Source organism: Rattus norvegicus, chromosome 7 (assembly GCF_021556685.1).
Source record: "Rattus norvegicus strain SHRSP/BbbUtx chromosome 7, alternate assembly SHRSP_T2T, whole genome shotgun sequence".
Lineage (NCBI taxonomy): Eukaryota > Metazoa > Chordata > Mammalia > Rodentia > Muridae > Rattus > Rattus norvegicus.
This window is the reverse complement of record NC_141540.1, coordinates 138,493,739-138,603,707: the sequence shown is the minus strand read 5'-3', so window position 1 is coordinate 138,603,707 and position 109,969 is coordinate 138,493,739. Positions and strand designations below refer to the sequence as shown.

The 109,969-nt window shown below is 52.7% G+C and overlaps 3 protein-coding genes and 4 long non-coding RNA genes across 35 annotated transcripts; 3 read left to right on the top strand and 4 right to left on the bottom strand.

Annotated features, from left to right (window-relative positions):
- Positions 1-5,207: 5,207 nt before the first annotated feature.
- LOC108351548 (uncharacterized) lies at positions 5,208-24,520 on the bottom strand. Of its 4 annotated transcripts, none has more exons than XR_015625991.1 (4): positions 24,445-24,520; positions 14,998-15,243; positions 6,493-6,588; positions 5,208-6,050 (listed from the first exon to the last, which is right to left on the bottom strand). It is a non-coding gene; the product is annotated as an uncharacterized LOC108351548 (long non-coding RNA). The 4 variants fall into 4 exon arrangements; XR_015625993.1 differs by lacking the exon at positions 24,445-24,520 and adding an exon at positions 15,409-15,507; XR_015625990.1 differs by lacking the exon at positions 6,493-6,588.
- LOC103692974 (uncharacterized) lies at positions 9,669-12,570 on the top strand. The gene is made up of 3 exons (XR_015625996.1): positions 9,669-10,029; positions 10,986-11,174; positions 11,311-12,570. It is a non-coding gene; the product is annotated as an uncharacterized LOC103692974 (long non-coding RNA).
- Positions 23,446-61,547, top strand: Hdac7 (histone deacetylase 7). 16 transcript variants are annotated; one of them, XM_087559297.1, is made up of 26 exons: positions 23,446-23,583; positions 41,524-41,652; positions 43,644-43,834; positions 43,930-44,020; positions 44,317-44,428; positions 45,067-45,182; positions 45,635-45,760; positions 46,119-46,210; positions 46,427-46,537; positions 46,665-46,845; positions 47,035-47,231; positions 47,444-47,617; positions 48,557-48,758; positions 51,603-51,736; positions 51,869-51,989; positions 52,301-52,350; positions 53,642-53,749; positions 54,345-54,400; positions 54,517-54,604; positions 55,764-55,883; positions 56,074-56,171; positions 57,371-57,489; positions 58,113-58,246; positions 58,508-58,592; positions 60,189-60,324; positions 60,509-61,547. In XM_087559297.1, the coding sequence occupies exons 1-26, from the start codon at positions 23,565-23,567 to the stop codon at positions 60,552-60,554; spliced, it is 3,036 nt and encodes a 1,011-aa protein (XP_087415423.1). In that variant the 5' UTR covers positions 23,446-23,564; the 3' UTR covers positions 60,555-61,547.
- LOC148004972 (uncharacterized) lies at positions 27,617-29,332 on the bottom strand. Of its 2 annotated transcripts, none has more exons than XR_015625995.1 (2): positions 29,234-29,332; positions 27,617-27,752 (listed from the first exon to the last, which is right to left on the bottom strand). It is a non-coding gene; the product is annotated as an uncharacterized LOC148004972 (long non-coding RNA). The 2 variants fall into 2 exon arrangements; XR_015625994.1 differs by having other exon boundaries at positions 27,617-27,749.
- An 892-nt stretch (positions 61,548-62,439) lies between the features above and the next one.
- Slc48a1 (solute carrier family 48 member 1) lies at positions 62,440-70,281 on the bottom strand. 2 transcript variants are annotated; one of them, NM_001127456.1, is made up of 3 exons: positions 70,044-70,227; positions 64,160-64,327; positions 62,440-63,637 (listed from the first exon to the last, which is right to left on the bottom strand). In NM_001127456.1, exons 1-3 carry the CDS (start codon positions 70,177-70,179, stop codon positions 63,501-63,503), a joined length of 441 nt encoding a protein of 146 aa, NP_001120928.1. In that variant the 5' UTR covers positions 70,180-70,227; the 3' UTR covers positions 62,440-63,500. The 2 variants fall into 2 exon arrangements, with proteins under 2 accessions (NP_001120928.1, XP_087412878.1); XM_087556752.1 differs by lacking the exon at positions 64,160-64,327 and having other exon boundaries at positions 70,044-70,281.
- Positions 70,282-82,771: 12,490 nt separating this feature from the next.
- Positions 82,772-87,374, bottom strand: LOC102548155 (uncharacterized). 4 transcript variants are annotated; one of them, XR_015625988.1, is made up of 5 exons: positions 86,958-87,374; positions 86,236-86,375; positions 85,860-86,043; positions 83,965-84,027; positions 82,772-83,463 (listed from the first exon to the last, which is right to left on the bottom strand). It is a non-coding gene; the product is annotated as an uncharacterized LOC102548155 (long non-coding RNA). The 4 variants fall into 4 exon arrangements; XR_015625986.1 differs by having other exon boundaries at positions 85,860-86,053; positions 86,958-87,255; XR_015625987.1 differs by lacking the exon at positions 86,958-87,374 and adding an exon at positions 86,481-86,670 and having other exon boundaries at positions 85,860-86,053.
- Positions 86,815-109,663, top strand: Rapgef3 (Rap guanine nucleotide exchange factor 3). Of its 6 annotated transcripts, none has more exons than XM_087558863.1 (29): positions 86,815-86,903; positions 87,286-87,380; positions 87,806-88,018; positions 93,412-93,465; positions 93,554-93,660; positions 93,834-93,955; positions 94,330-94,498; positions 95,055-95,139; positions 95,811-95,871; positions 95,958-96,034; positions 96,208-96,354; positions 96,695-96,807; positions 97,101-97,189; positions 97,445-97,523; positions 97,715-97,874; positions 97,963-98,045; positions 98,556-98,595; positions 100,772-100,853; positions 101,155-101,301; positions 103,999-104,096; positions 104,489-104,614; positions 104,690-104,871; positions 105,138-105,228; positions 105,333-105,383; positions 106,172-106,259; positions 106,602-106,666; positions 107,380-107,434; positions 107,529-107,600; positions 108,976-109,663. In XM_087558863.1, exons 2-29 carry the CDS (start codon positions 87,375-87,377, stop codon positions 109,092-109,094), a joined length of 2,781 nt encoding a protein of 926 aa, XP_087414989.1. In that variant the 5' UTR covers positions 86,815-86,903; positions 87,286-87,374; the 3' UTR covers positions 109,095-109,663.
- Positions 109,664-109,969: the final 306 nt, after the last annotated feature.

The window sequence follows — 109,969 nt, the reverse complement described above, 5'->3', positions numbered from 1 at the left end:
AAATATTTGGCCTAATGTGTAGACCCAGTCAGGTGTGGCACTTGCCAAAGATCATCAAGAATAAAAGCTAGGTGACCTCTGGTAACAGTAGCTCTTGCATTAGAAACATCCGCTCAGCCAAGACACAGAGTGTTATAGTAGCCCCTGTGCGTAAATATGTCTCCATGAGGACCCCAGGAATGAGATACATATAGCAAGGAAGAATTCCCAACCAAGAGCTCAGAATGGAGAACTGCAAATATCACTGTTGCGCCCCACCCATGGTTTCTTTTTAAGTTGGTTCAGAAACCTGGGGGTGTGCCTTACATTAATTTGCAGAAACATCTGAAAAGTTTTCAAGCCACAAGCTAAGACAGTCCCAGCAGAAAGAGCCCAGGCTAGAGGGCCTTTGTCATGAAAAATAAGTTGACTTAGACACAGAAACCGGTATCTGTCTGAAGGAGGCAGGCTTGTCTCTGTGGGAAGGTGAAACTGAGAAACAGCTCAACAAATCCTGTAGCATTCTCAGACAATGCAAGGGAACACACAATCTGAAAAACGTATTAAAACTGGATCAAAATGATTTTGAGTTTTCGCACTCCAAGCTTTTCCTTTGTTCTATTCCTACACTGTTGAACCAGATAATTTCTGCTATGTGTTTGTTTTTCAAGACGAGGTTGAAACAATGTAACCCTAGCTGTGCTGAACTCTGCAGACCAAGTTGGCCTTGAACTTGGAGATCGGCCTGCCAGGTGCTGAAATTAAAGTTATACATGGCTATGCCCTGCCTAATCAGTTAAACTTAAAATTAATGATTTTCTAATGAAGCAAAGCAAAGCAAAGGAAGAAGACACCCAAGCACCTGTCCTGGCCCCATGGTGGGCGCCATTACAATGAGCAAAACATGATGGAGAGATGGGACACTTGATGGACAGAAGGGAGAGAAAGCTGAGATGAGCGGTTTGGGCACTGTGGAGAGAGGTGGAACTGGAGGTGTGATGGTTGTGAGGAATGGGCAGGGATGAGAAGACATGGTATGCTCCTGGCACCTGCTGCCATCAAGGGCAATGTCTGGGTCCATGGCCCTACTGCAGCAGCTAGGGTCTGTACTGATGTCTACGGCCCATGCTAGCGCTGAAGGCTATGGATGTCAGTGGTCTGGGCTGCTGCCTGAGACCATGCTGGTGGCTGGATGGTGTACTCACATCCGGAGGCAGAGTGATCTGAGTGGTCCATGTTACCATATGAGGCTATGCAGAGGTCCTGGCCTGGGCTGCTGCTGAGGATCATGTCTGGGTCCATGGTCCTGCTGCAGGTGGGGTCTATGTCAATGTCAGAGGTCGAGTTACCACCAAAGGACACGCAAATGTCTGTGATCTGAGCCGCCATTGGAGAACGTGTGGACATCTGAGGGCCATGCTGCCACAAGGGGCATACTGATCTGCGTGTCCTACAGTGTCACCTGAAGCCACAGTGACATCTGGGCCAATGCTGCCCCAAGGGGGTCACATCTGAGTCTATGGTCTTATTGAAGTCAGACCCTTGTTACCACCAAATGTCACTAGTCTGGGCTGCTGCCTGAATCCATGATGATGTTCAAGCACTGTGCTGAACTGACCCCGCCCTCACCAACCACCACACTTGGGAGAGAGAGTTGGCCCGTCCCTCACTGGCTGTGAATGACACCTGGGAAAATTGGCCCCACCCCTCACTGGCTGTGAGTGACACCTGGGAGAATTGGCCCTACCCTTCACTGGCTGTGAGTGACACCTGGGAGAGCTGACTCCACCCCTCACCTGGGCCCTGGTGGTGTGGGTGCAAGACAGCTGGTGGGTTGACCAATTTAGCTCCCACCCAGGCCCAGAACCAGGGCTCTGAGTTGGCCCAGCCCAACATACACTCCATCTGTGAACGGCTGGAGTGTGTGAAGGGGCCGGTCCTGCAAACCCAAAGCTGCGGGATCTCCATGACACAAGGCTACAAAAGGATATCCGAGAGGAGTTACAGTGAGGATCCAATATTGACAGTGTAGCAGAAGCCAGAGGCCTAGAACCATACCTGACTCATTGCAATGAACATTTGAATTAAACCTGTTTGGGGCAAAAGGGTGTCCTGTGTGATATACTGGAACACAGTACAACTTCCACAATGAGATTTTGTTGTTGCTATCTGTTCATTTGTTTGTTCTGTTTTTGTTTCCTTTCTGTGTATGTGTGGTGGGGGGTAGATTGCAAGAGTAGAGGGGGGATATGAAGGGACGGGGGGATTGAATGGGATCAGGTGTATGATATGCAATTCACAAAGAATTGAAGTTAAAAAGTTAAAATTTAAGAAGTCAAGAAACTCGCAAAAAGGAAAGAAAGGAAGGATTGATTGTTGGGGGGAGAGCGGTACTGTGGGGAGGATGGGGAGGGGAACACCCATGTAGAAGGGGAGGGGGAGAGGTTAGGGGGATGTTGGCCCGGAAACCAGGAAAGGGAATAACAATTGAAATGTAAATAAGAAATATCCAAGTTAATAAAGATGGAGGGAACAAAAAAGGAAAGAAAGGAAGAAAGAAAAAAGAAAGAAAGAAAGAGAGAGAGAGAAAGAAATCAAACCAAAGGCCAGATGTGGCAGCATACACCTTTAACTTCAGTACTTGGGAAGCAGAGGCAGGCAGACATCTGTGGGTTCAAGGCCAACCTGATCAATGAAGTAAGTTCAAGGAGAACAATGGCTGTGTAGAGAGACTCTGTCTCAAAAGAGCAAAAAACAGACAAACAAAAAGGCATTTTTTTTCCACTAGACATTTCAGGGGGGAAAAGAGTCTCATAACTGGGAAGAAATTAAACTAAAATGAGCATTCAACTCTATAACTGGATGAGCCACGGCTCAGAGGCCTTAGAACGGCCATTAGGGATAATGTCCCATTGGACAGAGGTGGTCTACACCAAGCAGGCTTCCTTAGTGCTGTATTTTTGAAGACAGAGTCTTATCATATGGCACAGGCTGGCCCAGAACTTACTACATACCATGGACTAATTCCCAACTCAATCCTCCTGGTAGTGTGTGAGAGGAGATGTTGTGGGCTGGGCTGGCTGTTCCAGACAATGGCTCTAAGTCTCTGTTTACACACTTGTCCTTGTCATATACTGGGTAGTGTTGTGAGTGGGGACCAAGGGAAATATATCCTAAAATGTAGTTTGGAGGCCAGAGAGGTCTTCTACATACTGGAAAGAGGTCTCGAGAAGCAGCTTGAGGTGGAGAGAGAAGCTGGGATTAGAAATATCCCATTGGAGGTCTGAGTGCCTTTCAAGGGGAGCCTGGAGCTGGACTGGCCTTTGGATGACATCGGGTTGAGAAAGATGGGTTTCCCCTTCACACACACTTTTACATCAAAAAGAACCATTAGGTTCCCAGAATTAGGGGTGACCTTGACATGACCTTGAGATAAGCCAAGGGCTGGTAGGTGTGGAGGATATTTCTTTGCATTCTATCTAACCCGGCAAGAGCTTTTTCAGAGGACTGTTCAGACTTGAGAGGGTAAAAGTATTCCAGTGGCTTCCTTGCAGATCTGAGGAAGGAGATATCTCCTTCCACAGGGTGTTTTGAGCCTCTCCCAGCAGGGAAATCTGAGCTGGAGATTTATCTTGAGTTCCCCCACTAGGGGGAGTTACTACCCCACAGCAAGGCCCCAAAGTCCTTCTGCTGAAGACACCTGACGGTGTTCCCCTCCTCAGTACATTGGACACCTCAAACAGGGACCTCCCGAGGTCAAGATCTTGTACTTGTGGTCTCTGAGACCTATTTGTGGCAAGAGTGAGCAGGCTCCCCATAAGGCTGAATGTGTGTTCTTTCCAAAGTTTCTAAGCACAGACCTATTAAAGACAGTAGCAATAGAAGCCACAGTAACAGTTAAAGGCAAAAACTACACCCAGTCCTGAGGTTTTTACATGATGGTTTTGAGCCTTGGTTTCTTCCTCTATAAAGTGGCAGCAGTAGCCACCTTGAAGGGTTACTGTTGCCATGCTGCAGCCTGTGTAAAGAATTCATCACAAGGGCTGGGGAGATGGCTCAGTGGTTAAGAGCACCACTTGCTCTTCCAGAGGTCCTGAGTTCAATTCTCAGCAGCCACATGGTGGCTCACAACCATCTGGGATGGGATCCGATGACCTCTTCTGGTGTGTCTGAAGACAGCTACAGTGTAGTCACATACATAAGATAAATAAATTTAAAAAAAAATCATCACAGTAACTGGCACATAGCCATCGACCAAAAAAGGCCTGCCAGCATCATTCATACTCTAAAGAGATGGCATTGCTCCCATGCTCTGACCACTGATTCCTTCTTGGTGGCTTGATTGTCCCCAAGGTGATGTCTTTGACCTCTTCTTCAGATCTCTCTTGCTTCTGTACCCTAATTATCGGTGTCTAAAGAAAGTGTCATTGGACTCTCTGGCCACCAGAGGGCAGATGAGCCACTTAATAAGCCAAATAGGACTCAACTAAAGCAGACTGGTGGCGGCCAGGGGTGGAATCTAAGTTGAGATAGAGAGGATTGTGGTTACTGTCGCCACCAACTTTTTCCAGCTCCGTCCTTTCTTTTCCCACTTTATCACCACAAAATAATAAACAAAGGTAAAGAACAGACAGCACTCCCCGTCTCCTGACATCATGGCGTGTGTATGTACTCAGAGAGAGAAGACACTGAACAAGTTTCAAGAGTCAGATCTGACCCGTTGGCTTTGCTGTGCAATGTTTTTCACGCTCACGTATCCCAGCATGCAGTGCAAATCCCACCTCGTCTCTCCAGGGTCCTTGAGTCCCTGCACCAGATGTTGAAACTGATCAGGCCGCTGCTGTGTCCAGCAAGTGCCAGTTCTCTACTTGTGCGTGTTAGAGCCTGCGGTCCAGCAGTCCTCAGGCGCTCAGCCATAGGACGCTTTTGCCTCATGAAGAGAAGGAGCCCTGAGAACTTTTGCTTATGTAAATTATATTGAGCTGCTAGGCGTGATGGCGTAACAGCTGTAATCCCAGCACGGAGGAGATGGGAGCAGGAGGGTCAAGAGTTCAAAGCCGGCCTAAACTACATTGAGAGTCTGAGACCAGCCTGAGTTACGTGAAACACTGTCTCAAAAAAGAAAATAAAATGGCAATGTTTATGATATTAGAAATCAAAACCAAGGAATTTAGAGTATATATCATTACCCTTTCTGAATATAATAAAATGAATCTACTTGACAGTAATTTAAGCGATTGTTATTAAAATGACCATTCTTTGGAGCAGCACTAGTTTAATGACAAGGAATACTGTTTTCCAAAGCTCTTCAATGTTGTGCTTAACAAAAGCCAGTTGGACTCTCTATCAGCTTTTGTGTTCAACCTGGCATGAAATCCCAAGTCGTCCTAGAAGCATCTTTGGGGGAGGGGAGGCACTGTAAATTTAGGGATAGGAATAAAAAGGTAAAGAGTGTCTTGATAGTGTTACTATGAAAGGAACTGAAAACAGTTGCTGTTGCAGAGTCTCCGAGACCCACAGGGACCCCGAGACTACCCCTTGGGGCCTATGCTGTATGCTTTCTGCATACCGCCCCCTGAAGAAACCCCTCCCCCCTTGTTCTTTACCTTATAGTTTCCTAATAAGACAACTTTTTGCTCCTTAAATCTCCGGCTCAGACTTCATGGTTTTCCCAGATTCTCTCTTGACCTTTGTTATCCTGTACTCCTGCCCCACCCCACCTGCCCCACCCCGATTGCTGGCTTTGGGTAAAACTCACACTTTCACCGCGCCGTAGAAGAAAGGGCAGCATGTGTTTTGAGCTTGTTTACCAGACTGGAACAAAGTAGGGCTTCCATAGATCCAGCCGAACGTGTGGATGGGTTAACATGGCATGGCTGCCCACTTCTGTGAGCATCGGAAATAGCAACTTTTCCACAATAAGCATCGAGTGTTAAAAGTGTCGCAGGTCTGTAATTCCAATGCTCCAGAGGCAGGGCAGGAAGATTCCAGGGGTCAGGATAGCCGGAACTTTGTGCAAAGAGGCTTTCTCAAAACCGACCAACCAATCAACAAACGATTTGCTGAGGTCCCTTCGAGAAAATGAAATAGAAATGTTTATGCAAATGTGAATCCTTCCCTTGAACTTGGGAAAGTGGAGAGTTAAGTCCATGAGGCTTAAAATCCAACAGTCCCACGACCTCTTCATAAAACCTCTCCCAAATCTCCTTTCTTCTCTCTTTGACCAGATCAAATCTGATGATTTATCTTAGGCTGCTCAAATCCTTTGGCTCCTCCTTTTCTCCTCTGGTATTCTCTATTTCCTTTTCAGATTTGTTTTATGGGCATGCATGTTTTTGTCTGCACGTGCCTATGTGCACCATGCATGTGCCTGGTGCCCAGGGAAGTCAAAAGAGGACATCGCATCTCTTGAGACTAGCTGTGGGTCCTGGGAATCAAACACGGTTCTCTGTGAGAACAAGTGTTCTTAACCTCTGAGCTAGTTCTCCAGCCCCATCTACTATTTGTGATTACCTCGCCAGGTATCCTCCAAAACGTAGGTAGGTGTTGAGGGGATGGAGCGAAGGCTAACTCTCCTGCAGTTCAGCCTTTGTGCATTCGTCGGGAACTCTTTGGTTCAGTGTTGAAGACAGCATGAGTGAGGGAGGGGCAGGTAAAGAGAATGTTTGGAAAGATTAGATCCTCTGCAGGAATGTGGGGAGCTTGTCAATGCTAGCAGGGCCCATCTATTAGGCCCTAAGTCTATACAAATACCTGTAGAATTAGACCAGATCCATGCCCAGGGTGAGAATCCAGGCTTATTGGATCCAGGACACTCAAGAAGGGAAAGTCAAATATTCGATCTCAAGCTGCATATCACCTCTGTGCTAGACTCCAGGGAGAAAGGTCAAGCCTCCTAGGTCCTAACCTGCTGAGAAAGGAAGATGGAGGGAAATCCCAGGCAGCCCCGGGCAGAGTTCTTATCCAGACCCCAGAGGAGAACGGCCAACTTGACGGTCCTTATTTCCACTTTGGAGGAGGAGAGTTCTCCTTTCTTCCCCTTGCACTGATATCCAGTCCCAGGACTCAAAGGCCCATGCTACCCTCACCCAAACCCATTTAACTGAAATCCTAGCAACCATCTGTGGAAACCCGGCAGCCTATAGAACAGGTGCTCCACCCTGGCCAGCATCCGGCTACCCTTTCTCCCTCTGCCTTCTAGCACGGCCAGGCACATCAAGCGATCTTGATAGGAGACCCCAAAGCCTGTCCTGGCAAGGTCTAAGAGCTGAAGGCAACCGAACCAGACATGAAAGGCGGGGCTCCTTTGTGTTTGCCCCTACTCCAGTGCCCTCTCCAACCCAGGAGCCCCAGAGGCTCAAGGGAGTGGATTCTGAATCACCCCTGGGTGATAAAAGGGGGATGGGAGAAATGATTAAAAAAAAAGAGAGATGGGGAGAAGCCAGCTCCATTTCCTCCCTGATAAGAACCCCACCCTGAGGCACTGGCTCCCTGTTTTCTGCTGTGTTTATAGAGAAGGGCTTGAGGGGCTGTAGCAGAGACCAAAGAGGGTGGCAGATGGAGTTTAGTGGCTCCTGTTGTGTTGCAAAACTTTTCCTGGGGAGATGCCCCACATACATCTACTCACCCTAGATAAGGAACCCACAACAGACCAACTCCAGACACCACCCAAATCCAACTTGGTGAACCAATGAGTTTTATTCAAGTTACAGGAATATGGGTAAAGGGTTACTTACAGGGGTAGAAATGACTCAAAGATAGCTGCATCATCAAAGTCCACCCTAGCAACAGTTCACAAAGTTGGGAACCTAGAGCACTTGCCCAACCGGCAGACAACCTAAAAAGTTGGAGAATGTCCTTTCTTGGTGCCTCAGGTGGTCTGAACTTTTCCTTTTTTTTTTTTTTTTTTTTTTTTGGTTCTTTTTTTCGGAGCTGGGGACTGAACCCAGGGCCTTGCGCTTCCTAGGTAAGCGCTCTACCACTGAGCTAAATCCCCAGCCCCGGTCTGAACTTTTCCTAAGCAGCTCTACTAGTTATTGCCTCTTCCTGGTAACCTTTCTTGCTTGAGAGTCCTCTTTGAACCCTGGCAGGGAAGGGCATAGTGAATCTAGTCAGTTTCAGGGACTTCCTGAAGCTGTTTTGTTGTTGTTTACCTCCCTTCTTAAGCAGCTCCCTGGAGGATAGAATGTTTTAGTCTTGGAGAGACTGATATACAACACCTGCACAATCCTTTGCCCTGCAAGATCTCCAGTCGTTGTTTGGTTGTTTGCTGGTTTAGTTGGTAAATGCCCACTATAGGTCTTCCTACAGTAAACTGAACATGGTACTGGACCATGAGGACCACTTAGGCAGATAAGCTCTGTGGTCTTATCAGCCCTTTCTCTACCTGTCTCCTTAGTCTTGGTCAGAAAAGTCAATTAGTGGATGAGGGCATGGGCTTCCAGAGTTGGTCTTCCTGAGCCAACGAGATGGCCATCAAGCCTGATGACCTGAGGCCAGTCCTTGGGACTTACATGGTAGAAGAAGAGAATAGAATCTCATAAGTGTTTGCTGCCACACTTGTGCTGTAAGCATGCATGCCTGCTGCCCCCACCCCTGACTCTCTTCCACTCCCATACACATAAATCCCAGCAAAGGCAGGTGAATTATTCCAGATTCAGAGCAGGGGCAGGTGTGTTCAAGACCAACCTGACAACATATCAAGTTCCAGGCCAGCCAATGCTACAGGGAGACTCTGTCTCAAAAAAAAAAAAAAAAATGGTGGCCATCTTGGTAGCATCTAAGTGACCTTGGGGGAAGTGGCCATCTTGGTAGCATCTAAATGACCTTGGGGAAATGGCTTGGGCTCAGTTTTCTCACCTGTAAATGTCAACACAGAGTCTTTACAAAGACAGTATAAGAAGAATTGTGGCATGACTCTCTGGTAGCTTTGTCTAAGCAGCAACACACAGGGGCAGTATGAAACCAAGCCCCACCTATACTCAGGGAATGTTCTCAGTCTCTTCTGTAAAAACCGTCACTGTTCTCTGAAGAAAGGTACCTCCATAACTAAAAGCGGAGCGCCACGTATCGCGCCTAGTCTGTCCGTAAGTGCTTGAGGGATGCCAGCCTTGACTGTGATGTTTTCCTCATTCCCAGGGATGCGCTCCTCTAACCAGTCATGCCTTCCTTCCAACCAGTTGCCACTAGCTCCTCCCCCATACTAGGTTCAGAGGAATCAGGAGCTGAAACTGACAAGTTCCACCCTCTAAGACGCTCTTGTCACCCATCCTGGAAGCAGGGCATACCCGGTGCCATACCATGTGCACTTCAGAATCAGAGCAGGGGCAGCCTCTGCAGAGGCTGGAAGATCTTGGTGGTGGAGAACTTGCCGAGGGGGTATCTGGCCCTGACCACTGTTATCTGTGTGTCATTATCTCCTCCCACAAAGCCTTCTCCACCCATAACCCCCAACCGAGATGACAGACCAGCAACTGTCTCCAACCGCTCTGATTCGGGACAAGGCTCGACCCTGTCCCCACTGCCACAGACTCCATGGCCACCCCGCCCTCTGCCACATTTATTGAGAACAGGTTGGCTGTCTCTCTGGGAATGAAGAAGCTATCAAGGAAGGAGACACCCCAATATCTAGGAGACCAGGGGCCGGGATGGCCGGGCTCTCTGACAGAAGTTGTCTGTTCTCTTTTCAGCCTTCCTGCTGCTGCTTCTACAGTGTCTCCTTTCTCAGGCTGCTCTCCCCCAACCTGGAGCCCTGAAGCTGCACACCTGGCTCCCACATCAGATAACCCAACCACAGTAGTTCCCCTCACCCGACCTGCTCCCACCCTCTCCTCACCCCTCACCCTCTTCCTCCCCTGCTCTTCTACCCTCTAGCTTCTGTTGAGCCTAGATAGCCCTAGAGAGGGTCAAGGAGACTCAAAGCCCTCTGGTGGAAAAGGTGGTGTGAGAGTCAACCCCGATCAGTGTGTGCACGTGGTACAGGCGGATGGAAACGTACACTGTGTCACTTGGAAACAGTGATGGGGAAGGGACCCCAGCCCAGGCCTTAAGGTACGAAGAACAAACCAGATACATTGAGGGGGTGGGGACTCTCAGAAAAGCACAGCCCTTGGAGCTGGGACAGGGCGGGGGTGAGGTGGGAGGGGAGCTGGGGTTTCTACATCTTCTGCTTCTTAGTAAAGAAACTTACTGTCCCTTTCCCATGGATTCCTGGATTCCTGGGGTCATCTCAAGCTCGAAGGCTAGAGGTCTTCCCGTCAGAGATACCTGAGACCAGGGTTGAAGCCCAGACAGAGTCTTGGGCAGAGAAATAGGGAATGTATTGTGGAGTCTCCTCAGCCCTCTCTCCCAACCCTGAGTGGAGGCCACATCTCTATGTAGGGAGAGGGGCTTCCACGGAGCGTGTTGGTGGCTGCAAGACATTGTAAGGAGAGCATTGGGATTTGAGAATAGGAGACCAAGCTAGCGGGGGACCGGGACTAGCGGTGGGGACTGGGACTAGCGGGGGACGGGGACTTGTGGGCGCCTGGGAGCTGGAGGTTGGAGGTTTTAATGTCTCTTGACAACAAATGAATCACAGGCAAATGATGTGGAAAGGGCGGTGAAAATAAAGACGTGTTATTCAAGGCCCCAATGTGTCTGCCGAAAGGTGCTGAGCGGGGAGGAACCCAAGGCTTCTTAGGCCGGATGGTGTCTGTAGGTGGGGGCCCAGGTAGAGTTCCTGTGGGGAACAGCGAGGTGATGGCTCACACACATCTCCCGTCACCTTCAGGGTGATGTGAAACAGCAGGTGGTCAACCACAACCAGCCAGCCCTTCCCCCAGAGCTGTGGAGCCCTCCAATCCCCTCAGCTCCTTGGTGAATCCCCCAACCCTTCCCTAAGCTTGCTGTAGCCGCTACTCAGACACGTGACACACCCATCTTTCCTCAGTACCTGCTCTGCCCCGTCTCTGTCCTCAATAGTAGCAGCAGGGACAACGAAGTTTCATTTTCTGCCTACATCTTAGGACCTAGAGCAACCTAGGACCCAGCAGGGAGTCTGGGAGAGTACTGGGCCAATCCCCCTTGCTGTGGGCTTTCTGCAATCAAGAGAGTGAAGCTCGCATCCTTGGTGCTAGGATAGGAGGACTGAGCTGAAGAGGCAGACATTCTGAATGAAGGAACCCATAATCTCTTGTAGCCAAATGCAGGCTTTGGTGAGTCTTCACCCTGTTTCCATGGTGTTAAGAGGTTTTAATGAATGAGAAAAACGTGTACACTCATATTGCCCTGCAGCCCCATTAACTGCTTCCCCTTTGTATTTATTTATTTCGTTTCTCCTTTCCATTTCAGAAAGGGTCTCTCCATGTAGCCAAAGCCGGCCTTGAACTTGGAACTGTTCTGACTACGGCTCCTGAGGGCTGACGTCACAGATGTGCACCAACCATGTCCAGCTCTGAGTGTGTCCTCTTTTTTTTTTTTTTTTTTTTTTTTTTGTTCTTTTTTTCGGAGCTGGGGACCGAACCCAGGGCCTTGCGCTTCCTAGGCAAGCGCTTTACCACTGAGCTAAATCCCCAACCCCTGAGTGTGTCCTCTTAACCCCTTGCTGTGCTCCTATGTTTTTAAACAGTTTCCATCACAGGGCACATACGGCTCTGTATTCTCCCACGATGCCATATCACATTCATAAACATCTTTTTCACAGCTTCATAATTTTCTACTAAGTGGAAATACCGTACTCCACTTCATCATTTTCCAACTGCATGTTCATATTCAAATTATTTCTAATTTTCCGCATTACGAATAGCTCGACGGTGAGCGTGACGGTGTACATCCCTAACTTTTGACAACAGAGACTTGGCTTAGAGGTACACTTGGGTGGGGTAACTTGGCAACGGGGGCTGGGGAAACATCTCTCATAGTTCTCACCATATACTGCCAAGCTGACTTCAAAGGCGGTCTGCCACCGCTAACAGCAAGCACATGCCACCGACCTCCCTGGCGTTTGAAATGGCACCCGCCTTCTCTTTGTTTGATTGGCATTATTTCGAGTGCCTTGGGGCTGAGCATCCCCTGACTTTGTGTGTTTCCTCTTTCCCTGAAGAGTCTTTTTCTGTGCTTTGAACTTCATTCTACTAATGCTTTGGGGCTGCCTATCAATTTGTGTGCTCTCTCTGTGGGAAAGGTTTTTAAACGCTGTCAGCTGAACGACTGCAAATCTCTCCTGCACATTCTCTCCCCTCTCAGGATGCTGACCCGGCACTACTTGCTCTATTTCGGTTTCTGCCTGTTCCTCTCGGCCTCCCCCCCACCCCCAGCTTCCATTCTTCAGCCTATTGGTTTATTTGGTCCCCACTTCTGGGCTCCAGAGCGCGACTGTCTCCTCTAAATCTTTGAGTGTCTTCCAAGCACCTCAAACCTGCCCATAGCTCCATTCCACATTTCCCCACAAATTTGTCTCCCCGTGGAATTCCCTAATTCACCTGAGTACCTTTAGTTTGGGGCTATTTGGAGAAGGGAAAGAGGAAGTGGAGGCTACCATTGGTCTCTAAAGATTTGTTTATTTTCTTTGTATCAGTTTGCCTGCATACATTTAAGTGCAACTCCAATGTGCCTGGTGCCTGTGAGGTTAAGACATTGGATTCCTGGACCTGGGTGATAGGCAGGGGTTAGCAGTCATGCAGCTGCTGGGAACTGAACCAGGGTCCTCTGGAAGAGCGGCAAATGCAGCAAGAACTTTTAACTGATATGCCATCTCTCCAGACTCAGGCTAGTGTCCTTAGAGAAGCAGGGTCCTCCCAATCTTCAGCCCAGAGGAAGAGGCCTGGGAAAGGGATGAGAATGCCAGCTTCTACGTGACTCAGTTTCCCTGCTTGCATAGAACTGATCTCATCATTAGAACAGACCTCGGGTCTAGAGAGGTGAACAGATGTTGAAAGCAGATGACCAGCCACTCTACTAAAGCAAACGCCACCACGACACTGACCTCGCCAGCTGCCTCCTGGGTTCTTTCTAAGGGACCAAGGGCTTAGGGTCAACGTCATAAACCTGCGTTGTCCCTATAATAGCCACAGACATAGGGGCCAGCCAGAACTGAAATATGTTGTAAGTCAAATGTACACCCTGGATTTCAAGGACTTGGTAGGAAAAAAGGAAGACAATCGTTTTCTCTTTTGGTTATATGAGATGACACTTCCAATGCATAGTAAGTAAACATACAATTAACCATCTATTTCTGAACTTGTAGGTATGGCCACTAGAATATATAAAGTTGCACGTGCTGCCTTTACTCTGCTTCTACTAGATGGATCCGGTCTAGACCATCCAGCAGGGGAAACACGGGCTAAAAGCCAAGGGGCCAGTGATGACCCAATGGATTTGAGTACCAAGCTCCCTAAAGATATGGGCCAGGCAAAGCACCCACTAGATGCCTGCAGACTCTTAGTACCCAGCCTCCCCCACGAGAAGCAGAGCAATATGTTTGCTTGGAAATTCCTTCCAGCCTGACTTGCTTCTGAGCTGGAGCTTAGCTTCCTGGAGTCTGCCCTGTGCACAGCTCCAAGGGTTACCCTAGCTTTCTATCTCCTCGCAGCTCACAGGTCAGTTCTCCAACATTCCTCTTGGACCAGGTCCTGCCTCTCTTCAGCCTCCTTTCCAGAAGGCTGGAGGCGTCTTTCCTCCTGTCTGGAGTCCCCATTCCCAGCCACTTGAAATTAGTCTCAGCCTACCTACAAGCTGTTTGGGGTGGAGGTGAGCTCACCTTGACCCTGGGCCTCCAAATACACCACTTGAAGCTTAGGTACATTTTGTGCTTGTTCCATGTCTAACCTTTTTGTCCACTGGTCGGGAATAGAAAGGGAAGAGAAGTGGGTAGAGAGGAGACAGGCACACTCCATTAGGCACCCTTTCTCCTCATTCCTGCCTATGCCCAGCTGAGCCACCGGAGGGCAGGGACTAGGCCCATCTGCCTGCGCGGCCTGCCCCTCCCTCCAGCCTAGCTGACTCCACCTCTCCCAGGTCCTGGCGGGGATCCTAAGGCTCCAGGCAAGTGGGGGGAGGGGAGCCACTCCTACTTTCCCAGCAACTGCCACTGCCTCTTCCTGTTTTGCTAAAACTCTGGCTCTGGACCCAAGTGGGAGGGGGACATTGCCTGTAGCTCCTGCCCCCCAAAGGTCAACCTGGTTCCCTTGGCCCTCTTAGCTGGTTATTTATAACCCCCTAGGCCCTGCTGAGGAACTGGCCCTCTCCTCCCTCAAATGTCAGCAGCTGTGGCCATTGCCCTAGGGATGAAGCCAGATGCGCAAATCACTCCAGATGTGCAGTGCCACATTTTGGAGAAGAAGCCAGGCGCCTTCTACAGTTCATACGGTGTCCCTTGAGTCTGCCCCATGCTCCCTTTAAGGCCAAGAAAACCCCTGAGTATCTCAGGAGGGTCAGAAATGTATCAATGTTTCTATTTCGCTAACCCCCCTAGGCTACTTTGTATACCCCAGAACCGTGCTGGGGTAAAGACCCTCCAGACTGTTTGGTTCACTTGTAAATATTCGTTCAGGACTCATCTGATACCGACTTTGTGGGGAGACACAGACTGAGGGAGACAGAAGAGACAAGAAAGCGCGTTCTTCCGTTCCTGACGTTGGCATCCACACTCCAGCCTTAGCACAGCAGAGCATGCGTCAGGCACTGTGTTCAGCACTGCACGTCCTGATCGCCACAGCCCTAATATGGCAGCACTTCTGCGCCCCCCCCCCCCCCCGGTCTACAGAGAGGGAGCAAAGCCTCCTCCAGGTTAAACAATTTGCCTTAGATACTGGAAAGAGACCAACTCTAAGCCAGGCCTCCAAATCTTTACTCTTAGCTACAGTACAGCACCTCCGTGTCTTTCCACAGTCCTTTATGTATCCTCAAATGCTCAGGGAAACTCCGGAGCCCTAGTTTCAGGGCTCCTAAAGAGGTTGTCTATACTGAGCCTCCCTTACCGTTACCCCATGGGCCCAGCAGGAGAGAGAGACCTGGCAGGGTAGGGACTGCTAGACTCACCGTTAAGCCTCTCCTCTGATAACCAGGGCCCAAGGGACCAGTGATTCTGATCCAGCCTTCCTTGATCCAACACTCAATGGCCTGATGAACTGGTGGAGCCCGCTCTGTAAGCCACTACCTCCTCTGTTGCCCACGTTGCTGGCGTCCATTGCTGTTGTGGGCATCCTTCTGAACTGTGGGTTCTTTTTGGATGATGATGGCTTCTTCATGGTAGGTGGCTGCTTATCCTGCCTCTGTAAGGGTTTCCTGAAGTATAAGACAGTAGATCTTTCTGTGAGCAGATGGAGAAGAGCCTCTCTTTGCGGCCCGCATTACACTGACACACACAAATACAACTCAAATACACACACACACACACACACACACACACACACACACACACACGGGGAAGAACAAAAAGAATGTCCCCACTGGGCAAGAAGGCCTCTCCTCTCTCCTACATTCTGAGGGCATGGCCCACAAAGAGGAGATCTGTACAGAATGGTCTTTCTCTCCAGTCTATGCAACCACTAGGAACAGAGGGTCATGCTGGGAGATATGACAAGGCCAATGTCAAGTAGGCCAGTGGGTGGACCGCAGTGTCCCTGCAGGGGCCCACTGGAGCGAGTAATTGCAAACTGGATGCAGAAAGGTATTTTGCAACTCAGATGGATTCCTTCTCATGATTAGAGTATGGCCCAGTGGCTGCCTCCCTGACCGTAATCTCTCCTGGCACTGGTGGCTGGGGCCGGGCTGCTGGCTTGTAGAAGTACTGACCTAGAAGGCTGGAGCAGAAGTCCCCCCCGCCCCACCGCTTGTTGACCATGTCACCCCTGGCAAGCTATCTCCCCTCATGCCTCAGTTTCTTCATCTGCAAGGAATGGTGTGGATTAGATCAGGGAGCCTCAAACTGAACTGGATGTTCCAAGGGCCTGAGAGTTTCAGAGCATACTGGGAGGACTAGGAGGGTTTCATAGTTTTAAGGTCATGTCTGGTCAGGAGACTTTGCACATTAGGTGACCTTATAAATCTCCTGTAGCTCAAAGAAGCAGACTCTAGTGAAAACAACAGTCAACACTATGAAGTTTTGCTGCTGTGGGACCGACTTTATCAGAGGGCGGATGGAAGACAATTTATTTTGTCATAGTTCCTACCCGTGATTATTATTTTATTGCCCCACTATTGCCCTGAGGATGGGGTGGTGCCTCCATTTGCTTCATGGTGAAGGAGGTCCTGGCCTCAGGGGTCCTGGCTCACCTCGGGCGCTGGGGGTGGGGCCGAGCTAGCAGAGCAGGGAGGGGTGGGAAGGGCCTTCTCTGGTGGGTGAGTCCTCTTGGCAGGGGTGACTGGAGTTTGGCTAGATGCGCTTTGGCATCAATTTCTGGACTGAGAGAGTCTCTTCCCCCACCCACCTTCCTCCCCTACTTTCCCAGCTCAGCTACTCAGCCTGGGGACTGCCCCTTCCCGACTTCCTCCCCAGGCTCCCTCCAGCCCGTGCCAACCTCATTCTTGAGCCTCACTAATCTGTTTGCCACCCCTCAGCTCCCTAGCCTCGCCCTTGCACATGCCTTTCTCCCTACCTGGAATGTCACCCCCACCCCCACTGATTCACACTTCTAGGCTCCCTCAAAACCCAGCTCAACTCAGGACTTTTTCCTGGATCCAGGCCGCTTTCAGTTCTGATCTCCTCAGACCCGAAGCCTCTCCTACCTGCCACGTACTCATTAACACTTGGGATAACAGAATCGGAAAGTGACAAAGTGACTTTAGACTCAGAGAAAAGGAGCAATGACCCAGAGCAAGGCACTCATGCAGTAGAGGGGAAACTGAGACCCAAGAGGCTGTGACTGAGCCAAAATCAAGTAAACCAAGAGATATTTCGCATAGCTGGCTTTGTGAGAGGTTCTCAAGTGTGCTGTGTGTGTTTGGTTTCTTCAACACATGGTGGTTTTGTTTTTATATGTAATGTTCTTTATCTCCACATTCCTCTGCCTGTGTGTGTGGGGTGGGTGTGTGTGGGGTGTGTGTGTGTGTGGTATGTATGTGTATGTGTTGTGTGTGTGTGGTATGTATGTGTATGTGTTGTGTGGTGTGTGTGTGGTGTGTGTGTGTGTGTGTAGTGTGTGTGGGGTGTGTGTGTGGTGTGTGTGTGGTGTGTGTGGGGTGTGTGTATGGTGTGTGTGGTGTGTGTGTGTGGTGTGTGTATGTGTTGTGTGTGTGCATTGTATGTGAGGGGTATGAGTGTGTGTGTATGTGTGGTGTGTGTGTGGTATGAGTATGTGTGTGTATGGTGTATGTGTGTTGTGGTGTGTGTTGTGGTGTGTGTGTGGTATGTATGTGTATGTGTTGTGTATGTGTGTGTGTGCTGTGTGTGTGGTATGTGTGGTGTGTGTGGTGTGTGTGGTGTGTGTGTGTGGTATGTGTGGAGTGTGTGTTGTGTTGTGTGTGTGGTATGTATGTGTATGTGTTGTGTGTGTGTGTGTGTGTGTGTGTGTGTGTGTGTATGTGTGTTATCCAGGAACTATAATAAACTATCATACTAGCTCAAACACTGAGGTGACAAAGATTCTAAAGCTTACACCGGGGCTGGAGAGATGGCTCAATGGTTAAGAGCACCGACTGCTCTTCCAGAGGTCCTGAGTTCAATTCCCAGCAACCACATGGTGGCTCACAACCATCTGTAATGGGGTTGGGTGTGTCTGAAGACAGCTACAGTGTGCTTATATACATTAAGTAAATAAATAAATCTTAAAAAAAAAAAAAGCTTACACCGGGCACTGTTCAAGCCACCCGATGACACGAACTACAAGTCGGTGGTGTGAACGTTCGCATATATTATTCACTGATTTCTGACCAGCTGCATATGTGAAGTAGGTAGCCAAGATCTCGCTAGTTTGAAGAGCAGGAAACAGAGGCGTAGACAGCACCCAAGAAGTTCACGTCTGATCTGACCTAGAACTTAAGTTTCCCTCCTGCTCTCAGCTCAGGATCCTGATATCCACAATGCTTCCCTTTCCAACTCTTTCCTTATGCTTCTTGTGGGGGTCGTCGAGGGGTAGCCTCTGCTAACATTTGCACTAGTTTCCTGTTCACTTTGGGGTTGAAGCCACTGTCCCTGGCTTCCTGCCCCTCCCCATCCTGTTCCAGGGTCTTCTCCCTGTGTCCCCCCACCACTTTGCCAGCACACAGACACACACGTATGTTCAGAACTGCAGGTGTCTAGGGCAACAGACCGCAAGACAAACCACATCACCTTTGTTGATCTGGAGGGAGGTGAGGGGAAGAGGGAAGAGACTTGGGTAGTTCTCAGCCTGTTCCGTTCCCCCACAGTCATTAGCCCTCCCAGCCTGAGGTATCTGGAGGGATAGCCATGGCCGCACTGCCTTTGTAATTCAACCACTCCACTCTAGCCTAGAGACATATAACGCTTCTTGTCTCAGAAGGGGAACTCTAAAGTGGGGTCTCCCTGCATGCTTGCCGAACCCCTAAGCCACACCCCCACCTTTACCTGGAATATTCATACAGCCTGTTGATGCTGTCTGTGCCATGTGTACCAGAGGAAGATGGAGGACAAAGACGAGTCCATGAGTTCAGGGAGACTGGTTATGTGGAGTGGCAAACAGAGATGAACAGAAACTTCGAGTAACCAGGCTACACCGGAGCAGGAGCCCCTGGCACGGCTTCTCTACAGTTTGGCACAGTCACGAAGGCTCTGAATCAGACACACTAGGATCAGGCCAATTGCTGGCTCTGTGGCCTTGGGCAAATTGTTTGCTCTTTCTGTACTCGGCTTTGTTCACTGCAGCATCTGTGCCATAGCGAGGTGTAAGCATAGGTTCCTGAGCGGCACAGGACACACAGGAGGTTTATTTATGTGTGCATGCGCGCACGCACACAAGCATGCATGTGTATTTGGGTAGAGGTGTCAGAGCCCCTGGACCTGGAGTTACAGGCAGTTATGAGTCACCTGAGTGGATTCTGGGAACTGGACTCAAGTCTCTGCAAGGACAATGAGCACTCTTAACTACTGTGTGTGTGCATGAGTGTATGTGCCTGTGTGTGTTTATGTGTGCACATACATGCACACACATGCACTCCTGCATGCTTGGTGTTGGATGTGTGTAGGTGCATATGTGTACAGTGCCGGCAAACACATCTGCAGGTGCATGAGGTTAGCAGGATGTCCTCCTTAATGGCTCTGCTCTTTATTTATTTATCAAGGCAGGGTCTCTTGTTGAACCTGGAGCTAGCCAACCAGCTTGCCGACCACCCTCCTCCAAGAATCCCGCCTACTCTGCCTCCAGAATGCTAGGGTTACAGGCAACTGCTGTGCCTGCCAGCTTTTATATGGGCTGTGGCTATTCGAACTCCCCTCCTCACGCCTGCACATCAAGCTGTCCCATCTCCCAGGCCTGTTCCTTCTACTTTTATTTGTAGTCCCAGGAAACCCTTTATTTGGAGTTGAGGACTTAACCTACCCTGTTAATCCGTTGGAATTTGAACCTGGGCTCAACCTAATTCCACATGATGCTGTCCCCTGAGGACTCCTGGGGTGGCCTTGGGGAGTGAGGACACCCTGGTTGGTCTTGTGATACACGTGTGAAAAATAAATGCAGGTTGGGGAAGACTTGTAACTGCAGTCAGCCCCTGTAGAAGGCTCGCACAGGTGTGGTCTCCAGTGCCCTGACACTGAGGCCTTTCTCCCACTTTGAATCTCTGCCTTAAGTCAGCTCCCAACAGCATTTGCTGAACGAGCAAATGGCCTGTAAGTTGTTGAGCAACTTTAGTCAGGTTTCTTCATTTTTACGGGCCATACTCCATTTATGAGCATAACAAGCATAATTAAGAATACGAGGTGGGGGAGGGGAGCTGGAGAGATGGCTCAGTGGCTGAGAATACTTGCTGCTCTTGCAGAGGTCCTGGGTTCAGTCCCTAATACCCACAGAAGAGCTCACAACCATTGGTAGATTAACTACAGCTCCCATGGGCTGATGAGCCTTCCTGGTTCCAGGGCAGACAACCTCTACTGTCCTCTATGAACACCATATACATACATGCATGCAGACCATATGCATAATATAAAAAGAAACAAATCTTCAAAACATAAAAGAAGAATGAGTGGCCTGATATTTGTCCGAAGGCCAAACAATTTGGCAAAAACTTGGTAAGAGGTAGCCGACCAGGGCAAGAGGAAAAGAAAAGGGAGAAAGAAAAGAAAAGGATGTGGGGGCTTTAAGGCAACAGAAAACAGAAAGGGACATGCAGGCTTTTCGTTGTCCAGAGACCCCTGGTTGGGGGAGCTTTGAAGGACTCAGGGCAGATCTTATAGGGCCAATCCCTCCCCACCCCTTTTTCTTTCTTTCTTTGTTTCTTTGTTTCTTTGTTTTTCTTTTTTCTTTCTTTGTTTCTTTCTTTCTCTCTTTTTCTTTAATTCTTCTTCTCTTTTTTTGGTTGACTTTCTGGTTTTTTGGCTTTTTTGAAACAGAGTTTGAGATAAAGTGTAGCCCTGAATGTCTTAGAACTAGCTCTGTAGACCAGGCTGGTATTGAACTCATGGAGATCCACTTGCCTCTGCCTCTGCCTCTGCCTCTGCCTCTGCCTCCCTGCCTCCCTGCCTCCCTGCCTCCCTGCCTCCCTGCCTCCCTGCCTCCCTGCCTCCCTGCCTCCCTGCCTCTCTGCCTCTCTGCCTCTGCCTCTGCCTCTGCCTCTGCCTCTCCCTCTGCCTCTGCCTCTGCCTCCCTAGTGTTTGGATGAAAGCTGTGCTCCTTCACTGCCAGGCTCAGAGCCTGTCTCTTCTACCTGGTGTTCAGCTGAGCAGGCTATGAGAAGTCTGGATTCAAGGGCTCTTGAGAAAGCTCCCATAGTAACCACCATAGCAAGAAGAAGCATGCAGTTTTCTGTCCTATATCTCTAGAAGGCTAACATATGCCACTAAGGAACACGGGACTTAGCAATGGCTTGGGAATCCATTGTGAGGCAGGGGATGTTGGAGTCCTAGGTAATTCTGGCAGCAGGAAGGCCCCGGTTCAGCATCCCAGAACCATACGGCACGTGCTGGTTTTCCTCTTTGCCTATGTTTTGCAGGCAGTGATCCCTGGTGTGAGCCTCAAGCCTCAAGTGAGCATTGTGAGCATTGGGTGGTAAGCACTGGGTGGTGAGCAAAGATGGTGGTGAGCATTGAGTGGTAAGTATTGTGTGGTGGGCATAGATGGGTGGCCACGCATCCTTACTCCAACCACTCAGAAGTCAGGGGTTAGATTAAAGAGAAAAGGCAGCTTCATGAGCAAATATATGAATACCAGTAGAAATGAATGATCAAGAAATTCATCACAGAAACAGCTTTAGGAAAGGAAGGCAGGTATGTGGGGGGCAATGTACGATCATAGGAGGAGAGAGGTAAACAAGGGCGATTGGGGAACTCCTGTGAACAGGTTCGTTTGATTTTTTTTTTTCCTGAAGGCTGTAGGTCTTGAGGGAAGCTTTGGAAGCAGAGTGCTCTGGTTTGCTCAGTTAATGAGCAAGTGTCTGGCGGAGTCAGGATGGACAAATCACTGGACAGAGGGTTTATCAGAGACAGATAGCTGGAGGGAGATCTTGGAAGGTCTTGAATATTCATGACCCCACGAAGAACTCAAGAGTTTGAATTCTCTGTGAGAAACAAAGCACTGCTGGGGTAGTGCTTTCGAGCCTTTTCTTGAAGGCTTGCGAGAAAGAAGAGATTCAGACTGGTAGACCAGATGGCTAAGGGTCGGTGTGACTAGGAGAAACAGTGCTGCGGTGGAGTCCTGCAAGGAAAAGAGGAGCCTTCTGGCTGCAGAAACCCTGAAACATTTCAGAAGGGGTCAAGGGATTTCAACAACAGAAGGGAGAAAGGCAGGGCGGGCATTTACTCTGTAGGGAATGTCTTAGGCCAAGGCAAGGAGGTGGGTAAGGACAAGAACAGATGGGAACAGCTAGCAGACAAGAGTTGGCTACAGTAATAGTAATAGTAGCTACCTCTGAGGAAAGTACCAGGAAAGACCGGGCAGGGATGTGTGTGGTACACAGTGCAAGAGGCCATGGATGCTAGGGAAAGTTTGTAATACCCATTAACAGGTACAGAGGGGTTAAACTTAGCATGAACCTGTGAGCCAAGCTGTTCATCAGTGGCATGGCCAACATCTCTCTAGGCTACTCTTGACTCTGGCTTCCAAGATAACACATCTCCAGGTCAGCCTCAGTTTCCCTTTCTAAAGGTTCTTGGAGTTCCTAGGACTCGGAGAGTCCACTGGAACCAGAAGGAAGCTGCCTTTCAGTGGCCAGCGCCTCCCAGGCAAGGGAGCCTGGTGTTCCTGGTGGATGACCTTGCTCCCGTCCCAGTTTTCTGACCTGCCAGATTGCTGGAGGCGACGGGGCTGACAGGCCAGCCAGGAAGCACAGTGGGAAGGTCCTCAGCCCCTGACCCTTGAATCTGACCTCCTCCCATCTAAGAGGAGATTGGGGGAGAGGCAGGGAGGGCTACAGTGCAAAGCCAGTCCTCAGCTGAGTTTATTAGCTGAGGGAGGGCTGGAGGCGTCTGCATTCCGACTCACAAACTAGAACATTTCTGTGATCCGCTGTAATGCACTGGGGGACACTGGGCACATTGCTGAAGTTTGACTCATAGGGACCAGGAGGGGGGGCAAAGGAGGGTCATTGTGGAGGGAGAGGAATGGAAGAGGAAGAGGAGAGGGTGGAAGGAAATCCCTTGAGAAATTTCTTTTTTTAAAAGTTTCAAAAACTGCATCACCCCCACCCCCTTTTTTCTTTTAATAGGAACAGACTGGACCCTTCTGCTCCCCTCAGCAGACAGTGGGGAGGAGGGAAGGGGTGCCACGGGGGTTGGACTGGGCAGTGTTTCAAATCAGACCCTGAAGCGTTCCTGAGGCGAGTCCCGCTTGAGTGTGTGAGGGGGTAGGATGGGGCGGTGGTGTCCGTCTGGGATTTCTTGCTCGGGACTCCAAGCGTGCCCTGCTCTCCCTTGTGTGTAGCGCTCCCCTCGTTGACTTTTAAGTGTGTAGATGTGTGCACAGGAGTCCTTCCCCGAAGCACAAACCACCCTGGCTTGTGTAAACATGGATGCACGCTCGTGTACGCTGTGTATGCACGGGTGCGTGCACTCAGGTATCTGGGTTTCCGGGAATTGTGCGCGGGGCGCAGCGCCGCGCGGCGGCTGGGGCTTCGGCGGCCGCGCGCGGGTCCGGCTGCGTCCCGCGTTCCGGGTTCTGCGCTCCCTCCGGGGCTGTGAGCCGCGCCCCGCCGCGATCGGTGTCTGCCGCCAGCCTGTGTGCCGCTGAGCAAAGCCCGGGTGGTGTGTCCCAGGGCCGCCAGCGCCGGCCCCCTCCCTCCCCTCCCCCTTGGCCCGCTCTCAGACTCAGATAAAGCATTTCCTTCCATTGTCATCCTACCCGGCCGGCCAGGCTGCCAGGGCCCTCCCCCTCCCGGCCCCCTCCCTTCCTCTCGCCGTCTCACAGTCGCTCTGCAGCCTCCGGCGACCGGGGGGATGTGAGGCCGGCGCCCCGGCCCCCCGCCCGCCATGAGCCCCCGGCTCTGAGGGCCCCGGCCCCTGGATGCACAGCCCCGGCGCGGGTGAGTACCGGGCGGCCACCCCCTCCCCGCCCGCCCCGCCCTGCGCGCGGCACCCTGCGCAGCCCGCCCCGGCTCGGGCTCCGGTTGCGGCTGGGTCTCCGGCGGGTCCCGCTGGCCGGGTCCTACGCGCGCCCTGGACCGCGCCCGCTTGCTGGGGCTCTGGCTCGCTCGCGGCCCGGGCTGGTTCCGGGGCCGAAGGGCTCCGGCCTCCTGCCGGGCGCCCACATCCGCCCGCTCCCGGGCAGCGACAGGCCCCGGGGAGGCAGTGGGAGGCCCGGGGCCGCCTGTGCATGGGCCGGGCGTCCCGTCACCCTCCTCCCCGGGATCCGGGAGGCACGGCCGGCCGCCGAGGCCCAGGAGGGGGCGGTGCTCCGGGGCGGAAGGTTTGGAAGCGGGAGGGCAAAGGCTAGGACCCACTGAACTGGGGCAGGACTTGCGGGGCTGGACATCAGCGCCCCCATTTCGTGGAACCGAGAGGGCCCTACTCAGATCCCGTAGCCGGGGTAAACGTCCCCTGGAGGGGTAGTGGGCTGGGAGATTTCTCGGAGCATCACCCCTTATCCTTGATCACCCATCTCAGAGAAGAGACAGACACCGTGCCCAACTGAGCTGTAAGGGCAATGCCCTTAAAGGTGTGGGGAAGTGGGGGCCGCAGGCTGAATACTGAGAGGTGGGGAGCTGAATCCCCCCCCCCCCAGTCTTACAGCGCTGAGAAGTATGAGAACCCGGGCATATCTGGCAGCTGAGCTGTCTTTTAACCACTATGAATTCTCAGCCAGGAAGTTGGAAGAAAATCCTGGGTCCTGCAGGTCACCTAATGAGTCCCACTTCCTTCTCACAAGCTGCCCGTTTGGAACTCACCTGTGGCTGACCATCCGGGTCCTTTAACTGTCAATGCTAGCTGTCCAGCATTCCCCCAAAGCATCCTGCATCATCTGGCGCCGGTTGGCTTGCTGCTAACTATCCCTTCCCTCATCCCAACTCAGCATCTGCTTGAGGCCCAGTTTCTGCCTGCCAAATTTTTAGGGTGATAATAGGACATTGGCCCTTGGTGGCCCTGGAGAGAGCGCAACATCTGGAATCCGGAGCTAGTCCTCCAGACTTGTTACCTAGACTTATGAGATTTTGCTCAAATTTCTGGCCCAGCCATTGCCGACTGTGACTTTAATTGGTTTCCATCCTCTAACTTGTACTTAGGTGACCCATTTCTTCCCGAATGGACCCCAGTAGGCTGCCATATGTGCCTCCCCTCTGTGCCAACGCTCTTGCACCTTCCCAGCAACTGCAAATCATCCTCCACTCTTACCTCCTCACACTCTGCTTCCTGCCGTTTCCCCTCCGTAACTAAGAACTTTTCTTTACAGTCATTCCTGGGGGAAACTGAGGCACAGGGCAGTCCCACCGTGTGATACCCAGATAACTGAGATTGGGCCAGGTCCTGAAACCTGATGGGGCTGGGGCTCGTGTCTCTGTCTTTAGTTCTCCAAGCTAGATACTCGGAGCTGTGCTGTGGAAAGGTTGGGTACAGGGTGCATCTGAAACCCCCCCCCTCCCCGCTGCTCAGTTTAGTCCTTGGCTGGGGCATTTTTCTGTGTCTCAGGGGCATAAGCTGAGCTTTGAGGCAGAAGAGGTTTCTCTTCTAAGCAGGTCACCTTTGCTTACGTATACTTTTTTTCAAAATTAACATGACAGGGTGGCGGGCATGGGGTGAGGGGTGTCTCAGTTCACTTTTTCCAGAGCTCCGAACTGGAGGGACCAACCACAAATAATCAGTCAGTGTTGAGCAGGGAGTAAGGGAACAGGTAGAACATCCTTGTCTCGGGGATAACGGCTCTCAACTATGGTTCCTGGTGGCTCAGCCGTGCTAGGATGGGGAACTCGGACCCTTTTATACCTGTAGGCACACTTCCCGGGGTTGAGAATATGGAAACCTCTGAAAACCTTTTTGCCTTCTTTGCCCTTTGCCTTTCCTTAAGAACTGATAGTTTTAAAGTTGACAGAAGCCCCAGAGAAAGATGAGCTAATAATGCAAGGCCCAGAATCACCCAGCCAGGTGATGGCACCAACCAGACCGGCCTCTGCCAGCCTGAGTTCTTCCTTGGTCAGATGTGGTCTGGAGGCTGCAGGGGACTGTGGGGTATACTGCAGAGCTCCAAGGCATGTCCCCTTGGAGGCGCCAGCTCCGGGGCTTTGAATTTGTATATGTTGGATTTGTTCACTAGATGGGGCACTTCCTCTGGGGCAGGAAGCCTTGACTTCCTGTGTTGGGCGGTGGGTAGGGACCAGGAGTGAGGGGCCCGCTGGGCCATCCCTGATGTTGTTTGGAACCACAGAAGGGCAGAGCTTTCGCTTGTAGCCGCTTCCCTAATCCAGGAGAGACAGGAAGGAGAGCTCCGGCTGGGAGGCCCAGGTTGAGCCTAGTGAAGGCTCTAAGTGCCCCGAGATGGGGGGGTGGGGTGGGTAACACAGCAGGAAGCCTGGTGAGCAGGTGACTCTACCGGGTATTGTGTTCCTTATAATATTTTCCCTGTTTCCGTGGTAACATTCCATGGAGGCCTCAGGCCTTAGGGCTGCAGGAAGGCGCTCCAGACAGCCCTTTCCTTAGTGGCCCACGTACTGGGAGCCCCCACATCTCCCCTTAGCCTTTTCACTCTGTAGGCCCAGGGCCTGGGAATCCAGTCAACTGGCCTGACCGAGCACTGACTTGGGGCCCTATAGTGTCTCCTGGTGGGCAAGGGAAGAGAACTGGGCTGGATTTGGGGATGTCTCCAAGCAGATTGAAACACCAACCTTAGCCTCTGCCTCCTCATATCCCATCCTTCTCTCCACCGCCCTCTTCCCGTCTTTCAAGGGGTGGTGGACAGCACTGCCTGGGGCAAGGGGTGGGGAGGCAGGAGGGATGTTTTCATCAGCAGAGCATGGCTCCTTTAGTTCTGGACTTGTTCCCAGAGGCAAAATAAATTCAGGCTAGCATCTGTTTAGTGCGAGCCTCCGTGTGATATGCGTGTATGCACTGGGTGTGTAGTGGGTGTCTGTGTTTGCCCAGGGCTGTGTGTGTGTCGATGTGGTGGTTCTGTGGCAATCTGTGGTCCATGTGCTGGCTCTGTTGGGTGTTTGGGGGTATGAGCACATGTGGCGCAGATGTGTGTCTCCAGTGTCATGTGCACCTTCGTAAGTTATGGCTCTGTGTGGGGCATATAGAGCCTATGGAGAGGTTTTAGGGGAAGTGTACCTATGTAGGCGTTAGCTTTTTCTCACCTGTCCAGATCTTGACCTGTAAAAGCACTGTCCATGGTTTGTCTTCTCTCTCTCTCTCTCTTTCTTTCTTTCTTTCTTTCTTCCTTCCTTCCTTCCTTCCTTCCTTTCTTCATTTATTTGTTTGTTTGCTTGTGTATTAATACAGGGTTTCTCTGTAGCCCTGGCTGTCCTGGAACTCACTCTGTAGACCAGGCTGGTCTTGAACTCAGAGATCCACCTGCCTCTGCCTCCCAGGGCTGGGTGAAAGGCAGGTACCGCCACCATGTCTAGCATCTGTCCTTAGTCTTTAACGCCAGTTCCTGGACCAATTGCTTCAGGATCCTGTGAAGAATGTGTTTAAAAACACCCTCAGGCCCCGTCCCCACCATCTTTTAGAGTTTGTAGGAGTTGAGGGGGATACCTTGCATGGTGGGTGATTGTGGTGCTGAGCAGTGCACGCCTGAGTTAGCCTTTTTGTTTATTTCTGTGGAATAGACCTGCAGAAGGGTATGCGGTGCATCTGAGGTCATGGGGCTCTTTAGAGAAAGAACCCAAGACCCAGTGCAAGCTTCCTAAGACCGGTCCAGGACTTAGTATGGGCACCTGTGTGTGTATGTTCATGTCCGGCTTGGTGAAGGGGACCAGGTGGGGTTGGCTGGTGTAGATAGATGTCTGACCTCTGAGTGGCATTAATTTTTCCTTTGGGGTTCCAGCCTTTCTGGCCTTGTTCTTGTTCCCCTCTTTCTTCCTGTGTGGGAAAACCTTAGAACCCTCAAGAATCACACTGGCAGCCAGGGAAGGTCATTTGCCAAGCTGGTCACTCGGCAGTTCATCCATTTGTTGTAGACTTGCAGAGCTCCGTGTCACACACTGGGCACAGATGCGCGGCGAGAGCAAAGGCAGACCTCTGACCTCGGGGTGCTACAGTTCTGCTGGAGAAAGAAGAGATGATTAGCTTTACGAAGAAAACAGACTGGATCCAGAAGTAAACAACCAGATGGGATGGGGCGGCCATGGGAGGTCTCGGTGACATTGACAGCTTTTCTCCTCAGACTAGAAGTGAGTCCCCACAGCCTGCTAAGCCATTCTTGGAGGCTCCCTGGACGTAGGTGAGGGATCTGGACTAAGGTTCAGCTAGGGTTAGAACTGGACTGTCAGCCTGGTGGATAGCAGACTCCTCTTTCCTCAGGCAGCCCCTCCACAGGTTGTCAGAGGGACAGAGAAGCAGGAGAAGCCAAAGAAGGCTCAGACTAAGGTTAAGAACATGGCAGACTGTCAGAAACTCCCAAGCACCGCCCATTCCTGACCCTCTCGCTCCACCTTCCTTCCTTCCCAACTTGGGGGACCACTGTCCCCCGCTCCCATCCCTCTGGGTGCAGCTGGCTGCCTCTATGGCCACTGGGATTTATTTATCTAGCTCAGGGTCACCAAAGAGAGGGCGTGAGTCAAGGCTCAGAGAAGACTTGTGTCCTGGGAGATAACAGAACCAGAAATAAGGGTAGGGGCTCAGGCAGAGCTCAGGAGAAGTGCCCAGCGGGCCGTTCAGTGTAGGGGAAGTCAGAAGAGAGTAGGGAAGACCTGAGCATAGGAGGTTCTCTTTCTGCGTCCTTACATCTGCTCCCTAAGCTAGATGACTCTCAGACCAGAGGGGCAGAGGGGTCTGGTTCAAGCCACCTGCTCTACTTCCGCCAGAAGGAAGTGCCCCCTTCGGTCCACCTGCAGCAGGCCTGCCCCTAAACCCCTCTCTGGAGGTTAACTTTCACATCAGCTATTTGGGTATAACCTTCCTACTCTGGGGCCTGCAGCTCTCAGACCTCTTCTCCTCCCTCTCCTCAGCAGAGGGTTTTCCCTGGGAGACCCAGAGCTTCCCACTGGCAGCTGGCACAAGACAGTGCGGTCTCGAGGGATTGGAGGAGTCTTGCAGGAAGAGGTCTGCGAGGTCTGCTTCCCTCCCTTCGTCCTCTCTTCTGGCCCTTCAGGTGCCTTTATTCCTTGGCCTCTGCCTCCCAGCTTTGCCGGCCCCAGCTGCAGGCTCCTACTGGGGGTCGAGGAGAGGAGTTGGTTGATCGGACTCAGTGTCCCCACTCTATCTCCACGCTACCTCCCTTCTCATGTTGCCATGGCGGGATGGGAAACCCTGGCGGTCCGAAATCCTCAGCTTCATGAGCTGGGAGTAACCAGGAACTCCCATTCCCTCTTGCATTCCTCTTAGCTCCCCGAGGAGCTGGATCTGAGGAGCCCTCTCCTCTTTCCTACGGGAGCCCTCGACCCAGAAGTCCCCGTTTCCCTTCTGCAGCCTTCGGGATGGCAGGGAAGAGCAGGGCAGGCTGGGAGGTACAGGTTCGGAAAGAGTCGGGGTGGGGGAATTCGGAGACTTGGGCTGTAACCGACTTGTTTTGCTTGCCCCACAAACCTGCACGTCCGGGGCATCCGCTGCGCCCTCCGGGGCCTTCAGGTTGTAGAAGTGCTCTCAGAATGACAGAGTGGTGCCACCGGGTTGGGGCAAGAGGGTGGGGGTAAAGGGGGGAGCCCCAAGCAAGGGGGAGCTGGAGGGTTAAAAATAGCAGCAGTCGGGTTTCGGTTAGCAAATGTGGAGGCGGGGAGCTGGAGGCGCGGCAAACAGGGCCGTGCTTCCCCTGGGCCTCGGAGTGAGTCACCGCGGAGAGTTGGTGAGGCAGCACCCTCTGCAGGGCTGCACGCAGGGAGCCCAGGGCTCAGAGAGATCTGGCTGTGGGCCAGAAGGGTTGTGTAAAATGGGGAAGACTCAAGCCCGGGACCTGGGTTCGAATGCAAGTGTTGTAGCTGTGGGGGCTTGTGCAAGTTTGTTTCCTCCTGGCTTTTCCACATTTGTCTGCAGGCATCTGGGAATGTAAACTCTTGGTGCCGTCTAAAGAGCCCCACAGATGTTAGCTCCGATCGCCCTGTGCCACTGGCAAAACCCAGCAAGAGGCTCTTCCAGTAGGGACAAGAGGGAAGAACGGTTGTCTGGGCTGAGTCTCTCTTTCTCCAGCAACAAGCAAAGCTTGGGCACCTTCTTCTCCGTGACTGGGTTTCCTTATCACTAATGTGAAAATAATAATGTTTTCACTCTCACAGAGTTGCTGTGGAGACTAAAGGAGATGGTGTAAGTGACTTCTGCCACGTCTGGGAGGACCCCAGTGCACATTGACTGGTCCTCCTTGTTATTGATGTTATTGTTCATATTTTTAAGGTCAGGAATAGGGAATGTTGGAGCCATGACAGAACGAGTCCCAGCCCCAGTTCACAGGAAAAAAAAAAATCAAGCCAAATTCCCTGCTCTAGACTCCTCCGCCCTTGTGGGCCTGGACAGCAGGGGTGTATAGCCAGCAGTAACAGGGTGGACCCCTCCTTCTCCTTCACTCCCTTCTCAGAGAAGCAGGGTGAGGGGGGACCCTAGCTTTTCTAGCCAGCTGGCTTGTCAAAGGAACTGCCATGCCACCCTGGGCAGACAGCTCCTGATGGCTTCTTATGTGGAGGACCTTGCCAACATCTGCTGTCGGTGACCTTTCTTTTAGCTCCTCCCTGGCAGCCCTTAAGAGGAGGGTGAAGCAGAGGAGGGATGGCAGGTCAGTGAGAACAGTTGCATTCCCAGTGCATTGGCCCTGGAAGAGACATGAGGCATTGCTCTCAGGAAACATCCATTATTCAGCTGACAGGCATCCATTAAGTAAGGCCTGACGTTGCCTAGCCTGGGCTAGGCCCTCAGGATGATTCATATGGGGCAGCAGCCCCAGCATGTTGATAACATGGATTCCCTGAGGGTGTGGGGTCCGAGAATATGTGGTGTCCTCGAAAGCCCTGTTGCCTAGTTCTCGTGAGACCCATGGTCATGGGTCGGCTTGGTTCCCAGGGTGCGTGCATGTGTGGGACGCGCACAATGAGCTATTACCGTGAAGGTACTTCTGTGGAGACAGCACAGGGCAGTAGCCACAATAGAAAGTAGCACCTATGGCATGCGAGGGACCCTGGACCCTCAGCACACGCCTTCCCGCTTTCTCATGCCCCCCCTTAATGGGCTGTCCTTTTTTCCTAAAATGAGACTGCACCGTGCATGCTGTTTTCTGCGCCCACGATCTGCGCCTCTCTCTGCCATGTCGTGGTCTCACCCAGTCCCCGTTTGTTCTTGCTGTTGCTTTGTTCAAACCAGTTGTCTGGGACCGTGCATCTGGCTGTGGAATTCCCTGAAAACTCTGTAAGCACCCTAGCTGGATGTGGTCTAGAAAGGTCTGTGGTAAATGCCAAGGGCAGTCCTGGCTGCAGAAAGGAATGGGATCACCCGGAGAATCTGCCCGATAGACTTCTGCCATTTTTCCAAAAATAACGGGAAACAGGGGAGGGGGGTCCCATGGCATGACTGGATTTGGGGATGTCTGGGGTATTTGCTGTCATTAATATTAATGTGGCATCTCTGAGTGCCAGCATTCATAACTTGCTGCTATTCACAGACTCCAGATACCTCCCATTTGCTCCGTCTGTACTAAATGCCTAGCCCTAGGCCAGTGGGCGACAGGGTCTGTGGCCAGTGTCCTCCACCTTCCTCAAACCGAGGGCTGTTTTGGCTGTCCTGAATGAGGGTGCTCCTCTCTGTTTCCACCCTTCCACCTGCCCCAGGTCTGCCCAGGGGAGAGGCTACATCCTTCCAAGGGAATGGACTCTAAGTACCACCAGTCCTAGGGCGACTCGCTCTGGTTATGCAACTGGCACTCGCTACAGGACTTGACCGTTTCCAGAGTGCTCTCACACACAGCATGTGATTCCTCCAGGGCAGCCCTGGGAGGGCTGCTTGTTTAGTTATACCCTGCTGGAGGGAGCTTACAGGAAGCTAATAAAATGGTAAGATGCCCATCAGAGATGGGGGAAATAGAAGATGAATAAGGAAGTAAGGATGAGCCCTCCTGGAGACAAAGGCGTGAGGGACTGGGGCCCGAGAGTATGCTTTCATTGTCTAGTATGTTTTGGATGGACTATCTCATGCTTTGTGGAAACCAGTGCTAGGGGAGGTCACTCTACTGTTCTGTGTGTGGCTTGGTGGCCTCGCCACCTATTAGGAGGTGTACTGATCCTAAGCTCAGACTCTGGAAGGCCAAGCAAGTTTCTTTCTTCCTCTTCCCCCTCTTCCTCCTCCCCCTCCCCCTTTCATTTGCTCTCTCTCTCTCTCTCTCTCTCTCTCTCTCTCTCTCTCTCTCTCCTTCCTCTTGTCTGTCTTGTGTGGTGCAGGGGATAAGCCTGGGGCCTCTCTCCTGTTAGACAAACTTCTATGGCTAAGCCATACTACCCTCTGCCTGTCCCTTAACCTCTTTAGGCCCCGGGTTTCTTTTGTAGCAGCATGGATTTTATAAGGCTGTGGTAGGGGATACTTTGTCAGCATTAACGTAGCGCTCAACGGCCATTATTAACGCTGTCAACTAACGGTTAGACCAATATACTGAGTAACCCAGACCTTTTCCCTGCCATCTCGGCAACAGGCTGGGAGACCTTTGGGTGGCTCGGATGGAAGGGTGGTAAGGAAGGGCCTTCTCCAGGCATACAAGCCGCAGGGAGAGGCAGAACTTAGGAGCTAACAGGAGTGGGGTGCACAGGTGGGCCCAACCCAGCAGCAACCCTCAAGAGGGTGAAGACACCGGCCCCAGAAGCAGCACTGGGGTGCTGACTGTGCTTCCTGTTACAGGGGCAAGCAGTTGAGAAAGGCTGGCCGGGATTGGCTGCTGGGTGAAGTGGGCACCAGGGCATGGGGAGGAGAGAGACAAGGCAGAGGCTGACAAGCCCTAAACTCATAGCCTCCACATTACAGACGGAGCCTCGGACCTTGCCTGCTCAGGCTCTTCTCCTTGCAATAGAAAAAGATACTGACTAGACTTTAGAGTGAACTTCCATTAAGATTAGGGCTCCTGCAGCAAGGGAGTTGTGGGTGAATGGAGAATTTTTGTGCCCCAGGGCTTTCAGTGTTTAGAAATACCGTGGCAGTTTGGACTGCCTGGGAAGCCTGTGTGCTCAGGAATTCTTCAAGTAGCCAGGGCAGTGCAGAGCCAGGTTGCAAGGCAGGCCCTGGGAATAGGAAGTCATGGTGGACCCAGAGAGCTACGCTAAGGAGGCAACTGTGTCCATGCTCTACAAGAAAGCTCAGGAAGGCTGAGCTGCGGAGAGGCTCTAAGAGGTGACTCAGAATCTCTCTGTTCCTTAGCAGAGAGCAGCAAGGCCTCTGAGTGTCATACTCTTACACAAATGGCCTGGGATCCCTGCTTCGGGATTCATGAGAGAGGCTACCAGAGGTGGGGTGAAGAGCCTGGTAGGTGACAGAGTCAGAGGGGACACTTTGCCGCTCCTGGGAAGTTTGAACTGCCACTGTCATGATTACATCTACTTCCTGTTTGATTAATTTCAAACGGGGGTAGGGGTGGGGGTGGGGAGGGCGGCTGGCTCCTGGCTCAGGCTACCACTGTGTGGGGCTGTTTACAACAGCCGGCGTGTGGGATTCCCAGAAAGAGACTCCAAACCGGACATCCTGTGGCTGCAAAATACCCAGGTGTCAAGAGCTAAAAATAACCGCCCTAAAGCTCCAGCCACCCAGCGTTAGAGGGGAAAGGGCCCCGTTCGCTGAGTGAGTGGGCATGCGGGGGAGGGAAGATGAGGGTGCTGAAGCCTGCACTTCCAGCCCTCAGATCTGTGGATGTCAGGCTACCTACCATACCACCAGCCTCTCTCTCTCTCCTCTCTTTCTCTCTCTCTCTCTCTCTCTCTCTCTCTCTCTCTCTCTCTCACACACACACACACACACACACACACACACACACACACACACACACTGCTGACCCCATCTGTATAGGTGCATATCCCAAGCTGTCCACCTGCCAGCCGAGTCTGTGTCTACAAAGAACCTGTGTGGCTTGTTTTGCACCTTCTGTGAGAGTCTCTGGGAGGACTTGAGAGCAGTGTTTCTCAACCTGTGGGTCATGAGGGCTGATGGTCACAGGGGTCGCCTAAGGCCGTCCAGGAAACACAGATATTTACATTATGATTGGTAACAGTAGCTAAGTTACAGTTACAAAGCAGCAAGGAAAACTAATTTTATGGCTGGGGTGGGGGTGGGGGTTGTCACTCTCAAATGAGGATTTGTGTTACAGGGAAGGTTGAGAGCCATTGCTCTAGAGGAAAGATGAAGCAGGCTGCCACTGAGCAGAAAAATAGAGCAGTTGCCCCTCTAACCCCCTAGGCCTACACTTCTGTTATTGCTTGGTTTCTACTGACTCTGGTTCCTACAGGTGACTCTTTGGGGCTGTCTCCATGGGTACCCACAGGTCAATGAGACAGCTTCTGGCCCTGACTTGAGTAGGCCTGAGCTTGCATCTGGTACACTGATGCCTTACGTTTGCCCTGTGCCAGCCATCTTCGAGGCATGTGTTAGCTGAGAGCAGGATTCTAGAGTCAATATGCTTTGTGACGGTGGCGCTTTTAACTACCAATTGTATGCTACATGTCCCTGAAGGTATGCGGTGTGTGTGTACAGGAACACAAGGAGGTCAGAAAGGCCCAGGTTCCCCTAGGACCGATGTTATAGATAGTGGTAAGCTGTCATAGTGGGTGCTGGGTACTGAACATGGGTCCTCTGCTGAGTCATCTCTCCAGCCCCTAACCTCGGATTATTTAGAGCTTTAGGGTTTTAGTCTACCCATCGGTGTACTAGAGATAAAAACAGTAATCTTGTGGGGTTTGCTACAAGCATGGGGTGTAGTAGCAGATGAAAGGCATTTGGGGCAACTCGTACTAGCGCACAACAGTTTGGGTGGAGGGGAGTGGGGTGCCACTGTTGTTGGGAAGGGCAGGAAGTGATGGCGCTGGGAATACATGTACTGGAGACAAATGCCTATGGTTGAAGAGGGAGGGTGCACTAAGACCAGATACCCATTTGGAGTGTCAGATAGGGGCTCCTCCAGGTTCAGGGCAGACAGGAATAATGGACAGATGAGACGGCTCATGGCTGACCGCATTTGGAGTCACCCCTCACACTGGTCTCCCTAGACTCCTGCTGGTTATGAACTAGCACCCTACACCCCTCCCTCTGCCATGACAGCGCTGGCCTGAGCGAACTCCTGATGCTCCAGGATTGCAGATGGGGCAGCTGAAGCTCTACCAGATGTTGTCACACGTGTGGCTTTCCCCATCTGACCTAGCCACAGCCCTTAATACTATGGGCCTTCAGTCCCTTCCTAGGCTTCATTTGGGAGCCCACTGTCTGTCCTCTGGGCTCTGGATAGATCTCAGCAAGCAGCAGCTCGAAGCTAAGAACACGGTGCTTTGGAAGAGAGGGAGACCAGAAACTCTAAAAAAGGTCGGGTTCAAGGAAAATTTCAGGGAGTCCAGGGTCAGTGAGAAACTTAGATCCTGTCATATGTTTTTAGGTTCTTTCGAGTTTTCAAGAAGGATTTATTTTATTTTGTGTGTGGGTATTTTTCATGCATGCATATGCCTATCCCCTTGGAACTAGAGTTACAGGCGGTCATGAGCTGCCTTGTGGGTGCTGGGAACGGAACCCAGGCTCTCTAGAGGAGCAGCCAGTGCTCCCGACAGCTGAGCCATCTCTCCAGTCCCCACTGGATATTTTTAGTAATTATAAATAATGTGTATACTTAAAAATTATTATTTTTTAGGTTACAATATGAAGTAATGCATTTTTAAAAAACAGTACATGCAGGTGTATATGCTCATGTTCATGCGGTGTATATATTCATGCGTGTGACACATGCAGGCATGTGTGGTCATGTGCATATACTCATGCACGTCTACACATGCAGTTATATATGTTCATGTTTGTGAAGGTATATATGTTCAGGCGTGTATGCCCATGCAATTGTGTGTGTTCATGTCTATATATGTATATGGGTGTGTGAGTGTTCATGTGTGTGGGATCCACATGTATGTAGAGGACACAGGCCAGCCTGGGGTGTCGTTTCTCAAAAGATATCCATCTTGTTTTGACTGAGGGTCTCCTGCGATGACTGGGCCAAACTGTGTAGCCAGTGAGTCCCAAGGATCCCTGTCTCCCTAGTGCTGCTTTCTAAATCTGTGTCATTATACCCAGCTGGCTTTTATATTTTATTTTATGAATATAAGTATATTTTATTCATAAGTTAAAATGTATATTTTAAGTTTTTATTTGAAAAATAAAATGTATGAATGTTTGGCTTGCATCTATGCCTGTTACCGCCTGTGTACAGTGCCTCCGGAGGTCAGAGGTCAGAGGTCGGAGGGTGTCGAAACAGTTACAGACAGTTGTGAGCCACCATGTGAGTTCTGAGACTTGAACCCAGGTCCTCTGGGAAAGTGGTGCTCTTATCCGGGGAGCCGTCTCTGCGACCCCCTTTACCCAGCTTTCTAAGCGGGTGCTGGAGATTCAGCTCAGAGCATCCTGACACCACAGGCACTTTACCAACTGAGCTGTCACCCTAGCTCCTGAACAAATACTGTCAAGCCGGTCACTTTTTATTCCTAGGAGTAGATGCTAGCTTAGTTTGAGGATAGCCAGGGCTACCTACATAGTGAGTTCCAGGCCACCCAGGGTTATGTTGAACTAGAACTCTGTGTTAGGGGAAAAAATACTGTCCAAAACAAAGCAAAAACAAGCAAACAAAACCAAAACAAACAAAAAGAAGAATTAACTAAAGATGGAGGTGTGCCCGTGTTCTACATACCTGTAATCTCGTCATTTAGCCAGCCACAGCAAGAGGGTCGAGAACTGGAGGCCAGCCTGAGCTCTCCACTGAGAGCTTGTATAGGTCTGCCTTGGTCTTTAAGATTCTGGGCTATATTTCTTCTTCTTCTTCTTCTTCTTCTTCTTCTTCTTCTTCTTCTTCTTCTTCTTCTTCTTCTTCTTCTTCTTCTTCTTCTTCTTCTTCCTCTCTCTCTCTCTCTCTCTCAAGATTTATTTATTTCATGTATATAAGTACACTGTAGCTGTCTTCAGACACACCAGAAGAGGGCATCAGATCCCATTACACATGGTCGTGAGCCCCCGTGTGGTCGCTGGGAATTGAACTCAGGGCCTCTGGAAGAGCAGCCACTGCTCTTAACTGCTGAGCCATTCCTCTGGTCCATTCTGGGCTGCATTTCATGTTTCTTTTCTTGCTTGCTTGGTTTTGAAAGAGAGGGTCTTACCGTGTAGCCCAGTCAAACCTCAAAGGATTGATCCCCCTGCCTCAGCCTTGGATTACAGGAGACGGCTGTTTGAAACTTCTTGAAAGCAGAAGCAGGCTCATAATCGGTCTCCTCCTCAGGCCCCAGCTGGTGACCTCTGGAGGGGGTTAGCACCTGCATTCGGAGCCGCCCCTCACACTGCTCTGCTTAGGCTCTGCTGCTTATGATCTAGCGCCCTCCACAAACCTCCCTCCGCCATGACAGCACTGGCCTGAGTGTCCAATCTCTTGCTGCTCCAGAATCTCCTAGCATCCCTAGGTTCAGTCAGATGCTCTGAAGAAGAGCCCTCTCTCTATGGCTCTCACAGGCCTTCGAGGCCCGACAAACATGACGTTTCTTCTCCTTGTTTATTCTTGTACTCTCCAGGGGCCCTCTTGCCTCCTCCGTCAGTCTCCACAAAGAATCAGGCTTTCTTCTTCCTGTGGCATGGCTACAGGGAGACTCTGAGCTGCAAGCTGGGGTGTAGGGGGCTCCTCGGCCTGGAACCCAAGACTTTGGCTTCCTGCTCCCCATCTGCTTTCCTCTTTTTTTTTTTTCCGGAGCGGGGGACCGAACCCAGGGCCTTGCGCTCGCTAGGCAAGCACTCTACCGCTGAGCTAAATCCCCAACCCCGGCTGCTTTCCTCTTGCACCTGAGGCCTGGCCTTCCTATAGCTTCCTTTCTAAGTAATATCCAGGGACCAGGAAACTAACCTAGGCTCAGGCTTCTTGTCATCTATGGGACAGATTGAGACTGCGATGTAAGGCCCAGAATCCCAGCATGTCCAGGGGCCCCAGGCTGGATAGAACCCTGTGGTGTTCGCGTCTAGTCTGGAGATTACTGGACTGTGATGTCCCCACAGGGACAGCATATGTGAGGCTCGCGGTTCTGGGTGAGACTGATACTCAGGTTCAGGAAGGGAACTTGGTGCATCCAGGTTCTCCACACTGAGTGAGCTGCTTAAGCCTGATTGCAATTGCTTCCCAAAAAAATGGTGGAGATGAGCTACAGACAGGCTCCTGAGGAGAGCCCCAAACCCAACCAAGAGCTGTGTAAAGGATCAAGTCCTGCGCAGTGTTCTTGGTCCCTCAGGTCAATTCTCTCCTACTTTTACATGTGATTTGACCCCAAGTGAGTGACAGCTAGAAATGTATCGAGGTCATTGAGAAGGGGGATCCCCTAATCCAGGCTTGTACTGAGGTACGGAGTAGCCCCTTTTTCTCTTCAGCTCAGCCTCATCAAGGTCCCAGGAGATGCCATTCCTCTTTGAGCAGGGAAATATTCCCAGTGTTTTGAACTCCATGGCACTTGGCAGAGAGCTAGGGAGTAAAGGGGGTCCTTCTAGAAAGTGCTTTTGGGTTCAGCCTCTTTGTCAGTATGCATGCACACACGTCCATGTGTCCCTTCTGGACCAGAGTTTCTGTCATAGGTCGCCACCACAAACTATCCCTTCCAGTCATCGTAACAAACCACAAGGCCCAAGGTTATTCATTTCCCTCCCATCCACAGAGTGCACAGCGCCCAAGTCTGTGGTTAGCAGGGGTGCGAGGCACGGAAGGTCTTACTATGAGGGGGAAGTGCAAGTGAATTCCCAGGATGCAGAGAATTCTGGGCCTAACAGGCTATTCAAGTTTGTTCTCTGGTGCTGTGGTAAGCGCCATGACCAAACATAAAAGCAATTTTGGGGAGGAGAGGGTTTATTAGGCTGAGGGTTCCATGTCAGGGGGGGGTGTCCATCCTTGAGGAAAGCCAGGGAAGTGATACGAGCAGGAACTGAAGTCAGGAACTGAAACAGAGACCGTGGAGGAGTGCTGCTTACCGGCTTGCTCTCTCCGGGCTTTCCCAGCCTGCTTTTCTGCACAACCCAGCACCCAGGGGTGGTGCTTCTCCCCTCCATCAATTAGAAATTAAAAACAAAAACAAAAGCAAAAACACCAGTCTGACAGAGGTAACTGTTCAGGTGCCTTCTTCCTAGGTATGTCAAGAGCACAGCCAAGATTAAAGGTTGTTACACAGAAGCTGGGCAGTGGTGCATGCCTTTAAACCCAGTCCTTGGGAAGCAGAAGGAGATGGGTCTCTGGGTCTCTGTGAGTCTGAGGCTAGCCTGGTCTAGTTCCGGGACAGCCAGAGCTACACAGAGAAACCCTGTCTCAAAAAAAAAAAAAAAAAAAAAAAAAAAAAAGAAAAGAAAAAAGTCAACGTAGAGAACGCCACTGCTTTTGGAACAACTGTTCCTTGGGGATCACAGACCTTGAGAGATATTTGAATCTTAGGCAGGAAGTCATGGGAGGATCATTGTGCGTGATTCATTAGTTCCCAAAAGGGCTTTAGAAGGTGTGACTGCAGATGATAGTGACTGATACACGCTACCATTGATACTGTAGGTAATTAATGGCACGCCGAGGCGTGGGATGCTGTGAGTAGGTGAGGGGTAAAGAGAGCAGGTCAGGATGAGCCCCACACGGATACAGGCTCAGGCAGACTTCCAAAGGCGGCTTTATGAATGGACAAGGCAGCACGTCGGTCCACAACTGTGTACCAAGGCATGGGTGCCCACGTAGACTGGGCCGTTGGCTTAAGTCTCTTCTGCCTGGAGCTGCCCACTAAGTACAGGACCAGAAAGCAGCATCCACCAGAAAGGAGCCTTCCGCACTTGGTCTGGTCCGAGGAGCATACCCACTGAATGCTGCCCTCCAGAAAGCTCCCAGATTCCTTGATCTTCCTGAGAGGGCCTTCAGTCCTTTGGCCCTGAGCTAGGATGGTGGGAGGGCGTGTTCACTGTGGGCAAGTGATATGAGAATTCGGATCTTCTGCTCCTCCCAGCCCACCTTGGTCTTTCCGTTGCCAGGCAGCCTACGCACGGTTCTATTGTAGTTTTGTGGATTCTGAGTGGGCTTAGGAGCCTGGGAGAAGTGACCATTTCCAAAGAAAGCATTCCAAGGCCCAGGTAATCTCAGAAAGAGGCCTGGGAGCTTAGTGGGCCTCTTTTCTTGGACATTCAAGATGGCAGAGACACAGAATGGGCAGCAAGGGGAGAGAGGGCCCTGTACTGGGGTCCTTGGGGCTTGCATTTCCAGGCTTTCACAGCTCCTACCACATCTCCCCTGACCTGCAGCCACAGCCCAGTCCTTTCCCGCTGAATTTCCTGAATGCTCCTCCAGGCCTGCTCTCCCCAGCTCTCTCCTGACCTCCCCAGCCACATGCTCCCACTTCTGGCCCGAGCACCTCCCAGCCTGCCTTTTCCCCCTCAGGCTGCTGGGAGCATGCTTTGGCTGCCCAGGGAAGATGGTATCTTCCACATCAGGGAGGGCTGAGGGCACTGCTGGGTGAGCTCGGGCCTCCTGAAGTTATTGCTGTGCACTGTGCCCAAGCAGCTGAGTCACTCAGTAGCTGGCTACAAACGGAGGAGTCTGGAGTGTCAGGGAGCCTGCCTCCCTCCGCTCTCCTCCCTTGCCTCACAGACACACCTTCACCTCTCTTTCTACAGATGGGACCCGGGTAAGCCTGGGTGCCTGCTGCCCTTGGTTCCCTGGCACAGGTACAAGTCAGACCTGGGAGAGACTGGTTGGTGGGGGGGGGGGGTGAGGATGAGGCGTGGGAAGTCTGGAAAAGGTGGCCCTGAGGTTTTGAGGTAGCTGGGCCAGAGAATTGGAAGGTGGGCATTGGAGGAAAGGGACAAAGTTGGGCCTCCAGATGAGTAAGAACAGGAGAGGCATTTTTGGGTCCAGCCTAGGAAGTACAACGGGAAAGGGAAAGCTAGACGCCATGCCTGTCTTCGTTTGGGTATAGTAAAACGGAAAGTAGGAATCTAACGTTGTGCTCGGACACCTCCCACCCCCACCCCAGTCAGGCCCCGCCCCAGTCAGACCCCGCCCCAGTCAGACCCCGCCCAGTCAGACCCCGCCCAGTCAGACCCTGCCCCAGTCAGATCCCGCCCCAGTCAGACCCCGCCCCAGTCAGACCCCACCACAGTCAGGCAGGCAGCAGGTGAGTTCTGTTCCTGTTTTCAAGTCGTTCATCCCCCATATGGGCCCTGCAGGGAGGAAAGGTGTCTCTCATTGACGAGATGACTTTCTCCTGGGTCCTCCCTGCTGGTCTGGGCCTTCTCTGCCGTCACTCACTCGTTCTTCCCGGGAGACTGGACTGCAGTGGACTAACTTCCTACTGCCAACCAGATTTAGAATGTACCCCATGGAGCGAGGTCTAGAATGGAGGACCTTAACTCCCAATGGAAGATACCCATGGAGGACCTTCTAAGTACTCTCTCTCAGCAGAGAGAACCGGAAGACCAGAGGATCCTCGCCTTAATCCCGCTGTCCCAAAGTTTAGGAAGACAAGGGCACACCAAAGAAGGGGGTGGTGCTGGTAGCGGCATGTGACCTCTGCTAAGTGAGAGGAACCTGAGTTCATCCTACTGCTCTTAATCGTTAATGAACCTCATCCCTGTGAAGCTCCGACCTAGGCCACTAAGGAGAAAGCAAGACTTCCCCTGTGGTTCTGATTACTGTCCCCCAGGTTGTGTTCTAAGTCGGGGTGATGAGCAGCAGCAAACCAGAGCCCAGCCTTTGGAGCTTATACTGGGCCTGCTGCCGCCGCTGGACTCTTATGGTGCTGTGAGCAGCCAACGTGGAGTCCAGGAGGAAGGTGTGTTGCACACTGGCCTGCGTCCAGCCGGGCTCTGAGCAGCAGATGGCATTTGGGAAGTAGAATACAGGAGTGCAGACAGCACTAGCAGGAGACATTGTGAGCCAAAGGCCAGGGGGGTAAAGGGTGCTGGCTTTGTTGTGGGATAAAAGGCGCTGTCTGAGTTGGTGACTTCGTTAGGTGGAGCAGACCAAGTTGAGGGCGGTGTCCATGAGGAAATGCTTAAAGGATGTTTCTCCGGAGAACTTTACCACTCCTGTACCCTGCCGTGGGGCTACCCTCTGGAGCCCCCCCCCCAAATGTTAATTCTCCCAGAAAGCGCTCTGTTCCCAGTGTCCCTCTGTTGAATGAAGGATGGTGGTGGCTGTTAGGCGGCTGCTCCTAGTTTGGTGAGACTGAAACCACAGGCCTCAGGTGTAGGAAAACCACTTTGTGTTCTCCTAAGCCCTGTGTCATCAAGGGAGTGACCTCAGGAAGCCAGTACACCAGAACTGGGGAAGGCTAAGGCCTCTCAAGGGCCAGGAATACGTCGCCGGTGGAGGCCCATACTCGAACGGAATGATTTCTTGGGTAGCCACAAGAACAGGGCCAAGGGCAGCAAATCCAGGTATTGTTTACTGTGGGTGGCATCTGGAAGCATAGTCGCCCTCTCAGAGTGCTTAGTAGCTGGAGGGCCACAGACGGCCTCGCTGGACACTTCTCTCATGGGACACCCCTTTGTGGCAATGTCCCACGAGCTCTTTCCTTGCCCAGTGGGAGCCCCTTCCAAAGGAGGCGATTTCCTGAGTGTTGGTGGTGAAACGGAACCTTGCGCTGGACAGGTCTAGACACCGTCTTCTCTCTGCCCCTTGCTGGGTGGCTCCAGGCTCTCACCCTGGCCCTCACTTGCCTCGTCTGGGATATCGGATAGCGGTAATTAGCACCCAAGGCAGGTGGACTGGGAGCCGAGAGGGTTTGTTGCACACACGCACCACAACTGTTAAGGTTACAACTTCTATGGCTGTGTCCAGACTTTCTCATTGGTGGTTTGCTGGGGACCTTACCATTCCCTACCAGACCCCAAGGAGAACTAATGTTAGGCTCTGTGAGGTGAAGGCCTCTGTGGGGAGTTTCCCCCTCTCTTGCATTCTGGTCCTTTCCCTTTGGTAGGACCACCCCCTACCCTGAAGCAGCCCCACCTCCCAGCATCCCAGCATCCCTGGCCGCTTAGCTTGGCTGCTGGCTATGCTGGCACAGCCCCTGGCCTGCTGGTGAGCTATAAATAGCTCCTGCACCCACGGTCTTGGCAAGGTGCTCCTGGCGTGGGTGCAGAGGACAGTGGAGAAGAGGCAGCTGAGCCTGCTGTCCTTGCCAGGTCCACAGCTGGCTGGAGTAAGAAGCAGAAGCCTGTACCACAATCTCATGGGCCTAGTGAGCTGAGGAGAACCTTGAGAACAGGGTTCAGTAGGCCCTACATGGGCAGCCAGGGCTGATTGTGAGCTCTGGGCACTATGTCTGGAACCCAGGATCGGAACGGTACAGAGAATGGGAACACGAGTGGCCACTGAGGGTGTGTGAGGCCCATGAACTCGGGGGCCGAGGCGAGTAGGCCTGCCTGATCGCTCCTGCCCTAAGCCGGGCTGACCATATCCCTAGAAGGACAAAGGCAAGGAGGGTATAGAGCCTAGAACTACGCCACCATTTCATTAAATCTTGAAACTTTAGCCCCAAGCCTGTAGACAAGCATTCTGGAGGAAGACACCATGCTTCCAGTCAGACGGCTCCCTTCTAGCCATTAGCAGACAGAAGGGGACGTGTCTGTGGTCTATGGACCTCCTTTTTCACAGGTAGAGTGGAATCCAGTTCCCGCCTGTAGCTCGCCAACTGGCCTAAGGGAGGAAGAGACTCCCCGAGGGTATTTTGACTGAGGTTGAATCAGCCCCAGAGGATTCAGTAGTCTGTGACCAAGTTCCTACAGACTACTTCCACCTGACTCTGCTGTCTGTCCCCAGGCTGCCCTGCCCTCCAGCCAGACACACCAGGCTCTCAGCCCCAGCCCATGGACCTGCGAGTGGGCCAAAGGCCCACAGTGGAGCCGCCACCAGAGCCTGCACTGCTGACCCTGCAGCACCCCCAGCGCCTGCACCGCCATCTCTTCCTAGCAGGCTTGCAACAGCAACAGCGCTCAGCTGAGCCCATGAGGGTAAAGACAGAACTCCACTGACACACCCCAGCCTCCCTAGACCTTAGCTCTGTCCTTTACTCCTGCCCCTCCTAAGCTGCCAGCTCTGTCCACAGCTCTCCATGGACCCACCGCTGCCGGAGCTGCAGGGGGCACAGCAGGAGCAAGAACTTCGGCAACTTCTCAATAAAGACAAGAGCAAGCGAAGTAAGAAGAAGGGGCTCATCTCCCCTCTTCTCTGCCTGGGCATCTGGGAGGGATGAGTGGGAAGGGCACCATTTACTTGGATGCCCTCTGTTGACTCTGCCTCTGAACAGAGGTAGGTGTGGGAGTGTCTAGAGGCTTCACAGAAGGGATGGGGCCTCAGGGTTAGCTAGCTCTCTTGCCTGAGGAGTCCCTGAGACATAGTGTACTGAAAATGTGGCCCTGGCAATTTGCAGAGAATGTACCCAAGAGGCTTTCTATCCACCCGTTGCTAGCCTTCCCATTTCTCTGCTCCACAGGTGCCGTAGCCAGCAGTGTGGTCAAGCAGAAACTGGCTGAAGTGATCCTGAAGAAACAGCAGGCAGCCCTTGAGAGAACAGTCCATCCCAGCAGCCCCAGTATCCCCTACAGGTAGCTCACTGTCCCTCAGGTCCTTTTTGTACCCCCTCTTCCCTACATACTCACCTGTGGGTGTGTACTTGTGGGTATGCACCTGTGGGTATGCACCTGTGAGTGTGCACCTGCGGGTGTGCACCTGTGGGTATGCACCTGTGGGTGTGCCCCTGTGAGTGTGTACCTGTGAGTGTGTACTTGTGAATGTGCACCTGTGGGTATGCACCTGTGGGTGTGCACCTGTGAGTGTGCATATGGCCCCTCTCCTCCTCCATGCCCATCACCTTTTTCTTACTCTGTGCCTGAATATAATCTCTCCAATCCCCCTCAACCCATACCTGCCCTCCTCTCCCCTTCAGTTTTCTCCCTACATCTCACCTGAAGCCCTTCACATGCACAGAAACTCTGGTTCCTAAAAAGGTTCCTGGCACAGGTGGCACTGAGTCTCCCAGGAGCCCTAAGCTCCAAGGCTTGGGCTTAATACCTTTAGCATGGTGACCCACTACTGCCACCTGGAGATGAGTCCTGTCATGCTGGCTCCACACTGCCCAGCTCTGTTAGTGGCAGGCAGGCTTAGGAAAGCACCTGTGCGGAGAGAAATTGCAGGGCCTCGGGCATCCTAGGCTTCTGAAGTAGCCTTGACACTCACCCCACAGAACTCTTGAGCCCTTGGACACAGAGGGTGCTGCCCGCTCCGTGCTTAGCAGCTTCCTGCCTCCTGTTCCCAGCCTGCCCACTGAACCCCCGGAACATTTTCCCCTGCGTAAAACAGGTGAGCTGGGCAGATAGAGACCTCAGAGGGGCTTAAACAAAGGGCTTCAGATTTAGATCAGGAGTATGGGGTTGGGGGTTTGGGACAGTTGGCACACTGCTTGTTACACACACACACACACACACACACACACACACACACACACACACACACACACACTGGCTTTGCCTTTTCTCTCTCTAACCCATAGAGAAAGGGTGTTAAAGGGCACAGAAGAGGCCCGGCATGGTAGTGCAGCACTCAGTAGGCAGAGGCAGGTGGAGCTCTGTGAGTTTGAGGTCATCCTGGTCTACATCGTGAGACTGCCTCAAAAACGGAAAGAGAGAGTAGAGGGAGAGGTAGAGAAGGGTGGCTGGCCTATCGTCAGAGTGACACTAGTCCCTCCCCCCCCCCCCCGCATCCTCCTCCCCCCCCCCCCCCCGCGCTCCGCACTCTCTCCCCCTCCCCCGAAGTGTCTGAGCCGAACCTGAAGCTGCGCTACAAACCCAAGAAATCCCTGGAGAGGCGTAAGAATCCCCTGCTCAGGAAGGAGAGCGCCCCACCCAGTCTTCGGAGGAGGCCTGCTGAGACTCTTGGAGGTAAGAGCCCAGCGAGGGGCTCAGGAGTCCCCTCCACGCTGTGGTCCCTTCTTCTGGCCGGGTTCCTCCCACGTGGGATTGCTGACTTTGTACCTGGGGCGTCTCACACACCTGTTTGCGGGAGGGCGAGTTGAGGCGAAAACCTAACCCTGCGGAGTCTCCAGAGTTAACATTTGCTGGGGAAGTGAGAGCTGCATGAAATGACTTCGCAGAGGTGCTGTGCTGGTCCGCAGCTTTCTAGACCCCCAGAAAGAAGGCAGTAATACACACAGAAGGAAAGGAGCTGTAACTCGGAGTCCTGCCCAGGGCCGGCCATTCCTGACCCCTGACCGTGCCTTCCTTTTTCCTCTGCCCTCAGATTCCTCCCCCAGTAGTAGCAGCACACCTGCGTCAGGGTGCAGCTCCCCCAATGACAGCGAGCATGGCCCTAACCCTGCCCTGGGCTCAGAGGTAAGGCCTTGTTGGGCACTGGGCTCTCTTGGGGCAGTTCTGAGTCTCAGCCTCCCTCCCCCGCCCCCAACCCCCCCCCCCCCCGCAAGTGGCCTGGCTGGCCTGAGGCTTCAGGGGCTGGACAGTCTCTAGCAGGACCTCTTGGGTGTTCTGGGGACGGCATACCAGAGGTAGAGTTCCAGGACTGGTGACCCGTCACCCTGCTCCCCATGGCAGGCGCTCTTGGGCCAGCGGCTGCGGCTGCAGGAGACTTCTTTGGCCCCGTTCGCTTTGCCGACAGTGTCCTTGCTGCCCGCAATCACACTGGGGCTGCCTGCCCCTGCCAGGGTGAGTGGCTGGGGCACCCTGCCCCCGCTCCGTGCTTCTTGGCCTCTTTCCTGCCTGTGTCCTGTTACCTCACCTTCATCTTCCTCTCCCGGAATCCTCTCCAACTCTGACTTTACCTTTCTTTCAGGCTGATGGTGACCGCAGGACCCATTCAACTTTGGGCCCTCGGGGTCCTGTCCTAGGGAACCCCCATGCTCCCCTCTTCCTGCACCATGGTTTGGAGCCAGAGGCTGGGGGCACCTTACCCTCTCGCCTGCAGCCCATTCTCCTGCTGGATCCCTCAGTCTCTCATGCCCCACTGTGGACTGGTGAGTCTTGCTGCTTCTCTCAGAATGGGCAGGATTTATGCACCCCACAAAGGGCCGAGCTCTGGGAAAACCCCATCTTCCAATCCCTCACTGTCTATATCTCCTTGCCAAGTCTTGCCTCCACTTGATGCCCTGTCTCCTTCCGTGGCTCCCAGGGTTCCTTCCTTACATCTATTTCATTCTTTCCAGTGCCCGGGCTCGGGCCCTTGCCCTTCCACTTTGCCCAGCCCTTACTGACCACCGAGCGGCTCTCTGGGTCAGGCCTCCATCGGCCACTTAACCGGACCCGCTCAGAGCCCCTGCCCCCCAGCGCCACTGCCTCCCCTCTGCTGGGCCCCCTCCAGCCCCGCCAGGATCGGCTCAAACCTCATGTCCAGCTGATCAAGGTGAGGGGAACCGGATCTGGGTGGCGCTAAGGCATGCCTAACTGAGCCCCCTGTGGACTGAAAGAAGAGTACTTAGGCAGAAGAAGGGCCTGGAGGGCTAGAGAAATGGCTGCCAGAGACCTAGCGAGGTGAATGTAGCCTTTTCCAACCCTCTATCTGCCACCCACACTCCTCTCTATCCCCCTTCTCAGACAGCCATCTCCCCTCCCCAGAGGCCTGCCAAGCCCAGTGAGAAGCCCCGACTGCGGCAGATACCCTCGGCTGAGGACCTAGAGACAGATGGTGGGGGAGTGGGACCTATGGCGAATGATGGCCTGGAACATAGGGAGTCAGGCCGTGGGCCGCCTGAGGGCAGAGGGGCCGTTTCTCTGCAGCAACACCAACAGGTATGGCTGTGCCCAAAGACCCTGAAGAGTGTTCAGTCAGAAGGCTTGGGGCTTGGCATAGGATGGGGAAGGAAAGGGGATAGGAAATCAAGACCCACGCCAAGATGCTGATGCGCATGCGCGCGTGCACGTGCGAGCATGCATAGGCCTGTACTCCAGCAGCCCGCCTGTTTTCTCAAGTAGACCCTGTACCTGCTTCTTGGCCTTTCACAAACCACACATACTCCGTCTTCACACTTCTTTCTGCAGCTGGCTCTCTTGTATCCAAAGGTCGCTGGGGCAAGACGTGGGAGAGCAGCAGGTCCCTTGCCTTAGATTAATAGTATGGGGGTCGAGGCAGTGTTCATTTGCCCGACCACTGCAGCAGAGCTAGACACGAAAGATGCCTTGAAAGGCAGATAGTGGTCACCTTGAAGCTCTGAAGACTGAAAGGGTGAAAGCGAGGTGTGTGTTGGGCGGGGGAGGGGATATGTTCTGGGGGCTGTGAAGGAAGGAGCATCTGTAACAGGCCTCTTCTCAAAGGTCCCTTTTACAAGGATAGCATACCTTTTCAGTGAAGACTTACCTAATCATATTGTGTGACTTGATTCCCCCTTGCAAATTCATAGAGGCTTGGGACTCTATGAATTGGGAAATGCAATGGGATTCCACCAGCGGCAGCACTCGGTGGTGACCGTCTGCGCACGCATTTAGCGTCTCAGGCAGTCGCTTGTGGTTAGTGGCATAGTCCTATAAGAGGTGATCTCTGACAGTAGACTCTGGGCCCAAGAAGTTCTTGTGAGGTCGGAGCCTCAGTCTGAGTACGAGGCTTCAGGAAGGTCAAAGAACTCACTTCTGGAATTTCTCTAGAAAAGGAGTCTATCCGAGGGTCCCTACACCTTGGGTAAAAGCAGGTGGCCAAATCTGAGAAAATGGAGCCTGTGGTCATGTTTCCTTCAGGTGCCACTCTGGGAGCAGCAGCATCTTGCTGGGCGGCTCTCCCAGGGAGGCCCCGGGGACTCTGTGCTGCTACCTCTGGCCCAGATTGGACACCGGCCCCTGTCCAGAACCCAGTCTTCCCCAGCCGCACCTGTCTCCCTGCTGAGCCCAGAGCCCACCTGTCAGACCCAAGTCCTCAACAGCTCAGAGGCACCTGCCACAGGTAAGACCAGAGGGGGACTTCGAGGGAGGCAGAAAGAGAAGGAGGTGACCGGGGCTGGAGTCCATGTCTGTGAACTGCCTTTCGGGACAGTTCCAGGGGCCGCAGAGCATGAATTCCATCTTGTTTGAACTCTATGGGGCCCATGAAGCCTGCAGATCCATCAGGATTTAAGAAACCTAAGTTGACAGTGACTAGCTTTTCGTTAAAGGACAAAGCGGGCAGTCGGGGCCAGGATAGGAATTTGAGTCCCCCACCGCGACCAGCCCTTTTAAAACAAAAGCAAACACAAAAGCAAAAGCCAAGAAAAACCAAGAACGTTACTTACTACTGCTGTGCTTGTCAGAGGAGCTCAAGAGTATGTCAAACATTGGAGAAATACAAGAAAATAATAATAATTAATAATAATATAATAAATATTATATTATAAATAATAAAAGAATAAGGGAACCACCAAGTATCTCACTGCCCTAAACTCTGTACTTCTTTCTCGGTTTTAGCTAGCCATCGTGCCGGCCTAACGTCACAGACAGGAAGCTGTATTTTGCACCCGGCTGGACTGAATTTTTTTCGATTGATTTAATTTTTTTTTTAATAGTGCTAGGAATCAGACTTAGAGTATTGTTTACGCTGGGCAACTGTTTGGTCTCCAGGCTGCTATTACCAGCTGTGTCCTCTGTCTTATCAGACGGCATCTTACTACAAAAATTCTTGAACCCTTAAAACCGAGATTCTCGAATTTTATCTTTTCTTCTTCTTCTTTTTTTTTTTTAAGTTTAGCTTTTTAAGACAGGCCAGCCCTCCCAGGCCAGCTTTGAACTTGTAGCCGTTTTTCTCATAGATTCCCAAGTGCTAGGGTCACGGGGATAAAGTCACCACGCCCAACTCAGTATTAACTTTAATTCTTTTTTTTTTCTTCTTTCTTTTCTTTTCTTTTTTTTTTTTTTTTTTTTTTTGGAGCTGGGGACCGAACCCAGGGCCTTGCGCTCGCTAGGCAAGCGCTCTACCGCTGAGCTAAATCCCCAACCCCTAACTTTAATTCTTAAACACCCTAATAGTTGGGTGTTTAAACATTTTTGGTTTTAATTTTAATTTCTTTCTCTTGTTTTTGTTCTTTGTTGTTATTAGTTTTTCTTGGTTTTGTTTGTTTGGTTTTTTAGGTTTTTTTTTCTGTTGTTGTTGTTGTTGTTTTGGCTTAACAAGACAGGCTTTTTCTATGTAGCCCTGGCTGTCCTTAGAACTCCCTCTGTAGACCAGGGTGGCTTCAAACTCACAGAGTTTGCCTCTGCTTCTGGAGTGCTGTGATCCAAGGCATGACTCACTAGGCTTTAGTTTTAATTTTTTTCATTTGTTTTTGAGATAGACTCTCATTATGAGGTCCTGGCTGGCCTGCAACTTTCGAGCCTGTGATCCACCCACCTTTCCCTCCCAAGTGCTGGGATCAAAGGTGTGAACCACCACACTCGGTCTTTAAGTTTTTACTTTGGCCTGGGGTTATCTCTCCCGGGTCACTTAAGGAGTAGAATTTCTGGGTCAAACAGTGTGAGCATTCTGAAAGTCTCTGAGACGAAAACTCAATCCCACCTATGTCTCTTCTCTCCATAGACACAGACCCTTCCAGCAGCAATGTGTGTGTATAAGGTCGGGTTCTGGAGACTTCCCTTGGGGCAGACTGAAATACAGTTCCTAAGTACCCCAAAGGGTTAATTCTGGGACCTCAACACAATCTTGTAAACCTATGAAAACCACAGATGCTCAAATTCCCCATGTAAAGCACCACAGTGCTTGCGTTTAACCTATGCATATCTTCCCACATATTTAAATCATGTCTGTTTTGCTTTTAATACCTAATACGATGTGGATGCTATGCAAATCGTTTTCATGCTGTTTGCATATTGTTTTCAAGGTAAAATAGTTTTCTGAGTGTTTTCCAGTGCATTTGGGAGACTGACCACGTGGCCAGCGACTGTGGGATTCCTTCTCCCAGTCTTTAGGTTGCCCTGGAATTGTTTTTTCTCTCCGTGTTGGGAGCCCCTGGCTTTGTGACACCCAGAGGGAGATGTGTAGTAATAAATATTTAAAATTCCCAATGCGGGGGTTTCTCCCCGCCTTTGGCCATCTATGTTCCCGGATGAAAGACACAGACACAGCCTTTATATTTTAATATGTCTTAGTCAGCACAATAACTGAGTATCCATGTTGTTAGAATCCATTTTCCTACCGATAACTCCGAGTTACTACTCTTAACCCAGTTGGGTAGCCCTCTGGGCCACATTTCCTTGGCCCTCACCCTATGGTGACTCTCCTTACCCCTCCTGTGCGGTCTTCTTCCGAGGCTGCTCCTAGCAATCTCTCAAAGCCCACGAAAACTCTTTGTCTCTTCTCCCCAGCTATTGGCTGCTGACGTCTTTATTTACCAATCAGAATTAACTGGGGGGCGGGGTCCCTCAGTGTCTTATAAGTGAGCTCTCTTTGAGGTAAGCAGGCCAACCCACTACAGAGATGTCCTGTGTTAAGTCTCTCTGGGTTTAGGGCATGAACTCTCAAAGGCATAGGAGGTGCATTGGGCCTTGTGAGGAGTAAGAGTACCCAGAAGGCAATGTGCAGCGGCCGTGCGGCAGGCACTGGCCTGGTGTGGATATCAGGTTATCAGAAGCATTTAGGCCTGTGCATAGGGAAACATAGCTCTTCACAGAAGGGTTGGAAAGGAAACGCAGACGTTCACGCGCCTGGAAAAGGCAGCAAAGGAGGTACGCATGTCTGGCTCCCCGGCTGTGGGCTGGTCTCCATCTGTAGCCACCGGGGAGGTCTCCCTGGCGTTCCAGCCCTGGCGTCTGCTTCTTGCAGGGCTGGTCTATGACTCGGTGATGCTGAAACACCAATGTTCCTGTGGAGACAACAGCAAGCATCCCGAGCACGCAGGCCGCATCCAGAGCATCTGGTCCCGGCTGCAGGAACGGGGTCTCCGCAGCCAGTGTGAGGTGAGGAGGTGGGACTATGCAAAATAGGCTGTGGGACGCCTTAGGGCCAGCAAGGGATGGGAGAGTGGGCGATCTGGTGGTGGCCTGGGCATGGGTGAGCAAGCCTTAGGAGCTCTGTGGGCCCTTTCTCAGTGTCTCCGAGGCCGAAAGGCTTCCCTAGAAGAGCTGCAGTCAGTCCACTCTGAAAGGCACGTGCTCCTCTACGGCACAAACCCACTCAGCCGCCTCAAACTGGATAACGGGAAGCTTACAGGTAGGGAAGGGAGACAGATGACATCTGACCCTGAGTCGCCCCAAACTTGCCCATCTCTCCCACTTGTGTGCTCTTGGCCCAGCTGAACCCCTTCAGCTTCCTGGATATTCCCATGCCGGTTGCCGTATCCCCTTGCCCGCAATCCCCGTACCCCCTGTCATCACCCGTCCGCGGTCCATACCTCCATAGTCCTCCCCGTCCCCGTTGCCCACCTCCACCTCCACATCTCCCCGTACTGCCTCTCCCTGCATAGCTATTTATCTTAGAGCATCCGTGTTCCTTACTCACGTGACCTGGGCTTTTCCCCACAGGACTCCTGGCCCAGCGGACGTTTGTGATGCTACCCTGTGGCGGGGTTGGGGTAAGTATGCCTAGAGATCTCGAGTGGGCATTGCCAAGGCCTTTCAGCCTTCGTTCGGTTCTCTCGGCCCATTGCCACCCCTCTGCCACCTGAAACTTGTGGTTCTGCCAGAGTCGGGAAGGCAGGGCCTTTCCCTTTCTGGTCTTCTATCTGGAAGCACCTTGTGATAGGTGTGTCCCAGTACCATAAGTGTCCCATGAGTGTGGAGCCCAGGGCCTCTCAGTTAGAAAGTATTTGGTAGGTGTTGAGTGAGGCTCGAGGTAGGGTCATACTGAGGCTAGACACTGCCCCTTTGATAGACCCCAGGGGTCAAGCATTGGCCATTCCACACTGGCTCTCAGAGTTGGCAGCTCTGCCTGCCCAGGAGTGGGCCTCTCTCAGAGACTCGAGGTGTGCCTTACTCGACCTCCAGACCTCGTGTGGAGCTGTGGGGTACCTCCCATGTACTTAGAGGTGTAGGACCTCCCGATCCAGGACACGGATTTCCAACCCTCTAGCTTTGCTTGCCTCCGCATCGCCTGCTGGGGGGTCTTTCTGCTGCCTCTGACATGGCTCTCCCGTCGTTGTGGTGCCAGGCTAGGTGTGTGGCAGTGAGGTGGAGGCCGAGCCCAGGAGAGCAAGCGGGAGCTGTTAAGGGGACTGTTGGGGAGCCAGCCAGTGCCCTGTTCACAACTCCCCATTTCTTGCCACTTTCTGGTTTTTCCAACTGTTGTTGCTTCTGTTTTCTCCTCCCTCCTCTCCCTTTCTGTCCTTTCTCTCTCTCTCTCTCCAGCCTCTTGCGACTCTTTCTGCCTTCCTCGCCTCTCTCCGTCCGCCTCGCCCTTCCCATCTCCCCATCATGCCCCCCGGCCCCTCCCTAGCCTTGAGGCCCAGGGACTGGGTTTGGGGGGCCTCCCAGCCTGGGCTAGGGGCCCCGTGTGGAAGACAGTGGTGCAGACGGCCCCTCCAGCTCCGACCGTCCCGCAGGGTCAGCAGAGTCAGCTGGGGCTTAAAACCCCTCCCGGCCCAAACCCCAATCCCGCCCAGGTAACGCCATGCCCCCTCCCCTGACTGGGGAGGCAGAGTGCTGGCCACACACGAGCTGGTGCTGGGACTTACACTGGGAAGAAGTTCTCCCGGGACTGGGGGACACAGGAGGCCTTGCCTTTGGGCGGTGGGGCACTGGGGAGGCAGCTTTGTCTGCCCAGCTCCCTGCCCCTGGGGTCCTGGCCATGGGGTGGGTACTGCCTCACTGGACCCCGGCACCTACGGAAAGCACAGGATGATGCAGTCCTGACCCTGGCCCCCACAGGTAGATACTGACACCATCTGGAATGAGCTGCATTCCTCCAATGCAGCCCGCTGGGCTGCAGGCAGCGTCACCGACCTTGCCTTCAAAGTCGCTTCCCGAGAGCTAAAGGTAAGAACTTTAGATGAAAGGCCGGTAAGCTAAATCGTTGGTGCCGGGGTGATGGAAGTGAGTCCACACTCCAAGCGTTCGACTTCCCATTGCTTGTGGGTGTTGCCTCTGGGTTTTGAAAGGGAAATCGGGGCTGGAAGCAAGGTAAGGCAGTTGGTCATCCTGATTTGAAAATCCCAGCCCTACCGCGTACAGCCACAGAACTTGGGTTGTTTAATTCACTAAGCTTTGCTTTCTTGTCTGTCAACTGGGGAGGGTGATGATGTCTTGTGCTCTAGGGATGCCGCGAGGAGCAAATGGAGTATCAGTGATGTACTGGGCACAGGACCAGGCACGTGGTTTTCTCTAGTAGTTAATAGGTGTCACTGTGATGACAGCCAGGAGCTACCAGGGAGGGGTGCTGTGCTCAAGTGCAGCCCATAAGTGATGACAGCAGTGTGGAGGAGAGGTCTGGATGTCTCAATGGTGCACGCTGCTGCCCCACCCCTGCCTTTTAATCCTTAGAGAAGGCCGCTGGGATGGAAAGCAGGCTCTCGGGCAGATGAGGACTGAGAGACGGCTACTGAACTGATAAATGCTTCTCCTCCCCTTTCAGAATGGCTTTGCTGTGGTGCGGCCTCCAGGACACCATGCAGATCATTCTACAGCCATGTAAGCCATTAGCGGGGTGGACCTATGTGGCGTGAGGTGGAGGCAGCCCTCCGAAGCCCTCCTGGAGGCGGAGTAGCAGGAGGATGGGCTGGCAGGACCCTCTCTCCTTCCTCCAGGGGCTTTTGCTTCTTCAACTCTGTGGCCATCGCCTGCCGACAGCTGCAGCAACACGGCAAAGCCAGCAAGATCCTCATTGTCGACTGGGTAGGTCCTGGCTGCTCTAACATCAGAGCCAAACTTGATGAACCCTGAGAACCCTGCAGAACCCTGAGCCTGCCATTGACGATGTGGCTGCATGTCTGAGTTTGGCATTAGCCTCTGCCTTACTAAAATCTGGGTGAACGCAGCACCCAAATCATAGAACTGCCGGGAGGCAGGTGTGTGCACTGTACACTCCTGTGGGGGGTGGGAGTTCGTTTACTGTCTTTAACCTCTGTTGGCTTCTTTTGGGTAGGGCAAGCCATTTCCCCTCCACAGAGTAGGCCCCGCAGTAATATCTAAGACCAGTAGGTCATCAGTCACATCCAGACACCAACAGTAGCCCATTCACAGCCCTGACTGTAGCCCATTTCACAGATGAGGAACGCACCTACAGAGATCGCTACGGCAACTAGTCACTCACCTCGTGAGATGGGAGACCCAAGATGGGAGGGCTGGTCATTTAGCTCTGGGGCCCATGGCTCTAACCACCAAGCTGGGTGTCATCTGCACGGACAGATGTGAAAGGGACATTTATAAATAGATGCTGAGAGCCCTAGGGGGGTTTTTCACTTTTGGACCTATGTGTGGTCTGCTGAGTTGAGGGCAGGCAGCACCCAGTACTTCCTAAAGGACTGCGTCTGGGTCCCTTTAAGCTTGATCACTGCCTCATGTCTGTGCAAGACCCAGTGAGAAGACTGTGTCCATACAGAGGTAATTTATACCGCCGCCCCCTCCCCATACACGCACATATACACACGCCTATGGAGAGAGAGTGTCTTTGCTAGGTATGTTCGCACAAGCCTTTAATTCCCAGTACCTTGGAGTCAGACAGGTGGGTCTCTGTGAGCTCAAATCCAGCCTGGTCTACATAATGAGTCCAGGCCACTCTGGTCTACATGGTGAGTCCCTGGCCAGCCTACGTAGTGAGACCCTGTCACAGGATAGGAAGTATCGTTCCATATGTAGATGGGGGAACCACTGCCGGACATTACCTGGGGCAACTCAAGTCATGTGAGCCCAGACACTGTAGTTTCCTGACCCCACCAGTCTAGAGTCTCAGTGCTCAGCGTGGTTACTGACCTTGAAATCCTTCCAGCATGGCCTTACCTTCATCTTTCTGCTTCTGGATTTACCCTTCCCCACTGCCCTCTGTACTGTACAGGATGTTCACCATGGCAACGGCACACAGCAGACTTTCTATCAGGACCCCAGGGTGCTCTACATATCCCTTCATCGCCATGACGATGGCAACTTCTTCCCGGGCAGTGGGGCCGTGGATGAGGTAAGTGCCTGTTGTGTCCGTATCTTCCGGTCCATTGACTTTCACCCTGGACTCTCTCTGCCCGTCCTGTGTGACCCTGAGCAAGTGGCATCTCCTTTCTGAGCCCCAGCCTCCCTATCTGGAAAGTGAAGAAGTTAGATGAGCTTGGGACTCCGTCCTCCTCACGTCTGCCTTGCGTCCCATTTTCTAGGTGGGAACCGGCAGTGGCGAGGGCTTCAACGTCAATGTGGCTTGGGCTGGGGGCTTGGATCCACCCATGGGGGATCCTGAGTACCTGGCTGCTTTCAGGTAAGTCCTCTGGGGTCTAGAGGAAGCCAGTCCAGCAAGACTACCTCTCCTCCCTTTCCCACAGCCCTCCGTTGGAAGCGATCAGCTGGGTTGCCAGCCTGTTCCCGTTTGGTTACTAGACATTATAGGCAAGCTCCAATTTAAAAAAAGGGGGTAGGGGGACACAGTCAAACATGGTGGCACATGCCGGTAATCCAAGGGAGGCAGAGGCAGGCAGATCGCTGAGTTTGTGACCAGCTTGTCTACATAATGCATTTCCAGATAGCCAGGGTGACACCCAGAAACCCTGTCTTGAAAAACAAAGAAAACAAAAATACAAAACCAAAAACAACAGCCAAAAGGTGTGTGTTTGGAGGGACAAGAACGAGAGAGTCAGAGTCATACGTCTTGAGGACCTTTGTGCAGATCACAACTGCCACATTTAGTCAAAGAGGGCTGCCTGGAGCCGATGGGTCACCGGCGAGAGCAGACACTTGATGTCCTCCAATGCTGTCCACATGGAGGATGGGTTTACTTTAGGAAACTGCCCTGGAAAGAGCTTTGAGCTCTCGAAAGGAGCCCTTGTCTCCTTCACCCCAGGTCCCCGCATCTGTTTAGGAAAGCGGAACCCTAGAATTAGATGTTAGTCCTTTTCTGGAGGTTCTCTCCGTGAACATTAACTCTGCAGGAGCCCCGAGTGGGACTTCATGGCATCTGTGCTGGGCTTAAATGACAAAATGGACACCAGTGTTGGGGTCAGGGGCAGACAGGGAGGAAGAGGAAGGATAGAGTTTGGCAGCTCCAGACCAGAGGGTCTAGTCCCCCTTGATTGCTCTCAGGCAGCAAGTTGCCCAGGACAGCTCTACTGTGTGCTCAGTTCCAGCCAAAGTGCTGGCTGTTTTCAGTCCCCAGGGCTGAGTGAACAGAGCAGGCCCTGTCCGTGTAGCTGGCTGTGCGAAGCACACACTGTGCTTGCAACCACACTTCTTTGTCCTTGATGTCTCTGCTTCGTCCTGCCTGTTGCTGGTTAAATTCTCCGTATGGCTGAGTCCAAGGCTGGGGAAGCAGAGCCACAGGCAGGGTGAAGGAAATCAGAGACACTGTGCTTCTTGGTGTCCTACGGGCCGGAGTCCTCAGCAAAGTTGGCAGGAGGGGCTAGCATGGGCTAGCCTGCACCATGGGTTGGGCCGGGTTGATGACGCCTCTCCCTGCAACTTTAGGATAGTGGTGATGCCCATTGCCCGCGAGTTTGCTCCAGACCTGGTCCTGGTGTCCGCTGGGTTTGACGCTGCAGAGGGTCATCCAGCCCCGCTGGGCGGCTACCATGTTTCTGCCAAATGTAAGGGGGGCCTCAGCTGTGGGGCAATTGTGAGGGATAAACCAGGCCGGGTGGGGGACAGGAATGCACTGCCAAAATGCAAGGGGCAGGAGGCAGTGGCCGAGGTCCGGGGCTACATGTTGTAAGGTATGGAGCAGTGCTGGAGGCTACCACAGCCTCATGGCCCAGACCTGCTTCTCAGAATCAGGTCATAGGTCAGACCCCTGGAGACTTAGGTCTGCCAGATGGAAGCCCAGTGGTAGAAGCCCAGTCTCCAGACTGAGCTTCCGAGGGAGGAAGTTAGAAGATTGACGTTGTTCCCAGAATGGATCTGTTGGTGCAGTCCACCATGCCCCAGGGCCTGGGGACAAAGAGGTAGTTGTGGGTCCAGTGAGAGAGACTTGGGCTGACGGCGGTGATGCTGGGATTCAAGTCTCAGCCCTGCCGCCTTCTGGCTGTGGGACCTTGCATGGAAGATCCTGAGCTGCTCAAAGCATAGGATGAAGCATACGGATGGGTTTGGCATGGGGATCTAGTCTTTGAGACACTGTCCATAAAGGAAGTTGCAAAAGGGAAATGGTAGAGGTGGGAAATGGGTCCGCCTCTCCTCCAGCCCCCTACTCTCCCTCACCTCAACCGTCTAGGCTTTGGGTACATGACACAGCAGCTGATGAGCTTGGCAGGAGGTGCGGTGGTGTTGGCCTTGGAGGGCGGCCATGACCTCACAGCCATCTGTGATGCCTCTGAGGCCTGTGTGGCAGCTCTTCTGGGCAACAAGGTAAACCCCCTGTCCCCCAGCTAGTTACATTTCAACGGTGCAAATGAGCCTGGCTCTCACAGCTGTGGGACAACAGGGTAGACAAGATGGGAAGGGATAGGGATAGGACTGTCCTCTTTTGGTAGTGTTTGGTAGGTGGGACAGTGGGAACCTCGCCAGGTCAGCTCTAGGGCGGGTGTCCTCTGACCTCGTAGAGCAAGCCAACAGGTCATGCCTGTTTGTGCAAGCTGAGTCGGGGTGCCTGATGGAATGTTTCTGCAGGTGGATCCCCTTTCACAAGAAAGCTGGAAACAGAAACCCAACCTCAATGCCATCCGCTCTCTGGAAGCCGTGGTCAGGGTGCACAGTGAGTTTTTCCCTGGGACACTTGCTGGGTCCAAACTTGGGAGAGCCTCGAGGGCCTACCATCCTGGGGCAAGGGTCTCAGAGATTCTCGTGCCAGCGAGGTCAGATGCACACTGACAGTGTCGAACAGGATTCCTAGGTACCACCACCTCAGGAATAATGGGGGGCATATCCCCATGACTGAATAACTTAGCCCTCCGGCTGGACGCACCATGAACAAAACAGCAGCCTCCTGTGGCAAGGACTGGTCTCTCATCTCTGGCTATAGTCTTGGATCAGGGGGGCTGACAGCAGCCCTCAGGCCTTGCTCGCCAAAAAAGGCTCCGTTTAACCTCTTCAGTGCTGGTCACAGGGACTGGAGAACTGTGTGAAGGACCTACCTGGGTCTCAGACTATAACCACTTGGAAGATATCCGGGGCTTGGTTGGGGAGCCAGACAGAGAACCGCAGATAGAGCTGACTGTGGAACCTCTTGTGGGCCAGGTTCTGCCCTGAGCTGGTCTATGTTTCTCATTGTGTCAAAATAGCAGGATGATGCATATCCCACGGACCAGAGGTGGCTGTTAGGATGCTTGCCCCTTCTCTGCGTCCTGGTTCTCTTACCCCCATTTTCAGCACCGGGGATTGAACCGGGGACTCTCTAGGCATTTACCCTCCTGCCGGGCTACAGCCCCAGCTCCTTAGTTGTTTGGTTTGGTTTGATACCCGGTCTCTGGGCTGTCTTCCAGCGTGTGACCCTCCTACCTCAGCTTCTGCCTGCTGGAACTGCAGGCAGTTGTTAGCATGCCTGGCTCCTAGGGGTAGGCTGGGCAGTGTGGAGGCCACATGTGGGGGGGGGGGGGGCTATGCTTTGAGGAGCTAAGACACAGGCTTATGAGCAAACCTTGACATAAGCCGGGATGTAGGACAAGTGACCCTACTGGTGCTTTTGGGATCCACACACCTATGGAGTGACCCCTTATTTTTGGCTTTTTGGAGACAGGGTCTTTCTCTGTATCCCTGGCTGTCCTGGGGCTCACTCTGTAGACCATGGCCTTGAACTCCCTCAGCCTCCCGAGTGCTGGGATTAAACATGTGTGCCACCATACCTTGTTTTCTTTATCTTTTTAAATTATTTTTTATGCGTACGGGTATTTTGTCTGCGCACCATGTGTGTGCGCCATACCCTTATCGGCCAGAAGAGGGCATCAGATCTCTGGGACCAGCGTCTGATAGAGTTGTAATCTACCAAGTCGCTGCTGAGAGTCAAACCCAGGTCCCCTGGAAGAGCGGCCAGCGCTCTTAACTGCTCAGCCATCTCCCCAGCCCTCTAGAGTGGAATTTTAGCTAAGGAGGGTGGGAGAGGGTTTTAGTTATCTGTGGAGCTGGCCTCTTAGCCATATTGAGTCTGCTCTGTTGCTCAGGGCTCTAGGGAAAGGGTGAGTTGTGAGAGGGTGCTTTGCTGGAGACGTGAGGGCAGGAGCAAGGCTGACCCCCCCCCCCAAGCTGATGATGTGGCCACTATTCTTGGGCTCTGGGCCCGAGTCCCCCAGTTTTGGTATTGGTCTGGGACATAACTCAGTTCGTCTTCCCCAACTGACCCAGCTTCTTGTCCTAGGGAAATACTGGGGCTGCATGCAGCGCTTGGCCTCCTGTCCAGACCCCTGGCTGCCCAGGGTGCCGGGAGCTGATGCAGAAGTGGAGGCCGTGACTGCACTGGCATCCCTTTCCGTTGGCATCCTGGCTGAAGACAGGTAATGCCAGATCCCCAGGCCAATGGCTTTCTGATCTCCTTGGATCCTCCCATCTTGAGGACCTCAGACGCTCATGCAGCTAATCTGTCTCAGGCCTTTACAGCAGAACTAGGACGGTAACCCCACCAGGGCCTGTCCACAGACCTGTGGCTCCCCCAACATCCCACCCTTGTCCCACTCCCAGGCCCTCGAAGGAGCTGATGGAAGAGGAAGAACCCATGAACCTCTAGGGTCTCAGAACAGATCAGCCTGCAGATGTGGCTCTCCTCATCACTGTTGTCAACCCTGCTCCTGGGTCTTCAGAGATCCCCTGGGCAGGTAGTCAGGTCCAGAGCACAGCCTACCCTGACGGCTATCCCAGGGAACTTGAGAAGACCACTGGGTCTGGGATGGGGGTGAGGGAGGACTCTGGGAGGAGGCAGGCTGGGCACCAGGGTCCAGCTGGGCTCTTCCAGAACAGATTAGGCCTTCTGGTGTCCAGGCCCCTAGCTGTGGCCTCCATCCCTCAGGACGGCACAGAGGGGGACTGGCTCAAGTGGGCCCATCCATAACCACTATTCTTAATGTGGCCTCAGCCGGGGTGGCCTTTCCCAGGTTCTGAAGGGCTGGAGGAATAGGAGGAGCCGAGAGTTTCCTCTCGCCTGCTTCCTCAGATGCCTTTCGGGTAGCACTGGGCTCTGAGAGCCATTCTGAGCTGCTCTCTCCCTGTGAGTAATCACCTGCAAGCCTCCCATACAGTCACTGTCCCGCCAGAAGCCACCCTCTGTGGACCATCTCAGTGCCCGGTGCAGCAGACAGGTGCTCTCTTGAGTCCTGTGTCTCCTACCCAATGGTGCCAAACCTTCATCTCCCTTCAAAAGCACAACACAATCCCAGGGATGCCTGGTCACCGCCCCCAGTATGAGCCTTCTGTTTCTGGGGTTCCCCCACCCCTCAGCTCTGACTGCTGCCCCACACAGGACTAGCTTGGCTGAGGGATAGGAAGGTGGGAGAGTAGACAGACATGGGGGAGGGGAGGCCACCCCAGAAGTCTTCAAGGCTTTTGAGGTCTAGGCCTGGGACCAAGAAAGAGTATTTTTGTGTATGTGTGTGCATGAGTGCGTGCGTGCGTGCAAGAGTGTGTATGTGTGCGCGTCTTCCCCCAACCCCACCATACCTTGTGTATGTATGCATGTTTTTGTAAAAAAGAAAAAAAAAGTGAAAAAAAAACCTTCCAAACAATATATGCTTTATTTGTGTTAAAGTCCTTGTGAGAACGCCTCCCAGATGTTGGTCCTGAATTGGACATCGTCAGTGGGTGGGTGTTCACCCAGCACCCTGCGATGGACTGGGAAAATGGACAAGTCAGGGCCTAACTAGGACTGTCTAGTCCCTTGTCCTTCCATGGCTACCTCATGCGGGAAGAAACCACTCCAAATATATGCTTGCCAACCCAAGAGAAAAAGGAGATGGCCTCGGGCTGAGCCCTACACATTGGGCCCCGTGCGATTTGGGATCAAGTTCTCAGACTCAGTTTGCCAAGACACCCCCACAAGGTCATGAAGCAGACACACCTGGGCTTAAGTCCTAGCCGGGAGATCAGTGAAGTCTTAGCCTCCTGTATCGGTAGGGGCGTCTACCAGTAGGAAGCTCTAGAAGGAGACACCATTCCTTGTCCCTTCCCGCTCTGAATGACATTTTGGGCATATGCTGTGAAGGACAGGTGAGGCAAGACATAGGCCAGGACAAGTGTACCCAGCCTCGGAGGGAGGTGCTAGCTTCTATCTTTCTGGTTCTGAATCTGCACATCCTGGTCACCAGGTACCTTGGAGCCCCAAGCAATCTGGCTGGGGTGGAAAACAAGAAGATTCCCTTTTCTGTCTGTCTTGGCTTAGAGTGTGGGGATGGAATTTGCAGGGATGGTGGGTCTGTGGGCATCCTAACCCTGGCTGAGCAAAGCTCAGAGAGCAAAGGGGACCTGAGATAGTCTCCACATACCAAGAGGGACCAGAGATGGGGGAGGGGCTGCCCAGTAGCCGCAAACTTAGGGAGATGATCAGATAGCTAGAGCACCCCCCCCATCTTGCCCACTCTTGTCCCCTCTCAAGACCCCCACCCCCAATGAAACACCCTGAGGCTGGTTAAAATGGCCGCTGTATTTCCGTTAGTGACACAGGTAAGGCAGAGAGCTGGGGACAGTGCCCAGGTGGGATAGTAGATGTGCAAAATGGTGACCTACCATAGAAGGAGACATGTAGCAGCCCTGCCCTCCCTCTCCACTTAGGTAAGGCCTTGGGCCCATGTCCACTCAGAAGAGCTCCTTCGGGGGAGAGAGAAGGTTAAAGGTCAAAGGTGGGGTCTGGTGCAGGGAGAAGGTCCTCACGGTCAGGGTTGTTTTGTGCAGTCAGGGGTAGAGGAGATGTAAGGCTGGGGCCTCAGTACAGATGGGGAGGCCCCCACCAGGTTGCCCCCTATTCCAAAGCCCTTCTAGGTGCAGGGGTGTGTTTCCTGTGGTCCTCAAAGTCTAGCCTCATCTGAGGGGTCCTGCTCTGGTGTACGTGGTCATATGTGCACATGTGACACACGGGAATGGTTGACTGGCACTAGCACCCTCATGGGAAACAAACTCTGGATGGGAAGGTAGAAGGGACAGACACTGGCTCCTGTTCAACTATGCTGATCAGGGGAGAGCCAACTGCCACTTCCCTAAGGACCAATGGACTTAGCTGCCCGACCCTTGAGGACAACAGGGTGAGGGAGCTGGGATGGAGATCTCTGCTAGAAGTCCCTCACCTGACCAGACCTTTGATGCCTCCACACACACAGCTTCAATGAAGTCTGGGGTAGCAAGGAAACCTGTCCCAGCCCCTGCCACTGGCCACAGATCCAAGCCTACCCATTGAATTCATTGTCATGGCCTTGCTTACAAAGATCCCTCAGAGTGCTAAGAAAATAGATCCATTTGGAAAGGTCTAAGCTGCCCTGTAGCCAGGCTAATGGGCATATTGGCAGTTCCTCTTTAACAGCTCTATGTCTTCCCCCAAAGGGGACCAGACAGATTTCTGGGAAACCGAACTGACCCATATACTCTGCCATGGTTCTGGAGTCCCCAGGGGTTGGGGCGAGCTCCCTTAATGACTCAGAAACTGAGTCCAGCTCCTGAGGGCCCCCAGGCCGTGGTGACCTCATTCCCTGGGTTAGAAATCACTGAGGATGCTGATGTCAGCGAAGTCAGCCCGGTAGCGGTGGGCGTAGAGGCTGAGTAGAAAGGCCCACTTGAAGGAAATGAAACTCCAGACACAGGAGAGGTAGTAGCTGTTCGGGTCTTTGAAACCTGCAGGGGAAAGAGCCAGACGGTAACTTGAGAGATCTGCCCATAGTACCACAGCCAACCACCAGGGCAGGACCCCCTTCTTGCCACTGCATATCCTTCCAGCCCCCTGACCTCTGAACCAATGCCATCGAGAGGCAGGCGGGCGTGTACTGCGGGCTTAGAGTAACACTGCGTGTTTGGTCACAAAGCTGAGGTCATGAAAGGAGGTCAGAGTTGAGCAGCAGGTCTGTACCACCCACACTGTGCTTCTGTGGCACACACCCAGGCCCCCTTCCAACCGTCATCACACAGGAGACAGCCTCTGATAGTTCTTACCACCACCACTACCAGCAGGGGGCGCTGCCCTCCTGAAGCTAGGCAGAGATGAAAGGACCCAACACTTCCTGCCCCTGAGGAGATGGGGGCTCCCATTCCCCCCATCAGGGGGAAGCCCAGCAGGGAAGGTCAAGCAATCCGTCCAGTCCCTAGAATAGCTAAGTTGTTAGGCCCTCTCCCTTCCTCCTTTCCCCGGACGGTCCTCACTCTGGTGCTGGGTGATGGCCAACGTCAGGAAGGTGCAGAAGGCGGAAAAGGAGACTGCGGAGAAGAGAGCACCCACGAAGAAGAAGCCACGTAGGCCTCTGAGCCAGGTCCTCCAGTAATCCTGCATGTACATCACGTGAGTCACCAAGACCCACAGGGCCAGGACACCTGCGGGGACAGACTCAGTCAGCAGGACCCAGGCACCTGCCTGCCGTGTCACTTGGCATCTAGCCCAGTGGCACCAATCTAGGGCCTATGAGGTCCGCTAGGGCCAAATCTACCTGCCCAGTGACGTCAGGGCTGGCCCTCGTGACCGTGATGTGTATCTGTGAGGTGTGACGTCACCACTTGAACGTGGGGGCGTGAGACTCTTGCTGCTTTCCAGAATGCCCAGCATTAAAGAGACATGGAAAACAAAACCACGATGTTCTCTCTTATTCTATTTTCGATGCCTCTTTGTTCTTTCTCTTCCTCCTCCCCTCCCCACCCCAACCTCCACTTCTTTTGAGAGAAACGGGGTCTTTCTTTCTTCGTTCTGTTTTTTTCCAGACAGGATTTCTCTTTGTAGCTCTGGCTGTCCTGGAACTTGCTCTGTAGACCAGGCTGACCTCAATTTCAGAGATCCGCCTGCCTCTGCCTCCCAAATGCTCAGATTAAAAGCGTGGGCCACTGCATCCAACTTGGAAATACTGTGTCAGCCAGGCAGCGGTGGCTCACACCTTTAATCCCAGCCCTCGGGAGGCAGAGGAGGGTGGATCTTAGGATTCGAGGCCAGCCTGGTCTACAGAGCAAGTTCTAGGACATCCAGGACTACACAGAGAGGCCTGTCTTCAAAATCCAAAAACAAATAAAACCAAACTATGGTTAAATATTTCTTCTAAATGCGTAAAAGGGTATCCGTTTTAGTTTCTAATACGCACATGTCCACAGAAAAAATCCCCCTAAACAGGATTTGTTTGGAGTTTCACTCTGAGAACTTTACATACAGACTTCCTGATGCCTATCCGAAGCCATAGAGGTGGCGAAGCAGGCCCTCTCCTACACTCTACCTCCGCCTGCTCCCTACGGACCACACCCTCTGGGCCCTGGAGCCTGCAGCTGAACTTTTGGGCACCAGGGCTCTTCTCAGCTCAACAACTAAACTCTATACTGGTCCTGCAAAAAAATAAAAATAAAAAAGGACCCCTGTCCTGAGGCCCCCCAGGGCCACCCACCACCCAAGTGGTCTATTTGCTTTGGGCTAGGTCTCCTACCATTCTTCCAGTGTGTGGTAAAGGGCAGCCTAACATCCCCGAGTCTTCTGGGCATGCCCTCTGGGCCTAGTGGGCACTTCTAGGATGCCAGCTGCTCTCCATCCATAACAATAGTCTACAATGCAAACCTCCGTGCCAGGCAGTGCCTGCGGGTGCCGCTCAAAGAGTGAAGCAAATGCCAATCCCATTGGCAAGGCCTTGGAGCAGGGCAGTGGGGCCAAGCAAAGGAAGAATAAAGGAAGAGAGCCAGCCAGCTGTAAGCTCTCAGTACAGCCATATGTTGCAGGCAGGAGGCCCCTCAGCCTCCCCCATCCAGAAGGGGGGAGCCTTTTCAGATCATCAGAGGCATAGCACAAGTGCTGTGACCTCTCAAACAGAGGGACAGACATCTATCTGGCTGGGAAGGAGGGTGTGTAGCAGGGACCGAGGGAGGCACAGGGACCCTTGGACGGCCACCAAGCATCTTATTTCATAGGCTGGGGAATGAGCCCAGGCATTTGTTAAACCGTCTCTGCTCTTGACACGCCTAAAATGTTTTAAACCTCTGTTAGGGTAGGAGGCGTGGAGATGCGGGTGGCAAGGGACCAGCTTAATTATCGCACTGGGGCAAAAACAAAGCAGGGACAGATAACAGAAACCAGGAACCTTAGGGCCGAGGCACCGGTTTTCTGTCCTTGGTGCGGCCAATTTACAGGCGTAAAAAGGAGGGAGCCCTGGGGTCCTGCCAGTCTGGATAAGCAGGGAATCCTGGGTTTCTCCTGCGTGGGCACGAGCCCACCAACCACCTACCTACACTGCTAGTCTGACGCCCCCATCACCCATCCTCTCGGTTCAGCCCGGACTGGCCCTCAGCCTTCCTCCTTGGGATGGGTTCCCATCACCCGGGAGCTCTGGGTGGAGGAAGACAGACATGCCTCCATCTGTCTTGGTAAGAAGCCATAGCAGGCCAGAGGAAGCCAGAACCCTAATCTCTCCTTCACCCTCCATGGTCTGTATTTTATTCCAGCAACTTCCACAGAAGTCTCCCTGTCCCTCCTCAAGTTTTCACAGGCAGGGAGTCGGTTGGCTTCTCTCCTTAGGGGTGCTAAGGATTAAACCCAGGACTCTGCACACAGAGCTTGCTTTACCAGTGAGCTCCACCCCTGAGCTCCACCCCTGAGCACGTGGGCTTTTGTCACTGAGCATTTCATTTGGGGACAGTCCAGTTCCTTCCAGAGACTTGTCCTCTCTCCTCACACAGCGGGTAGAATAACTGAGTTCTAAGATCCTTCCCCACTTAAAGATTCTGGAATCCAGCTTAGGAGGGGAAAGGAAGTCAGAGCAGTTCCTCTGTGGCCAAGCAATTTCGGGGTTAGAAAAAACGCTAAACTAGGAAGTGTAAAGACTAGGAAGTCACCTCAGACCACCAGCACGATCCAGGGGTTCCCCCAAACTCTCACCTCCACATAGGCCCAGAAGTACTGAGAGCAGGAGGAAAAGGAAGAGGGTGGCTCAGATGCCCCTGAACCCACCTCCAGCCCTGTACTCAGGCCTTGTCCCCCCCTGGGCCCTCCTTGGAGAGATACGTCCTCCACAAGTGGTCACGGAGGAAGTGTCCCTCCCCGGTCCCCTTCTATACTCTTGTGGGAAGCAGCTATACCCTGCCTTTCTCTGTTCCCTTTCCTGAGATACTCAAGGGCTCCAAGGTGCATGCATGGTCTGCATAAAGTGTATGGACAGTGGACAAGTCCCCAGCACCAATGGCTGCAGAAGCAAGCTAGATCTCATCCTGGCTCCCCTCTGCCTTCTCTAAGGCTAGACTTGCCTAGGCTCTGGGTTCACAGGACTGGTAAGGGAAAGCACTTTCAGCTGCTAGACTGGATGAGGAGCTAGGAGGCACCCAAGGGAGCCCAAGAGCAAATATAGGCATTTGGCATATGAGTCTCAGGACATGCCTTAGGTCTGTCGCTCTGCCCTGAGGACAGAAGAGACCCAGGGTCCCAGAGTGCCTCTCCATCAAAGCTCGATTGTGAAGAATACGGAGCTGTTTGGATGTGGGGGGTAAGCACTTTCCATGGTTTCTAGACACAGAGTAGGCATGTTACCTAGGGCTCTCAGTGCAGAGCTGGAGGGGGTCTGGGGAGGGAAGGGAGAAAGAAGCGTGGCGGGGGGCGGGGGTCCGATGATGCCTCTCCATCTAACCCATGCTTTTTCAGGCCACTGCCTTTTTGCAAAGTCACTTCCTCCCAGATTCCTGCCAGGATAAGAGTGGGTCCCCACCCCCAGACACTCATACGAACCCTGTTCCAGAAGCCAGCATGTCCAACAGCCACAGTTGACCAACACAGGCAAAACCCACTAGGATGGACCCTGTGACTCAGCAATTTCTGGGCTGCAAAATGCTGAGTCAGAAGTGGAGTGCTTGCAAGTCAGAAAACCTGCTGACATTCCACCCCAAAAGAGGAAGGAGGGTGACTGCCCGTGGACCCCCTGTCGCAACCCATGGGTCGGGAAAGAGTGCCCACCAGCCACCTCCACCGAGCAGTTTCGGCTCCTCGAAACCACCTCTGATTGCCAGCGCCCAGACTACCTGGGAGATGTGTGTCCATGTCGCAGCTAGCTGCGGCCAAGCGCCTGTCTCTGAAGGCAGCTTCCCGGCTAGCCTGCCTCAGGTCAGGCAAAGGCATCGAGGAACGAACAAGCAGAGAATGGGTCAGAGGGAGGCCCTGTGGTGGCTGGAACCCTTCCTCAGGTCTTAGTTGTTGTGATGAGATAGGGTTTGTCTGTATAGCCCTGGCTGTCCTGGAACTCGAGACCCACCTGCCTCTGCCTCCCTCGTGGACCACCACCTCCCGGCAACAAGCAGCCAGACACGTAGCTTAGGAGAGGGGACAGTAGTAGCACACAGCACCGTGCCCAGAGGGCAGTTAGTGGCATCTCTGTCAGTGGCTTCTCCTCCTCCCAACAGGCACTGCCATGCCTCACCTCACGCAGCTCCTTCCACAGGTCTGACTCTTAACACAGTCAGCTGATCCCAGCAAAGCCTTCCCTCCCTCCAGCATCCAGACAGCTTATCTCAAGCCTCAGCATCCAGCCATGGGCCAAGTCAGTGCCTTCCAAACCCAGAAGCATGGTGGCCAATAGGAAGTGTGGAAGAGGTCAGTAGAGGGGAAAGGTTCTGTGCCCAGACAGGCCGGTGGTGCCAGCTATCCCAGGAGGGGCAGGAGTCCACAGGTGGTTCCCCCCATACAGGCTTGAGAACTCCCGGCCAGAGCATCAGACCCAACCTTCATGGTGACCACAGTGCCCTTGCTTGGCATGCCTTAGTTTTAGAAACTGTGCTTGCCCTCTGATAAGGCAGAAACCCCACCTCTGGCACCCTCTCCACCTCAGGATGGCACTCAGTACACTCAGAGGCAATGAGTGAATTTGTTTTGTTGTTGTTTGGTTTTGTTTTTTGGGGTTTTTTTTTTTGGAGACACGGTTTCTCTGTGTAGCCCCGTCTGTCCTGAAACTCACTCTGTAAAACTAGGTTGCCTTTAAACTCAAGAGATCCACCTGCCTCTGCCTCCCAAGTGCTGGGATTAAAGGCCTGGGCCACTGCTGCCCAGCATGAATTAATTATTTTGACTTATTCCATTTATAGATCTCTGGGCCAAGGATTTTAGTCATGGAATAAGATCGTTGCATTATAAATGTTTTCCTCACACATACTCTCCCCATACATATTACTTCATGTGGCTATCGTACTGTGGGGTTAGTTCTCCCAGTATTCAGGTTAGTACACTAACCTCCTTCTGAGTTCTAGGGATAGAAATCGGGTCCACCAGGCTTTCCAGGCTGGGCCATCACGTGGCTGTTGCAACCCTAGACAAATGATTTATTTACCCTAAGCCTCGATCGATTTTTCTAACTGTAAAATGGGCACAATGGTGTTACTTCAGAGGATTACCATAAGGATTGAATGAAGTAAGGGGAGTAGATTGTTTAGCACAGCGACAAGTATTAAATTATGCTAATAAGTACAGATAATATATTTGGCCTTCATACAGGAGAGGTTAAACAGCATGACCAAAACTACACATTTGATACAGCGCACTGCTGGGCCTTCACCACCTCCTGATCCCTCAGGGATTAGCAGATTCCCACTGGCTCCAACCAGAGCAGACGGACAAGGGAGTAAAGGTAATGTCCAGTGACACAGGGTCCACAGCAGTGTCCTGGTCTCGGCCGAGGGCTCTGGGGCTGGAAGGGGGTTGGCTGATGGGTTTCCCCACGAACCCCACTTAGAAGAGATGCGGTAATTCTGCACAAATAGTATGTGTGTTGCGGGAGCGAGGGTGGCCAGAGGACGGGCGCGCAGAGGACGCTTTAGTGGCCACCGGGTGGAGGGTAGATTCACAGGGTGCGGGAACGCGACAGCCCCGGAGTCGCAGGGCTGTGCGAACCACAGAGGCGGGCTGTGGGCACCCTAGGTCCCGACACGTTCAGAAGGCACCAGGTCCCAGAGGCCCGGGCACTGCCCAGGAACCCGGGCCTGCGCTGTCTCTGGTCTCTCTGGAGTAAACAACGCTCCGGTCCCCGGGGCAGCGCCACCCCAACCGCCGCGCGCAGCCCGCCCCGATCGCCCCGCGCCCCCCCCCCCGGGATACCTGCGAGACCCCCCATCGCCGCAGTCCCCGGTTGTCGGTAGACCACCGTCCAGACGAAGAAGATGGAGAAGCCGGCCAACGAGCTGAAGCCCGAGTAGGCGGCGCGGACGCCGAGCTGCAGCCGGGTCGGGGCCATGGGGCAGCGGAGGAGCAGCGCCACCGACTCACAGGTGCAGGGCCCGAGCTGGAGCCCAAGCCCCAGCCCCAGCCCGAGCCCGAGCCAGAGCCGCTGCCTCCCGGCGCTCCGCCCCCAGCCCGCCCCCGGTGCCGCCGGCACAGCGCCCTCCCCGGCCGGAGGCCGCTCCCGACAACGCGGCTTTGCAAAGGCCGGCGACCCCTGGTGGAAGGGCAGGGTCCTGGGTTCATCCCCAGACCTCCACCTACCTACTGGGTCCTTGGCGGTCTTTTACCCGCGCCAGCTACAATGATCACTTGAAAAAAAATTTTTATATATGAGTTCACTGTCACTCTCTTCAGACACACCAGAAGAGGGCATAGGATTCCCATTATAGATGGTTATGAGCCACCATGAGGTTGCTGGGAATTGAATTCACGACCTCTAAAAGAGCAGCCAGTGCTCTTAACTGCTGGGCCATCTCTCCAGCCCCAATGACCACTTTTTAATTTTTAATCTTTAAAAATACTTTTGAATTTTTTGAGATGCGGCCTTGACTGTCTTGGAATTCCCTATGTAGACCAGGCTGGCTTGGAACTCATAGAGACCCGCCTGCCTCTGCCTCTGAGTTCTGGGATTAAATTTTGAACAGGAAACTCAAACACATCAAAATTACTAGTTAAGGCTATAGAAGCTAGCCTTAGGTGTGGTGGTGCATACCTTTACACTGTTGGGGTAGAGGATCTCTCTCCAGAGCTAGACAGTGAGACCCTGTCACAAACCAAAACAAGGAAAAAATCGAAAACTGAGCATGACGGCCCACGCGTGGAATCCTGGCGTTTGGGAAGTGGCTGAGGCAAGGAGATGGCAGACCTGGGGAGCTAGTTTGATTCCTTGATTCCCCCCGAAATTAAATAAATAAAATAAAAAATGAGAATCTAAAATAATACAACATACAATTAACATCATCTTTCTACCAGGAGGGTGATGGTGGTGCACACCTTTAATCCCAGCACTCACTAGGCAGAAGCAGGTGGATCAGGGTTGGGGATTTAGCTCAGTGGTAGAGCGCTTGCCTAGCAAGCGCAAGGCCCTCGGTTAGGTCCCCAGCTCCGGAAAAAAAAAAAAAAAAAAAAGAAGCAGGTGGATCTTGGTGAGTTGGAGGCCAGCCTGGTCTACAGAAAGCAGCCAGGGCTACACAGAGAACCCCTGTCTCAAAAAAAGAAAAAGAAAAAGAAAAAAGAAAAAAAAACTTTCTATCTGTATTCCCAACCAGCGGGTTTCCTCCCCAGAAGTTATACACATTGCCCAAGATGGCTCCACATGTTTGCCACCATTTTAGTTTCTTAAATCAAATAGTGATCAGTATTTTCAGGCCCGCCAAGGACCCACTAGAGAGATGGATGGGGTCTGGGGATGAGCCCAGGACCCTGCTCTTCCACCAGTGGTCGCAAGCCTTTGCAAAGCCCCGGTGTCTGAGCGCCTCCAGCCTGGCCGGAAGCACCAGCCTCCAGCACCTTCTTCTGCCTTCCATTCCCACAACTCTCATGCCTAATCCCTGGCAAGCTTGCCCCAGCCTCTGCAGTGCAGCCACAACACAGCCGCCCAGCTTTCACCAGTTCAGCTTCATAAGTATGGACTGTGGACACGGAAGGTTAAAGCAAAGCAGGGTTCTGCACTCCATGACCCAGAGTCCTCTGGCTACCCCCCACCCCCACCCCCATCTCCGCGCACCCTCAGACCCCACAGTGTGAGTAACTGTGTTTCAGTACAGCAACAAGTACTGAATCTGAAGCAACACAAATGCATGATAGTCCGTAGGTCAAGGGTCCAAAGAGAAACGTCACTGCACTGAAAGTCAGAGGACTCCAGGGCTGCCTCCCCAGGGAAGCTGTAAGGGACAGCTGTTTGCAGGCTTCCAGACTGGCTGAGATTCCTCCCTCCCGCTCCTCCCCTTTTCTCCCACCTCCCAGACTCCAGACCCTTACCTCCCTTGCTCAGCAAAACTCATCAAGTAAGGCACTCACAGCTTGTAGGGACCCAGATGCCGATATCTTGAAGACTGCCCGATTCCCCCTTCTAGAGGACCAACTCCATGAGCAGCAGCGGTTCCAGTTTCGGGGACACCAACACCCAGCAGAGCGTCAGGCATTCAAACGGCCTTAGTACACATCTGTTGCACAGATGACTGTGAAGGTCTAAGGCGAGCATTAAATACCAACGAAGGGGATTTCAGACACAGCAGTCTAAGTCAGAACGCTCAATTGCCAAGCACGTGACGTAAATCACATTTATCTTACTTCAAAAATAATCTGGGGGTGGGGTGGGGGCATCTTTAAGAATATCCAAATCAGGGGTTGGGGATTTAGCTCAGCGGTAGAGCGCTTGCCTAGCGAGCGCAAGGCCCTGGGTTCGGTCCCCAGCTCCGAAAAAAAGAAAAAAGAAAAAAGAAAAATCCAAATCAATTCCAGTGCCACTTTCACGGTTTCCAATGTGAATGTTTGCTGTGATTGGCTGGATTGGGTTCTTCGGAATTCTGAGACGAAGTCTCACTGTGCAGCAGAGGCTGGCTTCTAAGATCTTCCAGCCTGGGGGTTAAGAGCGCTGGCTGCTCTTCTAGAGGTCATGAGTTCAATTCCCAGCAACCACATGGTGGCTCACAACCATCTGTAATGGGATCCAGTGCCCTCTTCTGGTGTGTCAGTGACAGTGTGCTCACATACATAAAGATAAAAATAAATAAATCTTTAAAAAAAAAAAGATAAGAAAAGGAAAGTCCTCCAGCCTGGCCTTCAGTGTTAGAATTACAGTGTGGCCCACTGCACCTGACTTGGAGACCCTTTTTAAAACAAGGGGTGATTTTGATGTATAAATTCATTTCGGCCATCTTTTGGGTGGCGTGTAGATACCCTAGGAATTAGGAACAGTACATAAGACAGCCCCTGGGAGAAGCATGCAGAGTGGAATGTTCTGACAATAATAATTTTTTTTTTTTTTTTGTAGCTGGACTGTTGGATTTGAAGTTGTGGGTTTTGAGCTTGGAAATAATCATGTGTGTGTGTGTGTGTGTGTGTGTGTGTGTGTGTGTGTGTGTGTGTGCAGGGCCTTGCAGCATCTACCTCCCTCCTCACAGCCTGGAGTAACTGTGTTCTAGAAATATCACCTGATGCTACTGTGAAAGAGGGACTGCCCAGGGAAGACAGGAAGCAGGGGGATCAGTGGGACCTGTCCGTCCCTCCTCAGTACAATGGTTACTGTGGCTATAAAATGGAGACAGACAGCCACCCTGCCCACTTCAAAGGGCTCTGAAGAGCTGTCCGTGTTTGGCCGACTTCCTGGCACACCATGAGTTCTCAGTAAAAAGCCAGAAAACGCACTCAGTAGCAGCCAAACGCTGCCCTGGCAAGAGCTGGCTCAGGCAGAGGCAGAAAGGAAAGAAGAAACGGATTCTGGAAATGTTTAAGTTATTTTAACCTAGAATGTCAGGTGCTCAGTCGTTCCCACGGTGGACGGAAGGAAGGGAGGGGGGCAGTGCTGTCCGAGCCCGTCAGGAGTGTGCTGAACAGTTTGTAGGGAGACGGGGTTCTGCAAGAAAGTAACAACTGGTGGTTATGTAACAGCAGCCTGGGGCCCAGGCTATACAAAGGGGACAGGTTAGGCTGAAATGTGAATGAGTATGGGAAAATGTGGGTGAAGTAGGGGGCTTTAAAGGCCTGCAGACTCTAGCCATGTCTCCTAATACCTCAAAGCTACCCAAAATAACTTTCAGCCACAAAGAAAACAGTGTCTATCTAGGCTATGCAGTTCGCCCACCCCCGGTCACATGTGGCCTTCGAGCGGTTGATCAATGGCTAGTTTGGTTGCTAAGCTGAGTTTTTTCTTATGTCTAATTGTAATTAAGATAGCTGCACACGGCTAAGTGACCACAACATTAGACGACAGCACAGGCGGAACCACTCAGGACTCCTGCTGCTCCAGGCTTCTAGAGAGAACAATGGCTCTTGCTAAGCCTGTCAGAAACACTCAGACTTCAATTAACAAGTTACTAGTGCCGGGGCAGAGACCGTTATCAATATTTTTAAAGGGTCACAGGACAGGGGCTGTGTCCTGAGGACATAAGTTAGTCTGTCAGATCTAGATTACAAAAATCTTCGTTTAGTGAAGAAGTACCCGCACGGCAATTTCTAGGGACGTGCTGGCTACGATTTAATCCCAGAGCTCAGGAGGCAGAGGCAGGCAAGTCTCTATGAGTTCCAGGACACTCTGGTCTACATAACAGGTTCCAAGGTAGCCAGGGCGACTGTGGTCCTTTGAATGGGCCCCATAGACTCTTGTGTGTGAATGCTCGGCCCATGGGGAGCATCACTATTAGGAGGCGTGGCCTTGTTAGAGGAAGTTTTGCCACTGTGGAGGCAGGCTTTGAGGTCTTATATGTTTAATCTATGCCCAGTGTGGCCCTTGGTCTCCTACGGCCTGAAGATCAAGATGTAGAACTCTCAGCTCTTTCTCCAGTACCTTGTCTGCCTGCATCCTCCTGTTGCCTGCTATGATGATAACGGACTAAACCTCAGAAACTGTAAGCCAGCGCCAATGAAATGGTTTCCTTTATAAGAGTTTCTACGGTTGGGCTGGAGAGGTGGCTCAGTGGTTAAGAGCACACTGACTGACTGCTCTTCCAGAGGTCCTGAGTTCAAATCCCACCAACCACATGGTGTCTCACGACCATCTGTAATGAGATCTGATGCCCCTCTTCTGGTGTGTCTGAAGACAGCTACAGTGTGCTTATATATAATAAATAATTTTTTTTAAAAAAGAGTTGCTATGGTCATGGTATCTCTTCACAGCAATAGAACCCTAGCTAAGACAGCTACATAGAGTCAGTCTCTCTCTCTCTCTCTCTCTCTCTCTCTCTCTCTCTCTCTCTCTCTCTCTCTGTGTGTGTGTGTGTGTGTGTGTGTGTGTGTCCATTTAAAAAAGTAATCACTGTAGCAAGCTCGGGTAAAGGCATATTTCCAGGCCCACCAAGGCCTTTCCACCCTGACCCTCTAGGTAGAGGGATCTGAGTTGAACCAGTGCCATGGATTTTTGAGCGATGACTTGCAGGCAGAAATGGCACAGGGCATTTCTAGGTAAGACCCATAAAAATCTCCCATAGGTCCTGAATTCCCTCCTCCCACGGGACGGCTCCAGAGGCTGTGTTGAAAGGCCCTGTGGGTCAGGAGTAAATGGATGGAGCCCAGGCAGTCAACCCCTGTCTCCCCAGGTCTTCACTGGATCCGAGCAGTGAGTGTGCCATGCATATTTATTGGGTTCCATCGCTGGGCTGTGGGGGTGGCTTTTAGTCAGCCGTCCCATCATTCCACTTCAGGCCGGCTGAAGAACGGTTTGTCTTGGCCACCAGTCTCTAAAGTCACTTTCACACTTTCCCATCAATGTCGGTAACTCCCTTTTGCAGACACCCTGCCTCCTAAGAAATTCCTTCCTCCCTCTCCCACAAAGACACATTCCAGACATTTCTTTTCCTCCACTGTTCGAGGGCAACCTCCATTGAACTATCTTCCCGAAACCTGAGTTAACTGGTCCTGTGAGGGCTTACTTCTCTCTACTCCTTAGCTCTTCCCAGAGGGACTCCGATGTTCCCTGGGAGAGCATCCATGTATCCTGAGGCTCCACAACTAAATCCAGACTAAATCATGAGTCTCCCCTTCTCCTCACGCAAGGCCTGAGCAGACCTAGTTGAGTCCGCCCTGTCCCCTGTCTACATCTCAGTGCCCTCATCATGACCCCTGCCACAGCCTCCTAACTGACCTCAATTGTTCGTTTCCCTTTGAATCCTATTTCTGCCTGGAGTCACAACATGGGACTCTGGGATTCAATCCTTGCTTGTAAGTAGACTGATTAACACTTTGCCAGCCTTACCTGCTGGTAGGTTTCTTAAAGGCAGCCCTTTTGCTCTAGCCCTGAGCCTTTGTGCTGTGTCCTGAAAGCTCTTTGACTGTTCCTAAGGTTGATCTGTCATTCTGAAGGGCCAGCCTGCTTCCATTTTAAGCTTAAAAGCCCTCTTATAGTAAAGACAAACTAGGTTCGTTCCTGTTTATGACTAAACTCTGTCTCCCAAGGATTGGGGTAGGACCCACATGTAACCTTAACCACAAATGGTTCTGCACCACCTGCCCTAGGAATAGCAATCACGTCTTTGCTTTAAAAAGCTGTTTATAGGGCTGGGGAAGATGGCTCAGTGGTTAAGAGCCCTGACTGCTCTTCCCAGAGGTCCTGAGTTCAAATCCCAGCAACCATATGGTGGCTCACAACCATCTGTAATGGAATCCAACGCCCTCTTCTGGTGTCTGAAGACAGTGACAGTGTACTCGTATACATAAAATAAATAAATTTTGGGGGAAAAAGTTGTTTATAATCATCTTACAACCCTACCTTTTTTCAGAAGGTTATATGAGCACCTGTGACTACCTTGTTGCGCCTACCTGTTGTTCTGACTACCTTGTTATGTCTCTGTTTCAGGAGAGACTAGCTTGTCATACTTACGATTCTGCTCCTGCAAGCCTGCCTGTTTTGCCTGCCAAGTCCAGCATCGGGAAACCCCTGAGCTATAAAAGCCTTGTCTTTCTCTCATTCCATGCTGACCTCTCAAACGTTGCCTTAGGAGGAGGCAGCCCATGTACACAAACAAAGAAGCTTGTCTTAACCAACTGCCTGCTTTAATCGGTTCAGCCATAATGGGTTGGCGATCTTTCTCCTCCCGTTTTAGGGATTAAGAGCTCCAAGTCTCAGTCCAAATGTTCCTTCTTCAAAAGCCTTACTTACTTCTTTATGACCCCCCCCCTCTGAAACAGGACACCCCCACGACACTTTCCACTCTCTCGAGTTCTTTCTATACAGTTCAACCATCACATCACACCAAGGCATTACCGTGGAGATCAGAGAACAGGATTGGTGTTCTCTTTCCACCAGGCGGGTCTCAGGGATTGAACCTCGGTCGTCAGGCTTGGCAGCGAGTCTCTTTAATCACAAGCCATTTTGGTGGCTGACTTTGCCTGTTTTACAAGTAAACGCCATATATCTCAGGAAGCCCTTGGGTCTAGAACAGTGGTTCTCAACCTGCGGATCTTGACCCTGTCAGGGGTCGGGTGATCTTTTCACAGGGGTCACCTAAGGCCATCAGAAAACACAGGTATTCACACTGTGACTCATAACAGTAGCAAAACTACAGTTATAAAGTAGCAACAAAAACGATCTTATGGTTGGGGGTCCACACAGTACGAGGAGTGTTAAAGGCCCTGGCATTGGGAAGGTTGAGAGCTACAGGTCTAGATCAAGCCATAATGGTTAGTGCTCCTGTTTCCCCAGGGGTCTAGGTAGGAACTTAACAATAACTGAGGGACAGAAAGGCTAGCCGTCCACACAGAAGTTTTCCATCTCGGCTCTAGGGGGCAACCTTCCCCAGCCTTGTACCTTCACACGCTCAGCTATGCAGGTTCACGAAAGCTTTGTAGACCTAAATTTAGCTTGTAAGTTCTGAGATTCTTCTGCCCAGATCTTACCTCACCACCCTGTCCTTCCCTAATCCTGAGAAGTTCAAAACCGAAGCCCTTGGTTATGACAGCCCAATTCTGTGCCAGGCGCAGAGGAGGGGAACCTAGCTTTCTCTCTCCATGTCTGCAGCTCCGTCTTCCTTCCGAGGTCTGGCTGTGGACCAGAGATCTTCAGAAAGAACTGGCTCTAAAGAGGGGTTGCAGGTGTCTGGCAACAAGGAGGGCCCCAGTCACCGAGCACCCCTGCTTTGAGGCTGCAGGAAGGACCCAGATTCAAGGTCCTAGGATGATGCTCTCCAGACCCTCTGTCTCTAGAACAGCCTCTTAGGGCTGAAGTAGACCTGCTTGAAATCCACCCTCACGCTGAGTCCCCACTTCTCTGATTGCCTGAGAGCCTCGAGCAGTGGTTTTTCAGCCTTCCTAAGGCTGTGACCCTTTAATACAGTTCTTCATGCTATGCTGACCCCCAACCAGAAAATTAATTTTGTTGCTACTTCACAACTGCAATTTTGTTACTGCTGTGAATCGTAATGTAAACATCCGAGTTTTCCAATGGTCTTGGGAGACCTCCGTGAAAGGGGTCACGACCCACAAGTTGAGAAACACTGGCTCTTCCACAGGCAGGACACTGAGTGAAGAGAGCCAGCCAGAAGTCGCAGGCCTTTTGGTAAAGCTAAGAGGATTCGGTAGGAAGCAGATGATGTTATTATCCTTGTAGCAGCCTAGGAAGAGAAGTGTGAGGCTCCACCACAGGACCAGTTCCAATCTCCTTCCTCTATTCTTGGGTATGGAGAACATTGACGTCTGGAAAGCAGAGGGCAGGTAGATCCTGTGTTTACCTCAACATGGACTGCAGCCTAGGGCTTGTGGGACTGATTCACTTGGGTGAGTCCCAGGAGGCTGAAGCGGGTGGAGAAAGAATTAGGCTGCAGCTGTGAGGCGGGGTGGCGACGGCCACCCCCTGGTACAGGGCACACACACGGGGCGATGAGGATTCACACTGAGACTGGAATTTGGGATGGGTTCATTATATGAGTAACTCACCTGGAGGCTTCCTGCAGAGCAGGCAGATTCCTGCTTACAAGGCTAGTGGTGAGTAAAGGACTAGACATCTGTCTGAGCAAGGTCTGAAACTTAGCTCCAGAGGGAGGGCCTAGTGGCCATGCTTGATGACCCTTTCTGGAGGAGGAAAGGATGGGCCAGCAATGGTGGTGGTGGTGGGGCAATAGGAGCAGAGCTATGCCACGAACTGGGTACAAAGGTACAAAAGATAGACTTAAGGGGGAGTCATATGGAAGGTGGAAAGGGGACCTCCCTGACTGTTCCCATTTCAGGGTAACCCTGCTCCCTGCAAGCTGCTTTGAGCACGGGAGGAACAGAGCCTGAATGAAGCAAAGCGAGTATAGTGGGTAAGGGGTTTACAGCGGCCCCAGAAGCAGTTCCTGCTCCATGACTACTGATGTAGCCCCAGAGGACTCTTGGGATAGGTGCGGTATGGTGAATGCCAGGCATGGGACAGGGAACATGGGGCTCTGGAGGAGCCTGGCACAGGTAGGACACTTGCAGAGAGAGCAGCTGGGCACTGGCTGTGGTTTGCAATGGCTCCCAGACCCATTGGGGCATTCCTGTGAAGGCAGAGACAGCCTGGGACTGGGTAGTCAGCTGGAATTTCCAACACTTCAGCAGTGTGTCTGCAGGGTGCATATGGCTGACCTGCCCCTTCCCCTGAAGGTAAAGACTCCTGAAAAAGAAGAGGAGGAGGGGGAGGGGGAGGGGGAGGGAATGGGGGGGATAAGGAGGGGGGAGGAGGAAGAGGAGGAGGAGGAAGAAGAGGAGGAGGGGGAGGGGGAGGAGGAGGGAAGGGGGGATAAGGGGGGAGGAGGAAGAGGAGGAGGAGGAGGAGGAAGAGGAGGAGGAGGAGGAGGAGGAGGAGGAGGGGGAGCGCTCCCTGTAGTCCCTAAGTGGGAAGTCTGAATAACCAAGCCTGCTGGCCATAACCAGGCAACTTTATCTGTGAAGGTCTCTCTGTGGAATTATAGACTTCCCTTTGTCTGCTGGCTTCCTTCTCTGGCTTCCATCTTTGCACCTCCTCTGCTCTCTGACCAGAGCCTCTCTGAAGAGAGGAAACGGGCAGTAGTCTGGTGCCAGGAAGTCTCAGACTGTCCAACTTCCTTGCTGGCCCCAGCATTTCCTGAGGGAGAGTTAGGGGCAGGATTGGGACCACGCTGAGGTTGGAAAGAGACTCTATTCCCGGCCTGAATGCCGGGTTGTCCTTGTTGCCCTGCTCCTCCTGCCTCCCGCCTCAGACAATACTCTGGAGACAACCAGAACAAGCTAGCGGGTAGACGGGTAGACGGGATGTCTCCTGAGACCTACCTGACAGGACCTCTCCGGGGCTCCTGAAGCTACCCCCACTGCCAGCTTCCAAAACCAGAGGCAGAAAGGGAGGGCTGGACAGAGGCCAGAGGCTCAGCCTAGGGCAAGATAAAAACACTGGAGCTGTAAGGAAATCTGGGAACAGTGGAAGAGCAGCCCAGGGAGGACGAGGTGGTCTGCAGGTGGCCAGCTGTGGGGGGCAGAGTTAACTGAGGAAGGCAAGCGATACTGGAAGGAGGGGGAAACAGAATCTAAGGGAAAGTAGCCATTTCTGAGCACTGCCCATTCAAGGTCAGATAAGATGTCTCCAGTACAGTTCTCTCTCTGTTTCTGTCTGTCTGTCTGTCTGTCTATCTTTGTCGCTTTCTCTGTTTCTGTGTGTGTGTGTCGGGGGTGGGGTGGGGGTGGGTGTCTGTCTCTCTCTCTCTGTCTCTGCTCCTGCACCTGCCTCTGTGTGTGTGTGTGTGTGTGTGTGTGTGTGTGTTTGTGTGTGTCTGTCTGCCTCTGTTTCTCTCTGTGTGTCTGTCTGTCTGTCTCTCTGTATGTGTGTGTCTGTCTGTTTCTCTGTGTGTCTGTCTGTCTCTCTTTCTCTCTCTATGTGTGTGTTTCTGTCTGTCTCTCTTTCTCTCTCTATGTGTGTGTGTCTGTCTGTCTCTGTTTCTCTCTCTCTGTGTCTGTCTGTCTGTCTGTCTGTCTCTCTCTATGTGTGTGTGTGTGTCTGTCTGTCTCTGTTTCTCTCTCTCTCTGTTTCTCTCTCCCTCTGTGTGTGTGTGTTGTGTGTTGTGTGTATGTGTGTGTGGTATGTGGTGTGTGTGTGTGTGTGTGTGTGTGTGTGTGTGTGTGTGTGGTGTGTGCCCCTTCCTCCCTCTCCCTTCTTCCGTGGAAGCAAACAGAGGCAGTAGGAAGCAGCAGAGAGCTTCTGCATACTCGTGTCACATAGAGTTTTTTGAGTAAACGACTTGTGCCTCTCGACCTCTATGTGGCTGCCCTCACTTGCCATCTTTCCACCCTTTGGTTACCACCTCAGGTCTCTTCAGTCACCCACCAGATCTTGAGCACCTGCCAGAAGCGTGTCCCCACTCATGTCCCAGTAAACTCCCTGCTAGTCTCCAGCCCTGCCTGAAAGCCGCGCTTCCCCACTTCCCCAACCGTGAGAGGCAGGAACCAGCTTCTGCTTGCATCACTGTGCAGAGTGGCCCACGAGTGGCTGCCCCTGACCTGTTAGTCCTAGGAAGGTTTGGCTCAGAGCCCATCACATTCCAGCTCCCTGCCTCTACCCCCACCCCAGGAATGGGCGGGAGAGGAGATAGAGTAACCCAACTGGAACCACTTCGGGGAGAAGGCGCCCAGGAAAAGAGTTAGAGGCCTTTCCAGGGCCAGGAGGCAGAGTCCAGATAAGGGGGGCCTGGGTGCTGCTTTTAATTTTTCCCATGGTTGTTTATCCATTGCCAAGGTGGATGTCCAGGGATCCCGAGAGAGGGCTGGCATCAAGTCCTAACTCCTCCAGTGTGTTATTTAGGGCTAGTCTCCAAGCGTTAACAACTTCTCCCAACCTCCCATAATATGGCCAAGCCTCGTGAGTGCCCTCCACGGCACAGGGTAAGAAAGGAAAGGAAGTATTGAAGAAGAAAACACCTTGAAAACAGACAGAAGCAGCCAACCCCTCTCACTGCCTCCGAATCTGCAGAATGCAGGCCCACAGTGGTTTCCAGGGTTCCCCTTGACTTCATCCCTATCCGTAATCTCGGAGCATCTATTTACGCCAGATAGCTCTGCTGGGGAGGGAGAATGATCAGATTAGCCTGTGAGCGAGGTGGAAAGATAACCCCACTGGACTCGGTGTTCCCACAGCCTGGTTTGGTTGCGTTGTTTTTTTTTTTGACCCTTCACCCCCCGCCCCGCCCCCCCTTACCCCTGAGGCAGGGTGTCTTGTAGCCCAGGCTGGTCTTGAACTTGCTATATATCTGAGGACAACTTTGGACCTGTTATCCTCTTGCCTCCCCTTCTCCAGTCTGGAATTACAGGCATGCACCCCAGCTCGGTTGTGGCGCTGAGATTCGGTGCTGGGTGTGGATTCTAGAGCTTTGTGTGTGCAAAGTAAGCTATCAGCCTACCGGGTCTGCCTGTCCCTAGAGGTGGAAGGTGGCACCTGCTACCTAGTTTTACAACACAGTTCCTGGGAAACTGCGGTAAATGTCAAATGGACTCGAGAGTTTTTAAAAGATGTGGAGGGAGGGAGGATGAAGGGAGGTGAACCAGAGGTAGTGATGAGGGACAGGAGAGGTGGCTGAAGAAGTATCAGATAGGAACTCGGACTGACATTACACACCCAGGTGTGGCTCTCCCATTTGCCATCATTGTGACCTTGGTTAAGTGACTTTTACCTCTCCGTACTTCAGCTCCCCCACTTGCAAATAAAAGCTGTAAGGACTAGAAGATGGCATTTGAGAGACAGCAGTAGGTGGCCCACAGTAACTGCCACTAGACCTCCATTGGGCTGCAGCGGGGAACGGAGAGATGAGCTATCCAGTGGGTACACGCATGTGTTAGGTGCTTGACTGACTGTAGGAGAAGCGAGTTACCTTACAGGTTTCTTGCTTAGACATTGGCAGGAGTCCAGGAGCCCGAGAGAGGCAAAACAGGAGGAGGAACCCCCTGGACAGGAAGGGAGTTTGGACACGTGGAGGTTTTTTTTTTTTTTTTTTTTTTTTAAGATTTTATTTTATTGTATATGAGTACACTGTAACTGCCTTCAGACACACCAGAAGAGGGCATCAGATCTTATTACAGATGGTTGTGAGCCACCATGTGGTTGCTGGGATTTGAACTCAGGACCTCAGGAAGAGCAGTCCGTGCTCTTAACCACTGAGCCACCTCTCCAGCCCCCAGACACATGGAGTTTTAAGGCTCCAGTAGAAATCCAGGAAGCTGTGGGCTCAGTGTGTGCAGAGTCAGTCAAGAGGCCTTCGTCGAAAAAACGCAGTCCAGAGTCAAAGCCTTGCTCTCAGGAGCCCTCCACAACTGTCCTACCTCCAGGCCCAGTCCCCAGGGCAGCTGCCATTTACCTGAAGAGACATGGGGGCTCCTAGGGGGCCTGTACTCTGGCAGAAACCAATGAAGGGACAGCCTGTACCAAATGGATCTGAAGTAGCTCTCTGACATCCAGAGCTAGAATACCTAGGGCGGGGGGGGGGGGGGGGGGCTAGAACTCCTGATGTGAGCTTTTCTTCTTTGTAGGAAGTGTTGCGATTTTTCTGCCAGAACGGTGAAGAACAGATTCAGTGACCCTTTGGGTAGAATCGCTTGTTGTTCCACTGCTCGTGAGGTAGAAAAAATGCTGGGCAAATTGTTTGACATCTTGGAGCCTCAGCTTCCTCATCTGAAAAATGGGACAACGATAAAGCTGTCTCATGGGGTTGTTGTGACAATTAAGCTAGTGTATATGGAGTATTAAGAACAGGGCCTAGTGCGTGGTGACCCTAATTACTATTTGTCTAAGATCCCTACCAGGCAGGTAATGACAGTTGGGGATGGTGGATGCTGCAACAGGATATGGCTTGATCACCTCCAAGATGACCCATCTGGCCTGGATGTCTTCTTCAGACATCCTTCCCGGTTCCCTGACCGACCGGCTCCCCCTCCCCTGCCCCCAGGCCTCAGCCTCAACGGAACAGCCAATGAGCAGTAATTGCAAATCCGGAGAAGACCCACTGCACTGGCAGAAGGCAGGGAACCTGGCTGCTGCCGCCACAGAAGGGACAGTTAATCCCTTTGGTGGCTCAGGCCACCAGTGACTAGGTGAGCACAAAAGGCAACATTGTAGCTTCCCAGGGCAGAGACAAGAAAGGCAAGACGGGGCCAATGGGTTTGGGACACTCACTGTTGCCCATTTGAATAGCTTTCTTCAGGTGCTTCCTGTGCATTGAATGCTTCTCTCGCTGACCTGACAAACAAGAGCAACTTAAGGCAGGCTTTGCTGAGGCAGTGTACCAAGGAGGACCACGGGAGCATGGAGAGTAGAGGAAGGCGAATGGTTTACGTGGTTACGTCACACTCAGCTCCCCTTCTTTTCCTTCATGGAGCCCCCCACCCCCCACCCCCGTCTGTGAGGATGGTTCACCCTGAATTCAAGATGGGCTTTATCTCTTAAAACACTCTCAGAGAGACAGAGGCTGGTCTCCTAGGTGGTAGATCTTGTCAAATGATAGTAATTGTCATACCCTGGCTAGCCCTGGCTGGTCCTGGTTGGTCCTGGCTGGTCCTGGCTACCACACACACACACACAGCCCCTTCTAGTGTCTTTTTTTTTTCTTTTTTAAGATTTATTTATTTCACGTATGTGAGTGCACTGTAGCTGTCTTCAGACACACCATAAGAGGGCATCAGATCCCATTACAGATGGTTGTGAGCCACCATGTGGTTGCTGGGATTTGAACTCAGGACCTCTGGAAGAGCAGTCAGTGCTCTTAACTGCTGAGCCATCTCTCCAGCCCCTTCCCGTGACTTAGTATCTTCTCTAGGCATTGCAATCTAAAGGATGCCTGTAGTGCGTAAGGAGCGTGTATGGAGTATCCTGGGGGATGGGGGTGGGGGGAGTAGAGCCAGACAGCCTGGATGGGACACAGGGCCAGGCACATGGTTAGATCAACAGGTAAGTAGGTCCTTGAAGTGGAAACTTAAAGGTTCTTTGGAAAGTCAGTTGGATGGTGTTTTGCTGGGGCAAACACATGAAGGAACATTTCATTAAGCGGGACCCAGGTGTGAAAGGCTAAGGTGAGCTGCATTTGTCAGGATTCCATAGAGAGAAATGCACCAAAAAACTTCTGGGGTGTACTGCAGTTTCTTGCCATTTCCACAGACTGGGGTCTGGAGGCAAGGCTCATGGAGGACCGGGGAATATTTGGAGGGCATAAACAGGACTCTACAGAGTGACAGAGACAGAGTTTGTCTTGCTGGTACAGCTAGCTGTGCAACACTTGTGGGTCTCACTGGTCTTCCCTTTCCTGAGAGGACTTCTGATTCTCCTGTTGGTCCCTCCTGCTGACTTGAGCCAAGGCTGAGGCCTGGCTCTCTCTGCTAGGTCACATCACCGCTGTTACTAACCAGACTCTACGGAACTTATCCGTGAAGTGTTTGCACGTGGATCGAGCTGCTGCTGACCTGTGAACGGAACTGCCGATATCCAGACTATCTAAACAGGTCCACTGCCCCCTCCCCCCCCCCGGCATCCTTTCTTCTTCATCCTTACCCACTGCCTCTGGTGGGTAATGGGCTAAAGGCAAGTTTAAGCATTTAAGAACCATCATTAAAAATAAAGCATTGAGGGGCTGGAGAGATGGCTCATCGGTTAAAAGCACTGACTGCTCTTCCAGAGGACCTGAGTTCAAATCCCAGCCACCACATGGTGGCTCACAACCACCTGTAATGGGATCTGATGCCCTCTTCTGGTGTGTCTGAAGACAGCTACAGAGTAGTCATATACATAAAATAAATAAATCTTAAAAAAAAAAAAACCAATGCATTGAAAAAATTAGTTACAGGTCCTGCCACATCTATCAACATCTTTCTCACCTGTCCTAAATGGGGTGACAGGAGTAGAAGCCACCCCCTTCTTACTCCACAGTTAGTTTCAGGAAACTCTTTTGCAAGACCTTCTAGGCCACGTCCAGCATCCTGACTGTGGCCACCATTTCACCCCCAACTGCACACATGAGACCACCCATCTCCTATTCTTTCAGACCAAGTATTCGAGCTATTCTACGAAGTTCTAGGAACCTGAGTTGTGAGGCAGACTTGTCTCCAGGTCCTCCTCTTTCCTCAGAGAGGCGCAGAGAAATCTTCAATAGTGTGTCTCCAAGGGTGGGCACTACAGACCACCTGGAACGTTTGTTCAAAGCTCCGAGTTTCCACTTCGTGCCAATAGGATGGAATCGGAATTCCAGGAGTTAAATCAGTCGTGCTAATATGCCCTCGGGGAAAGAAAAACCGCATTTAAATTCAGTTTTTAAGGGGTGGTTAAAGTTCTCAGTGCTGGGTGGAAACGGGCTTTAGCCCCACCTCCCCCTTCCAGGTTTAATGGCAGTGGGAAAGAAGAGGGCAGAGAGGCTTAGAACCGTAGGTGTGGAACCTGTGCCTTCTTCTAAACCCTCACCGATGTCCTGAGCAATTACGGGAAATCACAGTCCCAGGTCACAGTCTGTCCACTAGAAAGCAGGAGCGAGTGAGACGAAGTGCCAGCCATCTGTCCGACGGTGGAAAGAGGCCCAAGGAGGAGGTGTGCTCTGCCTTCACCTAGCTCGGCACAGGGGAGCACTTTGTGGGCGGGGCAGGGCCCCCAAAGCCCATCCTGTCTTTGAAACTCTGCCACAGAGTCAAGTCCCGGCACTTTACACCTACCCACTTGCCCCTCTCCGTCTGGAATGCAGTCCCTCTCCGCCAGCCTCAATTTCCCCACCCGCGCCAGTGTGTGCGATTGGGAGGGCAAAGGTGGGAGGCCAGGCAACGGGATTCCCCCACGGGAAGGCTGCCCAGTTTCAGCCCTGGGCTTCTGGAAACCCTGAGCCCAAACGGGAGGCCGGACGCCCCTGGCCAGGAAGCGGCCCCAGCCCGGATTTCCCTCCGGGGTGGGGCCGCCATGACTCACTCCCTCCCCCTTCCCTAGTTTCCTTGTTTGCATTTCTCCTCTTGGCCACGTGGCGGCGGGTGCAGCCATCACCGCCCCTAACCCGGCACTCGGGCAGCGGCTGGGGCAGATACCCTTCGGCACTTCCTACCCGCTGAGACCTCAGGACAAGAGCTTGAACCCACTGACGTAGTAGGGTACGGGACTCCATCAACTGCTGGCCCAGCCCCTTCCCTTATGCCCACACCTACCATAAAGCCGGTGCCTGCTCCCCGCCCCCTGTCCCGGGGAGGGGAAGGGGCGGGCAGCGCAGGGGGTGTGACAGCTCCCGCCCGGACCAGTGCCAGCTGCAGCTTCGCCTGAACGCCCTGTGCCAGCTGGCTTTTACATCTGGGACGGAGGCGGAGGCTCGGAGTCCTTAGTCTTTGGGGAGGGGTGGGGGCTCCCCCACGCCCCCAGCCCTTTACTCACCCAGGACTAACCCCATCTGCCCAGCCCTGCACCTCGCTACTCCCGGCAACCTGTCCTGCTGGAAGCTGACCCTTTCCTGCGCTAGGGACTCACTCATCCCCCCTCCAGGATTCCCGGGTGGAGCTGCCCTGGGGCACTCCAGGGTTCCTGCAGCCTCTTGCTAGGGCAAGCACCGCGGTGTGAGCTGGAAAAGAAACATGAAGGTGAGTGAGGTGGGACGGGGTCAGGGCCAAGGAATCCTGCTGTAAAGGGCGGGAGAGGAAGCCGACACGTGGGGGAGTTTGGGTGGGAGAGAGTGGCGGGGAGGAGAATTTGAGGAAAAGCTACTTCTGTGGATCTAGTGTGTGTACAAAGGTGGACATGCCTTCAGGACATGGGCAGTGAGGTGGGGCCGAATTCCAGCCAGAACTGAGAAGGGCCTCATCTTTGTGAGTCAAGCTGGAGACCCCTAGGTGAGCCAAACCAGCAGGACCCGGGGCAGGTCTTCCTGTCCCTCCCCCGGCTCCTGGCAGGGTTGCCGCACCTCCGCATGACCAGTCCAAGTCCAGAGGACGCTAAGCCTGGGGTGGTGGTAGGAAGGTCCAGCTCCTCCGGCCGATGGCTGTCCACTTTCCTCCCCCCATCACAGGTCAGCTGGCCAGGTGAGAACCACTGGCAGGTGGGCCCAGCTGTGGTGGAGAGTCCAGCTGTGGGGGCACCGCAGGTGGGAGGTCTCCCGGACGTGGTTCCGGAGGGCACGCTGCTCAATATGGTGCTGAAGAGAATGCACCGTCCCCGGTGCTGCTCTTACCAGCTAGTGTTCGAGCACCGGCGCCCAAGCTGCATCCAGGGACTTCGCTGGGTGAGTACCGGCCATCTGCCAGGGTGGGTCAGGGCTGGAAGAGTCTGGACTGTAGTGCTGGCGGGTCAGGCAGCTTTCTCCAGGACAAATACATCTGGATGGATAGAAGGCAGGGAAGTTTGGTGGCAGAGTGTGTGTGGCTGCTCACACAATGAGCCTGTGTGCCCCGTGTGCACGTCGTGCTGCGTGCGCTGCCCCATTCAGCCACCGGTGGGCGAGCAAGAAAGGGCTTTATCATTTACCCATCACCTCCGTGTGCCAGGCGTGGACTTACATGTTGTGAGTTCTTTCTGTGAGGCAGTGGGAGATGTGGGGCCAGGTCAAGTGGGGGTGAAATTAGCTTGGTTACTGTTCTTGACACATCACCGTGGCAACGGTCTCCTTTAGTGAACAATTGAACTGGGCTGAATCTGTTTTTTGGCTCCTAGGGTGAGGTATTTGTGTGAATAAAGCTTGGCACCTGGCCACCGGGGGACTGAAGAGGTTTCAGGGCGGAGAACGACTGCTGAAGGAAGCCAGTGAGAAGGACAGGGGCTAGGGAGGGGGAAAGGCAGGAACCTGGCTCCTGGAATCCTTTTCCCCAACTACCAGGCTCAACAGTCCTGTCTGTATGCTCCGCTCTCTCTCCCTCCCCCGCACCCCCCCCCTGTGTGTGTGTGTGTGTGTGTGTGTGTGTGTGTGTGTGTGTGTGTGTAGGGGCAAAGAGTACTGAGTGGAGGGTGGGGAGAGAACAGGAATGGGTGACAATCTTGGAAAGGATCATCTTTCACCAGCAAGTCTTTTTGAGTAAAAACATATCAGCACTGATTGTTTCCTTTTCCTATCTTGTCCAGATACTATTTCCATTTCTAATAGAGGAGTCTGGGTTGAGAAAGCCCCAGGTGGGTCTAAAGAAGGAGACCCTTGGCACTGGAGTGGAGCCCCTGCTTGCCCCTCTCTCCCTGGGTCTTTCTAATAGGGGTTGGGGGTGGGAGGAGACTCGTCCTACCCCTCATCCCTACTCAGGCTCCGGGTCACTGTGGTAGTTCCTGCTGGGATCTAGCCGGCTGGAACCCGCCCTCCTTTTCAAGGCTGCAATTACTTGTGAGCTTCCTGTCCCTCCCAGGCTTGGAGAAGCTAGGTAGGGGGTGGGAGAAGGTCAGTTACCAGGACAATGAGGTCACTGGGGAATCTCTTGGGATCTTAAGTTGGAGAGGGTGGAGAAGTCCTCTCCAGTCTCTTTCTCCCCTAAGACCTCAGAAAGGAAGGACCAGATTGTACGGGAAGCTGGACACATGAAGGTTGGGACTGTTGGAGTGTGAAGGGGGTCAAAGGTCTGGAAGCAAAGCCCTCCTCTGCCAGATATGGGGGCAATGTGCTTAGGTTTCTAGGAATAACGTATTTGGCTTTTAGGGCTAGAGACCACTGTTCCCCATCTTTCTACCATGCCCCTCCTGATGGGTGGAGCAAGATAGATTGAACCTTTTGTGCCTGTGCTTCGGAAGCTCTCTGACCCCCTTGGAGGCTGCATGTCTTGGCTCTTTTTTTTTTTTTTTTTTTTTTTGGTTCTTTTTTTCCGGAGCTGGGGACCGAACCCAAGGCCTTGCGCTTCCTAGGCAAGCGCTCTACCACTGAGCTAAATCCCCAACCCCATGTCTTGGCTCTCTTATGGCTCATTAGATTCATGAAGTGTTCCTGTGAGGCAGCAAGTGCCAGCAGGGCATGTGCATGCACGGGGTGAAGAGGGTGAACCAGAGTCCAGGAAGGCAGGCCTGGGCAGTTTAGGCTACACCTCCCTCTTTAGAAAACCCAGGGGAAAGTGGGTTCACCTTCTGAAGAAGATTTAGTTCATCAGAGACCAGGACAAGAGAAAAAGAAGGCAGGGTAGCTCAGGGGGGTGGGGGTGGGGCTCGCAGCCAGATGTAGAGAGGACTTTCTGACTATGGCTAAGGCAGTATAGCAATGGGGCGAAAACAGCTTTGAAAAAGATGTGGGAGAGATGAGGTCTTGTACTATATGTGGGAACAAAAAAGGCTCAGGGTGACCTTGGCTGGCCCCACAGGTGCAAACAAGACTGGACAGTTTGGGGGGGGGGAGTGTTTCTAATCTCCAAATCAAATCCGTCCAAATGATGGCAGTGGCTAAGAGTCACAGTACTTGTGTCCCGTGCCTTATGACAGCTTCATCTTTGTCATACTAAATATGCTCACAACAGCCTGGTGGGACCAGTCCCAGTGGTTTCATCTTCCAGATGTGAAGAGGGAGGCACAGAGAGGTCAAGCAGCTGGTGAAGGGCTGCACAGCTGCTGAGTGGCTGAGCTGCGTTTTATACCCAAGATCTACCTGCAGAATACCTCCGACACCCTCGTGTCCCTGCTCCATGCACAACCTGGCCTAGGACCTTAGCCATGACCGAAGGAACTGGTCTGGTGGGTCCCTGCACCGTCCCCGACTCTCCCTGCAGCCAAACTCTGACACTTAGTGACAGGGAACGAGGGTGGGGCTGGCTATCTGGCTAATGCCAGCATATCCTCTTTTACCTGGGCTCCTTCCTGTCCCAGGCTAAGAAGAGGTCGTAGGGGAAGGCTGAGCCAACTGAGAACCTCAAAATGATACTCAGGGCCATGAGACCAAGTCCAGGGCCAGCCACGGCCCATATGTCAAGGTAGTAGGTACACATAAGAAATAAGAAAGTAGTGAGGTGTGGTGGCGCACACCTTTAATCCCAACACTCAAGAGGCAGAGGCAGGTAGATCTCTGAGTTCCAGGCCAGCCTGATCTACAGAGTGAGTTCCAGGACAGCCAGGGCTTTGCAGAGAAACCTGGTCCTGAAAAACCAACACCCCCCCCCAAAATAAACCAACATGAAGGCTCAGTTACTGCACTAGCATTTGCCAAGCAGTGTGGGCAGGCACCATTCCATGGGCTTCCGATTATTACACTATTTAATGATATGATAATGACCCGCGGGAGTAGGTACTATTATTATCAATCCCCTTCTCAGACAAGAAGCTTGTGCACAGAGAGCTTAAATCAGGGTAAGGTTACACATCCTGGCTGCCATTCAGAAACCAGCATTGGAACACAGGCATCTGGAGGCCATACACACACGCCCACTGCTGCTCATTCATGGTCCTCTCCCTGCCTGTCCCCAAGGTTTTCATTCACATGAGCATTATGAGGGTCCCCGGCTCTGCCTGTACAATGTTCCCCAGGGCACAATGCTCTGCTATTTCTGTGGCTGTGGCTTGCAGTGAGGAAGTGAGAACAGGGTTGAACTCCTGAGAGGCGGTAGGGCTGAAAGCATCGCTTGTGGAGTCAGACAGTTCCAGTGTGAGTGCTGTTTACCACCTGTTAGGTGGGTTATGTAACTGTAACCTTTTTTTCCCCCTTCTTTCTTTCTGGCTTAGAAATGGGATCCAGACACCTGCTTCACACAGAGGCAGCACCTAGAACCTTGCCTTTCTCAGCAACTATGTAACCCTAGGCAGTGAATTTGTCTCCCTTGGCTTCCGCTTTCTTTAGCAAAGTAAAAGGCCCTATGGTTGCCTTCTCAGGCTACTGTTCTCAGACTCCTGTGCCCAGCCCTTGGGGTAGGTAGGGCAGGAAGTGACCGGCTTGATCGTATGGCCCAGGTCAGGATAATTCCAGGCAGGGTGGGCTCAGTTGGTAGAGTGCTCGATTAACATGCATGGAGTCCTGTGTAGTGATCAGGAGTTCAAGGTCATCCTCGGATACTTAGAGACTCTAGCCTGGACTGCATGAGACCTTAACTCCAAAAAAAGTGACTGGAGACGGCTCTGTGGATAAGAATATTTGCCACCTTGCAGAAGGCCTGAATTTGGCTCCCAGCAACCCAGCAACAGTGTCCCAGCTACCTATAACTCCAGTTCCAGGGAATCTAATCCTCCTCTATTGTCTATGAGTACACATGCACACATGCGCGCACACACACACACACACACACACACACGCACGCACGCACACACACACAAATAAATCTAACAACAATAATAACAAAGCCCAGCCAGAGCCTGGGCTGTGGCCACCAAAGGGAGCTGGGACAGGAGCTAGGGTGACTTGGGCATTTTGACATGAATAACAAGAAGTCATTAGCACTCGGGCACTGTTTGTTCCAACACAGGGCCTGGATGGAGACATTCCTGCTCTTCCTCCCTTCCTGGCTCCTCCTCCTCCTCCTCATTTCCTGTCCTTGAGTCTCTAGGGCTGTGTGTCTGGCACTGGACTGGGCCAGTGGCCCTGGCAGGGATACCCTTGGGACACCTAGTGACTTCTACCCCATGCTAGGCAGGCACTCATGTCAGACCTCGAGTCTCTGCCTGGATAGAGTGAAAACATTGCCTGTGCTTAGGACCTGCCAGTCTCAGAGAGAGGACTTGGATCCCAGAGCTGCCAATACTTCTCCAGGTCCTTGAGTGTAGGGAGATGTGGTGGGTGGGGTGGGACTGGAAATGAGACTGCCTTGGGTGGGAGTTCCGGTTTACCCACAGCTGGTTAACAATCCTGCGCATGTGTGGTTGAATTATGCAGGGCCCTTGAATTCACATCAAGACTTGTTTCCCTGAAAGTCGTAAGGGAACACATCATCTCTGCCTACCGCACCTCATGGAAGGTGGATGTGCTCTGTGAGCTGTAAGGATGCCTTGGGAGGGCTTGTAGGGAACAGAGCAGCCTGCCCAGAGCTGTTCATAAAAATCTCCATTTTCAGATGGTTGGAAAAAGGGGTTGTGAGAGGCCTTCATGGCTGATATGCAGGGCACATTTGCCTAGGAGTCCCTGGTGGCGACATTGCTACCGAGGGCATCATTATGGTAAGCCACTTATGGGCTTCCAAAGCCTTATCCACTCTTACAGGGATGTGGCTTGCAGTGGCTTGCTGCTAGAAAGAGACAAGCCTGAGTCTGTGCCAACTCGTCCCCACGAGTTGCCCTCTTAGTTATGGTTTAGAGATTTTGGACACAGAGATATTGTTCAGGGTAACACCATTAGTACAGAGCCTGGCTCCAGAATTTGTGTTTCTGTTAACTGAGCCACAGCCCTACAGAGGGAGGACCCTGTAGTTGGGCACAGACCTGAGCCTGAGGTCAACCTGTAGTCCCAGCAGGGAGCTTGTTTTCCCAGGCCTGCCACGATGTTTGTGCCCTGGCCTCTCATGAGTCTTGTATCACACCTTCCAACGTCCTCTAGCTCCACCCGGACCAGCCACACGCGGGGCCTGTTAGCCTGGCAGCCTGAGCAGTGTGGACCCCGTGTGCACAGAAGAGGGATCTTGGGGCTCTCACCTGCAGCACACTGGTGTGGGAAAAGATGTCTACTGAGAGGGGCGGGAGGGGTCCCACTCCGTGAGTTTGAAGGCCTCCCACTGATCTGCAAACTCTCCCTACTGTCCTCAGACGCCACTTACCAACAGTGAGGGCTCCCTGGACTTCAGAGTGAGCCTGGAGCAGGTACGCAATGACAGTAGAGCTGGGAGGGGCTACAAGCTGCAGAGGGCGGGGCCTAAGTTTGTGGTGCCCTCCCCCTGCTCCTTCCCAGGCCACCACAGAGCATGTGCACAAGGCCGGGAAGCTCCTGTACCGTCATCTCTTGGCAACGTACCCTACCCTCATCCGAGACAGAAAATACCATCTGCGACTACATCGGTGGGTCGTGAGTTGGGGTCCTGCCTGCTGTCTTCCCTTCCCTTCCCTCCTGCAGACATCTGGGCCCAGCCCGGCTTTGCAGGAAAGAGCTGGGCTTGGGCCTGTAAGGTGCCTTTGGATAGAGTTCCGCTCCCTCCTACTTTGATTCTCAGGCCCCCTTGCATTTCCCACAGGCAGTGCTGCTCTGGCCGGGAGCTAGTGGATGGGATCTTGGCTCTGGGTCTTGGGGTCCACTCACGGAGCCAAGCTGTGGGCATCTGCCAGGTGTTGCTGGATGAGGGTGCCCTTTGCCATGGTGAGCTGAGCTCTGATTGGGCACTAGGACTGGGTGGGCGTAGGGAAGGCTGACCTGGGGAGTGGACTCTGTTGGGAGCTGTGGAGAGGTTTAAGGCAGTGCTTCTCCACCTTCCTAATGCTGTGACCAACCCTTGATACAGTTCCTTGTGCTGTAGTGAGCCCCAACCATAAAATTACTTTGTTGCTACTTCATTAACTGTAGTCTCGCTACTGTTTCGCATCCTAACGTAAATATCTGATATGTGACCTCCCCCCTAAAGGGGTTTCAACACATGGTTTGAGAGCTGATGGATTAAGGCATTCTGATAGTGTTAGAATTAAGTTCAATACTTGGCCTGATTTTCTTTTCTCTGCTACGCCTTGGCTCCCCAGTAAAACATGACTGGACCTTCCAGGACCGAGACGCCCAATTCTACAGATTCCCTGGACCGGAGCCCCAGCCTGCAGGAACTCATGACGTGGAAGAGGAGCTTGTTGAGGCAATGGCCCTACTCTCCCAGCGAGGGCCTGATGCCCTACTCACTGTTGCACTCCGGAAGTCGTGAGTAGAGAACCCTGGCCTCTGCTCCCATTCCCACATGGCCTTCCGTTCAAACCTTCCTCATAGGCTCCCAGAGTCATCTGGAGGAAGGATCTAGGTGGTAGAGGCCTGAGCTCAGCTCTCATTCTGCCACGGACTGGCTACGTGATCTCAGCTCCCACATCCCAGACCGTTTCTATTCCTGAGGGTATCAGGCCAGAGGGTGTGAAGACCCTCCCTACTGACAGAGGGTGTGGACTTTGGACTGAGACAGGTCAGGGTTCAAATTCTAGACCAACCAGCTACTCACTAGGTGACTTGGGCCTCTCCAGCCAGATTCCTCTTCTGTGGGGATCATGGTGCTCATGTCCTTGCGAGCGTAGAAAGGAATATTGCATGGGAGGTGCTTAGCTCAGTGCCTAGTGCCAGAGGCTCACCCACAAAGCCTGCTATTGATAACGGTTGTCTTGACTGATAGTTGTGGAATAGCCACCTGGCCCCAGGCCCCAGCGGGCGTGTGGGGTGGCTCCTCCTTGGCTCTGGTCCACAGTTCCCAGAGCTTCCTCTGCTCCTGCAGCCCGGGTCAGCGTACAGATGAAGAGCTGGACCTCATCTTCGAGGAGCTGCTACATATCAAGGCGGTGGCTCACCTTTCTAACTCGGTCAGTGTATGCAACAGACCTGCTCTTTAGCCAGACCTCTTCCTACTTCTAGATGGGGGTGACGGCGGGGGAGGGCAGTTCCCTCCCCATGGCTTGAAGATTTCCACCTGAGGTCTTCTTCTTTCAAAATTACAGTTTTTAAATTATTTTATCATTTCACGTGTATGGATATACTTGTGCATAACACACACTCCCGGTGCCCATGGAATCTAGAACAGGGCATCGGATCCCCTGGAACTGACATGACGGATGGTTGTAAGCCGACATCTGGATGCTGGGAATCAAACCCAGGTCCTCTGGAAGAGTAGCCAGTGCTCGTAACCACGGAGCCATCTTTCCAGTCTCTCCACCTAGTTTCTTTTCTTTTCTTTTTTCTTTTTTTTTTTTGGTTCTTTTTTTCGGAGCTGGGGACCGAACCCAGGGCCTTGCGCTTCCTAGGCAAGCGCTCTACCACTGAGCTAAATCCCCAACCCTCCACCTAGTTTCTTAACCACCAGCCGTCAGTCTAAAGATTGTCCGTTCCTTTCCCTTACTTTGTCTCTGCCATGTCCCAGGGACAAGCAGTCTGACTGTAGCTCTATCCTCTGGTGCTGTCTTTGGATGTACCCTGTCTCTCAGCTTGTCTCTCTCCCCCAGTTTACCTCTGTTGATCTTCTTCTCCCCACCCCTAGGTGAAACGGGAACTAGCTGCTGTTCTGCTCTTTGAACCACACAGCAAGGCAGGAACTGTGTGTAAGTCGGGTTGGCCACCATGTCTGGAGCCGAGGGGGCAACGGTGGGTGGTAGGAGGGGACAAATCTGATTGGTGCTTCTGTCAGTGTTCAGCCAGGGGGACAAGGGTACCTCATGGTACATTATCTGGAAGGGATCTGTCAATGTGGTGACCCATGGCAAGGTAAGCCCTCCCTCCAGCCCACCGGGGTAGATGTCAACGCTCTTTGCTTCGTGACTTCATGGACACTCCTTTGGATAGTAGCCCCAAGGCTGCTGACCCCACACATATGTCTGAGACTGTCCCTCCCACGGGCTGGTGGGTAGGGGCAGGCTGTGATTGAGTCCTGGCTTCAGGGGCTGGTGACCACGTTGCACGAGGGAGATGACTTTGGACAGCTGGCTCTGGTGAACGACGCACCTCGAGCAGCCACCATCATCCTTCGAGAAAATAACTGTCACTTTCTGCGTGTGGACAAGCAGGACTTCAACCGCATCATCAAGGTGCCATAGTTTTTGGGTGGGAGTGTTTGGGGGTGGTGAGAACATGGTGGGTGTACGGGCAAAGGCGCTGGCATCAGAGAGAATTTGTAAGGAAACTTGGCATCTGACTGGTGTCATCTGACAGTTTGGTGTGAGAGACCAGGGACTGGCAGGTGAGGGGCGGGGATTGAGGGGGTTGGGTCTGTGGAGGCTCTGAGACTGAGAGATCTGATACAGGTGTATCTGGAGAAAAGCGGGGGCTCCTTAGGGGCCTCTAGGGCTCCAGACTTGGAAGGGAGGTAGTACAGGAGGTCTGGCAAGCAGCTCAGTGTGTTAAGCATCGGTGTGGCTCCTCCCCCAGGATGTGGAAGCAAAAACCATGAGACTGGAAGAACACGGCAAAGTGGTGTTAGTTTTGGAGAGAACCTCTCAGGGTGCTGGCCCTTCCCGCCCTCCGACCCCAGGCAGGAACCGGTAACAAGCCTATCACATCTCTCCCCACGCAGCTCCACACGCTGCCCTACACACTACCTCTCCCACTTCCAAGCCTTGCTTGGTATCCATGCCATGGTCATGTCCCTTGGCTATCTAGGAGTATGAGGCACTGAGGAGGGACTGAGGGACCGAGAGGATGTATCAGTGCCTCCTCTCCAAGACAGAATAGGGCTGGCCAATCAGAAGGCACGATGTTATCCATTATTGATGTCTGTGTACGGAGGGGTGATGTTCTTAGGGCACATGCTATCGATTGACTGTCTTCCCCCTAGATATACGGTAATGTCTGGCACCCCAGAGAAAATCCTAGAACTCCTGTTGGAGGCTATGAGACCGGATTCCAGTGCTCATGACCCAACAGGTAGCTTCAGAAGACACTCTCCCTGTTCTCTGAGTCATCAGGAGGTCACTGCAGCCTGACCTCAGCAGGCTCTAGATTGGTCCACACGGGCAGTTGGCAGGAAGTACGCTTCGCTTGGGTGGAGAGAACCGTCATAGGGTTTGGGCACTGTTTCCCTTGCTTGTGCTGACTTAGGGGACGTATATTCCTGCCGCGAGTATAGGTGTGCTATGACTTGGGCTGAAATCCCTTCCCAACCCTAACCCTGCCCAACAGAGACATTCCTCAGTGACTTCCTGCTGACGCACAGTGTCTTCATGCCCTGCACACAGCTCTTTGCCGCCCTCCTGCACCAATATCCTTCCAGCCCCGGGATGCTGTGGGTAGGGCATGGGATGGTGTGTTGCGTGTGGAGGTGCGGGAAGTAATCCCTATCGAAGTGGCTGCCGTGACCCTTCCCTGGCACCCGGAGCATGCCTGACCCAGTCGGGCCCTGCACAGCGGGTGCTTGGACGGCATGTTGTGGTTCCCTTGACTGGTGTCCACCTTCCACGTGGAGCCATCAGAGCCTGCCGGGGGCAGCGAGCAGGAACGCAGCACCTACATCTGCAACAAGAGGCAGCAGATTCTGCGTCTGGTCAGCCGGTGGGTGGCCCTCTACAGCCCCATGCTCCGCTCAGATCCCGTGGCCACCAGCTTCCTCCAGGTACCTGGGAGTATGGCTGGGCTGGCTGGGCTGACCCATGAAGGTGCAGCTGCAACCATCCCAGGGGCTGACTCTTGGTCCTTCCCAGAAACTCTCAGACCTGGTGAGCAGAGATACCCGACTTAGCAACTTGCTGAGGGAACAGTATCCGGAGAGACGGCGACACCACAGGTGACCAGTGACCAGAGCTCATGGGTCCTCCTTGTGCAGCAGAGGCTGAGCTGCTGGCCCTGGTGCATCCAGGCCTCCAGGCTCTGTCCCCACATATGCTACGGTCATTCATTTGCTTGTGCTTTACATTGTGTGCCTATGTCTCCCTTTTGGCCAATTACTGTGGACTATGGTACCCAGGTCCACTGGCCCTGCCCAGCAATCAACTCCTCTGAGTTTAATCTTGCTTCCCCAGAAGCTGGGGTTCAAGGGCAAGAGCTTCTTTAGATCCCAAGAACCTGTATCTTGCTCCTGCTTCCTCCTTCCTTCTGGCCTCTAGAAACCACAGAAGCCCGTCCGGGTCTTAAGCGCACCTCACCCCGCTGCCCTGTGTACGCTCTTCCCACATCCCTCTGAACTTCTGGGTGGGGGGGCAAGATGGGATCCAGACCACTGTGGCCACTGGCCCTGAGAACACCCTACCTGCCAGGGTCCTCAGTGGCTCTCTCTCTCTCTCACTCTTCTCTGCAGGTTGGAGAATGGCTGTGGGAATGTATCTCCTCAGACCAAGGTGCCTGTTCTGCCTCTTGTTTTTCTCCCTCTGCCCAGCCCGGCTTCTTCCTCTGCCCCTCCAGCCCAGACACCCAGAGTGCCCTTGACCTATGCTGGGTGCATCAGAGAAGGTCCTGTGAGAGCTACTAAGTTTAAGGGGATACCTTCATTCTTACCCTAAGGAGCTTTTATTCCTTTGGAGGTGACTCACGAGGCCTGCAGTTGTAGCTAGGAGATGAGACAGGTGACTGGGTTCATCTCTGAGAGCCAAGGGTTTCTGGTGGGTGGTGGCGTAGGAGCTCACATGGTCTGAAAAGGCTTGCCCCGGGGCTCCAGGTGGCCAACCCACTCCCAGCCGAGGCTGGGGACGAGGTGTGGAGTTGCAACTGGAGTTAAGATTTGGTTGAAGAGTAGTAGGAGAAAGAACTGGAAAGAAGGGAGGCTGGGTTGGTCATAGGGAAGTGAACTCAAAAGTGAGCACCTTGGCTTCAGCCAGCCCGGCCAGCCAGAGGCTCCTTCCTGCTGTCCTCACAGATGGCCTCACCCCAGGACCTTTGCACTTGCCTTCTGCATGGGCCTTTTTTCTGCCACCCTTTACCTGTTTAGACCCTGCTTGTTCTGAACAGAGTCAGAATGTGTGTCCCCAAGAGGTCTCCCCATATCCCATCCGAGCATCCCCAGACATCCTTTCTGGTTTCTTCAAAGCACTCTCATCTTGTAGATGCTTTTCTTTGTTTGCTAAGGGAACTTGACTCCTCATACCTCATACTCCTCACCCTGCTTTCTACGATTCTTCCTTTCTGCTCTTCCAATACTAGGCTCCTCCCCACACGCCAGAACTTGTGATGTGTTGTATGTTCCCATCGGTCACGTCCCCCCAGGATGCAGGGCTGGACGTGAGAGACTTGCTTCTTCTGCATGTGGAGCAGAGCTGTGAAACAGAAGCACCTGAGAAAGTGGGTGGAGAGAAGATGACTTGCTGATGTACCCTGAGGCTTAGAGAGGTGTCCTGGGAGCTGACAGACACAGCCCCAGGCAGCCCTAGAGGCTGAAGAGGGGACCAGGAAGGGGGTCAGGGGCCAGAGTATCTCCTGCTTGTGAACCTTTTTGAGGTTAAAGGGGACAAGCAATGATGGCTTCTGTCCTTAGCTCAGTGTGTCTCTACTCAGGTGGGTTAGAAGTGGCTGTGTACCTGGGGATGGGGGCACTTTTTTTTTCCCTTTTCTTTTTTTCGGAGCTGGGGACCAAACCCAGGGCCTTGTGCTTGCTAGGCAAGTGCTCCACCACTGAGCTAAATCCCCAACCCCAGACGGGGGAACTTTTAAGGTAGGAGAGATGGCACTGGGGACCCAAAGGAAAGTGGTAAGCTTTGGGGAGTATCGAGGAGCATGAACTAGTAATTGCACAGCGGACCCCTGGAGAAGTCTGAAGCAATGGTTCACAGATGGGGATGTAACTTGAAAGCTAGGGCCCTGGTGAGCCCAGCACAGGTTCAGGTGCTCAAGTGGCACTCGTGGTAGGGACTCTGAGGAAGCTGTTTAGGAAGGGGCAGAGGGTAGGGGGCAGCTCCATTTAGAGGCAGAGAGAAAATACCAGATTTGGAGAGAGTCGAAGCCAGGTGAGCCCATGTTAGGACCGCTCACAGGGAGGCTGTCTGGTATTTGCGGACCACTGGGACAGGGCAGCTCTTGCAGGACAAGGGCACAGGGAGAGCACGTTTCTAGCCACGTAGCAGTGGCTGTGTGGCCTCTAGCCCATCACTTAACTTCTCCGAGCCTCATTTATCTGGTCCACAAAATGAGGACTAAAAATATTTTTTCTCCAAAGGACTACTGTGAATATTTAGATGCCCAGAACAATGCCCACTTTGTAGCAAATGCTGGCTGAGGGAAGGGAAGAAGAAGCAGAAAAAAACTGGGCCCAGGCATTTTCATCCCAGAACAGCCCTGGCCCTGTTTATGGAGATGGCTGAACACCACCCCCCTCGTATCATATGACTGGCCTGCACTTGACCTCTGGGTCTCCTCAAGCCTGGCTCCCTGTCCTCCCTAGACTTTGGCTTCGGGCGACCAGCAGAGCCCCTGGCAATATGATGTTTTGGGGGTCCCTGCTGGTCGCCACCACAAAGGCCCTCCCTGACTTTGCCCTGTATGTCGTCCGTGGACTCTGGAGCCTTATTCCTCTTCCCCTTTCAGGCCCGGAATGCACCTGTTTGGTTTCCTAACCATGAGGAACCCCTCCCAAGCAGCGCTGGGGCCATCCGAGTCGGGGACAAAGGTGGGTGGGATAAATAAGCAAGCTGGGCGTAGACTGTGTCAGCATTGCCATCTCTGTCTCCCCTGCCTGGCTGGTGTCGCTCTGGGCTAGGGGAGGACATGTCCCCACAGCCTTTACTGTAGCTGCCAAGCGGGTCAGCCACCTGTGCTCCTTCCCTAGGACTCCCCACTGGGCTTTGGCACCAACCTACTTTGCTTCTCCTTGTATCCCCCTTTCCTGCCCTATGGTTGTCCTTTGGCTGCTCCCCCTAGGGAGGGGAGACCAGGCACCTGCTTCCAGCTCATCCCCTCCTCCTCTCCAGTCCCCTATGATATCTGCAGACCCGACCACTCGGTGCTGACCCTGCACCTGCCGGTGACAGCCTCCGTGAGGGAAGTGATGGCAGCTTTGGCCCATGAGGACCACTGGACCAAGGGGCAGGTGCTGGTAAAGGTCAATTCTGCCGGTGGTGAGTTGTGTCTCTGCATTAACTCTCTACCCTGGGAGAGAGCACCCTCAGGCCCAAACCCACAACCTTGAATTCTGAGTGTTGCTTTCACGCCCTGAATTTGGGGCAGGATTACCACATCTCCTCTGACTGTTTCAGAGGCAATGCTCGAGACCCAGCTTGCTGGCTGTGACTCCAGGGGTGGAGTGCGTGAGCTCCTCATTTGTAAAGCATAGGTAGTGAGAATTCTGTGAGAATTAAACGAGGAAAGCGTTTAGGATGCTTTCTGACATCTGCCCTTCTTAAACACTCCTTCATTCCCATCACTGTCTCAAAAGAGGAAATCTTTTCTTTTTAAAGATTTATTATGTATAAGTTACACTGTTGCTATCTTCGGACACACCAGAAGAGGGCATCTGATCTCATTACAGAGAGAGCCACCATGTGGTTGCTGGGATTTGAACTCAGGACCTCTGGAAGAGCAGTCAGTGCCTCCCCCCCTACCCCCTGGAGCTGGGGACCGAACCCAGGGCCTTGCACTTGCTAGGCAAGCGCTCTACCACTGAGCTAAATCCCCAACCCGCAGTCAGTGCTCTAATCCACTGAGCCATCTCTCCATTCAAAAAGAGGAAATCCTATCCCCTCTTTACAACCATGGAAACCAGCAAGGTCCCTGAGCTAATGGAGTTAGTGAGCGTGTGGCTAGCCTTCGATTTTAGGTAGTCTTATTGTCACTCAGCAGATCTCCTAGTTTGCTTTCTGGCTTTGTGGTAAAGAGCATGATCAAAAGAAATTTGGGGAGGCAAATGTATAGCTCAGTTTACGGCTTAGCAGCCCCCTGTGAAGGGAAGAAACATCTGCCTGCTTTCTTATAGGACCCAGGGCCACATTCCCCCGTGGCACCGCCCACAGTGGGCGGAGCCTTCCAGATCACTCGTTAATCAAGAAATGCCCCACAGGCTTGGGACAGGCCAGCCCGACGGAGGCATTTTCTCACTTGAGTTTCTTTCTTCCCAGAGGAGTCGAGCTTGTGTCAGGATGATGAACTAGCCAGGATTGTAAACACTTTAAAGATAAGGTTTTTAAAAAAATAGCTTTAGTTTTATTTGATGTATTGGTTGTTTTGCCTAAATGTACGCCGTACATGGGTTTGATTCCCGTGAAAGTCAGAAGAGGGGGTTAGATCTCCTGAAACAGGAGGTACAGAAGGTTATGAGCCACCAAGTGGGTTCTAGGAATAGAACCCAGGTCCTCTCCGGGAGCGACCAGTGTACTTAACTGCTGAGCCACCTCTTCAGCCCTGAGAGAAAACATTTTGAAGGGTCAGCTATGTAAGCAGGAATGGGCTATGTGCTAGAATTACTCCAGCAACCAGGACAGAACTGCCGGATGAGGGTGAACATAGACTCCCGGGGCCAGGAGAAAATTCCGCATTAACTGCTACCCAGCAGAGAGACCCTGGGCCTCTCTGAGTCTCCATTTCCTTGTCTGCCAAGCAATTGCATTATTCTGAGAGTCTCCTGTAGCCGTTAGACTGCAGATGCCCGTCAAGCATGCAACCCTGAGTCTAGCACATCTCTGCCTAGACACCTGTCTACGTTCTCAGGACTTGCTTTGGGAGAATTTGGCATGTTAAAAGCCATTGTTGTCTTTGAGTAGTGTAGCCTGGACAGTCAGAGCCCAGCAGTCAGGAACTGGGGCTGTCAGGGAACTGTGGCAAGAGAAAAGCCCTCACCCTTCAGGAGTCAGCCAGTGACACTAGAGCTCACCTGTGTGCTCAGCTCTGGGAAGCAATGCCCTCTGGTGGCTACCTGGTGAGTTACTGCTGACCAATGTCTTCCTTTATTGAGATCTTACTATGTGGCAGTCATTTTTCAGACCACTGATGGTCACTAACCAGTGCTCTATTACAAATCTCCGTAAGTGTCCACTTGTGTATAAGTTATATATAAAACCACTTCCTCAACATGGGATAATAAAGCTATACACGAAATAGAAGAAATGGATTAAAGGAAGAAAATAGAGGAGCTGGAGAGATGGCTCAGTGGTTAAGAGCACTGACTGCTCTTCCAGAGGTCCTGAGTTCAATTCCCAGCAACCACATGGTGGCTCACAACCATCTGTAATGGGATCCGATGCCCTCTTCCAGTGTGTCTGAAGACAGCTACAGTGTACTCAGAGAAGTAAAATAAATAAACCTTTAAAAAAAAGAAAGAAAATGGAGGGAATTGGATTAAATAGAAGAGCTAACTTTTTCTCTGGACACATGAGTAGTCTTGTATGCCGTACTTTGGAAGCCACTGGTCAAAGGCTCAAAGCATTGTTTAGTTTATAATGGATAAAAGTCAACATTTAGAGGTAGATAGGACGTGTCCTAATTTCCAGAAGGCTTTTTATACACGTCTTTTACCTGCAGCAGCCACACATGTAGAAATGACCTGGGAAGTGGTTGGGATGAGTCCTACAGGCTTCCGTTTATGGAGGAGGAAATGGAGGGTCAGGAAGGTTGACGTCTTATCCGCAGTTGCCCAGTCTCAGTTGCTACCTGAGTCAACGCTACAGGCAGTGTCGAGGTCTGGGCACGAGTGCCTGTGCGTTTAGAGTCTCTACCCGGCCATTGCCAGAAGAAGAAAACTTTCAGATAGACAGGGCTTCCAGCTGCTCCCTGGCCTCCATCCCACCCACCTCCCCTCAGCACAGCCTCTGCTGTCTTCACAGATGTCGTTGGCTTGCAGCCAGATGCCCGCGGTGTGGCCACATCCCTGGGGCTCAATGAGCGGATCTTTGTTGTCGACCCACAGGAAGTGCACGAGCTGGTAGGGACGGGCAGGCTGCCAGAGCCTGAGAAGCTCTGGGACCAGGAGGCAGGGTGGGTTCCGGGGGATGGCCACAGAGGCCAGAGGGAGGCGTTTGGCTCTGGCTGCTCCACAGGGAAAAGGGAGGGATGGCCACAGCACTTGGAGATGGCTAAGGGGAAAGAGGGGCTAGCTCTAGACTCTGACTCCAGAGGCTCAAGCCAGAGTTCCAGCATGCTAGGCCTGCTGTTAGCTGTCAGAACAGCGACCCCTCAGGAGAGCCTGTTTTTCACCATTCGTGGACCCGAGAAGCCTCTCTACTTCTCGATGCCCCGTCTGTCTGTTGTCCCTCTCACCGCAGGCAGAGTCTTTGTCCCAGGTCCTCCCTGTGTCTGAGCATTCTTCTCTTGCAGACCCCACACCCTGAGCAGCTGGGGCCCACTCTGGGTTCTTCTGAGATGCTGGACCTAGTGAGTGCCAAGGACCTGGCAGGCCAGCTCACAGAGCATGACTGGAACCTCTTCAACAGGATCCACCAGGTGCTGGAGGTAGAGCTGAGGGGTGTGGGCAGGACACCGGGCCTGGCATGCTGACCTGGTCTTTACCCTGTCCAGGTGGAGCTGATCCACTATGTACTGGGCCCCCAGCACCTGCGGGACGTCACCACTGCAAACCTGGAGCGCTTCATGCGACGCTTCAACGAGCTGCAGTACTGGGTGGCCACCGAACTCTGTCTCTGCCCGGTTCCTGGCCCCCGGGCTCAGCTACTCCGGAAGTTCATCAAGCTGGCAGCCCAGTGAGTGCCTACTGGGACAGCGGAGTGTGTGAAGATGATGGGTATGGAGGGATAGTGGAATGTGTGGAGACAGTGTGGTGTGTCGCCAGTCCCGTGGCCACCCTTACTTAACCCCCTTCCCTGCCCACTGTGTTGCCCAATCTGCCTTCCTTTTTGTTCCTGGGTTCCCAGTGCCTTTGGCTCTTTACTTGACCCACCCACCCTACAAAGGCATCCCTGGGGATTGGGGTTTCCTCTGAGGGTGTGTCTGGGTCTTGTGCTCACAGCCTCAAGGAGCAGAAGAATCTCAACTCTTTCTTTGCGGTCATGTTTGGCCTCAGCAACTCGGCCATCAGCCGCCTGGCCCACACCTGGGAGGTAAGTGGCCCGGATCTGCCAAGGCCAGTCCTCTGACCTCCTGGGGGATGTTAGCATGGCTCTCTCTTCCCAGCCATGGCCCCTCACCTGTCTCACCTTCACAGCGTCTGCCCCATAAAGTACGGAAGCTGTACTCGGCCCTGGAAAGGTTGCTGGTGAGTGCTGAACCCATTCCCACTTTCTCTGGACCCTGGATCTTGGGCTTTTCAAGGCTTTCAGTGCCCACCTAGGGCCTGTGTCCCTCTGGCCTGTGGTTGTGGGAACTGGCTGAGGGCGTTCAGTATAGTGATAGGGGCTTTGTGGTATATACTCTACCCACTGTTATTCATGGAGAAGACGTTTGCCCTGGATATGAGACCACAGAAGGCCCAGGGATGTCATAGGTCTGAGGTTCAAGAGTAGGCTCTGCCCGAGGACTGGGCTGAGCTTGACAGCAAAGAGGTATTCCTTGAGGTAGTGAGCAGAAGACGCACTGTATGTCAGGTAAGAGGGTGTCACTGGACCCTCCGGGACCCTTAAAGGGCTGGCAGACCGGACTTGTAAGACAGAAGGAATGAGGAATGAGACAGGGGTAGAGCTTCCTGGAACTTTTGAAAGTTTTGTATCCTTCCATAGTAGCAAGAGCGCCAAGGTGTTTTCAGCCTTGGGCATCAAGAAAACTGAGATCCAAGGGGCTCAGCGGAACACACCCACCAGAGAGGTAGAGAGGCTGAGAGGGGCCTCTGAGATTAATCACCATGAAGATTTCCTGGGGGCACTGGGAAATGAGAAAGCTAGGCCTCATCACTGGTCTACAAACAGTAGTGTGAGGGGAGGCTGGTTTGTGGAGGTTGGCTTAGAGCCTCTCCAGTGTGGCCTGGGACCCAGGTGAGGATGGGTCTGTGGTGGACCATCATGTGTGGGATGAAAAAGTCCCCCTCAGGGCAGCCTTCTCTCCTTGCAGGACCCTTCCTGGAACCACCGAGTGTACCGATTGGCTCTCACCAAGCTCTCTCCTCCTGTCATCCCTTTCATGCCCCTGCTACTCAAAGGTAGGCCCTGGGCTCTCCCGCCTCCATCCCTGGGCTTCATTTTCCCCTCAACACTGTGGTGATGACAGCTGAAGGGCTGACACACAGGGAGGGCTCAGCTAAATCAGAGGTTGACAAACTGAAAGAAGTTAGGGCGGGAACACAGCAGGGCTGCGAGCCAAAGGCTGTGGTTGATGCCCCAAGAGATACCAGGGAGTTGCCATGGCTCAGAGGCTGCTGCAGGCTGAACCGTGTGGTTGGAACAGGCTCTATGCTTCCCATGGTTGGCCTCTCACCTTCCCTGGGATGCAGGAGAGGAAGGCATTTGGGGACCTATAAGCAACGAAAATCATCCCTTTGCAGACATGACCTTCATTCATGAAGGGAACCACACACTGGTAGAAAACCTCATCAACTTTGAGAAGATGGTGAGTTTGAGGACAGTGGGCTCCTACCTCCTGTGTTAGTTGGCAATGTTAGTTGCCCAGGAAGGGGCAAAAGTGGGTGTCCACTGTTGGAACCTGAGCCCCAGACATGCATGCAAGTAGCCCCAGTAGGCAGGAGGCCAAGGCTGGAGGACTGTGTGTAAGAACAGCCTGGGCTTTAGAGAGACCTTGTTTGTTTTTTTAAAAGCTCCCGTCTCATCTTACTGCACATGGGAGGGTCTGCCTTTAGCGCTACTAAATGATAGCCTCAAACATCATACTGATCTGGGCGAGAGAGATGGCTCAGAGGTTAATGGCACTGACTGCTAATCCAGAGGTCCCGAATTCAATTCCCAGCAAGCACATGGTGGCTCACATCCATCTGTAATGAGATCTGATCCCCTCTTTTGGTGTGTCTGAAGACATCAACAGTGTATTCATATACATAAAATAAATAAATTTCATTTTAAAAAAAATCACACTGTTCAGTAAGAGTCCCTTCCAGCTCTTATCTCTTAGCCTTCCCTCTGTCTTCCAGCTACTGCCTCGCTCCCATTGAGCGTCTGGATGTACTGGGTTGAAGCAGCCATAACCCTGTCTTTTATAGACACCCTAGTCCCTATCAGCGTGGTTCAAAGGGAGCTTCACTCCCAGATCCCCATATGCAGGCGACACTCTTGACAGGCCAGATCTCTTGACTCTTGTGTTGTCCTCAGCGAATGATGGCCAGAGCCGTGCGGATGCTCCACCACTGCCGAAGCCACAGCACCGGTAAGAGGTGGTCTCCTGGGCGGGAGCCCCTCAGCACCCCCGCGGAGGCTCTGCGTGGCCGTCTCCCTGACTCTCCCTCTCTCTCTCTGCCCAGCGCCTCTATCACCACTCAGAAGCCGGGTTTCCCACATCCACGAGGACAGCCAGGCATCAAGAATCTCCACATGTAAGTGGTGGGACAGGGTACTGACAGTTGGCGTAGCTGGGACAGAGCCGGACGCTTACGTGCCGTACGTAAGCGTACGTACGGTACGTACGTGTACAATACGTAAGCGTAGAGTTCGTTGGCACCTGTCTGGGAAAGTTACGGCCGCTAGCTCAAGCTAAGGGGGGAAGTGCTGGAGGTGAAGCTCGTGTGCTAACTCCAACCTATGCACTTATCTGATGGGAGCTCATGCAGTTAAGGAGTAGTCGTAGCCAATGGTTCAGATCACAGTGCCTGCCCTGTGCTCACAGATAGATACATCCATGGTGATAATCCTCCGAGACTTTGGCTCAGTCCAAGGCAGGAAACACAGATGGCGACTTGGTTCTCCACTGTCCTCTGCCTCTCTCTCCACGCAGCAGCCACTATGATGAGTTTTGAGTCACTCCTGTTTTTATTTTATATTTTGCTTATTGGTTGATTGATTTTTATCTGAGACCGGCTTGCCTCATGACCCAGGCTGGGATTCCAAGCCTGAGCCATAGCCTGTGCTTTCATTTAAAAATAATAAAAAGAAAAAAAAAAGCCTTATCTCACACCTGCATGCACAATGAACTTTTTGCAAGTTTTATTCTCATCGATGTGTGTATGCACCTGTGCATGTGTGTGAGGACGGATGCCATCCACATGCATATGGGCTCACACGTGTGTGTGCAGTGGTCAAAGAACAGCCTTGGGTGTTCTTCCTTGGGCACCCACTCTCTCTTCTTTGTGAGACAAGCTCTCACTGACCTGGAACATACCAGGCGTCCTAGGCTGTCAGGCTGGCCCCAGTGATCTGACCATTTCTGCCTCACCAGCATGGGAGTTACAGCCGCACAACACAACATGCAGTTTACACCCTGAGCTATCCCTCCAGCTTTTGCTCCTTTCCCTTTTTGGCTTTGCTAGCCTGGACCTCTTTATGTAGCCCAGGCTAACTTCAAGCTCATAAAGATCCCCATGCCTCCACCTCCTGGGTGCTGGGAGCAAAGGCATGTACCACATGTATGGATGTTTTTGCTTTTTTGTTTTGTTTTGTTTTTTGAAACAGGGCCTGGGACTCTCCATCCTCCTGCCTCAGCTCCTGAAGCTCCAGGATTATAAATGTGCACCACCATATCTGTTTTAGTTCCTACTATGCTGAGACTGTGGTGGGGTGTGGGGTCTTCTTTATTCAGACTTTGCAGCCTCTGCCCTCCTGACTCTGTGGTGGGAGAGACAGTGGTCTGGGAACTGGCGTTGAGAGGATGTGAGGTAGGGAAGAAGAGAGAGCTAAGGCTGCTTCCTGGAGAGAGGTAGGCACCGTGAAGTGGCCATGGCGCCTTACCTCTCTGATGGTTCTCCCTCCCTCCAGGTTCCGAGCAGTCCCTGAGCACCCGGAGTCCAGCCAGCACCTGGGCTTATGTCCAGCAGCTGAAGGTCATTGACAACCAGCGGGAACTGTCCCGCCTCTCCCGGGAACTGGAACCATGAGGAAGGACTGGCTGGAGCAGGCACTTCTCTCAGAGAAAGCCAGAGCCTGTGCAACCAAGAGGTCCAGAGGCCAGCCACAGCTGGGCAGGGCTCTCCACAGAGCGGACTCAAGGCCCTGGAGTGGGCAGTGTCGAGGCAGCTGTCCTCTGTGATGACTGTCAGCTGTGAAGATCTTTGATGTTCACGGCCAAGGAAAAGGGGCCATTGAGGCCCCAGAGGGGTAGGAGAGCTGGGAGGTGCAGGACTCTGGTTCAGTAGAGAGCCCTCCCACCGGGCTTTCTGCATGTCTGTATGTCTGTACATGCAGCTGTGCTGTCCATGGATGCCAGGCCCTGTGCTTGTTTTCACAGGAGCCAGCGAGCTCACATCTGCATGGTGTGTGTGTGTGTGTGTGTGTGTGTGTGTGTGTGTGTGTGTGTGAGCACTGGGTGGTGCCTTGCCTGGGAGAGGGTGGGGAGTTCTGCTATTCTCACCACACATCTGAGATAAACAGCTGGGTGTGGGCAAAGCCGCTGCCTAGAGTGGTGGTCCCTGTGGAGTTGTATTGTTCCCATAAATTAACAAAGATATGTGTGTTCTGCAGCCTGGGTGTGTGGCAGGGAAAAGCCAGAGGAGGAGGTTGCTCCCTGGGTGCAAAAAAGCAGACCCACCATCTCGGGTTGGGCTCTAGGGAGGCTGACAGTTGCCCGATGGGCTCCAGTGTTGTCCCAGGCACACAGGGGATGTCAGCTCTCTGCAAACAACAACAACAACAACAACAACAACAACAACAACAACAACAGACTGAAAGTCCAGCTGCAGCTAATGTCCTCCACTTCCCCTCTCCTGTTGTACTCTCTCCATCTGCCCTTGATCCTGTTGGGTGTCATATGCTG

Bases quoted from the DNA above. Each gene is read 5' to 3' on its own strand.
- Hdac7 (XM_087559296.1), top strand. The intron at 51,737-51,868 runs GTGAGGAGGTGG...GCCCTTTCTCAG, and splicing joins GTCTCCGCAGCCAGTGTGAG to TGTCTCCGAGGCCGAAAGGC. The intron at 54,605-55,763 runs GTAGGTCCTGGC...TGTACTGTACAG, and splicing joins AGATCCTCATTGTCGACTGG to GATGTTCACCATGGCAACGG.
- Slc48a1 (NM_001127456.1), bottom strand. From the start codon at position 70,179: ATGGCCCCGACCCGGCTGCAGCTCGGCGTCCGCGCCGCCTACTCGGGC. The intron at 64,328-70,043 runs GTATCCCGGGGG...CTGTCCCCGCAG, and splicing joins GGCGATGGGGGGTCTCGCAG to GTGTCCTGGCCCTGTGGGTC. The intron at 63,638-64,159 runs GTGAGGACCGTC...TTTCCCCTGCAG, and splicing joins GGCCATCACCCAGCACCAGA to GTTTCAAAGACCCGAACAGC.
- Rapgef3 (XM_087558863.1), top strand. The intron at 95,140-95,810 runs GTCAGTGTATGC...CCCCACCCCTAG, and splicing joins TGGCTCACCTTTCTAACTCG to GTGAAACGGGAACTAGCTGC. The intron at 104,615-104,689 runs GTGCTGGAGGTA...TACCCTGTCCAG, and splicing joins TCTTCAACAGGATCCACCAG to GTGGAGCTGATCCACTATGT.